Here is a 143,246-nt window from a genome sequence, read left to right on the forward strand (position 1 = left end):
ATGGTCTTAATGCATGGAAAGTGGGGCTCCAGTTGTGGAATGGTTTGCTTGGAGTCCTACATTTTGTGAAGCACGGGTGGTTGAATTACTAATTTTGCAATGAAGTGTGGAATTGGTTACTATATATATCGTGTTAGTCTTTAAATATTTAGACTTGAATTGGTTGTGGGTAACCTGCTATTTATACTATGATTCCTAGCTTGCTGCATGAGACATGATGAGAAAAAAAGATAAATTGTACACCGTCTAACTTGATGATAAATATTGTTTTATCTTATACGGGTAATTTGTCTTTGGCAAAACCCCTCCCAAATGGAGCACGTCCATCCCAAATGATCATGGCAAGCTTGTTGTACAATCTAGGTGGTTATTTAGACATTACCAAAATGAACTAGGCATAAGGGGATTACATTTACAAATGGAAGAACAGATCATGAAATGCGGAAAGAGTATGCATCATTACTGGTGTATTTGTTTTCTTTGGAATCTTGTTGCAATTATTATCAGCTCAAACGATAAGATCAAGTCCTCATGCACAGTTGGTAGAGCAGCAGACCGTTTTCTTAGAAAAATAGGTAAGCTTGCAGCTTCCCCTTGAAATTATTGTGGAAATGTATTGACCAAAGAGTTCTTCTATACGGCTGCCCACACCGCACACGTGACGTGTAATTTGTTTTCTTTTTGTTTATTTTTTCTACTAACTAAAATCTAAACAACTCTAAACTTGTTTCAAAAACAGCCTACCGTGTGTTTTTCTTATTTAAAATTTTCTCCAGCTCCCCATTTGAAATTTTCACCAGCCCCCCACATTCGAAATTTTCTCCAGCCTCCCTACCCTCGACGCGCGCCAGCACCCTTCGATTGTGCTCTGCCGCACCGCCCTCTGATTTTTTCTTACCTGGTGAAATGCACGTTTTGAGTTGAAGAGGCATTTCAATTCTTCAGGAAGGCCCGTGTGTTCACCCCTCCCCTACCAAGAACCCGCGACGCCCCTCCTTCTGCCCAGTTCGCCTTCCACTCCGTCTTCTCCAACAACACTTTCCCTACTGTTAATGTCGCTTCTATTTGGTCCCCTAGAAAATGTTATTGGGAAAACTTGGAAACATAATTTTTACTTCTACTGCTTCTTTTTGTTATGTGCCTTTGAGTTGGTCTTTTCTTGTGTTTTGGCTGACTAATGTGATGTAGGGCTACATTCTTGTCTAAAAATGCTTGCGTTATTTGGGTTTTCATTTTTTTCCTTTGTAGTGTTTTCTTGGCTCTGTTCTTTAAACCCTCCATTTGGGTTTCGATGAACTTCTGGGAATGAAATGAGAAAGATTTCAACTTTGATGCTAATTTTGGTTTTCAATGAGTGATTTAGAGCATTGTTTGGTCCTGCGATTTGTTCTCACCCATGACTCTTGGAGAAATTTTGTTTGCTGTAATGGGCTTTTAACGTTCTTTTTGAATGGAATGGAAGGTTAGAAAGTATTTTATTATGGAGTATGATTTCTTGACTCTCTATGTACTGAAATGATTGATGCTGATTTAGATGAGTGTACTGAAATTTAAGTGATCTCATTGACACACAAGGATTCAAGTTAGAGGGAGCGAGAGAACATTTATGGGTGCAATGAGTGAGAGAGAACAATTGATCTTTATTTGATAAGGTAGCATCACACCTGTGTCGATCATCCTGTTGATCATTTATGGGTGCAATGCTGCTGCTGGTCTTAATCATACAGGTGCAACGGCCCCAGCCATAGTAATGGCTTTTGACGTCCTATTTTAGATAGACAAGTATAAATCCAATCTCTTTCTCATGGATCATATATATAGTTGATGGAGGTTTCCTCAACATCTTGGTGAATCAATATATTTTCCAGCCTTTGTCAAATCGGTCAAACGTCAGTCCTGCATGGGCAGTATAAGTTGTGAGTTTTAGAGAGAATCATTGATGACTTAATATGCCATAGGATAAGATTAGTGATGAGTTGCATGTCTTGAATTCAATTAATGTTATTTTTTTGTTCACTCCCTTGTTTTTGAACTTGATAATTAAGTTTTCAATATGAACTTATATTTAGAGATGATCATAGTCTTTTACATTCTAAAACATCATATAATATTTTTTGTTCCAATCACCTTCACAAAATTTAAAAAGAGAGGTGATAATATCAAGAATAATAAATATGAAGATATTGAGCTTGAGTGGTGACTCTTCCCACCACATGATGTGAGAATTTCTTATTTTTATTTTTGAAAAAAATAGCTATGATGTGGGTGTTGAGTTGAAAGCACATTAATTTTCTCGTTGGAAATTTGAAAATAAATTTTTTAAAAGAAACTGTAATTGTTGAACCCCATATTTCATGGAGGACTTTGAAATCTTTGACTTTGGATTGCACTTTGAAATCTTTAATTTTCATGGAGAACTGTAATTGGTTTGCTATTATTAACCATTGTAAGCTTGTCTTTCAAATGTGTGACCATCTTGATACTTTGTAACTCCATGAAGATTTTGTGAAGATTATGTTTGTGGAGATGTGATGTCAGTATGCCATGTGGTGCAGTTTGTGGAAATTATGTTGTTTTAAGAATTTTTGTATTTTATGGAGAGGCTATATCTTTGTGGAGATGCTGTGTTTAATTTTTGTACTTCTTGGAGAGGATTTTTGGTAGCATCAGCCGAGTGGTCCACATGCAAAGGGTTTCTGGTAGCATCATCCATGTGTACATTGGTTATCTGTGTCTTTGATCATGAGCTACATGAGGAGGTCTATTTCTTTCCTTTCTCTTACTAAAATTTACTGTACTTTTGTAATTGTTTGGAGTACTTTGCTTGAATTTTTTCTAGATCAATTATGGATGTTAGTTACGTGCAGATTGGTGTAATAATTGAGTATTTTGACTATTTAAGTTTCATTATTACTCCTTTTTGTGTTCCTTTTCTAGTTTATTTTAGACAGATTTTCCTTATTATGGCTTTCAATATCTGATCTGTTTGTTTATGCCATTTTTCAGATCTAGTCTTGAACTTTGGTAAACATTCCACCCAGTATTTTGAATGGCTTTGTGGTGCAAACTTCAAATGGAGGAGTTTGACAAGATTGGAAGCGAAGACAAGACCACAATTTTCATTTGCTATATATTTAGTTCATGTATAACTTTAGTTTGGTATGTGGTTGCTAAGTATGCATTGATCTCTGTCTATATTGAGAGAGACAAGACCACGAGTTTTTAGTGTGTAGATGAATACTGTAAGTTTATTTCACCTGTATATGATGAGGGAATTTGGCAAGATTGCAAAAGGATTTAGGTATGTTTCATTCATAAGATTGATGTACACAGTAGTGATGAGCATGTACTTTAGTTATTTACGAGGGCTCTTAAAATAGCTTTCAATAGAGATCAAACCATGTGTACAAGTTGTTTTCATTACTGAACTTTTCATTACACAAGTTAATTTAATGAATCTACATATACCCATTTTGTACATCATAACCAAAACATGGGGGGACCATTAAAAAATGATCTACCCCATACAACATATAAATTTACATACAATTTATCCGAATCAAACCAAAACTAGTAGTACAATTTATATATATATATATATATATATATATATATATCTAGTAGTACAATTACAACACTTAGCAGCAAAAGGCTTTCAAAACGACAATGTGGTAAAATCGAATTTGATTCATGTAAATTTACATGTAGAAATGATTAATCACACACACATCCATGATGAAAACAAAGCAAAGACATTAATCAATAAATGATTAATCTCACACACATCCATGATGATCAGACTCAAAATTATCTTTTTGAGTATGACTACATGATGACAAGCAGGTTTCATATCTATTTTTCATGCCCTTCTTCCAACCAGGTTTCATATATATTTTTAGGATTTCTTCAACTGTCTTAGGCCTGCTGCAACAACCCAGCAGTTATACATCCATGGATTGATTTGCTTGTATGAGCTTCAATGGATTTTACAAGCTTCTCGTAATTCTCACTCTCATACTTCGCAAATTGCAATCACACCCTGCATCATAAGTAGTTTATAAATTTAAAATAATAATAATAATAATTCAAGAAGAAAATGGGTAAATGAATATTGAAGGAAATATCAGTACTAATTGAGTCATATATGAGTATATCCCATAATGCACCTTACCGACCACTTCAAGAGCACCAAAACAATATGTGTACTCATCCTACAGAACAGAGTATCATTAACACTGCCACAGAAGCTTTGGGAAATTATCCATAAAAAAATTGCAAATTTACAAATATACATCCATACACGAACATAGACATATCTACATTTGCTGACAAGACATGGGAAAAGAAAGAAAAACTTGGCTATTATAATTTGCTGTTGAAACAGCAGCTGTAACGCTTCAGGTATATACTTGTGTCTTCACAGCTTTTCAGCAATCAAATGAAAGATGGATTCCTTTTTGCAACAAACAATTACCTGTACATGAAAATAAATTCCCATTTCGACCAAAATGTTCTTCACATTAATATGATTTTCAAGATTTTCTCCAAACATAAGTAATGCACAAGCAACGTGGATACTAGAGTGATCATATATAAAGAATATTGAAGGATCAAAGCAGATTCACTAAATTTGGCATAAATAAGCACTTCTTAGAAAGAAGCATACATACTGAAAATTATGAGGGGTTATATCTCAGGTCCAATATCAAACAGCTGATGGGCAACAAGAAAAATTCAAGCATTCATGCAAAAATTTACAGAAAATAACCTCCATACAAAACCTATACACAACCACAGACTTCAATCACGCCTCACCCACAAAAAATCAGTTTAAATCATAGAAACTAGTTTACCTCGTAACAGTACAGGAGAACCAAAAACCAGGTTATGTTTGTGGAGACTTACCGTTGGGGTGGCCACAGATTTGGATGCAGGCATGGTCTCTATTCAACGTCGACTTGAGTTCGCAAGGGACGAATTTGCCCTATAGAATCATAGAGAAGAGCACGGGAGAAGCACGAGAGAGAGAGAGAGAGAGAGAGAGAGAGAGAGAGAGAGAGAGAGAGAGAGAGAGAGAGAGAAAAGCTTTCTGTGGATGAAATCGGGGCATGAGGAGAGGATGTTTCAGACGTTCAGTGGAGGAAATCGTCGCCTGTTTCAGTGGAGGAAATCACATGTTTCAGGGGAGGAAATCAAATCGGCTCGAGGAAGCTCAGAACCGTGATGTGGAGCCTAGACCGGGTTTGCCATGTCACGTGTGCGGTGTAGGAATTTTAAACCGGCTGCCGAGTAGAGTTTCTCATTGAGCAAAATGTCTTGATAGCTTATTGTAGTGGTATTGAGCCTCCTTACTCCCTTCACAACTCCAATCTAGGTAATCATTACAAATATCTAATATCTTTTGGTGCCTGCAAAAGTTGAGTGTAATATCATACTTTGTTGCAAGAAGAAATTGTTTCTGCACCTAACTTAAAATCATTGTCTGGAGAATTAGAGAGCTACTGTCTAATGTGGCCTTTGCGTCCCTTCGTAAATGAAGAAATTTTGCATTAGGCTTGGAAACTTAGTCCTTGACTATCACATATTTCTAAGTTTTGAGTGCTGATTTTTTCTTTTTGTTTTATTTTTTGTGTTGGTGTTATAAATATATATGAATGCTGCCGTTATAAATGAATATAGATGTATTCTTTTGTTTGAGCAAAAGCCTTATTTCAAGTATGTGTGAATGCATATGCTTGGGAACAGTGAGTTATTTTCTATTTATTTGTATTTTTTGCTTTCTTTTTTGTAGTCAGACCATATTTAAAGGCTTCAAATATGTGATACTATTTGCAAAGTTAGTTCTGATTGGGATTGTCTAGATGGGAAAAGGGAAAGAACATGCATCTCCCATAACACCTCCTGTCTCTAATCCATCAACCCAGGTATTGCAATATCATTTCAAATTCATTTTTTGTGTTGAATTGATGTGTATTTTTAGTACTTAATCTTGATTATCATTATTGTTTATATATTAGGACATGCCAAGACCATTTTATTCAGATTTCGCAAACTACATGCATGGTTACTATGGACCAATTGTTAGGGACCCCGGTCAAGTCCCTAGACAATAAGTCCTCCATGTCAATGGTGGTCTTGTGATGACCGGATCCTTGTTCCTCTCTTGCTTGGTTCTCGAGCAATGGTGGTCAAGATAACCACTTGGGTATGGTGTGGTTAGGTATTTGGGCAAATATAGGTGTATGGGCAAATATAGGTGTATGGAATGATGGAAATGGGCAAGGGATTGTGGTGGGTTCAATGGTGATGGGCGCACGACACTAGAGTGGGCTAGGGTTGGCCCCACTTGGAAGATGGGGTTTAGGGTTTGGAAGATGTATGATGGGCGGCTAGGATGGAGGTTTAGGGTTTTTCTTGATTTGAGGAATTCTAATAATGGAGTGATTTTAGGGATAGGGTAGTTTGAGGGATTTAGTGATTTGAGTGGATGGAGGATAGGATTTTGGGAGGATTCCTAAGTGGTAGGAATCCTTGAAGATTTGGTGGGGCTAGTTTGGTAAGTCAAAGTGGACTTGAGAGATTTAAGGGATGAGAGATTTAAGGAATTGAAGATGATTGACAATTCCTTAAATCAAGCGATGAGGGATTTAAGGGAATCGCTTGATTTAAGGGATTGGAGAGGATTATCAATTCCTTAAATTAAGGGATTGGAGTTGAAAGAAGTCAAGGCTCCTATAAGGAATGAGTTTCCTTATGGAGCATTGGGGATGGACTAGGGCAAACACTATAATGGGCGGCACTAAGTTCTTGGATGGATCAAATGAGGTAAATGAAGAATGAACACCAAGAACAAAATGATGAACACTCAAGAACAAAATGATAAACACTCAAGAACAAAGAAGAACACTCACGAACAACGAAGAACACTCAAGAACAAAAGAAGAACACTCAAGAACAAAAGAACAAATTTATGAACTTGAATGAACAAAAGCATAAACAATACTAATTCAATACTTGATTCACGAATTGCACAAAAATTGAATAAACCTCATATATTGAAGAACTCAACTTGGATTCACGAATTGCACCAAGTTGCAAGAACAAGATAAATGAATCACACCTATTCACGAATTGCAAGGTGTGATCCTCTCTTTGAGATTTACGAATTGCACCCAAAAGGTCCAAGTGCAAGGCACCGGTTTGTGATCTCTCAAACAATAGTCTTCCCTCTAGGAGTTTGTCAAAAAAAGATGTAAATGCAAAGACTAAGGGTCCTATTTATAAGGATTACAACTTGGAAACCCCCAATAGGTCCATTGGAAAATAAATAATTAAATTAAAATAAACAATAAGCAATAACATAGTTGGCATGGGCCAAGTTGACCCATGGCATGCATGAGCCCATGGGTGGGCTAGGTTGGCCCTTCTTTTCATGATGGGGTCCTATCACCAATGCCACATGCGTGGCTACCGGCTTTTGTTCCTCATCCAGATGCCAACCCATATCCATAGAGTAGCCAGGTGATGCGTTGGACTTGTAGATATTGTGCTTTAAGTTTATACAATGAAGTTATTGTTTTTTTTTTTTTAATGTTTCTTCTTGTGGTAAATTGTAGCAAAACCCACAGTACCCATTACACGCTGGACCTACCCCTCCAATGATGCTCACTGCTAAAGATCCGAGAGAAATTCAATCATTGTCTAGTTCTTCTTTACCACCTTTTGTTCATTGTCCATATGCCGCCCCATATCCATGGAAGAGCCAGGTGATGTGTTGGACTTATAGATATTGTGCTTTAGTTTTTCACAATGAAGTTCTTTGATTCATTTATGTTTTTGTTCTTGTTCATCACAGTCGAATATTGCATACCCATTTCAATATGCAATTAGCCCTCTGACTGGGCTCAATGCTACAAGCTCAAGACGTATGGAAGAAATTAAAGAGGCCACACTAGATTCTAGGGAATCTGAAGCGTTGTCTAGTTCCTCTTTGGATAATACAATTGAAACCAAGAATGATGATGATAATTTCGGGACACCTCACTTAGTGCATAATGATGGGGGTGATAGCATTGATGAGCCAAAGTCGGGGATGTTGTTTACTTCAGAGGAAGAATTAATTACTTATTATAAGCGATACTCTAAACAATACGGTTTTGAGGTAATGACTCGAAGGAGTGTCAGAGAAAAGAATGGGAGTGTCAGATATGTCATGCTTGGTTGTGCTCGCGGTGGCAAGACACAAAATCAGACGTCAAATGTCACTAAGCTACGTCCGACCAGAAAGACGAACTGTAAGGCAAAGATAAATGCTATAAAAATTGATGAGATGTTGCGGGTGACAACGGTTCACAATACACACAATCACATCTTAAGTCCACAAAAATCAAGGCTCTTTCAATGCAATAGAGAAGTGAGCGAGTCACGACACCTACGACTTGAGAAATGAGATGTTGGAGCACTTCGTGAGTATTTTGCTACGATGCAATATAAGAGTGATGGCTTTTTTTCTCTAATGGATTTGGATAATGATTCCAAGTTAAGGAATGTTTTCTGGGCTGATGCACGAAGTAGGGCAGCTTACAAACATTTTGATGATGTCATAACATTCGACACCATATATTTGACAAATAGAAGTGGGATGCCCTTTACACCATTCGTGGGTGTAAACCACCATGGCCAGTCAATCCTTTTGGGAGTATGTTTGATTTCTAATGAAGATACAGAAACCTTTACATGGTTATTTGAGACTTGGTTGAATTGTATAGATGGTAAAGCTTTGAAGGCTATTATCACAGATCAAAATAGAGCAATAAAAAATGCGATTGCTATTATCTTTCCAGATAGCCGACATAGATTTTGCTTGCGACACATATTGAAAAAAGTATTTGAGCAGCTTAGTTCTCATAGTGCATTCAATACCGGGTTGAAAAGTCAGTTGTTAAAGTATGTGTATGACTCTCAAACTTCAAGTGTGTTGGGAGAAGCTGTTGCAAATTTTTAGAACTTCGTTTTGTTGAAAAGTTAAAAGAAAACAGCATCCAGATGGAACACATTATTTTGTTTTGTTGTTCTTGCATGTTGCAGCTCATTTGTTACACATCAAGAATCATCCATTTTTCAATGACCCAGATTGGGTGATTTCTCACGGTTGAAACTTTGGTTCTCTAGGTAGATGGGATGCTTCATTGACCTTAAACAAACAAAAACAAGAAGATGAGACATCCCATATATATTGAAGGTTACAAGGGAAGAAACAAGGATTTTTAATAGCTTCTTAAGGCATGAAAATCTCTAGTTATAGTTTGACTCAGTTAATCGAATACAAATGATTTCGTATGAAAATGTTCAGAAAAGAAGATATTTTCTCCCATCATGGTTGTGTTACTTGACAAACCATATTTTGTAAATGTGTGTACCAGGATGAGCAGATTTCCAATAACCCATGCCTCTTCGGCTGTGAATTATGAGCAATATTGACTTGAGTCCTCTTTACTATCTGAAAGTTGCTTTCAGATGGTAAAGAGGATCATAGCTCATATCGTAGCAACTATAGCTTTGGTTGAGCTTGCATTGAGTGACTTGGTCATCATGTTCAGCCTACGTGTGTGAATGAGAGGTCCTTTAGTTGCTCTGTGTGTGTGTGTGTGTGTTCTTTTTTTTTTTTTGTTTAACTAATGTGGATGTGGTTTTTCCATTACCGTATTCACCTATGTGAATTATGATTAGGATGTTCGTTTATGTGTACAAGAGTCGGTTATTTTTCCAAAGAAATATATTGGAATATTTATGAAGGACATGATAACATCAGATTATAACATGTTTGTGAGGAACTTTGTTTAAATGTAAGTAAGATCAAAACGCACAATATTGAAACTTTGGGAATTTCACTAAATAGTAACACCAAGCCTACCAACAAGGTGACCGATTGGTTGGTTAAGATTATACTTCAGTGAAGTACACAAAGAGTATGTAAAAGTAACTGCACATAAAATTTATATATATGCAACGGCAGGCTAACAAAGTCCCTAACGTGCAATGTACAAGTCCCCTTTAATTGGTGCCAAGTCCCCATTAATTTGGGGCTTCACGTCTGTTGTATTTAGTACAATGAGATTAATATGAAAACACCCCAATACACACAAAATTGTGTGCACAAACGTCACATGTCTTCTTCTTGCCTTTGAATCTCAACTTGATTGTTGTGGAGTCTCAACTCTCTCTTTCCAATATGTTCATCTCTCTTTTAAAGATCTTCATCATTCCTTAACAATTTAATTTCTTTCTGTCTTCATTGTTATTTGCACATTTAAAATAGTTGTAATATGGCAATCTCCAATAATTGTTTCTACCTCTATATTGTACATTAGACACCCAAAGAAGGGTTAGCCCGGATTTTTTTAATATTTGATGTTGTAAGTGGAGTTTTAAAACTGCAAATGCACATTGGGTCATTCCTCAAAGACAATTAACAAGAGACAATAAAAAAATGATGATGACATTCTAAATCTATCATAAGGAATTACAACGACTTTAACAGAAAAAATAATAAATAGTTCATAAAGAAATTCATTTAATAAATAGTTCATTTAATTTGGAGTTTAAGTATTTCTAATTCACTATACAACAATTCACAAAGTCACCAGACAATTAAAAGAGCAGAGTAGTCCATACAACAATTCACAAAGTCACAAAAGATTTATTATTACAATGACCCACACAAATTTGATAAGCAAGATCGTAAGGAAAGCAAAGAGCTGTGAATTTTTAGATTCTAATATGACCAATCATAAAACTACCTGACTTAGTTAAGATGATCCTTTTCATTTAGTTTAGACTAAGAAACCATACCCCAGACAACAAAATACTTTCTAACCTTCTAAATTGTTTAGAAAGAACTCTAAAATCCCATTACAGCAAACCAAACTTCTCCAAGAGTCATGGGTGAGAACAAGTTGCTGGACCAAACAAAGCCTAAATCACTCATTCAAAACACAAAATTAGCATCAAAGTTTAAATCTTTCTCATTTTATTTCCAGGATTTCCTTGAAACCCAAATGGAGGGTTTAAAGAACAGAGCCAAGAAAACACTACAAAGGGAAATAAAATAAATGAAAACCCAAATGACGCAAGCACTTTTAGACAAGAATACTATATTTTGTAGGATATATTAGGAACATGAGAATTCAAAATGATAGAGGTGGGCGAGTAGAGAACTAGTTGAACAAGCTGATTATTGACAAACTGTATCCTGCAAAATATTAGCTAAAAGGAACAAAGAAAAAAAGATTAGGTACTAGAACAAAAATCAATAGAAATGAAAAGAGATTGAAAAAAATGCAATTTTTTTTAATGCACTAATCTATAACAAAACTGCAGATTAATCCACGCAGGATTTTCTAGTGGCACTTTTTCAACTTTTAGGCTCTCAATTTCTGAAAATGGTTTCAAGCGTTGCATTAACCTTAAAAGAACTGCTATTTTTAGAATTTCAATCTCAAATGCCCCATTTGGATACAATGTGCACACTATGAATGACTTAGTCCCTTTGTATCATAGTTTTCTTGGGAAATGATGCGAATGAGATTAACTACCAAGGATTTCTTGATCGGGTTCAAATGGTTTTCTCATTATGTTTCAATCATGAACCATTTTCATTTATTCTTTATATGATTTCTCAATATTAGAATTGCACCCAAAATGAGTACAATGAGATTCTAGAGAGTTCTCACAGCTTGCTTGTACCAAAGTGTTGCTTGCTTATGTGAAAATATTAAACTCAACAGTCGTGTTTTCAAAAGAGATTTTTATCACACTACTTTGGCAATTAATTAAAGCATTAGATGTGGCTAAGAAAGTACTTCCCAAAATAACATAGATTTGTGTACTAACATTTTGAGTGAGCTTTGTGTCTAATACCACAAACCCATTGGAAAATAGAATGAGTCGGCTTTGATCAAGGCATCCTCAACAATACCTTTAGGGATCTTAACGGACTTATCAGTTAACTGAAGTATCATTTGAATGGGTTTTAGCTCCCTAATCCTAACTACAATATATAGAATATGGTAGTAAGTACACACTCACCCCCAAAACTAACAAAGCTCTCTCAATATGATAATTTTTAATCTTATATGGAATTGTAGGAGATCTAGGGTCCTTGTTTTTGGTTGAATATTTACTTTGAATGACATAACTAGTTTGTTCAGTCAAAAATGTATTTTTTGAAACATTGGTTGTTCTTTTCACTCTAACAAGATCCTTATTCTGCATAAGTAGGTATTGGTTGAATTGCATCAAGGAAAATTATATTAATTTGTAATTTCTTAAACTCCTCTAAAACATCATCAAATTTAGCTTCTTTTTTTTTTTTTTTGGTTTTGTTTTTGAGGATTTGCCAACCTCTGAGGAAATGGGGCTCTAGAAACAAGTTTCTTAACAAGCTCAGAAGGACTAGAATCACGGACTTTGATGGGCATTGGGTTGACATTCTTTTGCTCTGTGGAGCCCAAATCCTCATCTCCTAGTATTTTAACTTGATTGTCAATCTGCTTATCTGACCTGAAGGTGGTAATGATCTGAACATACTCATGTCCATGAGTCACACTGGATGCATTATTAAGGGCATATTGCCCTTTCGGATTGGATCTAGGTTAACTTGAAAATTTCCCTTTCTTCCTCTCACCAACATGGGTTGCCCACTGGCCAACTTGATTATTTAATTTTGAAATTCCTTAAGTATTCATCTGAATGAAATTTTTCATCTCCTGAATGGTCTGATTAGTTGATTGCATGAATGGCTTAAGATACTCCTCCAAGTATGATTGTTGTTGTGGTGGTGTCACAAATGGAGCAGTGGTTTGAGGAACAAGAGGATAAATTGGGTTAGGTGGTTAGAATTGACTTTGTTGCTACATCTTAATCCACCTAAATTCATAGGTAGTTGATTTTGTCTCAAGGAAAAATTAGGATGACTCTGTCAATTTGGATTGAATGTCTCTGAAAAATGACTAACAAATGGCTTCCCAAACTTATTTAGTGCATCTGCTTGCTCAACATAGCACTCTAAGTAGGTCTGTGTGGAAGGACACGTTAGTGTCATATGCATGGGACTAGCATAGAGAGAGCATTATTCATCTTGAAATTGACTAACAAAATTCATGGTTCTATTTAAAGTCAAAGCTTCTACCTTATGAATGAGATTGTCTAATTTGGCCTTAATATCATGATTTTCACTTATTTCATACAAACTTCATTTCTTATTTGTCGATGATGATCTCTCTCTATGATTAGAAAAATCCTATTGTTTTGAGTTTTTTGATAAATTTTCAAGAAATTTATGTGCTTCATCATCCGTTAAACTCAAAAATCCACCACCATTCATCGATTCAATTATATTACATTTTGTTTGAGTTAAACTGTATAAAAATATTGCACTAATCTCCATATCTCAAAACTATGGTGGGGACACTTCAGAATTAGGTCCGTAAATATTTTCCAACTCTCATAAAAGTTTTCATTATTTTCTTGATAAAAATCAACAATCTCTCTTCTCATAGTATTGGTTTTTGAAATTGGAAAAAAATTAGGGAGAAATTTTGTGAGAAGAATATCCCAAGAAGTGATAGATTTAGAAGGCAGAGAGTTAAGCCAAGTCTTTGCCTTGTCCTTTTAAGAGAAAGGAAACAAGTGTAATCGAGCTAATTCATTGGTGAAGTTTTGGAACCTAGAGGTAGCACAAATTTCAAGAAAATCCTTTACATGCATGTAAGGATCTTCTCTCTTAAAATCATGAAAGGTTGGAAGTAGTTAAATTATTTGTGGTTTCAACTCAAAGTGTACTGTAGTAGTTGCAGGCAACATTATTCATGATGAAGGATAAGTGGTAATAGGTGAAAACAGCTTCCTAAGAGTTTTTACATCTTTAAAACTTTCCCCCACTGTAGACAAAGAATCAAAATCTAGACTAGTAAGATGATGTGTATATATATATATATATTTTTTTTTTGTAATTTTTGATTTTCTTTAATAAAAAAGCACTAACTATAACTAGTAGAAGAATAAATCTAGTTAATATTTCATATGTTTTCCTAACCAAGTCCTCGGCTACAGCTCCAAAAGCTTATTAGGAAATTTTAATTATACTCACAAGTGCACGAACTGTACTAAAATATAGTTTAACAATAATAAGATCGAACCCATAGAAACTTATAAAAGAAAAATATTTTTCAAGTGCTTGTGCCCATGTTTTTATTCCTTTGCATCTTCTATATTTTTCTTATTCATTATCTTCATTCTTCATGCTCGTACGTCCAATGTGCAACCTTTTTTTTTACTCTTCCTTTTACATTTATGTCCAAAGCTTATTTTTTACTATTTTTGTAAGGAAAATTAAATATTTCAAACTAATAAAAATATAAAAATTAACGTTACATAGTTGTAATAATGTTTTATTTAAAATATGAAAGTTATGCACAATTTGGTTATTATCAGCGACTAAATAGAAATGACATTGTGATAGGACCCCATGAAGAGAAGGGCCAATCTAGCCCACCCATGGGCTCATGCATGCCATGGGTCAACTTGGTCCATGCCAACTATGTTATTGCTTATTGTTTATTTTATTTTAATTATTTATTTTTCAAGGGACCTATTAGGGGTTTCCAAGTTGTAATCATTATAAATAGGACCCTTAATCTTTACATTTACATCTTTTGGCAAATTTTCTAGAGGAGGATTATTTTGTTTAGGAGATCAACAATCGGTGCTAGGCACTTGGGCTTTTTGGGTGAAATTCGTGAATCCCAAAGAGAGGATCACACCTTGCAATTCGTGAATAGGTATGATTCATTTATCTTGTTCTTGCAACTTGGTGCAATTCGTGAATCCAAGTTGTTGTTATCCTTGTTTTTATCAAATTACCAATTCATGAGATTTATTTCAACTATTGTGTAATCCGTGAATCATTAGTTGATTTGTTACCTTTTGTTCATTCAAGTTCTTAAGCATTTTACTTTGTTCTTGAGTGTTCACCATTTTATTCTTTAGTATTCATCATTTTGTTCTTAGTGTTCATTCTTCATTTGCCTCATTTGATCCATCCAAGCACATAGTGCCGCCTACTATAGTGTTTGCCCTAGTCCACCCCCAATGCTCCATAAGGAAACTCATTCCTTATAGGAGCCTTGGCTTCCTCCAATTCCAATCCCTTAATTTAAGGAATTGATACTCCTCTCCAATCCTCTCTAATCCCTCATCCCTTAATTTAAGGAATTGTCAATCATCTTCAATTCCTTAAATCTCTCAAGTCCACTTTGACTTACCAAACTAGCTCCACCAAATCTTCAAGGATTCCTACCACTTAGGAATCCTCCCAAAACCCTATCATTCATCCACTCAAATCACTCAATCCCTCAAACCACCCGATCCCTAAAATCACTTCATTCCTAGAATTCCTCAAGTCAAGAAAAACCCTCTCCACTTGCCAAAACCAAAACCCTTTCTTTCTTTGATAGATTCCTACAACTTAGGAATTCTCCCTCAATCATCTCCATATTTTCAAATCCTATCAAAGATCCTCATCCTTTTACCTTATCCAAATCCTACCTTCCCTATCTTACCTTAGACAATTCCTAAAGTCAAGGAGCAATCTATCTTACACTCCAACCATAATCCATCACTTTCCAATTTCGTAATCCCCCTTAGCCACCATCCAAAATCCTAGCTACACTTTACCATACCCACCCTAAGTATCGTCCAAGTGGGCCCAACATCAAGGGCAACCATCAAGTCATTCCACCTTGCATTAAACACACCGAATCAACACTTAGCCTATCCAATTCCACCATATCTGCTATCATTCCTCCACCCAAACACTATCCTTTGTTGAAGACCAAGCAAGTTGGCAAGGTCACTCGGTCACCAACATCACCAAGGCGAACTTGTGGTCCTTAGTGTTAGGGACAAGACCGGGGTCCCTAACACATTGACCGTAGGGAAAGTGTTGCTGGTGTAGGAGATGAGCATACTAGTCTTGCCAAAGGCAACATCGCACATTGTGACACACTTTACCACCGCACGAGGCTGAGGCGAATGGTGTCTAACCTATCTTAGTAAAGGAAATCAGAATACAGAGAGGTGAAGCATGAGGCTTAGGGTTATTTGTGTAGGAAATCGAAATGAAGTTTAGGGACAGGGACACCGCACGGGGCTGAGGCATATAATGGTGTGACAATCTCAATTCAAGAACACGAAATGCAGAGAGGTGAATCACGAGGCTTAGCATCAGGGTTAGTTACACTTCAAGGATCAAAATGCAAAGGTGAAGCATGAACTTAGAGTAAAGCAGGATCAAACCGATGTGTTTTCATTTTGAGGTGAAACACACTGTTTGGTTAATTCCATTCCCTCTCCAGCCCACGTTTCTCTTCCCTCTCCCGCCCAAAACTCCCATAAGCTCCTGATGCATTTGAACCCCAATATGTGAAACCAACCGTTTCATTTATTTGACATTGTGGGCCACGTAAACTAGTGCATGAAAATTGTACATTCGACGGCCGCATATAGAGTTTTTCTAAAACAAATAATAAACAATACTATTGAGTAATAAATAATACTATTACTCAACGAAGGAGATCCTAGTAAATTTTTATTTTATTTTTTATTTTTTGCCTTTGAGCTTATACTTCTCATTTTAAATAGTGGATGAAAGTGTGGTATATGAAGATATATCTTAGCAAAAGATTTTTGCGGAGATAACAGTGGTTACTTGAAGAATCTGAAAAAGAAGGAATGACTTTGTTTTTAATGCAGAATTCACACATCTAAGTTCTTTGGTAAGTGCATCAAACAAAACAGACCTCGCTTGATCTCAAATCTTTGGATAACAAGAATTCTACAAATGATTCAACATCCACAAGACAAAACTATAGTTGGGAGGCTCCTCCAAAAGAAGTATTAAAGATCAATTGGGATGCAACAATTATTAAAACTCGACGTAAGGTTTGAATTGAGGTAATAGTGTGTGACTGGGAGATGAGAGGTTTTTCAACAATGAGAATGAAAATAGACTTATATTTTGATCCACTTATGGTAGAGACTTTTTGTGTTCTTGCAATTTTTGGTACTTGGTTGGGATTAAGGAAAGTAATTATGAAGGGTTATTGTTGAACCCAAGATTTCAAGTTTTGTGTAATTATATATCTACATATAGATTTTGATGATAACAAATAAATTCAAAGAATAAAGAAGTCTCAATTTCAAGTTGTCTACACAATGGAGTCAAGCACATCAAGGAAACAAGCATGAGCAAGAAGGGAACAAGTTCATATTAAAGTCATAGAGTAATGTTGTAAATCTCTTAAAAATTCGAAATTAGGATTAAGGCTCAAAATTAATATTTTATCATAAAGCATTAAAATACATTTTCCACATGTGCATGAATTTTTTGAAAATTAAATTTGAAAATTTTGAAAGATGATTGATTGTCATCTTTTACATGTGCATACCTTGATTAAATGATTGAACTTTGAAAATATTAAAGATGATTGATTGTCATCTTTCACATGTGCATGTTTTATTTGAATATTCTCAAAAGTGATTGATGCTTTTTTTGACTTATGTAAAAGGTAGATGTTTTTGTTTGAAAAATTTGAAAAGTAAAGTGTGCTCCTTTTGTCATATGCAAAAAGTAAAAGATTAGGTTTGAATTTTTTGAAAAGTGAAGTGTGCTCATTTTGTCACATGCCAAAAGTAAAAGATTAGTTTTGAAGTATTTGAAAAATGAATGATGTTGTCTCTTGACAATTGAAAAAGAAGAACCTTTTATTTGAATTTTTTGAAAAAATGAATGATGTTGTCTTTGACATGTGAATCTTTTTAAATTTAAATATGAAGTCTTATATGTCTATAAATAGATCATTTGAGATCTTCACATTTACAACATCTAGAGCATACAACATTAATTCAAAGCCTTCATTCTCTCTTTTCTAAGTATTGTGACTTAATCATTATTCATTTTAGAGAGATATAGTTTGCACTGTATTGTTCTTATTTTACTCATTGAGGAGTGTTTTCTGATAACCTACCTACTATCAGCTCTTGTATCAGTAAAAGGGTATGTATAACCCTTGTGCGTGTAGAAAGTGTTCTACATAGGAAATAGTTGAATCACCACGTATAAGGTGATTGTAAGTGTAGAGGGTGTTCTATACGGATCCTTTGTAGGGGTATTGTTTAAATGTGTAATAGGTTTCTATCTCCACCTGAAGGAGCTTTAATAGTGAATTTGGGATCCTCAAGGGGTAGCTTGAGGCGAGGACGTAGGCAGTGGGGCCAAACCTCGTTAACATACTTAGTTTGCTTCTTTCTTACCCTACTCTTTATATTTATTGTTGTTTCGTATTTTGTTTATATTTTATATTATATATTTGATTTATAGTTGTTATTTTTTTAAATACAACTCAATTCACCCCCTCTTTTGTTAGTCATCTGGGCAACAATTGGTATTAGAGCTAAGAGTTCTGCTATAAGATTAACTATCTTTTGAGTTAAGATTTTATGGCTAATATTGCAGTTTCATTTGGTGAAGGTCAATCTAACAGTTGACTTCCACTCTTTTGTGGAGACAATTACTCATTCTGGAAAGTTAGAATGAGAATATTCCTTCGGACTCAAGGTCGAGAAATCTGGAAATGCATTGTAAATGAACCTTATATTCCAACGAAAGTGGTTGATGGAGTAAAGGTCAAAAAGGAAGAAGAAGAGTTTGATCGTGAAGATGATAGACTTTATACTTTGAATTTAACTGCTATGAATTTATTATTTAATGCTCTTAATGGAAATGAGTTTAATAGAATAATGATTCGCGCTATGGCAAAAGAAATTTGGGATAATTTGGAAGTTACTTATGAAGAAATTTCGCAATTTAAGAAATCAAAAATTTATATTCTTACTCATGAATATGAAATGTTTAAGATGAATGATGATGAATCTATTTCTAGTATGTACACTCGTTTTACTAACATCATAAACAGATTAACAGCTCTTGGCAAAGTTTATTCTAATATGGAGATAGTAAGAAAAATTCTTAACTCTTTACCAAAAAGCTGGGAATCAAAAGTGTCAGCGATTCTTGAAGCTAGAGACCTCAAGAAACTCAAAGTGAATGAACTCATCGGGTCACTTATCACCCATGAGTACATATTAAAAAGGGGAGAAGAAGAAGGAAAGCCAAAGAAGAACTTGACACTTAAAATTGTTCCTTATAAAAGTGAAAGTGATGAAGATGAGGAAAATGAAGACAAAGATGAAGAAGTTACGATGATAACAAGAAGAATTCAGAGGTTCTTAAAGAAAAATAAAACTCCTCCGAGGAAATCTTTCAAAAATTTTTTCAAAAAAGATTCAGATAAAAATGATACTTTAATTTGTTATAAATGCAATAAGCCTGGTCATATCAATCCAGATTGTCCTCTACTAAAGAAAGATCGAAACAAGGACAAGAAATCAATAAAAGTTACATGGGATGATGATTCAAGTAGCTTAGATAGTAAAGCAAGCAATGGAGAATCAGCAAATCTGTCTTATGGCTAAAGATGACATTGAGGTAACAAATCTTGATAATATTGAAAATTCTTCATATGAAAAATTGCCAAATGTTTTAGAAGAGGTATATGAGGAATTTGAAAAATTGGGTATCAAGTATACTGCTTTGAAAAAGAAAATTATTCTTTAACAAACGAAATTGATATTTTAAGAAAAAGAGTATCATTTTGAAAGATGAAAATTTTGAGTTGAATAAGAAGAAAATTGATTTAAAAAATATTGTCGAAAACTTTACGAATGGAAAAAGAAATTTTAAAAAACTTTTTGGTAGTCAAAGATGTGGTTTTGACAAAGCAGGCTTAGGATATATGCCAAAACAAAAATACAAACCTTATAAAAAAATTTTTGATAATCCTTCTACATAAAAAACCGATATTCAAAATTTTTTTTATAAAAATAATTTTGTCAAAAAAAGATATTATTATAATCATTCAAGTTCTTCATATATGTCACATGCTATTTGCAATTTCTGTAATAGAACTGATCATAATTATCATGCTTATCCTATTAGAAGAAATCATACAATGACTATTAAGGCCATATGAATACCTAAAAATCATTTTAATTGTTTTTATAGGTATGCATGAAATCATCCACAAGCAAAAACAAATGGTTTTTAGATATTAGATGTTCAAGACATATGACGGGAGATAAGACTAAGTTCTTTGATCTTAGATCTAAAGAAGAAGGACACGTGACATTTGAAGACAACTCGAAAGGGAAGATCGCGGGAATAGATAAAATTGGTAATGAATCTTCTCTCATAATTGAAGATGTTCTACTTGTTGAAGGTCTAAAACATAATTTTTTGAGCATAAGTCAATTATGTGATGAAGGATTTAGAATTACTTTCAAAATGGATAAGTGCATTATTTTGAATGATCATGATTGTAATATTTGTTTTATTACTTTTAAAAGCAACAATGTTTATACAATCGATTTTGAAGAAATTACCTCATAAGATGCTATTTACTTTTCAGTTCAAAATGAAACTAGTTGGCTATGTTATAGAAGATTAGGTCATGTCAACATGGAACTTATTTCCAAACTTTCAAAAAATGATCTTGTGAGAGGTTTACCAAAAATAAATTTTCTTAAAAACAAAATTTGTAATGCATGGCAACTTGGTAAATAAACAAAAACTTCTTTTAAAACCAAGAAACATATTTTCACTACTAGACCATTGCAACTGATACACATGAATCTTTTTGGACCAAATAAAGTTGCAAGTTTAGAAGGAAAATATTATGCATTTGTTATTGTTGATGATTTCTCTAAATATACTTGGGTCATCTTTCTTACTAATAAAGATGAGGCACATAATGCTTTTACCAAGTTATGCAAAAGAATTCAAAATGAAAAGGGCTATACTATTTCAAGTATTCGAAGTGATTGGGAAAATAATTTGTTAATAAAAATATTGAAACATTTTGTGATGAAAATGGTTTTGTGCATAATTTTTCTGCTCCTCAAACTCCTCAACAAAATGGGATAGTAGAGATAAAAAATAGATCTTTTCAAGAGATGGTAAGAACAATACTCAATGAGAACAACTTGCCTAGTTATTTTTTGGCCAAATCGGTAAGTACTACATGTTATGTTATAAATAGAGTTATGCTAAGGTTTAAGTTAGATAAAACCCCCTATGAGCTTTGGAATGAGAAAAAAATCTAACATTGGTTACTTTCATGTATTTGTATGCAAATGTTTTATTTTGAATTATAGGGATAATTTAGGCAAGTTTGATGCAAAATCTGATGAAGGTATTTTTATCGGGTATTCTACTAATAGTAAAGCTTATAGAGTATTCAATAAAAAGACTTTGACTGTACAAGAATCTATGCATGTAGTATTTGATGAATCTAATTCTCCACTCTCCAAGAAATCTATTGATGAAGAACCAGGAGGTATAAATAACATGGAAAGTCTCAATCTCAACAAAGAGAACACAATAGAAGAAGTTCAACATAGAACCATCAGGAAAGATCATCAAAATTTAATACAAGATGCAACCAAATAGTGAAAATTTGTGAAAGATCATCCAGTGGAAAAAATTTTGGGAGAACCTTCACGAGGTGTAAGTATTCGATCATCTCTTAGAAATATTTGCAATCATACTGCTTTTCTATCTCAGATTGAACTCAAAAATATTGATGACGCACTTCTCGATGAATCTTGGATTCTAGCTATGCAAGAAGAGTTGAATCAATTTGAAAGGAATGATGTTTGGACACTTATTCCTAGACCCAAAAATCATATTATTATTGGAACAAAATAGGTTTTTAGAAACAAGAAAGATGAGTCCGGAGTCATTACTAGAAATAAGACTCGACTTGTAGTTCAAGGTTTTAATCAAGAAGAAGGAATCGATTATGATAAGACATATGCACCAGTCGCAAGATTAGAAGCTATTCGAATGCTACTTGCATATGCTTGTTATAAAGATTTCAAATTTTTTCAAATGGATATTAAAAATGTTTTCTTAAATGGTTTTATAAATGAAGAGGTATATGTTGAGCAACCTCCAGGTTTTGAAAACCATATTTTTCCAAATCATGTTTTCAAACTCTCAAAAGTACTATATGGACTCAAACAAGCTCCTAGAGTTTGGTACAAGAGACTCAGTGGTTTCTTGATTAAAAAAGATTTTTCAAGAGGAAAAATCGACACAACTCTTTTCATTAAATATGAAAATGATGATATTCTTTTGATTTAGATTTATGTTGATGATATAATATTCGGTGCTACTAATGAAAATATGTGCCAAGTTTTTGCTAAAACTATGCAGGAAGAATTTGAAATGAGTATGATGGGAGAACTTACATTCTTTCTTGGATTGCAAATTAAGCAAGTAAAAAGTGGAACATTCATCAATCAATCAAAATATATTAAGGAATTACTGAAGAAGTTTGGGATGGAAGGTGCTAAGGAAATTTAAACACCAATGAGCCCATCAACTAAACTTGATAAAAATGAAACCGGTAAACCAGTTGACTCGAAAATATATCGAGATATGATTGGTATCTTATTATATTTGACAGCCAGTAGACCAGATATTATGTTTAGTGTGTGCTTGTGTACATGCTTTCAATCATCTCCAAAAAAATAACATTTAGTTGCAATTAAGCACACTCTTAGATATCTTAGTGGTACAATTAACCTAGGATTATGGTACCTTAAGTACACATCTTTCGATCTAATCAGGTACACAGCTAGTTGTAAAATAGATCAAAAAAGTACTAGTGGAGCATGTCATTTCTTAGGTCATGCATTAGTTTCTTGGTTTAGTAAAAAATAAAATTATGTTGCACTATCTACTGTTGAGGCAGAATATGTTGCTGCGGATAGTTGTTGTGCTCAAGTTCTCTACATGAAGCAACAACTTGAAGATTTTAAACTTATGTATAATCACATTCCAATCAAATGTGATAATACAAGTGCTATAAATCTTTCAAAGAACCCAATACAACATTCTAAAACTAAATATATTGAAATAAGATATTATTTTCTTCGAGATCATGAACAGAAAGGCGATATAATACTAGAGTTCACAAACACACACGATCAGTTAGCAGATATTTTCACAAAACTTTTACCAGAAGATAGATTATGTATGATCAGAAGAGAAATAGGTATGATGCATGCTATGAATATCTCTTAAAAGATAGACCAGAGTCAATAAAAATAGAGAGAGATTTTTTAAATACTTTTACATAAACTTGAGATTTTTAACCTCATGTTTGAGACGCTCATTCTCTTCATACAATATCATGTCATTTTTATCCATGGGAACCGACAAGCGGAATGGAGAATCTAATAAAGATTTCAACTGTTTATTTTTCTTCCGAATGATTCATTCCCTTGTGTGAGACTCTTAAACAATTTGTTGAAGTACAACAATTTGTTCTTTAAGCTTTTCAGCTTCATGATTTCTGACTTGTAACCGCTGAGAAAAAGCAACAATAGAGGAAGAGTAGCGAGTCCCAAGACTCACCAAGTCGTAGATAGCATCGGAATCTAACTTATTAGCCAAATTATTATTTTCTTGCTACAACATGACACCAATGACAGCTGCAGAAAGGACAGGAGGTTGATGTGTAGAATACCTCATGGATGAATCTAGAGGAATGTTAGAAGAATGAGCCATTGAGAAAAGAATTGAGAGTTTAAAGCGAGAATGTTGAAGGAATGCACATGAGTTATAGAGATGAGAAGAAAACTTGATGCGAATTGGATGAACTTTAAGACTGATTTTATAGAGATAGCATAAAGAACAAGACGAGCTATCATCCAAGTCAAAGAGCAATGTGATTTTTTTTACCGATCGGTGAAAATGACATTTTTTTTAGAAACTCAGAGCCCTCAATCTCGTTTGTCAATAACATCAGGCGATTTTTTTAAAATCTCCAGCCACACTTGTCGGGTCATGGACGGATCCATTTTTTCAACCATCTACAGTTTCTACTAACGCACCATTTTTTTTAGTCCATTTACTTGCTACGAATCCTTTTTAATGATGCCGAAAGGGGGAGAAGTGTTAGACTAGAACATTAACATTGTTTGAATTACTAAACTTGTTATATATGCTTGGAAATATATTTTTACTTTTACTTGAAAAACTAACGCACATTTTCAGGGGGAACTTAAGTATTAATACAGGTTTCAAGTTCTATCAAGTATTTGTCATCATAAAAAATGGGGAGATTGTAGAATCCAAGATTTCAAATTTTGTATAATTATATATCTACACATGGATTTTGATGATAACAAATGAATTCAGAAAATAAAGAAGTCTCAAGCTCAAGTTGTCTACACAATGGAGTCAAGCACATCAAATAAACAAGAATGAGCAAGAATTGAACAAGTTCACATTAAAGTCATAGAATATTGTTTTAAATCTCTTAAAAATTCGAGATTAGGATTAAGGTTCAAAATTAATATTTTATCATAAAACATTAAAATACATTTTCCACATGTGCATGAATTTTTTAAAAATTAAATTTAAAAATTTTGAAAAATGATTGATTGTCATATTTTACATATGCATACCTTGATTAAAGGGTTGAATTTTAAAAATATTAAAAATGATTAATTGTCATCTTTCACATGTGTATGATTTATTAGAATATTTTCAAGAGTGATTGATGCTTTTTTTGACTTATGTAAAAGGTAGATGTTTTTGTTTGAAAAGTAAAGTGTGCTCCTTTTGTCATATGCAAAAAGTAAAAAGATTAGGTTTGAATTTTTTGAAAAGTAAAGTGTGCTCCTTTTATCATATACAAAAAGTAAAAGATTAGGTTTGAATTTTTTAAAAAGTAAAGTGTGCTCATTTTGTCACATGCCAAAAGTAAAAGATTAGGTTTGAAGTATTTGAAAAATGAATGATGTTGTCTCTTGATAATTGAAAAAGAAGAACATTTTATTTGAATTTTTTAAAAAAGTGAATGATGTTGTCTTTGACATGTGAATTTTTTTAAATTTGAATATGAAGTCTTATATGCCTATAAATAGATCATTTGAGAGCTTCACATTTATAACATTTAGAACATAAAATATTCATTCAAAGCCTTCATTCTCTCTTCTCTAAGCATTGAGCCTTAATCGTTGTTCATTTTGAGAGATATATAGTTTGCGCTATATTGTTCTTATTTTACTCATTGAGGAGTGTTTTCTGATAACCTACCTACTATCAGCTCTTGTATCAGTAAAAAGGTGTGCATAACCCTTGTGCGTGTAGAAAGTGTTCTACATAGGGAATAGTTGAATCACCACGTATAAGGTGATTGCAAGTATAGAGGGTGCTCTATACGGATCCTTTGTAGCGGTATTTTTCAAAGGTGTAATAGCTTTCTATCTCCACCTGAAGGAGATTGAATAGTAAATTTGGGATCCTCAAGGGGTAGCTTGAGGCAAGGACGTAGACAGTGGGACCGAATCTCGTTAACATACTAAGTTTGCTTCTCTCTTACCCTTACTCTTTATATTTATTGTTGTTTCGTATTTTGTTTATATTTTATATTGTATGTTTGATTTATAGTTGTTATTTTTTTTAAATACAATTCAATTCACCTCACCTCTTGTATTAGTCATCTGGGCAATAGTTATTCTCTACAAGTGGTTCAAGCTATAATAAAACTTTGAAGTTCTACACAACATCACAAGGATGTTAATCACTGATATCAAACAAATGCTCACAAAATTTGATCAATGGTCAACTCAATACATCAATAGAGAGGCTAGTATATTGTGGCTCATGTACTAGCAAGAAATGCTCTAGGAGTATCTGATATTGTTGATATGTAGGAAAGTCATTCGGTATGTAACAATTAGCATTACTCTCAAATCATTTTCATTTCAATTTACTTCTTCTCATTCTACTATTTTGAGAGGGAAAAAAAAAGTTACCTAAGATTTTAATTTCCTAATTAGGTATTGTGTGAGAAAATGTATAGATAATGAAAATGAAAAGAGCTATACTCATGATGTGATGCCCCCAAATTCTGTTTGGGATCGGATGGACATTTGAAGCGTCGAGACATGCAACACAAGGTTACCTGCCCCCGTTCATGACATATAAGATGCAATGTTCCTAACATGCATATAACATTATGCAATATTCGCAGCGGATAATTTTTTTCTTTAGCAATACTATGCACCAAATTGAAAATATCCCAAATGCTTAAAACATACTTCATACATAAAGACCCATTGAATAGATCACAACACTAGTCCAAAATGGTTATGATCCAAAAAGTACTAGAGATGCAACTCCATTGTATAAGTAGTAATTTACGTTAACTACTATATTAACATTGACATCGCACCGTCGCTTAGTCAACTGTGTCTAATTGATCAGTTCCTGATTCTCCTTCAGGTCCTGTAACAAGATCTACCATTCGGGGGGAATGGTAGTTGGGACTACCAAAGTGAGATTTGATTACAAATCTCAGTAAGTTAACAAAAACTTCCACACAAGCTAATGATGCATGGATGACAGTAAAAGCATTAATGCATAATCAAATTCATAAGTAATTAAAGCATAACTTGGCGTACAACATAGCATAATTGACATAACTTAAATTGAAACATGAACTGAACTTGACTTGACATGAACTTGATCTGAAACTTGACTTAACATGAAAAATACATACTCCACAGTTGTTGTGGTCCCATGTATTCTACGTGTAAATACATACTCCACAGTTGTTGTGGCCCCATGTATTCTACACAAACTTGACTTAACATGAAAAATACATACTCCACAGTTGTTGTGGCCCCATGTATTCTACACAAACTTGACTTAACATGAAAAATAAACACTCCACAGTTGTTGTGGCTCCATGTATTCTACGTATAAATACATACTCCACAGTTGTTGTGGCCCCATGTATTTTACGGAAACTTGACTTAACATGAAAAATACATACTCCACAGTTGTTGTGGCCCCATGTATTCTACGAAAACTTATTCTTTAACTGCTTAAATATATACTCCACAGTTGTTGTGGCCCCATGTATTCTACGTGTCACAATTGCTGTGTCTCACGTAGTGTATGCGTCACAATTGCTGTGACCCCATACATAAGTAATCAAGATGAAACGAGACTGGAATACGAAATGACTGAACCCTGACGTAACATAACGTGACTTGAACATAACTTGAAATACATGACCAATTTGAGATAGAAACATTTCGTAACATGGCATAACATATAATAGACAACATATTTAACATGACATACTTGTAACAGTAAATATTACATGACTTGACATACATGTAATAGATGGTATACTTAGCATGACGTACTTGTAAGGTACAGTAATACATGACAGAATATATTATGTAACAGATAAAAATTGATGACAGAATAAATTCTGTATAATAGACAATTACGTGATAACTTGACATGACATGACATATATGATAACACATACATACACTGTAGTTCCTTTACTTAGCACACATACACAGTAGACTACTAGTAAGTTAAAAACTAACTTACCTCGATCTCCGCGTTTCTTATAAAACTTTAAGCGCGATCACGAGGAACTGTAATTAGTGATTCTAAAAGTTAGCACTAAATCACTAATAAATTGAAATATATAAAATACTAACTTAAAGAGTAAAATTTCCATTTTACTCTCTGCATGTAGAAAAATGACCGTTTTACCCATAACTTAAGGATTTTGCATACTAACTCCAGATGTCACCAAAATTTACATACCTCATGTAATTTTATACTCAATTCAAATATCAATTTAGAAAAATTTAAAACTAATCACAACTATTAAAACTCCATAGGGCCGAAATTCTCATATGCTATTTCAATTGATTTTTGTTTTCTAACTTGTTTTGATCAACCTTTTGATCTATGACTTATAAATATATGATCTTCAAACCAAATCATCACATGGTTTAAAAAGATTTCCTAAAACATATATAAGCTTCTAATTCAAGATCACATGGTTAGAAATTAACCAAAACATAAATTTAGCCAAGAATATCCACACTTTGGCTTATCTGAATATCTCTTTGCATAAAATTTCATATCTTTGAAACTAACATCAAATATCTTCAAAATAATAATATAACATGTATATAAGATGCTTAGGATCCTCCAATAAAATTATCAAAGTCATTAGAATAGGTTTAGACCACCCAAGAGTTAAACTTTCTCAAAACAGAAACTGTTTTTCTTCTTCCAGTTTCTAAGTTTCTAAATCTAAGAAAATCTTTCATCAAAACCTTTAATCATACAAAACTCCTCAACCAATAGTCATATATACATGTTAACAATACTCCATAAAAATTTCGGACCAATATCTATCCATTAGCTTAGTCAAAAACTCCAAACTATAACATATTCTCCAGTTTATCTCCCAGAATGACATTTCTATAGTTTATATAATATTTTACTGACCAAATGATCTTCAAATGGGACAAATAAGATATCCATGTAAACTAGACTAAAAAAGAAACAACTTATATGAAGGAGACTTTATGATAAAACGCTTACAAAAGCTTCGAAATGGGCATGTAAAAGAACTCCTAAAAGCTGTCCGAGAGAGAGTGTTTGATATTCTTTTAATGGAAAGTATAAATGAAAATAATTTCGTGGGGAGAGGTGGCTGGAGATACTTATGGATGAGATATGGAAGAGATGAGGCTGGAGTGAGAGTTAAGTGTAGGACTCTCTTACCTGAAGTGAGAGTTAAGTGTAGGACTCTCTTACCCGGAGTGAGAGTGGAGTGTAGAACTCTCTTACCTAATAATATCTACAAAAATCAATTCAAGATATTTTTACCCAATAATATCCACGAAATTAGCTTAAAATATTTTTATCTAATAATATCCACAAAATTAGTTTAAGATATTTTTATCCAATAATATCTATAGTTTTGAACAGACGTTTTGTCCAAAAATATGAAAAAATGTTATTGCGCCATAAGACCTTAAATAACCCTCCGAGTCTAATGGCACAAACCATAATACATTTTGACACTTCTAACTATCTCCAATAATCAAAAACACACTTCTAATACCATAGTAAATAATAACACTAACTATGTAGTTAGACAAAAACCTATACGATTAATGGATTCGTGAAAACTTATGGGGTCTTCACGAGGTTCTTAAAGTTAATAAAAATTTCACAATTGAATTTCTAGCGGGCTGTTACACATGAGTTGGCAGATAAATAATAAATATATTTTTTTGTTAATTAATGTGACATATTTTATGAGTAACTTATTTAGGGTGAGAATAAACGAGTTTATAGATAAACTTTCTTTTAATAAAGAAATTCTTATTCCCGATTGATTCTTTTTCTAAACCTTATTGGAGTAGACTTTACCAGACCAATTTTGCTAGGTACAAATGGGACGTGCAAGCGGGAGGTAATCGGGAGAGTTTATGTGAAATAAAAAAAAAAAAAAAAGGACAAAAGTTATATAAAAAAAAGAAGGATAATCGATCATAAAGCTGAAGTAGACTTTCATCTTTCTCTTTCTTCTTTTCTCATCTCTCTCTTTTCTTTTCTTTTCTTTTTTCCTGGGATATGGCTTTTCTAGATAACTTCTTCTTTTTCCTTCTTCGTATATTATCCATATAGTCATATACTGCTTTTAGGCATTTGGAGCCTAACACAAGGTTTGTTACCCATGATTCTCATTATCAAGTATCTTATCTTTTTCTTTAGACAGTTATGGAAGATTTGGAAATTCTCAGAAACATTTGAACAAAGCGAAAATATTTCTTTTTCTTATCTATCTAATTTAGTGTCTGCTATATGCCTAATTTGCTTTTTTCTTATGATAAATTTGTAGCTTAGTGGAGGCTATAGAATTCATACTTGAAGGAAGAGGAATCAAGAAACACATCATTGTCACTGTGCTCATCTTTGTACTGGGACTGAGTCGGTTTCGAGTACTGGGAGAAACTTATAACTAACAAAATCGAGCTTCAACTGTGCTAAGGTGATATTATTCATTCAAAAAGTGCCCGCTTAACATCTCATTCGACAAATCATATAATCATAGCATGTAAATAAGATTTACAAACGTCGTTCCTCCTCCTTGAAAAAAAAAAGAACTAAAAAAAAAGAACCCAAAAAATAAAAAAATCTTCGCACTTAAAAGAAAGAAATTCAAAGGAATCAAGAAAGAGAAAGCGCAAGAATGGTTATGCAGAGAGGGACATGTGCCTTAGTTGCAAATGAAGCCACAAGAGAGTGGGTGGATGCCAAGTTCTATTTTTTTTTTTAATTAGAAGGCATGCCAATTATGCCGCATTTACAAGGAGCCACTTGCAACAAGCATTTTACTTATCGGACCGTGGATTTGTGTCCGTGTTTCATCCAACCTGGAGGGGGTGGATTCATTCCACACGAAGCTGGACTGACCACCTCGAGAAGGCCCAATGACTAAGATATAACTAGTCCAACAAATGGTAAAAGAGAAAAGGGTCTAAGGCCAACGTGAAAAGATGATCAATGAGAGAAGATAGGACAACATGCACGCCGGTACATCTTTGTCAAAATAATTCGTAAGAGAGCCATGCCACATTAAATAAATGATCAAATACAATCACAAATAGGAGATCTCGACAGGAGGCTCTATCCCTAATAGAATGCTCAGACAATGTGAAAAGAGGATCAATGTGGGAAGATAGGACAACAACCGCATTAAATGACCAGATACTGTCATAGACAAGGGATCTCGACTGGAGATTCTATCCCTAACAAAATGCCCACACAAATGCTGCACTTAACCTTCTGTCACAAGATACATGACCCGGGGAAGCCATGTCGCATTTAATGCGACAACATGATTCATAGTATAGTTCAAACATCCCAACACAAAGAAAACAGAGGTCCTACCCAAGGGATGAGGTATATAAGCCTAGCCACATATAAGATTCAGCCCATTCGGGGGAGTTTGGAGGAACTCTCTCTAAAAAAATAGAACTAATTTAGATATTGTTTTTTTGAGAAGAAACACTTCATTGGATTAAGTCATAGGTTACAAGCATCACTAGCAACAACTTGCTTAATACAACAAGGAATATCTTCTAGATCATAATGATCAAATTCACTCAAAAGGGCATTCTTGGCCAGCACATGTGCTGCCACATTAGCATCCCTTTTAGTATGACACACACTCCAAGCAACAAAGGACCTTAAAATAGAAACTGTGTCCTTGATTATAAGTCCTCCCATCCTCCTGTCTTCCTCTTGATCCCTGAGTTGTTTGACTACCTGAAGAGAGTCTTCTTCCAGCATGATCTCATTGATCCCAGACTCTTTACAAAACAGGACAACCAACATCAAAGCATACGCCTCTGCAGCATAAGGAGATAGAGTGACTTCCCTTCGAGCTTTAAGTGTTCCCATGACCCTTCCACAGTTGTCTTTAATAATGGCTCCAACTCCAACCAGGCCTTCTATGGTATTGAGAGATGCATCCCAGTTCAACTTGTAATACCCCTCGGGTGGATTCTCCAAGTCTGAGGTGAGGAGGCAGGGCTGGTCAGACTTTGGGGGGCCTTTGCTTTTACTGCTCTGAAGCAACTCAATTCAGTATGAGACCTTTGGATGATGAAGCTTGGGCGTTTAAGATTCTTCCCATGCACGAAATCATTCCTCCTAGCCCAAATTAGTTTGGCTATCGAGCCTGCTGTTTCCAGCTCCTTCTGAGCTAGTTTTTCTATCATTTGCTCCCAGATGGACTTGAAAGAAATGCCACTCAAAGACAATTTTTGTAGTGGCTTGTTGGCTTGCCCCCACACATCCTGGGCAGCACCACAACTCCACAACACATGACCTGTTGTTTCCTCCTCAAGAAGACATAATGGACATAATGAGACTTCCCTTATTTTCCTCTTTTTAAGTTACTGAAAGTGGGTAATGACTCAGTGCATGCTCTCCACAGGAACATCCTTATCCCATTCGGTACTTGCAACTTCCACAGAGATTTCCAAAAACCCTCCCTAGTGGGACTAGCTGAGGGGCCACTCTCATGGCTGGGTTGTAATGCACGATGGAGGTGGGATGCACTCTTGACAGTGAACATACCATTTGAGGTGCACTCCCAGCTCAATCTATCCTCCCTGTGACCTAGCCTGATGGGAATGGTTCTTATAGTCTCCACACACTCCTGTGAGAAGAGGTTGGCTAGCAATCTGACATCCCATCTCCTTAGATTAGGGTCAATTAAGTCTTCCACCCGAGTGACATCTGCTACTGGACTCCTGCCGTTGTTAGAGGTCAGAATATGAGGTCTTGGCAGCCATCTATCCTCCCATATTTTGACTTGTGCCCCATTCCCAACCCTCCATATGAGACCTTCCTTTAGTAGGTTCAGGCCAGCTTTTAGACTCCTCCAGGCAAGTGAAGGTCTGAGTCCCATGTTAGCTGTCAAAAGGCTTCCTTTTGCAAAATACTTCTGTTTGATGATCTGAGCTGGAAGAGAGTCAGGTTTTGTGAGGAGGTTCCACCCTTGTTTAGCAAGTAGGGCCAGGTTGAAGCTCTTGAAATTCCTAAAACCCATACCTCCTTGAAGTTTAGGCTTGCTGAGTTTATCCCACTTGACCCACTGGATCTTGGCTCTTCCTTCATTAAACCCCCACCAAAATTTTCTTAGGAGCTGGTCCAATCTATTTATTATAGATTGAGGAAGGAGGAAAACCTCCATGGTGTAGGTAGGGATAGCTTGTAGGACTGATTTAACTAGGATCTCTTTCCCAACTATTGACAGAGAGTTTGTTTTCCAATTTGTCACTCGTGTCCAAACTCTATCAATTAAATTGTGGAAGGATGCAATCTTGGTTCTCCCCACCATGGTGGGAAGGCCGAGGTACTTCTCAAATGAGTCTGTTGCATTGACTCCAGCTATCTTCAGGATGGTGCTCTTGTTCTCAGATGGTGTATTCTTGCTGAAATAGATTGAGGATTTTTCCTTGTTGAGCTTCTGGCCAGATGCAAGTTCATACTGGGTTAAAATCCTCATTACTCTACTCCACTCAAGGGAGTTGGCTTTGCAGAATATTAAGCTATCATCAGCAAAAAAGAGGTGGTTTACTTTGACAGGACCTCTGCCCACTGGCACACTCGAGATGCTTCCTTCCCTTTCTGCCTTGAGTAAGAGGCATGACAAAACTTCTACACAGAGGAGAAAAAGGTAAGGGGAGAGGGGGTCCCCTTGCCTTAATCCTCGGGAGGGCATGAAGAAACCTTGTGGCTCACCATTTAGTAGGATACAGTAGGAAACTGAGGAGATGCATTTCAGGATCAGGGAGACCCAACTGTTACTGAAACCCAACTTGCTCATTACTGCTGTCAAAAAGCTTCATTCTACACGATCGTATGCCTTGCTCATGTTTAGTTTGAATGCCATGTAGCCTGATTTCCCTTGCATCTTGGTTGTCATTGAATGAAGAGTTTCATAGGCCACCAGAATGTTGTCTGTGATGGCTCTACCTGGTGAAAAAGTACTTTGACTTTGGGAAATAATGTTAGGCAAAACAACTTTAAGTTTATTTGCTACCACTTTTGCTACTATTTTGTATAACACATTACACAAACTAATTGGTCTGAAATCAGAAACTCTCTTGGCTTCTTTGATCTTTGGGATGAGTTTGATGAAAATGTCATTGCTTCCCTCCAAAGAGCCATCTTTGTTCAGAATGTTGAGGGCAAATCTTGTAACCTCTTTTCCCACTATATTCCAGTTATTCCAGTTTGTTTGATAGAATAAGGCTGAGAATCCGTCTGGACCTGGAGAGCCAAGGCCATTCATATGGAACACAACCATCTTGACTTCTTCTGCTGTGAACTCCCTCCCTAAATGTTCATTCATCTCACCCGTAATTCTGAGGGGCACATCCTTGATGCATTCACCAATGCCTGTTGGATTAGATGTGGTAAACAGTAACCAGTGATCCCTGCCCATCCATTACTTGGTGGATCCTGTTTGTTTTCCTTCTCTGGGTGGCATGTTGATGATAAAATTTAGTGTTCTGATCACCCATTTTGAGCCAGTGCTGCTTAGCCCTCTGCTTCCACTTTAGGTCTTCCTCTTCAAGGGATTGTTCAATCTCATTTTGCAATCTTAGCATTAAGTCCACATGCTCACCTTGACCCTCTTCTTGTAACTTACACAGGGTTGACATTTTCTGTTTAACTTCAGCAGGTGCACCCCTATTTTCATTAGTGTCCCATTTCTTTAACTCTGTGCTGCAGTTTCTCAATCTCCTTACCACTAGTGGAACTTGGTCCTCTCCCCAACCCTGTCTTCCCCAAGCCTTCTTTATGGTAGCAGCACACCCCTCCTTAAGTGTCCAGGCTGCTTCGAACCTGAACAACTTAGAAAGGGAGCTACCCTGGTGCCTCTTGCTTGATAGGGCAATATGTAGAGGTAGATGGTCTGACTTCACTGCAGGAGATACAACACAACATGCCTCTTTGAACCTCTGAGACCAAGTTGGGTTTGCTAACCCTCGGTCTAGCTGCTCCTTAGTGAAATCAGTACCTCTTCTGTTATTGGACTAGGTGTACTTAGGTCCTACAGTCAGAATCATCTTCAATGAGCAAAAATCTAAAGCTTCTCTGAATTTCTCCATTTGGTTATAAGGCCTGGGGGGACCTCCCATTTTTTCATCTTGACAGGTTATTTCATTGAAATCACCACAGACCAACCATGGAGTGTTAGGCAAAGGTTTAAGGTCTTTTAAAAGCTCCCAACTGCATTTCCTCTTAGAGGTCTCAGGATGCCCATAGAATCCCGTGAAGAACCATGGGAGGGAGCCTGTTTGACTCGAGATACTAGCACTGATATGCCACCTAGAGTAGTTGTAGATGGACACTTCAATATTCTTTTTCCACATTAAGGCAAGACCTCCACTGCTTCCCCTACTTTCAACTGAGATGCAGGCATCAAAACTCAGACTTCCTTTAACTTCTTCAATTCTTGTTTTAGTGCACTTTATCTCCATGAGAAAAATCATGGAGGGGGACTTGTCCTTCACCATGAGGTTAAGGAATTGAACTGTCTGAGGGTTCCCAAGCCCTCGGCAATTCCAGCTTATTAAACTCATAACTCTTGGTAGGGCTGCCTAGTAGCCTCTGCCAGTTGTTTATGTAGATCACCCCTAGACTCTTGTTTGATCTCGATAAGCATGTTGTCCAGTTTGGTTTTCTTGCCATTGTTGTTAGATATGTCTCGCAAGGTTCTTTCACTAAATCTTTTCTTCAGCAGTGCCACTGGGGTGATTGAGAATTCAGGTCTACCTGGGTGGGGTTCACGGGCTTTCCTCTTCCAAGTGGCTTTCCTGGTTTGTACAGTAACCTCAGTAGGGGCTATGTTCTCTTGAGAAAATTTGACCAGTCTTTTTGAACTTCTGAGATGGGACTTGAGGTTAGTATTGGTTGGTTCCAGGCTGATGGCAGTGGGGTCTTGTTCCATTTCGACTACAGGGTCTTTTACTAGAGTAGTGGAGTTTGGTTTGGGATGTACAGAAATGGATGGCCTACTACTTTCCTCTGTGGATAAAAGCTGGCAATTGACTACTAAGGGAAGTTATGGGAGCTTACCTGGCTGTCCTTCTTGCAGAGATCTTCTACTGACTTGTGACTTAGTAGGTAGCTCCTCCTTATAGCCTTGCACCATTGTACCAGTTTCCTCAGAAGGATTCTGGGCATGCTGCCTTGCTTGTTCCTTTTGTCCTTCGTTACGGTTCCAGAAGAGCTGGCCACTTCGATCCATGGTTGAGGGAGGAGGTTTCTCATCTGATTTTTTTGGATCTGGTTTAACTCCATAGGACTTGGTAGAAATGAAAGGGGTCTTGTTTGGTGTGGCACGTAACCAAGGACCAAACTGGGCAGGTTGATCTTCTTAAGGTCTTTGGTTATAACATACCCTACCTTGATGCATAATGACTCCACATCTGAAACAAAAACTTTGGAGTCTCTCGTACTTGAAGGCAGACCAGACTTTCCTATCTCCTGCTACCACCCATCTCCCACGAACCAGAGGTTTGGTGATATCTACCTCAACAAAGAAACGCAGACATTTTCCCCAACCTTGGCCATCCCTGTTCATTTCCACCTTTAGAACTCTTCCTATAGCCGAGGCAATTTGGTGGCCATAGTTTTCTGTCATGCATGCAGAAGGGATGTTGTGGATTTGCACCTAGAAAGGTTCTAGAGAGAAACTGACTGCACTAGGGGGAAGACTGCTATCAATGTCTTGGATTCCTATCAGGCTTCGATCAAAGGTCCATGGCCTTTCTCTTAATATCTTGTCCTTGTCTGTCTTCATCCCAAATTCCATCATAAAACTGCTCTCCCCTATCTCAGTGAAAGTTACTACTCCTTCCAACTTCCATACCTGGAGCATGGTTGATCGAAAAGCCTCCTTATTGAAAATTCTTTCAGTGATGACCTTTGCCAACAGACAGAAGGATCCCCTTTGAGCTGCCTCCATGAGATCCTTGTCCGAGACCTTGACAAATGCTTGTTCATCCTCTGTCAGTGTTAGACCTTCCCATAGCTTTGATAGGTCCTCGTCACCCATGGATGATTGCTTCACACACACTGGGACTAATAACTCACAAGAACTGGATTCCTGACTACCTAGAAGAATCTAGTATAAAAAATCACCCTGTAAATAAACACACTGCACTACACCACAGCTCTTAGCTCTCGCTATGAGACAGCTTTCTTTGTATCAAGATACAAAGAAACATAACCTTACACTCTCACTCGCCCGGGAGTAGAGAAAGAAGGACCAACTTTTCAACTAATTTAGATATTGAAGATAGGGTATCCACCTATCAAATATTTACCACTTGGTATTGTGGGGTTATATAGGTGAGATGAGAATTAAAAGTTGAATAAAATATTATTAGAATATAATTTTTTAAAATAACTTTTACTTAAAATTTTTTAAAAATAAATTATTTATTATATTTTATGTAAAAATTTAAAAGATTTATAATAATTAAAGAACATAAGATGAGATGCCAACTCTTTAAAAAATTTAAAAAATTTATAATAATTACACTGCTTGGTTAGGCCAAAAAATCAACCACGGAAAATCTTCAATCCATTTCAGCAGTAATACTTCAAATCAAACTGTCCATGAAATAAAAAAGATCCTGAACTACAAATGATCTCCTCCTAAACTGAGATACCTTGGGCTTCCTTTATATCTTAGTGAAGGAAAAAAACAACTCTTTGAAAAAATAAAGGAAAAAATTTAAAGCAGAAATCAATGATGGAAAACAAAAACTTTATCTCAAGCCTGACAAACAACCCTAATAAGATCGGTGGCTAACACCATCCCTTCTTACACAATGTCCACCCTCTGGATGCCAGCCTTAGTAACCAAACAGATGGATAATTCTTGTCGTAATTTTTGGTGAGGTCATAATTAGAACACTAATCACAAATTCACTCCTAAAGCCTGGAGCTCAATATGCATGCCAAAGTCTATTGGAGGTTTGGTTATCAAGAAATTCTCCACTTTTAACAAAGCCCTTATCTCAAAATTTCCCTTGTCACTTTCAAATAACACAAGTACTCACTGGAAAAACTTCCTGACCAGCAAATACTTGAAAGCCTCTACTTTTGATGAAGCCTTCTGACTTCATTAAGAGTTTCTTGGCTCTGGAAAGAGTTTCTAAAACTAAAAGACTTCGTTAAGAAAAGTATGTGTATTCAAATCAATAATGAAACAACAACAAGAATGTGGTCTGATCCCTGGATCCCTGATATGCCATCTTTAACACCATTCCCTAATCCAAACATCATTAACATTGATCTCTAAATGAAGGTGGCAGAATTAACATTGGAAGAGCCAAGAAGATGGAACATTCTTTTACTCCAAGCCCTTTTCACCCATGACTCAGTAAATGCCATTCAAAAATTTCCTCTTTCCATAGTAAATTATTTCTCTATTGAAGATAAAATCAAATGGATCTATCACTCCTCTAGAAATTTCTCGGTTAAATCAACCCCGCTTGCCCCCAGAACCTCAATTAATCACAATTTCCTGAAGATGACTAGAAAAAACTGTGAAAAATCAAAATACAAGATCGATGAAACACTTCTTCTGCAAAGTAATGCATCAAATCCTTCCTACCAAATCAAGACTCAAAAGATTCATCCCAATAGATGAAAATCAGGATCTTTTTCCCCTATGCAATACAGAGGAAGAGAACCTGTCCCACATTTTCTTCAATTGCCCTTTCTCTTGTATTCTATGGAGACAATCAAGATGACCAATAAACATTAAAATTTTTGCTCAACTTCCCATCTATAGCTGAATCTCAATTATCCTTAATCCCTCAAGGAAACTAGGCATACCACAAGAAGACTTCCACCCTTTACAAATTTTTGCGGTCCTTGCAATGAATAACATCTGGTTTATTAGAAACCAAATCACCCATGGTGCCTAATGTCCTCTCATTCACTGGTTCATCACAACAATCATACAAAAATTCAAAGAACATATAGAAGCCTAGAACAACATAGAATCTCAATAGGAACCCCATTGGCATCCACCACCTACAGGAGTCTTCTCACTCTCTTTCGATGTAGCTGTCAGACAAAATGAGAACATCATAGCAGCCATATGCAGAAATGAAAAGGGGCACTCCTCTCTTTGCACAAGCAAGAAAACATCCACAATACAAATCCTAATATTAGAGAAGCATCAGCAGCATTAATGGCAATAACAAAAGGGGCAAAACGAGGTATAAAAAAAATATATCATCGAATGAGACTTAGCACAAACAATATTGGCTATCAACAATTTGACAGTGGCAATCGATTAGACCATGCAGACAACCACTAGAGATATTTATTACATGCTACAAGGCTTTGACCAATAGACTATAAAAAAAATTCATTGATCTTAAAATCGATCACACATCAATTGGGACAATGGGTAGCTTCTAATCAAGTATTTGGAAACTTACCCCTAAACTAAATTCCTCCATGTGTTCTGAACTTTCCGAGCGAAAAAATCTTCCTTTTATTATATAATTATTTTACTACTTTCTTTGTATTAAATTTACGAAACGAATAAATCTTACTTAAAAAGAAAAAGAAAAAAAATGAGATGATTATAAATAGACTTTATATGGAAAGTTAATTGGGTTGGGACCCGGGCTTCCAAGCAGATCAATGACAGACAGAAGTGACGGAACAAACGTCGAAACGTGGCATAAGTGGGCCGCGCCTTCTGCACACGTGTATGATTAATCCGGCAATTCGAACTCCGCAGCCATTGCCATATGCCAAAGCTCCACTCTTCGATCTCTCTCCATCTCTGTTCTTCTTCTTCACTCTTCAAAGCTCAGTCCCTCAGCATCAAATGTCCTAGCACAAAGATTCACCCGAATTTCTCGCATCTAGTCCTGTTGGTTCCTTTTCTTTTTCTCCAAAAGTACTTGCATCAAACTAAGGAGATTAACTCAGTTCTTCTTCTCTTTCTTCAATCCAGCAAAACTCTGTGCTAAGAGCTTTTTCCTAGGGCATTGAGTTTTTTTATTTTTATTTTTTTTATTTTTAATTTCATTGGAATGGCATTTTCGTAAATAATGGTGGCGAGTTCCGAACGCTTATCGGCTCATTTCAATTTCAAGCTCGGGCCAGGACGGCGATTTGTCCGAGATGTTTTTCCTAAGACGCGTGGCCTCGGACTGGAGTTGGGGAAGCGGTGGAGCAGAAGGGTGCGTGACCGAGTTGGACAGCTGGGTCGAGTCAGCTGCTGCGGCTCCAACCCGGTGGTTTCGATCCGGAAAGCGACCGGGTCGGCGAAGCGCATGGAGAAGACAGAAAAATGGCCGTTCGACCCCAAGAAAACCCCCCACAAAGTCCGTACCCAAGTCTCCCATGCGATGCCCTTCGCTTCTTCTCAGTACGTTCCAATTTTCTTGTTTAGTTTTACTTACTCGTATAAAAAAAAATTTCAGTATTTTCACATTAGTCAAAAAACTCCTAAATTAACAGTATTTATTTTTATTACATGTCAGTACGTAACGGAAAAGAGAACATGCATATAGCATTATTATTCTATATACATACATACATACATATCTGTGTGCGCGCCTGCAATTGTATATAATGTATGTATTTTTTGTTGTTACCGGTGTATTTATAATGTAATGCTTGCATATTAGAGTCCTTTTAAGGTCTTGATTGCTTTTGGAAGACAACTTGTGCTGGCCATTGGTTTGGTTGAGTTGCTTTTTTAGCATTGTAATTATCATGCAGATGGCGCTCTGTTTCGAAACAAGAAATACAATTCTACCCTCGTTGTACCCTGGGGAATACTGGTCCACAATCCCGTGACACTCCTCCAAAAAGAGGTAATTTGAATGGGTTGACATTGCTCAAGCTAAAAACTTAAGATAACAAAGAAAATCAACGGAGAAATTCCATCTATGCTAACAACTGATTGGTGGCATCTGGAGATAACATGTCTGATAAAACCTTTTGCTTTCACTGGTCTATTTATTCACTGTAGACACTGGTATTGCGAATGAGAAGGACTGGGGCATTAGCTTGCTGAATGAGAATGTTAATGAGTCTGGCACCAATGAAGATGGAAGTACTTGGTATCGAGAAAGCGGGGAAGATTTGGGTGGAAATGGATACAGATCTAGGCGGACAAGAATGGGTGGTCAGTCACACGATGGTTCCTCAGAATGGAAAGAAACGGTATGAAATCATTCTATGATATCATGATATTTCATGTACGAAAGTATTTTAGTATTGGAGTGAATCTAAATGGAATAAATGTTCTGTGAATTACTTACTGTAATTGACAATGCTAATCTAATTTTACAGTACTTTATATGTATATATACTGATGAAAATGCAAATAAAGAAGTTCGACCCACTCAATGACTGCAACTCGCAAGTTTCTGACTATTAGATATTTTGATAGCATAACTTAAACTACCTTAAAAATTTCTATCCTTTGACATAACTTTTGGTCATGGTGTTGAGTATCAAAATCTTATTCATCAGAAAAAAAGAATATCAACTAAAGCCAAACAGTTAATAAAGAGCTGCTTATAAAGAGGAGAGAATGTGGTAAACACTTAAGGGTATGAGCTAATAGACCATTTTCATTTCAGCTGAAAGCTCAAGGGTACTTAACCCTTTGACAATCTCAAGGTGTAATCTGATTTAAAACCTTCTATGCAAGGAGTTGATGTTTCATCTATACAATTAAGAGGGAATGGTAATCATCATTGGGGGATTGAAATTTATATCACTTTCTAGGTACATTTAGTAATGAGAAAGCAAAAACATTTCCTTTTAAGTAATGGTCATCTTATTTGCAAGAATTTCTTGGTGGAGGTTATAGGTGCCGATTAATGGCTATGGGGAAAGCGATTTGTTATGTGGGCTTTAATATTAATCAGGGTAGAAATTTCTTTTTTACTGATAAAAAATATTAATCAACGTGGAAACATATTGTAGAATATTTCCCTAGCCGGCCAGACTGATGCATTTTTTTGGAGTCTTATGTAATGCATATGGAAATCCAAAAGACTGTTACCAAACTATGAAATTTTTAGATGGTGGATAAAATTCTTTTTCATTCCATAAAATCAAATCAAATCATCATTATCATCGTTATTGTTGGATCCTTGTCACAACTTATGGATGCTTTAGCCTCAAGTTATCAGTGTATTAGCACGTAGCAAGGTATGAATGTTGTTAGAAGGGATGCAAAATTTCATAAAGATGGTAGTCGTCAATCTCTACTTGTATTACTAGCACATTATTGATGAAAAGGATCATGATATTTTGAAATTTAAGTTAATGGTTTCTATCTAGTTTTCATACCTTGAAAGTTTATAATTTTTTTTTTTTTAATATTACTAGCATATTTTAACTTGGAACGTGTCTCTCCATTGGCCGAAATCTCTGCCTTCTAGCTATCTATGGTATTATCTATATGCATTGGAATTACTGGAAGAAAATTCTTGTAAAATTTTGTATTGTCTCAAATAATTCCCTATCTTTGGACTCTGTTTTGAGTGATCTATCACTTTTCATTTTCCACTCTATTATTAATCACCTACTACCGATCAAAAAACAAAACTCTATTATTAACCATCTAAGTAAACATTCTTTTATAACCCCATTAAGTATCATCCCAAGAGGATACATTTAATTGGATTTATTAATCTCATTGACAGTGGTGGGAGAAAAGTGACTGGAGTGGATACAAAGAGCTAGGTATTTATAAAAGAATTTTTGGGTAGCTGATGAGTTTTTGCTTCGTTATATGTGCATTCATTCAGTTCTATATTTTCTCATAGGTGTGGAAAAATCTGGTAGAAATGCCGAAGGGGATTCATGGTGGGAAACATGGCAGGAAAATCTTCATCAAGATGAATGGAGGTCTTCTTTATTGTCATACTGTCCTTTAAAAAAAAAAATGAATGATTTGCTTTATTTTTCACACTACAAATGTAACTTTCCTGTTTGTTCCATGTCAATCATAACAAGTCAATTTCCCTGGATTTTGATATTGCAGTAATTTAGCAAGGATAGAGAGGAGTGCGCAGAAACAAGCAAAATCTGGCACTGAGAATGCTGGATGGTTTGAAAAGTGGTAAGCTAATATATTTTGATGCACAATAGTGGCATGTTGTGAACTATTTATGCATCCGAGCAATAATGAGGTATCTTGTATTGCTAATATATTGATGATACATCTAATCTGGATATAGGTGGGAGAAATATGATGCTAAAGGCTGGACTGAGAAAGGGGCACATAAATATGGTAGACTGAACGAACAGTCATGGTGGGAGAAGTGGGGAGAGCATTATGACGGAAGAGGATCTGTTCTCAAATGGTTTTTAACCATCCTCTCATATCACTTTGAAGTTAAATGTGCTTTGTATAATTCATTTGGTCTTAGACTCAGATGTTGCCCTTAATCAACTGCATATAATACCTTTTTTAATGATACAGAGCGACAAATAGAAAGAAATAGAAAAAGAGAAGTATATTAGGAAGTTCCAGGATTTCGTATTTCCAAGACATGCGACAATGTTTAATACAATTAGACTTTTCCAGTTGATTCTCTCTCTCTAACCTCCTCAGGACAGATAAATGGGCTGAGACTGAACTCGGAACCAAATGGGGAGACAAATGGGAAGAGAAGTTCTTTGCTGGAATAGGTTCCCGGCAAGGGGAGACATGGCATGTATCTCCCATTGGTGAACGTATGTCTAATACTAACATTCTCAAGTGATGATGTATTTTTTTCCTATCAAATCTGCTCATACTGCTTTAGAGTTAATTATTTGTTATTTTAGAATTTCTTGTGCAGCAACCAATATCCGTTACCTTGAGATTTCATATGGGCCTTCCTTTGCTTGCAGATTATAATTTTGGTAATATTTATCCCTGGCCACATATGTAGCAGGTGTTTTTCTCAAAACACAAATAAGTGCTCAACTGGTCTACCCTATGAGTAGAAATATTCTTTAGAACATGATACTGATCTGCACAAAATAAAGAAATATTGAACATACCGTAATGTGCATAACTGGTCTACTCTTAGGAAGCGGGAAAATCTATATATCAGGATTATGTCATGGTTTGAAGGCCAGGAGTGGAGGCATTGGTTGTTAGTTGCCCGGGATTTCTCAGAAAGTTATTTCCATGTCCAGCAATTGAGATGTTCTTGTTTATGTAACCAATGAGGTATGGTGTATGTGAGTTCATCATTACTTTTTTATCTCTTGTTCAGGTTGGTCAAGAACATGGGGGGAAGAACACTTCGGAAATGGGTATGGACATCAAACTATTAAACCAATTTATGAATCTAGCAATTCTCGGCTCATGATAACTAACAGTTGTTGATCATTTGATTTTAGCATAGAACCATGTTCAAATTGTTCTCAAATTTAACTACAGCTAAATATAATGATTAAGCCCCAGTTCTTTTATTTTTCATGTATTTATTAAGATAAACATTTACTTATCAAAAAAATGTATTTATTAAGATAAACATCCGCATAGGAAGTCAATTCTAGAGGCCATCGAACTGGAGGAATTTCTCCTTGAATTACCTGATGCACTTGTAGGAAACACTTTGCTAAGAGTTTATGCACCCCTGGGTTTAGTCGGGAATTTGTTCCAAACACCTGGTGCCAATTTATATAAAAAAAAAAAAAAAAAAAAAAAAAAAAAAAAAAAAAAAAAAACAGTAGTTTTTTGCATGCTGTATTAGATTCTAATACGTTTTTTTTCTTCTTGCATCAGTAAAGTGCATAAATATGGGAAGAGCACAACAGGTGAAAGCTGGGATATTGTTGTGGACGAGGAAACCTATTATGAGTAAGAATATACTTGTAGTCTTATATTAACCATCAAAGCTAGCAGTTTATGCACTATAGTAAGTTAAAATGGGAGTAGCCAGCACAGTTCTGCGAATTAGAATAGAGATTATTTTTTGAAGGTTTTCTTTTATTCAAGTTTCCTTGTTAATGTGATCCTCTTAAAAAAAAATGGCTTTAATTAAGTTCAAATTAAAATTTGATGAGCTGTCACTTTTGATGAAGGGCTGAACCTCATTATGGTTGGGCGGACGTTGTGGGTGACTCGAGTCAGTTATTTTCAATTCAATCTCGGGAGCGGCCTCCTGGTTTCTACCCAAATCTAGAGTTTGGGACATCTCCACCACCTCCGGCCGATGACTCACTGGAAGAGTTGCCTCCTTCCTATTGAAGAGCTGGTTTTTGAGCTTATAACTTCAGTTAGGTGGTATAGACGATTCAAATCCAATTATATCAATGAAACTCTTTCAATTAATTCATTCTTTTGGATTGTGAATGCTCTCCAGCTCTTCAATTTCAGACCCTGATTATATTTTGGACAACATTTACTTGCGATTTCATCTTTGCAAGAAAGATGCATTCTTATATGGCATCAGTTTAAGCCCATCCTGAGAGATGACATCATGCCTTAAGTCTTTCAGTTCTTACGAGAAAACGAAGATAGTATCAATAGGAAAGCAAAAAGAAAGAAAACGAGAAAGAAATAAGAAGAAAAGGGCGGAAGAGCCACAGGCAATATGCGTATGCACATACATACATATGCATATATATATACACACACACTCACATGCACATGTATATGTCTAAAACATTTATTGGCAACAGAGCTTGTTTGGACTTCATTGCATGTAGACTAAAAGCTCGTGTGCATCTCCATCTTCAACAATAGTCAACAGAGATCATTCTCCCCAAGAGTTGCGGCGTGGTGTGTACCCGAAAACACTTTTATGTAACAGCTCATTGGCATGAACCCAACATTGTGGCATTAGCCTGGTTAGCATTTTGTTCCTTCCCAGTGGCTTTATCATAGAGGATGCCACTTATGTACCATGGCCACAAGACTTTGGAGTCTTGGACGCGTGGTACTGCCTTTTTATCATAGCCATGTCAATTAAAAATATTTACATAAATAATTTTAATTACGTGGCATAGGATGAGTACTATATATTCATTATTTCAAGATTACCTACAAATTTTCCATTGTTGGGTGCGTACGGAAATTTTAAATTAAAAAATTTGAAAAAAAAAAAAAAAAGAATCTGTTACCAATAGCTTTGTTAGTCCGAAATAATCTCTTCCAACTCAGGATCATCATCAGAGATTGCTCCATCAAAATCCGAAACAGTTCTGTTGAAGAGACCTTTCTCTAGGGGGTCATTCCGATCTTCATTGTCATCCATATCAAGCCATTCTGGCTCATCATCAAGATTTTGAACATCAATTACTACATCTTTTATGGCGGGATAATGACCCTTGCCATGTTTTCTAGGTCTGGAGTCTCTTTCTTCTGTCTTGGCATCAGAATCTTCGCATATACATGTAGATGGGTTCTCATGAAATTCACCTCTGCCAGGCCTCACTTCTTTTGGCTCCCCCATGAAACCTCTTTGAAAAGTACGAACTCTAGAGGCAAACGCTTCCCAAGTCATGTTATTTCTGCTCAAGAACAACCGATATAGCTTTTTAGCATTTGGTCGAATAGAAGGTTTGTGTCCAAAATATCTCCTGCACGTAGGGAAATGCTTGAAAGTTAGCAGTTAGTCCAAACAAGAAATAGAAAAGAGTATGGTAAACGGAAAGAAAAAAAGCATACCTTCGTCCAGCCAATATTCTTGCCATATTACCATTATTGTTTGTCACAAATACATCACTTTCATCACACACTATGAAATCAAGTGCAGCCATGCGAGAAGAAAATGAAGAAAACGGTTCCAACTCCTCCTCAGTGGCTATAGTTTCTTTTGAATAGAGATTTGGGAAGAGTGCTTTCAAGGGTGCCAATGTCTCTTCCCCTCCATACACTTCCCCAGATGCCACGTAAATGTGGACATCACTGCCATATCCCAGTGCTCTCAGCATCAGACCTACTTCTTCTGGTGTGAGTGGGCATTTTCCATGCCTCCTTTCCTTATCAGGATTGCTGATCTGCAAGTCAATCAAAAAAGCCTCAGACATGCTTCATAAACTATAGATTATTATCAATTCAATTTCAACGTATAAGACTAATGTCCCAAAGATATGTTACAGAAGCGTCATTGTAGCATCTCCCATTCATCTTATAAACACACATTCCTAATGTAGGAAAGGCTGCTCACACCTATGGCCACCATCATTTATCTATGATTCTCTTTTCACACCCATTGCCCCTTCGTCTATCCCAACTTTAAAGTTGAGCTTCAAGTTAGAAGTCAGATACATGCACCCTGAATTTAGATTTTCAGGTTTCCATTTTGCATCTCAAAAACATGGAAGATCAAGCTGAATAAGAGAAGTTCTTATGTTTTTTTCATGTAATTATGGTTGTTCCTCCACTTGAGTGAGGGCTTTATTATTTCTAATAAAACAAGTATTATTTAAAAAAAGAAGAAGAAGAAGAAGTTCTTATGTAAAATAGTTGAGACTAACATGTAAAGTTTTCCACCTCCTCCGTATTGCAGCCAGTTCTTTCCTTTCCTTTTCTCCACCACCATAATAGCATCCCGAGAATGCAAGCATATCAGGTTCAAACCTGTAAGAAGAAAGATCTGGTTGCATAAAAAACTCTCACAATGTAAAAACATTGTTTTTTCCATTATAATGCATATTATGCAACGATGATTTATTCTCCACAGAATGCAGACACGGCCACTATCAATCCTAGAGGTTCAGCCTGACAGCCTGCTGTTAGAATTCCAAATTTCTCAAAAGCACTACACCAGATCATCACCTCAAAACATAAATCGTACACTCAAAACCTATGCTGTTAGTTGGTTTTTCAATCCAAATTAAAAGGAAACGGAGAAATAGGCCTTAAGTATGTAGATATAAGTGGTGTGGACATTTGTGTATACTTGTTTGTGTGTACAATGTGCATATGTTTAAAGAAAACACGCGAATAAGAACCCATGCATCTACATATGACAATCTATTTCATCATCAGCAGTGACAATCAACTGGAAAGTTTGAACACAGGTTCCAAATGTTTGCACAATCGGCTTAATCAAAATGGTGCAGGAAACATTTTTTTATGATGTGGAACCTTACCAGTTACCAAGGCAAGGTACACAGCCCACCCGTCAGTGCAGAAATTATACAGGATATACAAGAGAACAAATGGTAAAGTTAAATTATTTCTCTAATTACAGCATACTCATCAGAGATATAGAAGTTCGAAGACCAATTAGACTACCTCAGGTGCAATGCGATATAATGCTTGCCTTTCATCCTCATCCAGTGAACCAATTTTTCACCCATCTGAAGTATTGGATCAATAAACCTTAACGCATGGTAGTTAACTCTACATCTCAACTTTTGCAAATCTGTGCCCAACTTGTTTGCAAGTCTGTAATCAAATTTGGTGAGCTGAACAGCCTGTAAAAGAATAAAGACCAGTAAGCTTCTATTTTGGCATTATTTGAAATATATTCAAGATAGAATATGAGCCGCACAAAAGCAACAGTGGGAAATGTCAAATCAGGGACGTGGTTTCTATTTGGCATAGGTGATTTGACATATTTCTTGAGCATGTTTAAAATATACATGGACTCTCAAAATTTATAATGTTCAATCACACAATAAACATAAAAGATTCAAATGCAGTTTGATACATGCATGTTTAAGTAATATTAAGAATACAATAGATTCGGGGATTGATATTCTTCTTTTTCAATCCTTTATGATTTCTTTTGGGTGCTATGCAAATGATATTTTTCTTTTGTATTCCATAAAAATAAAATCGGAATCCGTTCAGTTTAGTAAAATTCGCTTTTTAGCCAACATATGAGGATGCACGATTCTCCTCAAGTTGAAATCCTATGATCCAAATAGATCTGTAATAAAAGGTTCCACAGGCACCTGGTTATATTTTCCAATTAGAAAGACATCAGCCAAGTATAGTCCCAATTCATCTAAAGGTGCACGAGAGGAAAACAAATCAAGCTTCAGTGCATATCATCGTTTCTAAGTTAAGAATATATACTGATGTGAGCAACAGTATACAAAATAAAAATAGAAAAAAGAAAAATCAGAGTTGTACTGTACAAAAGCAATCAAAAGAAGGATAAGAGAATGAAAACTTACATGCCTTTCCAATAGAACGGGCAATACACGACTTTCATAACATCTTTCACTACACTTCCTTGGCACACGCATGGTGTATGGATCCAAAATTTCCCCTCCCTTCCTAGGCAGATGCTGAATAATTTTAATGTCTTCCGACAGAAATGATATAAACCAATCAACATCAAAGATCTCCGAAAAGTTACTGCAAAACAAAGAGATTTGTTATCTTGCAATGGTAAGAACTGAATGCAAATAGATCCAATTTGAACGGCTAAATGTATTTACAACTTCCAAGTTTCAAAGAGAAGTTGCAGAGCATTACCAACCTGGAATCTTTCCAGAAGGACTTTTGGTCCAACTTTGGAACAACAAGAGTAGCATTTAATATACGGGCAGCAACCACAGCATCTGTAATCTGTCAAAGGTAGGTCTGCTAAGCTTGGCATGAGCAGTAATAACATCTTTTAAATACTTGTAATCAAGAAGTGGCACAGCAACAAAACATTGGTTAGATGGTTCTAGTCACCACACACATCATGCTACAAGTATGTACACTACTTGCCTATATCAAATCTTCATTTATTTAATTCTTTAGTTTTACGCTCTCTGTCTTTGCTAAAGAGTCAGCAATCCTCGTATAAATTCATTTTATTTTCATGTGACCTAGCAGCCTAGCACACTTGCTTCCAGGAACAAATAATTCAAAGAAATGCATGTATGTTCCACTTTGTCGAGTACTAGTAAAATCTTTCAACTTTCACAAAATTTCTGCCCGGAAAACATTCATTCCAACATATAAAAACCTGTGCAAGAACCTTTTCTAGCATTGGCATTGGTCTAGCCAATTTAGCTAAAAGTACATGTTTTGCATAAAATCAAAACCATTTAAAATATAAACCCAGGTTAGATTAGCCAAAATAATAATATAATATTATTCTTTTAATAATAATATATTTTTTTTAATTTTATATTTTGCAACTACACTGACCATATGTTAATTAATAATTTAATTTTTACTTAAATTATTGTTTCCCAACTATTATTTTTCCTCACTAAATTTCATTTTTATTTTTACTTATAAAAAAAAATTTTCCTCAACCTAAATTATTGGAATAAAATATTCTTTTGGCTATGAATAATATTACGCCCAAGATGGAGATGAGTTTACATATACCGTAGCTCAAATGTCAAGATAGCAGGTTATGACTACTCCAATGCAGCGAATTTAGGAGATAAAAAGCCATAAATTTAAATGCACTGGTATTTAGTGCTCCAATTTACAACTACTGTACAGAGGTACAAGGCCAGAAAATTACACCAGTTCTTTGTTGATTCAAGCCCCCACTGGTTGCTATTGCCAGGTATCGATTGGGATGCGTAATAGCTTCAGCTTCTGAAATAAAACAAGACAGTCCGAAATCAAAATAATCACAGTAGAAGACTGGCATTCCGCAAAAGCCAATAAAAAAAAAAAGTCGGAAACCTTAGAAACAATACTTAGTTAAATAGTAGGTGGTGATCAAAACCAATAAAATTACTTCCAGAAGCAAAACCAAACGAGGAAACTTAAATTGCACAATTCTAACAGAAAAGAAAGGGCCGCGAAGTTACACGCACTTTGAAACTTCTTGCTGGCATTGCTGCAACCGTAGTAGAACTTGTAATTTCTAGAGCTCCAAAGATCACGAACCGATCTCCCCCCGCCACTCTAATGCTCAAAGCTCATGAAAACAGTGAGCAGAAAAAAGAAATCCAAGAAAACATTAAAGATTGAAATTAGTCTCTCAGGATCGAAAACACCTACCGGAACACGAAATGACGAAATTCCAACTGTATCGTCGTTGCGAACCTTAAGCTGCACACGATGCCACTCGAAATGAATCGAAAGAATAAAAATGCATGAAAAGAGAAGATGTATGTGTGTGTGCGTGTGTGAGAGAGAGAGAGAGAGAGAGTACAAAGGAACGGTGGCGGAGGTGAACGGAATCGACGGGGGAAGGGGCGAAAAAGGATAGTAGAGATAACAGGATGAGAAGTGCGGCGGACAAGGCGGAGATAAACGGGAAAAGACGCTGGAGGCGGAGGTAATAGTGGTGGCGCCGCCTCTGAAACGCCATTATGTCGGGGGATGGCGACTCTGTTGGAGCAGAGCCCCGAGCACAGCGCTCTCTATCCAGTCTAAAAGGTCCCGAAACAAACGCCAATTTCCTTCCCTTAAACCACGTTTACGGATGATGTTAAAGATTAGATAAATTCATAAAACTCCGTTCTCTCTTGAAAGGAAATTTATAAGGTTCTTGTCCCTCTCTCCCTCTCTCTCTCTCTCTCTCAGAGTATCATCATTGAAGTTAAAACATTTGATTCTGATTCTGTACGCCATTGGGCCATTTACAAGTGATAGTGTTTTTTGAAATTTGGATTTGTATTTTTTCAATTTTATACATCGCGTATAGTTATATAAGTAAAATTGTAAGTATAGAATTTATAAATAGAAATTTCTTCAATTTTTCATCTAAATGTCTTTTATAATTTGAAGAAGAAAACGACATAATTTATGGATTTTCTAACATCAAATGCTAAGGTAGATATTTAAGGCCCCGTTTGGTTTGGTATATGAGATCTCATCTTATATAATTATTATATTTTTTTAATTATTATATAAAATATAATAAAAAATTTAATTTTTTCAAGTCACAAAACAAATATAATATTAATAAATTATATAATAACAATATTTTATTTAATTATCATCTCATCTCATATAATTTATAGAACTAAACCAGACCTAAATATCAATTTTAAGCATAGTAGGATCAACGCATCGGGTCTATATCTCACTGAATTATAACAAATATTTAGATAAATACTCCAGCATTTAAACAAAGTACTAGTGTATAACTTGTCATTATTTTGATGTGGTATATTTTTATTTTATGGTATTTTTTAATACAACATTATGTAATTAAGGTGTCTTTTATTATTGAATAATAGTAGATATAGTTTTATTTTATGTTTTATGAACGTAGTGTCAGTGCCCTAGCCGCTCAAATCTCGGACCACTGCCCATTACTGATCATTGCAAGAAGAAGAATAAGATGGGGAACTTGTGTAGAGACAAAAAGATAAAAGATATTCAGATTCGAGACAAGTTGGAACCTTCATGAGACCTACAACAACATCATTAAATCCAATTGGTCAAACCAGGATACTCAGCAGGGATTAAAGATCTATTCAGTCTTGAGAAAGCTTAAGAAATTTAAGGACTCTCTAAAACATTGGAGTTCAACTATAAGGAAAGTAAGGAGGGACATTCAAACTGATATGAATCAACTGTCCAGGATGCAAGACTCGAACACTGGTTCAAATACAACAGCTATCAAGGCTCTAAAAAAGGTAATTGACAAAGCTCTAGAGGAAGAGAATTTGAAATGGCAACAGAGGGCAAAACAGGCATGACTCAAAGATGGAGACAGAAACTCTAAATATTTCCACAGGTGTGCTAACCAGAGGAGGAAAAACAATGGAATTCAAAAAATTATAAAGGATGATGGCATTGAAACCACTGATCCGAGAGAAATCTTTGCATTATTTTCCCAGTATTTCCAAGACCTATTTACCTCTTCAGGTCCAAAAGATGTGGATGTCTGTTTGAATCATGTCCATCACAGAGTAGATAGAGAGATGAACTCCAAGCTATCCAAACAGTTTACAGCAGAAGAGATAAAGGATGCTCTTTTTCAGATGAATCCTATGGGTGCTCCTGGCCCAGATGGTTTTTCAGCCTTGTTTTACCAGTCTCATTGGGAAGTCATAGGAGAGGATATCACTAAAGCAGCCCTGGAAATATTAAATGAAGGTGGTGAGATTGCTCCTATTAATAATACCTTCATTGTCTTAATGCCAAAAATCAAGAATCCTCAGAAAGTACTCGAATATAGGCCTATCTACCTCTGTAATGTCATCTACAAAGTGGTCTCAAAAGTTCTATCCAACAGGCTGAAGGAGATCCTTCCTCTCATCATTGCCACTACACAAAGGGCTTTTATCCCCGGGAGGATGATCCTTAATAATGTCATTGTAGCCTTTGAAACTCTTCACTCAATGTCCACTAAAGGCAAAGGGCAGCAAGGTTACATGGCTATTAAATTGGACATGAGTAAGGTCTATGATAGGGTGGAGTGGGAGTTCTTGAGGAAGGTCATGGCAAAAATGGGATTCAATAGTAGATGGATTAGACTAATCATGTAATGTGTCTCTACTGTATCCTACTCTATTCTTATAAATGGAAATTCACAAGGCAGCTTCAATCCTTCTAGAGGCATTAGACAGGGAGATTCTCTCTCTCCCTACTTGTTTATTTTGGTGGTTGAGGTGTTAAGTAGTTTGTTGAACCATGCTGAAGACTCCAAAGTGATTCACGGCTTTCCAATTTGCAGGGGAAAACTCAGCATCAACCATTTATTTTTTGTAGATGATAGTTTGCTCTTCTGTCGAGCAAATGCAAGAGAGTGGTCCTCTATCTATTTTCTGTTAAACCTCTATGAAGAAGCCTCTGGCCAGAAACTAAATAAGACAAAAACCTCTATCTTCTTCAGCCCAAACACTAAACCAGCCACAAAAGAATACATCTTAAGCCTTGCAGGTACTAGATCTTCATCTTGTTATGAAAAGTACCTTGGACTACCAGCTCTCATAGGTAGATCCAAGAAGGCTGCCTTCAAGAGCATCATCGATAGAATCAAATCAAGAGTAGGAAATTGGAAAAATAAATTCCTCTCTCATGCAGGCAAGGAAATACTTCTTAAGGCTGTGGTACAGGCCCTCCCTACTTATTGCATGGGGGTCTTCAAAATGCCCAAATCCTTGCTCAGTGATATTAACAGAATCATGCAGCAATTCTGGTTAGGCCATCTACAAAATGAAAGAAAGGTGCACTGGGTGTCTTGGGGTCAGATGGGAAGATCGAAAGCTACAGGAGGACTGGGGTTTAGAGACCTTGAGGTTTTTAATTTGACATTGCTGGCAAAGTAAGGGTGGAGACTTGTTCAATACCCAAACTCTCTAACTACTCAAGTCCTGAAAATGAAGTATCATCCACAACATGACTTCTTCCAAGCCAAGGTGGGAAACAGGCTATCCTTCATATGGAGAAGCTTTTTTGCAGCAAAGGGACTGCTGGTTAAAGGCTTTTTGTGGTTTATTGGAAATGGTTATAGAACCAGAATATGGAAGGACAGATGGCTGCCTCAACCTACTACATACATGGTCCAATCTCTAGTACAGATTCTTCAAGAAGATGATAAAGTGGAAAGGCTGATTAACAGTGAGACTAAGCAATGGGATAGATGCTTGATCTCAGATGCTTTTGATTCAGACACAGCTGCAATGATGCTAAGAATTCCCATTAGCTCCTCGGGTATTGAAGATAAACTAATTTGGCTGGGCACCAAAGATGGTTCATTCACTGTCAAAAGTGCTTATCATATGCAGAAAGAGGCTATCGAAATGCATAGAGGGCAGTCATCAAGAGGGACACAGAAATAGAGAAGCTGGTCTGAATGCTGGAAGATGCAGGTCCCTAATACCACAAAAACTTTCTTATGGCGTGCATGTTTTGAGGCTCTTCCCACCATGCTCAACCTTTTCAAGAAGAAGATAGTGGTATCTCCTATGTGCCCCATCTGCTGCAGAGAAGAGGAGACCACCACCCATGCTCTATGGAGCTGCAGTTCAGCCATGGATGTTTGGAGTCAAGGCCATATCTTTTTTCAAAAAAGCACTTTGAGGGAAGCCAGCTTTATAGAGTTGTATGAACGTTTCACTCTACTGTGTGATAGGGAATTACTTGACCTGTTCTCAGTCATTGCTAGGAGCATATGGTTAAGAAGGAATAAGCTACTGTTTGAAGGGTCATTCTTGCACCCAAACATACTACTGAGGCAAGCATCCCAGTCCCTGGAAGAGTTCAAGATAGCTCAAGCTAGTAAGAAGGTTAAAACTCAAGTGGCCTCTATTCACCCCTCGAGGTGGACCCCTCCTCCATCTAATTGGGTAAAAATAAATTGGGATGCTGCTGTGAATGTGGATCAGGGTAGAATTGGAATAGGTTTGGTGGCCCGAGACCATGAGGGTTCCATTTTGGCCACTAAGAAGCTCTCTGTCCCCAGCTTGGCTGAACCTGTGTTGGCTGAAGCCTTAGGAGCTTTTCATGCAGCTTCCATGGCAAGGGAATTGGGGTTGAACTCGGTTATGCTGGAAGGAGATGCACTCCAGATTGTGGCAGGGATCAACCACCATTTTGAAAGATGGGATAGAGTGGGCATGGTTTTGTTGGACACTAGGATGGTACTATCTAGTTTGGTCCAGTGGAAGGTAGTTTTTGTTAGGAGGAGTGGCAACCAGTTTGCTCATGGTCTAGCTAAGGAATCTTTAGAGCTAGATGAGAGCTCGGTTGAGTTGGTCGTTAGATGTCTTTGTAATCATGTTCCATCTTTTCCTTGAAGGTGAATGAAAGTATGATGTTTAAAAAAAAAAATAGTATGTAATTAAAAAAAAATAGAGTTTACTGTTAAAAAATTATTTTTTTGTGTGAGTTCCATATTCATCTATTTTTTAAAAAAATACACGATACTTATACATGGTAAGGCTGTAAATATTATTTATCATATTTACATATACATTTATTCTATTGAGTTGCCCAAAAAAGGGCAAAAAAATGAGGATATGTTTCAAATGATATAATGGAACAGTTTCCTTTCACGTATTTCACTTTTGGAAGTTTTGGTTGCATCTATTGGAAAAGTGATGGATATGACTGGTAGTTGGATTAATTAAAATAAGATGTTGGAATCACCCAAAGATATATAGCTCCCATCTATCAATTAACGTGGGGGCTAGACTAGACCTGACGCGATATTTGTGATTTTAGTTGTCTAGTCCTTCGCATGTATTCAGACGTTTGTTGGGTGTATTCTATTTAAGAAAAGCCACATGGCACATACCCATTAATATCACGAGAACAATCATACTAAGAGGAAAGAAAGAGTAGGAAATTCCAATCATAACCTTAATAAATATATATAATAAATAAGTTATTATATTTTTAATTTGGAGTGTAAATCATATTAAAATTTTATTTAAATTTATTTTTTAGATAAAATTATATCAAGCATTTTAACATGTATGGATTACCTATCGACTCGACAAATGAGTTTTTCATTCTAGCCTCAAGTTCCTCGATATGATCAAGGAGAAGACAACCGAAAGCGACGGTTTTGTATTGTTTTATTTGAAGGAATTTTCCCGATGGATAAATCCGTTTCCTTTGGATCTTTACAAAGCCCCGAATTGTACTCATGGGCGGCCAAAAATTTGCACTAAAATGTCTCGTTTATTTTTATAAAATTCTTTTATCTTATTTTATTTAATTATTATAATTTTTTCTAAAATTTCATACTACAAAATAAAATAAATAATTTAAAATTTTCAAATTCTACTATAAAAATAATATTAAAATAATATTTATTTAAATTTTAATTTTAATCTCAACTCATCTCTATTTCTAAAAACAACTAGGTTTGTGGTTGGGTTCAAATTTTGAGAGTAGAACTACAAGTAAATTTAAAAAAAAATTAAAAAGAAAATAACGGATTCAAGACAAAAGAAATCGACGTTTAAAGAAAAAAGACAATTTCAAAATGAGTAAATAGGAAAGATTTATGCAATTTTTTTAATTAACAACCGTATACAATTCAAGCAGATGCACCATTAATTCCATTCACTGAAAGCTATCATGGTCTTCAAGTGAAAGGCAGTTGTAATTTTGGCCAAGCTCGATGGACTCCATCAACTGGTCTATCCGCATCCGATTAGTTGTTTAAAGCAGCAAGAGTTGCATTTGCATGCACCGCTCTAAGTAAAAACCATTAGAAAAAGAGACGTAAAAGATTCCAGAGAAAGTAAGAGCTTGGTCTAATTTATTAAATAGAATTTGTTTCAGAGCAAGTATTACTTGAGATTGAAACAAGGTTGCTCCATTTCTACAAGATGATTTCTACTGGAATGCAGGCATTGGAAGAGATCTCTCCGCACTTCTACAAAACTCTCTGTAAGATTCTGAAACATGGGAGGGAAGCTGGCTCATGCAGCCATGCCTCTCGGTTCACGAGCTTTGCCCTTGCGATTCCAGATTGGAGTCGTCTCAATAAGCTTATGAGGTACAAGTCGCCTTTCTCGCTTAGTGAGCTTGCGGAAATTGTGGACCCTGAGTCTGGCTATCTCAGCCTCCTCTTCAGCGGTCATCTCCCTTACTACTACTGTCAGTCGGCACTCAGGTCTCACTTTGATTCCACATTTTCCTTTAGCATGGTAGGAAACTCTCTTTTTAAATAATCCTTTCCCAACAAATGACTCAGCTGTATGAAATGAGAGAGAATGCAGGATAAGCAAGATTGAAATTAAAGGAAAAAGGCAACTTAACTTGCATCATTTACCAACTAGGAGACGATCGGGATCCAGCCCATAGTTATGTGTTGCGTTTGCTCGGGCTGAGTGAATAACCTGCAGAAAATAGATACTTATTACATAGTCTAAATCTGCAGCTACAAGGAATGAAGTCCCTCCTTCCATGGCATTCTGAACACACCATCAAACATTAAGTGTAGGGTGCTTGTATTACCTGATATACAGTCTTTGCAGCTCGCTTTACTGTCACTTGTAACTGCAACAATGCATCTTCAACTCGCATGCCACGAACTAAAGCAGCAACCAAGTTGACCTTCTTTGGACTCTGAAAGCAGCATTTGACCAAGGGGCAAACAAAGTATGGATGGCAGTTACACATATCACTTCTTTTTTGATAAGTAAGCAGTTAAGTACATAGATGTCATTAAGGTGCAACAGAATAAGCATTTTTATAAAACATCCTTTATGTACAATGTCAAAAATACACCAACGCCACCATCTACCATGTTTGTACATGTACACAATGCTTTTCGAGCAACTTAAGTTCGGAAATTGATCTGAAAATAAGTTCCACATGCTAGGAAAATTAGCAGCTGACTATAAGAAAATATCAACAGGTGTCGCTTCCACTTTCATAATTTTTTGTCCCAATTCTTTACTCCTCGTTGTTTCCCTCGTATAAATGGAAGTGCATATCATATTCAGAATCCTTAGGAATAAAAGAAGTACAATATTACAAATTTCAGAAGACAGATAGTAATAATAATGAGGCCCAAGCTCATGGGTCCATACCTTCAATAATAATGAGGCCCAAGGTCCTGTGTCCATACCTTCCATGCTACACATTGCTTCCCCATCAACTAGGATTTATTATGCTTTTTTTTTATAGGTCACTACGATTTATTATGTATATAACTAAGATTTATTATGTATCCATATAATAATCTCTCTTTTATATTAATCTGGGATTTTAAATATAATAATCTAAATGGCTATATGTAACACATATATGAAATAAAAAACAAAGATAATATTTACATGCCCCACTAATATTCTTATATGGGACCAGCTGATTCTTTTTCTTTCTTTCTTTCCCTTTTTTTTTTTTTTGCTGAATGACTAGCTAATTAAAAACCATTTCAATAATCACATACCTGTTTAATGCCCTTTAAGACAGCTTGAACCTTGGAAGGTTTCGAGACTGCTTTCTGGTTCTGGCCATCACTTTTTCCACTGTTTAATGCCAACACAGGAGTCAATGGAGATGGGATGGCCGATTCTTCAGACAAATCTGCTAGTAACTTCCTAGAACTAGAAATTCCCTGGAGCAGTAAAATGCTATAAGCAAAAGAAACTTGCCAATAAAGAATATCTACAAATCCAAACGTAGATGATTAAAAACAAATACCCTGATTATTATCTACTATGAAACTCAACCTTCAAATCATGCACACATGCTCTTACCCTTAATCATTCTAATTTCTTCATATTAACAATTCTTTTCAAATAAAAAGACTATAAAAGTGTTAGTTCAGTGCATCTATTACGTGATGAGACCAACTTCAGAATTATGGATACCTACATATGGTTTTTGATATATTTCCAGGTGTGTCATGTATAAAATGCAGCAAGACTTTTAAACCCTAAGGGTTGGCTCAAGTGGTAACAACCTTAGTCTTGGTGGTATGCTCCCTCCAAGTCTAAGGTTCTAACCCTTGGGAGCAAACAATTTCTTGGGGCTATTGGACTGAAGGAATTTCCCCTTAAATCAGTCGAGATGCACTTGCGGGAAGCTCTTTGCTAAGCGCCTATGTACTCCCCGGATTAGTCGGGATCTTGTTTTGGACACCCGGTGCCAATAATGCAACACGGCCATTCTTTTTAACGCATATGTGCTACATGGGATAAAAGTCAAGAACTTCACTAAACTAGAGGACAAGTGAGGAACAAAAAAAAGAAAATTCTTGAGAATCAGCAAAAAAAATTATAAGCAGAAGAAAATCATTTCAAAAAACAAAAAAAATGGAAGGTAGCAGTACCAATTGTTGAAAATATTGATACAAAGGCCTTGAAATGTTTGCAGAAGTTGGTCTCCATAGTCTCTGCAAATAAGGTAACTCACCTGCAAAAGCAATAAATGTTTCTTTATCCTCAAATTTGCATTTCTATTGGACAAAAAATACCGAAAGACTTGGTTGTGAATGGCAAATGCAACAAGGTAAAGAAAGATGCTAAATATACTTTTTTATTTATAAACCTGGTTACATACAAGTACTCAAAACTTGTTTCGACCAAGAAAATTGGAGACTAACTTGTAAAAGTGGAGGATTCCAAGCGAACCGAAGAAAAGCTGGCAAATGCATTGTAATTATATTCTACTCTTTTCCCAAAGCGACGAAGTACAAATTGTACTTGTCTTTGCCAGCCCACCATGACCTCAAATTACCTACAAGGAAAAGGCAAGCACAATTTGACTGTAAAACCCAGAAAACAATGATGCACAAAATTATAGAGAAGTGTTCATAGTGACTTATAAAAAAAAAAAAAAAAAAGACAAATGTTCATAGTGTAGCATAACACTCATCAATCTCTCACTCGAGATCTAAATCCCAGCACGTGGCAGAATATATTACACAATTGACAAAACTAGATGAAATTTTGAAGCTATAAAGAAAATAATATAGAGGGAATAAAAAAAAAAAAGCAAATCAAAATTCATTTTGCTCAGCTCGCTGCCCCTAGGTGCATTGCAGAAACCTCCCAAATCTCCAAGAAGGCATTCACAAAAAAACTTCTTCTCCAATATCATTCCCCGACTCCAGCATCGACTTCTTGAAGTCCTCCGTACACATCCTCTGTCCCCTTAACCACCATTGAGAAGTTCTCCCTCGTCATTACCCCGTAGATTCACTTTTCAAATCATAGCATCTTAGTCTCCGAGAAAGTTTTGAATTCCATTCTGGTGACCGTTCCAGTTGAGGTATTGAAATGGAATATTTCGGTACTAGTACATTTCGGTATACAGTTTTGGGATAGTCATTATACGGATAAATTTCATATATATATAAACATATATATATATATATATATATATATATATAGAAAAACTATATTCCAAAAATATACCATCAATATAAGTCTTAAAAACATACCTGAAAAACTCAATAATATTTCTAAGTTCACACCACTTATTCAGAAAAAATATAGTAATAATGGAACCAATCTTAGTATAACCATGATTAGTATTTGATTGTGTTATCATGTTCATCCCAAATGTAATGAATAACAGCAGCTCATTAGTGCCTACTTTAACCAAATCCCAATTCATCAAAATCTCGACTTTTGACTGCAGAATTAGGAATTCCAAAACACAGAGTCAAAGAAAAAGTTGGGTCAAATTGAGGTACTGGAACTTTCGTCCATCTAAAATCTCGATGGTCAATGGTAATTCAACTTTCAGTTTCCAACTTTCCATTAGCCAACAATCAAGATATGAAGATCAAATTATCAAATTCAGTTCCGAGCAGAGCAAGTTGAACAAAACAAAATGTAAGCCAAACTTACTGTCCGGACCATCAACAATCAAGCCAGGGAAAAATGCAAGCCAAAGTTCAAACAGAGCAGAAAAATGCCAACCTAGTTTTTTTAAAATAAAAATAAAAATCTCTCAACTCACCTTCACTTTATTTGAGTTTCGTTAGCATCTCATCATTCCTTCGCGTTGTCAAAATTCAAAGTTCAAACTCCTTGCCTTCGTTTCCCGATTTGAAAAATTACTGTCCTATTATTTCTCTGCTTTAACAGTGTTTTCAACATGGTTAGACCTTGCTGTCCTATGATTTCCTTGCCTTAATTTTCTGATTTGCAAACTTTTCCATGTTGAAAACATTGCTAATAAAGCAGGAAACGGGCCAAATCCGTCGTAGAGCAATAAGAGTAGAACAAGCAACACGAGGGTGGTGTGGGCTTATACCTGCGGCGTACAGTGGGCGGAGTGTGGAGGTGGACGTCTACCTGCGACGGAGGGGCACGAGCTGCGACGGAGCAACAGGAGCTGCGAAGGCGTGGAGCAACATGAGGCTCGATCAGCGACGGTATGGAGATGGCGTCGGCGTCGATCGTCAGAGTGAAGAGAGTGGAGACAATGCGAAGAGAGGATTTTAGAACTAGGGGTAGAAGTAAACGGATGAATTACGAATTGGACGGTGCTAGGGGAAACGATAAACATACCGATGAAGCCAACCGACGAGTGCATTTTTTATTATTTTTCATCTTTTATTTGAATCATTTTTTTATATAATTTTAAATATTTTTTAAAAATAAAAAATATTAATTTATTAATATTCACTTCTTCAAATAAAAATGAAAAATAAAATAAAAAATTTAATCGATATTTTCATCAGTTCAACCATCAATTTCTTTACAAAATTTGTTCCTCTTTGTTGAAGACATTTACAAAAATGCCACGCCGTCGTCTTAGAAGCATTTCCATTTTCTTGAAGCATTACCTGGTGCTGAAATCCCAAAATCTCACGCCGTCATCTCAGATCTCTCTGGTAAGCATCTATGCATTTATTTGCTTCTCTTCAAATAGAACCAGTACATCAAGAACTCCTTCCAGCATCTGGGAAACCTTTCATATGGTGGGTTTCCTTATCCCATGTTTGCGGCTTCCGATCCCCATTTGCAGGCTGCGTCACATATGCATCTTTTTTTAATCGGATTACAACATTTATTTAATAACGAATAAATATTTAAATTATAATTAGAATTAAAATAAATAAAAATATTAAAATTAATATTTTAATAAAATAGTGATAATAAAAAAAAAAAATACAAAAGTCCACGAGTTGACGAAAGAAAACGATTTCTTTTAAATTTAGGCACATGAACTTTCTCAAGTGGGATACAATCAAAGTTTCGAATACATTTTTTGTGACCGTTCAGATTCAAGCATTGAAAAGAAATATTTTGATAGTACTGTTTTGAAATAATTTATATAAAAATAAATTAATTATATATTTATAAATTATATTACAAAATAATATCAATATAAGTCTTAAAAAATTAAAATATATTTATAAAAATTCAATAATATTTTTAAACTCTCAATCTAATTATTAAAGAAATAATTACTTATTTTTATCACGAAAAAGAATGTAAGGACTTAGTTTTTAATCTTCAAGAAAAAGAGAATAAAAAAAATAAGAAAATAGCCTTAAAATATAAGAGAATTTGAGTGAATATTATATAAAAATTAAAATTTGTACATTAATTATAAAAATACCACAACCATATCAGTATTGATCAAAATGTACTAAAATGGCCGGTATTTAATCCGGTACAAAAACACATACCTCCCACATATTGGAAACTGTTCTGACACGGTAAATTTCAACCGTAGCAACCGATATATACAGTATTCAAAATATTGAATATATAACTATAATTAGGATTTTGTAATATTAATGATTGTTTATCTATCTCTCTATCACTTGAATCCGAAATTTCCTCCCACCTCGTTACAAACTTATATAATTGTGTAAGTTTTGTCCGGCCGAACGAAAAAAGCAGGAGATAGAGGTCCTTAAACGAATATAGTTTAAAGGAGATATTAGATTATTACAAGGATGCTTAGAAGGTAAAATGCTCAAATGATTGTTGTATATTAAGTTTTGGCCAGTTTCACATGGAATGTACTGTAGCATTACAGAAAGTCCAAATTTGGCAGGCAGTATCACATGGTATAAAAGCCTAGAACTCGGCTGCAATATTAAACCTGATAAATGATATTTATAATCATATATTACGTGTTCAAATATTATGTATCTTTTATTGAGAAAAGTGAGTAATTACAAAACTCATATAAAAAAAAATTAAATTTTTAATAATAAATCATATTCTTTTTTAAAAGGAGTGCGCATTGCTTGCACAATCTATTATTATATAGAAAATACTTTAACTACAAAGAGACTACATAAAAATAAATCCATACACTGATGTGCTACATTAATCTTGTAAAGTTATTTTTATTATAAAATATAAATTATCTAATAGATTTTATGAAACTATATCAGTTTGTTGGTTTACTTTGTATATTCTCTTTCTATATATATATATAACAGTTATCTTACTGTAAATAACATTATCGTATTAATATAGCTAGGGCCAGCTACCATACTACACATTATTAATATAGCTAGTTCAGAGGGCAACTCCTCGATCTACTCAGCACTCAGCTTAGAAGCTGAATCTTTGAGGGAAAAAAAAAAAAAAAAAAAAAAAAATGGAGGTTGAAATTACTTCAAAAGAATGCATCAAACCCTCTTCTCCAACACCCCCAAACTTGAAAACCCAAAAGCTTTCCCTCTTGGACCAGTTGATGCCTGCAGTCTATTATCCCACGATCCTCTTTTACCCCATGAATCAAAGCACAGGTTGTGCTTGCTCTGATGTTGTCGAGTACTCTCAAAGATCTCAATTACTAAAGCAATCTTTATCAGAAGCCTTGACTCGCTTTTACCCATTTGCTGGAAAAGTCAAAGATCATCTATCTATTGATTGTAATGTTGAGGGGGCTTATTATTCAGAAGCATGTGTAAATTGTAGTCTTGTTGATTGCCTTGACCAGCCGGATCTGTCATCCTTTGTTAAATTTGTTCCCCTAGAATCCACTTCTTATAGGCCAACTACAGGAGATCATGTGGCCATGATACAAGTGAACAGGTTAGCCTGCGGTGGTAATTTCTATTGGTATTCTTGTATGCCACATGATCGTGGATGGAAATAGCTTAAGCGTCTTTCTCAAAGACTGGGCTGCCATGGCTTGTAAATCAGATCAGGTTACATGTCCTAATTTTGATGCCCAGTCAATTTTCATACAAAACGAAGCATTTTCTTCTGCAAAAAAGGCTTACTCCAAGCCTTTTCTCAGATCAAGTAGGCGTGTTACAAGTAGAATTGTATTTGATGCGTCAGCTATTGCATCACTTAAGGCCAAAGCAACTAGCTTAAGTGTGCAAAACCCCTCGAGAGTTGAGGTAGTCTCCGCACTCCTAGGTAAATGCACCATGGCTGCCTTCAAGGCCACATCTGGCATGAAGAGGCCAGCTTTTGTTGCTCATGCAGTGAACTTGCGCCGAAGGGCAGTTCCACCATTCTCCGAATCTTCTATGGGGAACTTTGTTTGGACAGTAGGTGCATTGTGCAGCGTGGATGATGATGAGGAGATCGACGTACCATCCATGGTAAGGAAGCTCAGAGAAGAAATAACGAAGATCAATGGTGACTTTGTGAAAAACATACAAGGTGATGAAGGATTTCCAAATCTTTGTGAGATTATGAACTTGAAACATATAGAATTCTCCAATGCAGCAAGTACTTGTGAGATGGATCATGTAGCTTTTACCAGTTGGTGTAACTTTGGTCTCTACGACATTGATTTTGGGTGGGGAAAGCCGATGTGGATAAGCCATATTGCGATGACAAAGAGAGCTGGTTCCCAAATGTGATAGCGCTAATGGACACAAAATCCGGCGGTGGAATAGAAGCATGGGTGTGGTGGTGGAATAGAAGCATGGGTATGGTTGGATAAAAAAGACATGCTCGTGTTAGCACAAGACAAAGAACTCCTTGCTTTCGCTTCCTTGGATCCTAGCCCCATAACTAATTGTATTTCTCAATATCCATGAAGATGATCATTGTTGATCATCTGTGGGTCTGTAAATTTTGGGTTTTTTTTTTTTTTTGGGAGAATATGGCTGTGAATATGTAACTGTTAGATCATGCATGTTTTGTTTAATTAGCAGGTGTGGTGATCAATTAATACTAATACTTTTAGCTGATTTCAAACCAACAATGATTTCTATTTCCTTTCTTGAAGTCTATTCCCTCACCCAAAATTAATTCTTGTTGTTTCAGACTGATCATCTTGTTGTTTATTAATATTCTTGAATATACTAGTTTGAATCACCCATGTACCTAGCTTCATATTAGACACGGAATTGCTGATGAAAACCAGCATGTTTGTTAATTTATGCTGCAAAAGATGGGATAATTAATCATGAAACTTATATGATGATCGAGAAGACGAATAATTTCAAAAGCAAAGATCGTATATATGATAGAGGAAACTGCATGGTGAATAGGAGATGCCCGAAACGAATGAAGGACACACAGCTTGATCAAAACCAAGATCGGATTGTTATAAATGATCACAAGATCATATGCTAACAGAAATGTCTGCAGAATTATATATAAGATATAATATTTCTTTATTATGCTAGCTCTTGGATGGATCAAAGAACAATAATTCTTGTTATGTTCTCTCCTTGTTTGACTTTGTTATTCGAGACATGTACCTAGCATTACTCTTTACATATATAACATTTTGTTTATCTTTTGTCATTCTTTTCCCTTTTTTTCCTTTCATTTTCTGGTAATTAGCTTCCTCACACCTCTTTACAAACTTAGAAGTAACTGAATGTCTTATATAACAACTTGGAATCAAACCCATCTTGCTGATGCTGATTAAGATGATCCCGTGGCTCCGGACCAGCATAAGCAAAGCTCACTTCAGCTGCACTCTCTTCTTCTTCCTCCCCAAACTCATGGGCAGCCATGCTGGTCCTGCACATGAAGCTAATCATCTTGTCTAACAGATATTAAGCTTGTTTTGCTTTGCTTTTTTTTTTTGGAGGAGGGTCTATTCTCTGAGTTTGTAATGCCTTTTATTGTGTAGATTTTTCAGGTATTGGATTAAGAAAATGGGTCTTTCAGGGCATGAAAATGTCGATTAAGATGAGATATGGTTGGGCGATTTTGCAGAGAAAAGAGGCTTGGGCAAGAGAGAGGATCGAGTGAGAGAAGAAGAAGGGTTGAGGGAGAAGAGAGGCCTGGGCGATGGAGTGTCTCGAGTTGAAGAAGACGGATTGAGGGAGAAAGAGGTCTGGGTGAGGGAGAGGATCAAGTGGAAGAACTGGTGAAAGGGTACAAATTAACTGGATTTGCTACGTGGGTGTGTGGTGTGTGCTAGTGAATTGGGGGTTAAGTAGAGTTGCTTAAGAGACAACATGGATCTGCAAATATTCTAGAAGCATAGTGTAGTTTTGTGCTTAATGACATGCACGACATGCAACCAGCTACGTACTAATCATCATCTGGTTAATTAAACGATCGTGACAACTTAGGATCAACTTGCATTAAAAATTTCGCCAAAAAAAATAAAAATAAAAATAAAGCATTTTTAAATTTGATAAGAAGAGAGGAACATCAATTATTTGAATATATAGTTTTGTACGCTGGGCTTTTCTAAGTGTGGAGCATGGATATGTACGTGTTTGTGGCAGTCTCATTTGATTATCCTGTTCGATAAGAATTCGTTGTGATATTTTTTTGGATTTTCAATTAAAAAAAAATTATTCGGCCTAACCTGCTAATTAGAATTTACTATATATTAGCCATTGTATTGTATTTTTTTATTTTCATCTAAATAAAATCTTCTGAAAATTTATAGATGATGGCACCTAGTTGAACCACGTAAATTTTGTATAGTTTGTGATCAATTAATTCAACTTTTTGTTTTATTTTATTTTTTTCAAATCGTACCTAACAATTAGTTTAAGTATAAGATATATATTAGATTATAACGAGGACGCTCGCAAGGTAAAATGCTCAAATGATTGATGCATATTAAATTTGGCCAGTCGTATCACATGGAATGCACAATAATATTAGGAAGTGATCCAAAATTGTTGTCGTTGATGACTGGAATATATATTATGGCTTGTGCTTGGCCGGATGCGAGGCTATATAAACCTTAATATAGCTAGTGCAGAGATCATCCACCAGTGTATAGCGTGTCCTTGAAGGAAACCAGCTGATAAAAAATGGAGGTTGAAATTACTTCCAAAGAGTGCATCAAACCCTCTTCCTCAACACCCTCAAACTTGAAAACCCGCAATCTCTCCCTCTTGGACTAGTTGATGGCTCCAGTCTATTATCCCACCATCTTCTTCTATCATATCAATCAAAGCACAGATCATGCTATCGACGATATTGGCTCTTCTCAAAGATTACAACTGGAAAGATCAAGAACCATCGTTCTATTGATTGCAATGATGAGGGGGCATATTATTCAGTGGCCCGTGTAAATTGTGATCTTGTAGATTGCCTTAACCATCCTAATCTCTCATCCTTCCTTAAATTTATCCCTAGATGCCCTTTCTTACATGCCAACTACGGGAGATCATGTAGCTATGATACAAGTGAACAAGTTTGCATGCGGCACTGCCATTGGTCTTCTTGTTTGCCACATGATCGTGGATGGAAACGCCCTTAATTAAGTGTCTTTCTCAAATGTTGGGCCACCACAGCTCGTGAGGCCTATGGAGCTGTATCATGTCCTAATTTTGATGACCCATCAGTTTTCATACCAAGCGATGCATTGCCTCCAGCGATGGGTACCACCAATTTTTCCAAGCCTTTTCTCTATCCAAGTAAGCGTATTGCAAGGAGATTTGTGTTTGATGCATCAGCCATTACATCACTTACGGCCAAAACAAGCAGCTCAAGTGTGCAAAATGCAAATGTTGGGAATTTGAAACTTCCAAATTCACCCCTTTAATTAGGATCTACTATTTGCATAAATAACAAAAAAAAAAAAAAAGAAATAATAACAACACAATATATTTACGTAAAAACTCCTAAACAAGAGAAAAACTACCAGATCCAGAGAAGAAAAATTTACTATATAAAAAATTGTTACAATCACACAATTTTTATCCTCACCCCAAACACACCCACAAAGTTTCTCTACTAGCAAAATTTTAATTTTATACATATTTCTCTTTTACAAAAAGGCCAACAGAGGAATTTAATTAAAGTAAAAAATTACTAGATAAGTTTTCAACTAGTGTACTTAAACTAAGAGGCTACGCCTCTTATTTATAGGCCTAAGGCATTTGCTCTCCTTTACTTCCCATCCATGTGGGACTAAGAAGGAGCACGGCCAACAGCAAAACCCCACGAGAGTTGAGGTAGTCACTGCACTCCTAGATAAATGCATGAGGGCTGCCTCCAAGGCAGCATCCGGTATGCAGAGACCAGCTATTATTACACATGCAGTGAATTTGCGCCAAAGAGCGGTTACTCCACTCCGAGAAACTTTTATGGGAAACATTGTTTGGTCAGTTGGTGCATTGTGCATGCAGGGTGATCAAGAGACGGACTTACCTTTCGTGATTACAAATCTCAGAGAAGCAATAACGAAAATCGATGACGACTTTGTGAAAAACCTACAAGGTGATGGAGGGTTTCCAAATCTTTGAGAGATTATGAAAGTAAGGGAAGGGGCATTTGCCAGTGCAACAAGTAGTACAAGTCATGGGATGGATCTTGGTGTAACTTTGGTCTCTATGACATTGATTTTGGGTGGGGAAAGCCCGTGTGGATAGGCAACGTTGGTTTAAGCGAGGGTACTGAGAGTTGGATCCCAAATTTGATAGTGTTGATGGACACCAAAACCAGCGGTGGAATAGAAGCATGGGTGTGGTTGGACAAAGAAAACATGGTCATCCCAGTCCCATGAACTACACAATTCGTGTATTTCTCATCCATTCCATGTATATCATGGTTGTCCTACTTCCACGTTGCTAGCTGGTTTCATCATATCGATCAAACTAATAAATATATGTAAGACTGCATTAAGTCAAATTATTATTTAAACCATGAATGATTGAATATCTAAACAACATTCGACCTTCACAAAAAAATATGAAAAAATCTAAATAATTTTCTACTATTCACACAACCTCCAAGCACCATATTTTTTTTAATTTTTATTATTATTTTCTTTTATTAAATATTTAAGATATAGATAATGAATAGAAAATTTTAATTAATTTAAGAAGAATAGAATTTAATATTTTTTAAAAAAATATTAAAAAATTATAGCGTGTAGAAGTTGAGAAAGTTGATCAGTAACATTACTCAAAAAATATATCAACACCTATAAACAAATTTACTTCTTATAGTGACTGTTATTTTTTTATTTCAAAGAACCTCTAAATCATTATATAGTATTAAATTTTTTATTGAACGATGTTCCCTAGTATTTTTAAATTAATCAGAACTTTATAAAATTTAAAAAGAAAAACATAAACATGTGCAAGATGGCTATCGAATGATGTCTATTTCATTTTTTTTTTTTTAATTTTACACTGATTTAGTTATACAAAATTAATATATTTCATATTATATAATTATTACAATTTTTTTTTAAATTTATATATAAAATATAATAAATAATTTAATTTTTTTAAATTTGAAATAAAATTAATATTATAATAATATTTATTTCACTTCTGTCAAAACATCTCATGTTTACTCAACTCAAGTCAGTAACAAGACTAAGCTTTAAAATTCAGTTAAAAAAGAGAAATTATCGAGTCTTCACCACCTATTCTCTTCCTAGCGGTCTAGATTCTAGACCGACTCTACAAAAGATTTTTTCTCGTCCGCCACCAACTGAAAACATAGCGAAAGAACTGATAATCTCAAGCTCCTCTCCGAAGTGTGCAGCCTCCACTCTCTCCCTCTCTCTCTCTCTCTCTCTGTGTCTGTTAAAAGATTATCCCTTCACCAACATGTTTCTTCTGCCACCACCCCTTCCAAATCGTTTCCCTTCAGTTCCGCTAACTTTCACAACACAGTTCCGCCACCACCGCCACCGCCATATATTCCAACCTCCACTTTCCGTTACCGCCATCGTTACCGAAGCGTCCTCTTTCTCTGTTTCCTCGTCCAGACAACTTGATGACGGCGACGGCGACGACGAAAACGACATCAACAATCGCCGCTACGACTTCACTCCCCTCCTCGACTTCCTTTCTAACTCTCCCGATACCACCGGCAGTTCGGGTCCGGACCCTCCTATTTCACTTGACCCGACCGAGTTCCATCTCGCTGAGTCGTACCGGGCCGTGCCGGCACCCGTCTGGCACTCATTCCTAAAATCCCTCTGTTCCTCCTCCTCCTCCTCCATTGGACTGGCATACGCCGTCGTTTCATGGCTCCAGAAACACAACCTCTGCTTCTCCTACGAATTGCTCTACTCAATTCTCATCCACGCGCTTGGGCGCTCCGAGAAGCTCTACGAGGCGTTCTTGCTTTCCCAGAGACAATCCCTAACCCCGTTAACCTACAACGCCCTAATAGGCGCTTGTGCTCGCAACGACGACCTCGAAAAGGCGCTCAATCTCATGTCTCGCATGCGCCAAGACGGTTTCCCACCCGACTTCGTCAATTACAGCTTAATTATTCAGTCCCTTACGCGCACTAACAAAGCCGGCTCTCCGATTTTGCAGAAGCTTTATTCCGAGATCGAATGCGATAGGATCGAGCTCGATTGCCAGCTTCTGAATGACATTATCGTCGGTTTTGCGAACGCCGGTGACTCTGCGCGTGCCATGCATTTCCTAGCCAAGGCTCAGGCCAGCGGGTTGAGCGCTAAAACTGCAACTCTCGTTGCGCTTATATCTGCCTTGGGGAACTCGGGTCTCACCGTGGAGGCCGAGGCCATTTTCGAAGAAATAAGGGACTCCGGATTGAAGCCAAGGACTAGGGCTTACAACGCGCTTCTGAAAGCGTATGTGACAGCCGGTTCCTTGAAAGACGCCGAGTCGATCGTATCGGAGATGGAGAAGACAGGAGTTTTGCCGGATGAGCATACTTACAGTCTTCTTATCGATGCATATGCAAATGCAGGCCGGTGGGAAAGCGCGAGGATCGTCTTGAAAGAAATGGAGGCTTGCAATGTACAGCCTAATTCGTACGTGTTTAGTAGGATTTTAGCGAGTTATAGGGACAGAGGAGAATGGCAGAGATCCTTTCAGGTTTTGAAGGAAATGAAGAGTAGTGGAGTAACGCCGGATAGGCATTTTTACAATGTGATGATTGATACTTTTGGCAAGCACAATTGTCTTGATCATGCTGTGGCCACCTTCGATCGGATGCTCTCTGAGGGAATTGAGCCCGACACGGTTACATGGAACACGCTCATTGATTGTCATTGTAAGGCGGGGCGGCATGGTAGGGCGGAGGAGTTGTTTGAAGAAATGCAGGAGAAAGGATACTCGCCGTGTGCTACGACGTATAATATCATGATTAATTGTCTTGGGGACCAGGAGAGGTGGGAGGAAGTGAAGCGCTTGTTGGGGAAGATGCAGAGTCAAGGGTTGCTGCCAAATGTGGTGACTTACACCACTCTGGTTGATATTTATGGACAGTCGGGGAGGTTCGAGGATGCGATAGAGTGCTTAGAGGGCATGAAGTCTGCGGGATTAAGACCATCCTCGACAATGTACAATGCCTTGATTAATGCCTATGCGCAAAGGGTACGTATGTTGTTGCCTTTATATCTATTTGCAATTTTATTGTACATTCATCCTCAAGGCCTCAACCAATTGCTTTTAGTGAATAGGTGTTCTATAAGCAGATGCTCGGGTGAAACTTTACATTTATACTAATCTACAAAATGAATGTAATGTAATTAGCAAGATGCTGTAATATATGGAGAAAAGTTCTCCTCGTGCTTATTTTTTGGTTCTTGGTTCCTCATCTGTTCTATTCTCTTCTAAAAAAATTTCAACCTTGTGCTCGACACCACTCCTATTTATGGAGCCAAGATTGCGTATCATTTCAGGTGATCATTGGCACATTATGCATTAGATTATTATGTAAATTAAATCATGGGATGGGTTAATTATACTTTATTGTCATATTTTTCCAGTCATAATTAGTAGAACCTAAGTGTCTTGTGGCTGTGTACCTTTTGGATCTCATGAATTTTCATTATCGATCATGTTCCTTACCCTCCTGAACAAGCTGTCCTCACTTTGGTTTTGGCTCAATGCACCAGTGGTATATGTGGGATGCTACTTGACAGCGTACAATATCACCAAAGCTTTAAGGCAACAGTTTTGGCATAATTCATTGAAATGAGAAGAATCTCTCATACAAGAGAATCCCCTCCCTGCCAAAAAAATCTGTGCTTGTATTTGGAGCAACAAGTCTTATGTCTCTGAGAGAATATGTTTATTTTTGTTTTTGTATCATCTGATTGCAAATCTGATGATTGCTTATTTTAAAAAAAAAAAAAGCAAATATGATTGTTTCTTGAGATGCATTTGTAATCTCTGGTTCCAATTTTTGACAGGGTTTGTCTGAGGAAGCAATAAAAGCATTTAGGGTCATGAGAGCAGATGGCCTGAAGCCTAGTCTTTTAGCTCTCAATTCATTAATAAATGCATTTGGTGAGGATAGAAGGGATGTTGAAGCCTTTGCTGTGTTGCAGTACATGAAAGAAAATGTATGTTACCAATCTATTGCTTTTACCCGACAAATATTTTGAAGTATTACTTGTTTTACCATCTTACGGCATTTCCTTTGGAATCTCCTTGCAGGACTTGAAACCAGATGTGGTCACCTATACTACGCTTATGAAAGCTCTGATTCGTGTTGATAAATATCATAAGGTATAGATTGATTATAGTGTTTAAAAGCATAAAAGAGGAACCCTGGCCACCTTTTATGACAAATGGTCCTCTGTATTTTTCATGTGTGTTGGTAAGTTGGACTTGGGTGCCTCCTGCCATTACTTGTGGCAGTGAGAGTAATCTGCCACAAGTAATGGCAGGAGGCACCCGTGCACAGTTTTTCCTTTGTCTTTTAGCATTTCTAGCTTAGTTATTGGGGTAGGGATTGACTACTGCACATGAAAGATTAGAAAATGATAATGTAAAAGTTATTTTTGTACATGGGAAAAGATTATAGAACCAAGAACTGTTACTCTGTAAGCAACATGTAGGACTTAAGTGTAATATTTTTTCCCACAAACAATATGCAGGCAGTCACCATGGTATTATTAGGGTTTTTAGCATTTTTACCAAGCCCCAATTTTGACCAAATTTCCTATTAACATTTGAGGTATATATTAATTAGGTTAGATGTACTGTATTTTTAGAATGTCTAGGTATCATACACATTACTGCATTCTTATTCCGTTCGGTATGACTTACTCTGGTCTTGCAATGCCTCATAGAATTACCAGGCTGAGAACTTCAAGATAAAGGAGATTTGGCATTGTATATATGCTTTTTTGCTTTTGTACGTGTTAAGTTATTTTGTTCACATATCAGGTTCCTTCTGTGTACGAGGAAATGATTTTGTCTGGGTGCACCCCAGATAGGAAAGCCAGAGCAATGTTACGGTCCGCTCTTAGATATATGAAGCAGACATTGAAGTCAATAAAATCATAGTATATGGGGCCACACAGCCAAAGAAATGTACAGGGCTATCGTGTTTGTTCCATTAGTTATCTATTTGAGGTTAGTGGTCAGTCTTCAGCCTGATATTTCAACAAGACGTACTGTTGTATGATGCAGAAAGTTCCAGTGTTATTGAGGAAATCATGATGTTATGTTTTAATTTTTAATCCTGCAGTATTGTTATCATCTTTATAATGCATGCTATACTTTCAAGTCGGGTTCAAATACACCATTCTCTCCCATACCAAGTTGTACTTTTTGTTGGTTCAAATGGTTTTGCAGGCGATATTGATTCATGCACGATCGTTGCCAGAAAGGGATTCAGGTATGGGGCAAATGAGTAGGAATGCAAATGCAGACCAAAGCCTGGCATCAAAACACCCAAATACGTGAAGATGCATACCATTCCTCAGAAGCATAAGATAATACATCTTTACCTGTGTGCCGAATATAGTGTTTAACCATCTATACTTGTGGCAGATGATAGAGAGAGGAATGATAGAAAAGCCTTAAAGACTAGTTTCCTATTTTGTTTTTGTTGTGTGAAGGCATGAACAAAAATAATGTCATAAATCTTATTAATTCAATTCAATGGTCATAAATTTTTTTCCTCCAGTTTCTCGTTATAAACTAGAAAATCAGACTTCTGGGTCAACTGGCGAAAAATGCAGATTTTAGTTGCCTTGGCAAACCATATAAGATTCGAATCATAAACAGCATTTACCACAGGCTCATGACAGAAGGGGTAAAAGAATATTTATAGTCTATAGACTATAGTAACATACAACACTCTGCGTGCCTTTCACCAGGGTGAAAAGAAAATATATATCAGATGGGAATGCCAGTAATAACTTGTCTAGTGGACTTGCTTTTTGAAATTCTGGCACAGAACATGAACATCAATAATACTGAGGATAATAAAAAGAGCCTGAAATACGTTCTAATCTCTTGGATCCCAAGCTCAAGCACTTCCATCTTCTTCCCATATCTGCTACTCCTCTTCATCAAGTAACCATCCAGATAGTCATCGATGGATACCCACTTGGCCAAGTTCGACACAGGCAGTACCTTTGGATTGACTTCACCAAGTAGCCGTGGTCCCACTTTGAATATAGTGAAAAAAGCAGCAGACCAGTCGTTGAGAACTCTCTGAAACCCGAAAGAAGATATAGTTACAGAAATACGAGCCTATTAATTTAGTTCTTAAACAACTCTATATTTCCTCAAAAAATTGATACTTATGTCCAGCAAACATGAAAAGGAAAATATTATGCAGTTCATAATCAAAAGCAACGAAAAGACAAGGAGCAATCCGTGCTGACATACATTGAACGTAGTGAGGTCGGTGGGATTGAACATTTTGAAGCAGTCGTTAGATGAGGCAGCTCTGTTTCCATATATCTGTCAGTCAATGCAAACAAATAAAGATGTGAAAGGGTCAAATTGCTGTAAGCAACTACAGAATGAGGGATCTGATTTCACAAACCTCAAATGTAAAAGCCATGGGCACCTTTACAACGTCGTAAATGAAATCTGTTGCGGTCCCATGTGCCAAATACCTAAAATTAAAGCAAGTTCAAACTTGTTGAAAGATGTAATAACAACTCGAAACATGGTAGACTTTCCATCTTCCTAACCGGCCCTTTAGACCTGACGAAGAGGAGCACTATCATGCACAATCACAATGTGCCAGATACCTCAATTTAAGCAAACAATAAACTTGTGGAACATGTGATGGAGAGGTAATATTTGTACCACTCCCCATGGCTCCTCTAAAACTGCTGAATATCAGCACTATTTTGCATCAAGGCCATGCATTTTGAATCTCATATTCTCGTGTAAGAATGGAAGATAAATTGTTTCTACCATCCTCATAGTCAGATTCTTAATTAGCTATATATGAGCATTAATTCTTCACTAACTGATGGAATGTTTTTGTGATGACCATTGTTTCCAACTGTAGGAAATACTAACCCTACAGAGCCTCCACCAGATCCAATCACGCAATGCTTTTGGCAATGAAGATGGTTCACCTCTTCAAGCAACAACTTCATCTGATGTGTAGGAAGTCCGTAAGGTGTAGTGTTTTTATGGTCATACGGCATAAAGAGAGCCTGCATGAACAAGCAACTTATGAAGTCTGTCATATGCAAAGTATATCATGAGCAGAACACGAGGTAATTGAGAAGGAATAAGAAAACAATTCCATGACACTGTAACCATTGCATTTAAATTTACAGAAACTCAGGAGTGTGTTTGGTTCCCCTATAAAATCCACGGTTCCACTGACTGCATTAAACAAGCACGACCGTAAATAGGCACAAATGCAGAGGAACTCTTTCATCCAAGTAATTGTTGATTTTAAGCCTCAGGGATTAACTTATTTCCGCCATATCAGGTAATCATAAAGTCAACCAATGGAAAGATAATTAGCCTTTTTTCTTTCCTAAATAAATTTTTAACGTATCTCAAAACATGCAATACCTGAAAGGAGCATTAGGAAAACCAAATCACCCCCATCTGGGCTAAAACTGTATCAGGCTAAAAAGACTATGGGTGGGAATATCACGAAGCTGAGCAGGGGACAAGTCAAGCAGTTAATCATTAGTTTGAACCCAACTTTGTAAAACTTACATCAAGCAAGAAACAATACCACAATCAGACCAATTACAACTAGCCCTATTTGACCCTGCCTATATAAACTTGACCAAGCATGACCTAGTTAACAAGCATATAAAAGGCCACTCTCATTCTGACCAAGCTGATTTCAATCTCAACCAACTTTTAGTCGTGATTCACATAAATAACAACCGCGTTGGCTAATTAAAAAGGACAAAAAAACTATTGACAACCCTTGCACATGAAGCCAATATCATACACACAATTTGGCTTCTCCAGGATGATAACAAGGCCAAACAAACCGTTCCTTGGCCACCTTGAGTTTTTTATGAGCCATTAAAGAAAAAAAATCCTTGATTCCAAATTAAAGTACAAAATATAACCTCTTTTCCTTGAAAGATGGCATCGCCCAACCAAATGACAAAATCAACGACAAAGTTAACCTATAAATAGTTTCTAATCCATTTGAATGTAAGATCCTGCACTTTTAAATAAGAAACTTGGGTAGACTGATGATATATATATTATAGGTAAAAGTATCTTTATTAATACGTGTGACTGATGATATATTAAAATAATACATAAAAATTTAAGAAAAAATTACATTAGCACAAGAGTTTAAAAGGCAAATGACCTGAGCAGTCGACAACAGCCAAAAATATTACCTCCATTCCAGAGTGCACATTAACCCATACATGTGGATCAAAAGACAAGGCAAGTTTCCGCATAATTTGAGTTTCAGGCTCACTAAAAGGAGCAGTTCCAGGATTTTCCTCATACGGATCATAATCCTGAAATTGGAGACCAAGAAAAATAAGAAAGACTATCAGAATAACAAAACACTGAATAGGACAGTTTAATGGTAAGGTGTTACATGCATGCCAGTGCACAGAAGATGCAGATGTATAAATGATTAAACCTAAAGCCACATCCAACTGGGTAAAGTGTTCTGTAAATCAATTTTAAAGAGGGCAAAATCTGAGCATAATTATCAAATTAATGCATCATCACCAACAAGTTTAAAAGATGTATGCAAACGTACAATGCAATAAACGGTACCCAGCATAATTTATATAGCATGATTAAAGTGTCAAAATAATAGGGATGTACCTTTTCCTTCTTGCCCCAATCTACACTCCAATTTCGGTTGAGATCAACTCCTCTCCCTGCAACAAAATTTCAAACTAAAGCATTTCAACACCACCCCAAGTCGTCATCTAATTTTGAATCAAGAAAAATTCAAGTGCATGACCATTCCTCCGCTCACAAAGATCTCCGGCTTCAACAAGTTTGCGGCCATTCAAATTTTCCATTGGCACTACCTGGCAGATCATAAGATATCAGCATCACAAAAATACCAAGATTCCTCACAGCACTTCCCTAAAAATGGCAAAGAAATTAGATGGCCTATCTGACAATTTAAATTTATTCGCTAGAAAACATGTCGGTCACATATCTGGCAATTTAAATCTTTTCCATACAAAACATGTCCTTTTACCACTGCAACAATGCTGTAATCGAGCTGCCCAGGGATTTCAGTCCTACTGAATGTAGATTAAAGTTGAGATATCATTCAAAGAAATTAACATAAAGTACTTAATGATCAACTACTTATTAATGAACAATCAAGTATTTAAGTTTTAAGTATATAAACATAAGAACCATGAGAGGATATATTATCTCTGAGTAATCTACTTTGAGACTTTTTTTTTCCCCCTACTTTGAGACTTATATACTGACATGAGCACTGAAAGCTATCCAGTTCACTCGGTGGGTTTGACTGCCACAACAGTTCACTTGGTAAGCTTGCATATAGGCAATCTTTGTTCATAAGTTAGTAACTTAAACATTTGATTAATCAAAGCCCAACACATAAAACAATCTGATTTACTCAGTAGAAGCAAAATGCAGCTACAACAAACTGTTCCAGAAATTTAATAGGCAGTACCTTTATGACAAGCTTGTCAAGGATACTATTTAGTGAAGCTGGGCTCACGTTGGGTAGAAACTGTTCTTCACTTAATATTGACAAAATCCGAAAAGCAAGTTCAGATGTAATGAGTTCCCTTCCATGCTGTCCAAAACTCTGGAAGACAAGGAATTATCTGTCAAAACACCAGAAATCACAAATCTGAGATAATCTATCCAGAATCCACTTCAAGATTTCCAAAGTACATTTTTATTTGTTTCTAAGATCGTACTATACCCTTAGAAACTGGACAAAATAAAGGCCAAACAAGCAACTGCTTAGCTACTTAAAAAAAATTGTTAAAAGGCTCCACTACTTGAACAGAAAACTTACAAGAAGGATCCGAAACTTTGACCCATCATCATTCCCTCTCCCTCCCCGGCAATATGTAACCACTGAGATCTCAGCCTGATAGCCTTTATTTCTAGATTTAACTGTTTCAATCTGTCAAAGACATAACCAATCAGAAAATAAAGACCAAGCATAATGGCTAATTCAGGTGAATCATAGACAACCTACATTGAGTTTGCCCGGGTGACGCTGGACCAAAGCCTTTATCTGCTCCATCAAATCGCTACTACAAATGTTAAAAGAAAAAAACAGAAAGAGAAAAATCATAATCATAATTTTCAGGTTAGGCATTATCCCAAAAGCTTAAGCCGAAGAAAGATAACAATCATATATGGATAAACCCGATAAGAATGGATAAGAAGGTGGTCAGTTCCTAACACACATCATTGATTTTTGCATCTTTTGGTAACATATACTCGAGTAACATGGGAAGTGAGATGAGACATCTCATCTCAAAACTTTTCATAATTTACTTCCCAAACATTACTCAAACATATAACATTTTTTAATTTCAAATCATCAAATTTTTTAGCTAATTATTACAACTTTTCCAAACTTTCAAACGAAACACAAAAAACAAAACAACTTTTTCAAATTTCAAAACAAAAATAATATTAACACAATTTTTAAACTTTATAATATTTTTACTTCTTCTCTCATTTCTCAAAATCTAACAAAAACATCTTAACTCAAGTCATTTCACTACTATCCACAAACTATTTCACTATTATTCTCAAAATTCACATTTCATCTCATTATCCATACATGCCCTAAATATATGGAAAACGAAAAGTCCACGCATGGAAGGTTTCAGTTTCCAACAATTCTCAACAGAGCATAGTTAATAACTGAGATCCAGACAAAAATTTACAAATTCAACAAAAAAGTAAACAATCTTGACATGTAAACCATGGGAACTTTTTCCAGGATTAAAACAAAAATATATAAGTTTGATCAAATCCAACAACCAATTCAACAAAGTCCGGTCTTTTTTAACCTGTAACTTCTCAAGAAACGAAGAACACAAACATATATTTTGAAATATAGAACTTATCCCAGCAAGAAAAGAGAGTCAAAAACAGGGTTTCATTAGGAATCACCTGGAATGGTAGAGATCGCGGTCGATAGGTGTCGAAGACGTTAGGTTGGGATTATTATTCCCATTAACGACGACTAAGAAAACCGCGTCTTGCAGGAAAGCAAAGAAGCAGAAGCTGATTGAGAGAGAAGATGAGAGAGACAGAAGCCGAGGACCACGACCCATGACGAGAGAAACAGTACTAAAACAAGAAGAAGAAGGAGAAGCCGAAGAAAAAGCTTCCGTTCTGTGTTTCATTTCATTTATATTCCCTCTCATTCAATGTTTGGATGTGTGGAAAAACATTTATGGAATCTGGACCGTGAAAAGTTGGGGAGAGAATGTGTGGACTCGCCAGTTTTTGTTGTCTCGGAAGGTTTCCACGCCGGATTAGGAAAGGTCGGTAACGCGTTGTGATCTCCTCAAGATTTTGATGATCTAATGACGCACATGCCTTTAGGCTTCTGCCCATTTGGGGATGTAGGGCCTCTTTTTAAAAAATTAAAAAATATAAATAAATTTATAAATTGATGTAATTTAATATGATATATTAGATTATAAAATTAATTTTATTATAAAATAAATTTAATTAATTTTTTAAATTAATATTAATTTATAAATTTATTTTATATAATCTATTTAATTTTTTTTTTTTTTTAAATTTTCAATCCAACCTATTCGTCGGTGATTTGTCATGCTATTACTCTGTAGAAGTATCTAAAATAAAAAAGTACAAATCTTCCTACCATAATTTCATTTTAAACTCTGAATTATCAAAATTATTTATATATTTCACTGACCCTCTAAACTTTCTCCTTTTACTTTAGAAATGATATTAGAGGCCGTGAAAAACATAAATATTGTACAAATTTTTTTTTAAAAAATAAGTAAATAAGGAATTTACATTAAAAAAAATTAATAATATATCAGTCTTTTTTGAAAAGATTATATAATACTTACGTAAATTATAACTGTATCTAATATTACTTGTCGTTAAAAAGACAAAATAAATAAAAAGAAATTAGGAATATAGTAGGATTATTCTTCAACATATATCTTATTTAAGCGGTTAAGTCATGGTTTCATCATTCAGTAATGATTGATATAACAATTTTTTTTAAAAAAAATGATAAATATAGAGATAATTTTTTATAATATTGTATACAATAATATTTTAAAATGAGAGGTATTTTTATAAAATATGTTATAAAAATAATATCATTTTATAAAAATATTATTATTTTATAAAATGTATTGTATAAATATTATTATTTCTTTTTAAGTATGGTTGAAATAAAAAATGATTACACTTAATTAATTAATTAAATCCGTAATTATAGCAATATCAGAGTTGATGTCATGCTGAGTGCATAACAAATAAATGTTGGATGATGTAAAGTCTACAATGTGATCGAAAGTAGGTACATACTTAGGATGTGGCGTAAAATGTTGTGAAAGTGATGCGAGTTTATCCTTTTTCATTGAAGAATAATACAGATGCAAAAATGTGGGATTAATCAAAAGAAAAATGTTTATCCCATCGAGTAAAGCAATTGAGAGAGATTACCAATGATATTTTTTTATTTAAAGATTAAAGAAGTATTTTTAAATAAATTTATGATTTTTTTAAAAAAATAATATTTAAAATGATTTAAAAATTGCTTGAAAAAAAAAACAAAATAAAAAAAATACATTTTACACTTCTTGGTAGAAACTCTTGAGACCCCTGTCGATGACCCTAGCAGTCCTCTAATCAAAGTGGAATTGTTTTGGGAAGGTACGTATGTCTAACAAATTTTTACAGGAAGTCTTAAGTATATTATATATGCTTAAATATATGTTTAAATAGAAAGATAAAAATAATAAATTATCTATTAATTAATTAAATGAAGCTATGTTGTAAAAGACTTTCCTACCAGTGGTGGAACCACATGCGTTGAAATATAGAAAATAAAAATAAAAATACACCTTTATTTTTATTTATAATTTTATAAATATAAAAAATAGCCCATCAAAGAATTTTATAATCTCTATTTATTCTATAAAATTATAATATATTTAGAAATGTCTTTTCAATTTTTTTTTCTATAGTTTCAAAATTTTATATAATTCCTATATATTATTTATTTTTAAGAGTGTGGTCTCACCAAAATTAAATCAAAACAAAGTTTAGGAGAAATAATAAACTTACTAATATGGATCACAAAGGTTTTTGTTATACAATATTAGGCTTTTTAATTAAAATTGGTGATCTGTATGGAAAATAGTTGAAAGGTTTTATCCTCTAGATTTCATTGAGCAAGAAAAATCTTATTTAAGGTCTTTATTATAATATTATATGTTTAATGTGATATGAAAATGTTTAGAATTTACATAAAACTTAATAAATTAGCTTACATATATATTAGAATGAAAGATGACATTTTAAAAAATACTTGATAGTTTATATAAAGTAAATAAATTTTAAATATTCCATTATAAAAATAATAATAGATAAATATTATTTTATAAAATATTATCATCAAAAACCTGAAACATATATTAAGATGTTTTATTTTTAGAATTTTATTTTTACGTGTTTATTACAAATTATCGAGATCTAATTTTATATATATTTATGTTTTTATGATTTTTAAATTTCAATGTGTTACATTTTAAAATATTTGGCCCTCCGCAGAAAAATTTCTATTTCACCACTATTTCCTATAATATTTCTCACCTCGCAATGTGTGTCATATACTAGAAAATTTGGCCTCACAAAAATTCTTGGTTCTGTTACTATTTCCTATAACATTTCTCACCTTGCAATGTTTTCCATCCAAAGACCACGCATTCTCATCGAGAGAGAGAGAGAGAGAGAGAGAGAGAGAGAGAGAGACCATGTATAGTTTACAACAATAGAGGCTGCTCATGATCCACATGCATCATGTAATAACTAATGGTCGAGCATTAAAGGATCGCTAAAAGAAAATCAAGTAAAGCCTACCTAGGCATGCATTATTATAACCTCGTGGGGCTCATCCAGTTCTCTTTTTTTTTTTTTTTTTTTCAATTTTTATTTTCTCAGCAAACAGAATATTTTCTAGATAAACTAACAGATACAAAATAAAAATTTGATGAGGCAGGAGTCTCCTACAGTATTTCCTATAAAGATAAGAAGAGATTATGGACAGAAGGTGTACACTGAAATGCTTCAAAGGGCTGAAGAAAAGTTTATTTGCTTTCACACAGTTTTCTGTCCATACATGTACAGTATTTATAATGATCAATACAACACAATCAATCCTTTATGATTTAGACACGTGTATATCAAATTTCTATACAAGTATATTCTATTTGTTTATGGCCTTTTGTGCTGTGTACATTTTTTTTTTCCGTTGGCACCAGCTGCTGCCTTCACGTCCTTGATGCCAGCTACTACATTGGTGGCCTAGGCATGTTCTGTTGTGGTTTGGTATTGAGGGCATGCTACAGTGAGTACCTTATTATCCCCCTAGATGCAAGCAGCAATTGGCAAATGGTGAGACTTGATCGCAAAGAAGTGAACCAAGCAATAGATAGATGTTTTGTTAAAATATCTGCAAGTTGCTCTTTGTTGGGAACAAATGAAACATTAAGAGTTTTTGCAGCTGCTCTTTAATGAATAAAATAATAATCCAATTCAACGTGTTTGGTGCGAGCATGAAGCACCGGATTGACCGACAAGTACGTGGCTCCTAAATCATCACACCATAAGGTAGGGCTTTGGATAAAAACATACCAATTTTTTTGAAAAAAAATTGTATCCGTAAGATCTCACAGGCGGTGTTGGCAACTGCCTTGTATTTAGCTTTAGTCGATGAACGAGCAACCGTAGGTTGCTTTTTGGATCCCCAAGAAATAAGGTGTGAGCCAAAGAATATTCAGAATTCTCCTGTAGACTTTCTATCATCAAGACATTCGGCCCAGTCAATAGGGCTGTGCAAACACTCCGCCTCATCCGACTCCGTCCTACCTCCGTTTCAATTCCGATTCTAATGAAATCGAAGTATTCAGAATTTGGAATCGGAATTAAAGTTACTCCGATAATAAATGTCAAAGTCAGAGTCAGAATCGGAGCCATGTATGACTCTGGACTCCGACAAAATTTGTTTTCTTGCATTTAAAATTTGAAACTCTTCTTCTGCATTGTATTCTTTATGTTGTATGATGTCTTTTGTCTTTTAACTTTTTGAAAACACAATGGAAGATGCATTTTGTCTTTTCTTTAATTTTCTATTATTGCTTTAATGGGTGTGCTGCTTTATACTTTATAGCCTTTAGTTTTATATTTTATAGGTACCATCAAAACTTTATTAATAATAAACAAATTTATTAATATATATTTAGAAACTTGAAATTCTCTTTCTTTCTTTTATTTTCCCTATCTTACGGACCTCTCTCATTCTCCACTCTCATTAAACTACTTTTTGTTTCCTCCCCTTCATTTTCTTCGTTGACAGAGGAATACTGAAGCAAAACCCCAGACCCATTCTTTCATACACATACATCACTCCCGTTCTCTCTGATTAATTTCTTTCATTAATTAGATTTTACCTTTTGGGACAGGTCTATCAATATTCATCTCCCTCTCTTTAGCACTAACTCTCCTCCCTTTTCACTTTTCATTTTCTATTTTTGTCAACCCATCTTCCAGATCGAAAAATGCACTAGGGGAAGTCTCCCACATGCAAGGAGATCGTTGGATGTCCATTGATGACATCACAAACGCGCTGAGTGAATCGTCTCTCTCTCTCTCTCTCTCTCTCTCTCTCTCTCTCTCTCTCTCCATGGCGCTGACTCTCATACTCCGGCAACTTTGATTGGAGTCAAACTCTGACTCCAGTCAAAGTTGGAGTCGAAGTCAAAGCTCAACCTTACCCGTATCAGAGTAAACCGAGATGTCAAATAAAGAGTGAGTAGAAAAATATAATCAAAAGTGAGTTGTGGAATGCAAATAATGAAGGATTCTTTTAACAGCTTGCCAATAAGAATTTTTTGGACAATGCATAAATTAACAAATTTTATTGACAGCAAATGAGATATCAAGACAGGTAAAAACTAAGTATTGTAAACTACCAACTACACTTCTATAAAGATGAGGATCCTCAAACGAGGAGCCATTAAATGTTGAAAGTTTAGTGGTAGTCAACATAGGAGAAGAAACAGCTTTGGCATTGTGCATATTAGTGCGATGTAAGAGGTTTGAAATGTATTTAGACTGACTTAAATAAAGACCTTGACTAAATTGAGAGACCTATATACTAAGAAAAAAATTCAAAATGGCCAAGATCTTTAACAGGAATTTTCGGCTCATGGCAGTAATAAAATTAGCAATTAACAAGGAATTTAAACCAGTAACAATGATATCATCAACATACACTAAGACGAAAATAACATGACCAGTAAGGGTGAGATTCGGCTGGTCTGAACCGGCCATTTTTGGACTAGACCGAATTGGGTCCGTTCCATTTTTGGGAGGACCGAATGAGTCCAGTCCGGTCCCAGTCCAGGGGTTTTCCACCCCGGACCGGACGTGACCGGACTGAATGAAAAAAAAATAAAAAATAAAAATATAATTTATATAAATAATTTTATAAATTAATTATATAATTTTTTACTAATACTAATATTTATAATTATATATACTAATACTAATATCTATACTAATACTAATAGTCTAATATGGTATTAAAAAAAATAATACTAATAGTCTAATATTATAATATACTATAATTATACTTATACTAATATAGACTATATAGTTATGTTAAATACTATAAGTAATATTGATACTAATATATAGCTAAATCACTATAACTATATATATTTAGTATGAATGTATTATTATATTCTTTAATGTATACTATATATCTACTATTAATACTATTATATAGTTATACTTTTCACTATAATTAGTATTAATATATAAATATACAGTTGTACTAATACTATTAGTCTATTATATAGTCTAAGGCTTTGAAGTCTAATATAGGTTATATGACTATAACTAATATTAATATTATTAATATTAATAATGTAGAAAATAGTTATACTAACTGATTGATTCAACATAATTAATATTACTAATATAATATAGCTATACTAAATTACTAATAGTCTACTACAAATACTATTATATAGTTATACTAATCGTAAATTCATAATAACTAAATCATTATAAGTCTATAACTACATATATTTAGTATCAATGTATTATTATACTATTTAATGTATAACTATTAACTATAATATATAGTACTAGTATATATTAATATATTAACATATGATAAGAGTTATGGTATAAATTATAACATATCATATATGTATAAATTTATAATGTATTAGTATAGTTAACTTAATATGTAATATGTTAGTATTAAATCACTATAATTACATAGAGTATTAGTAATATAGTATTTAATATAACTACATAGAGTATTAGTAATAAGAGTATTACTATTATTTAATATAGTATGACAAAGAGTATTAATAAATGTGTGGTGTTTGAAGAGATATAGTAATATTAGTATATTACATATAGTATTACTATTATTACATATAGTTATTAGTTATAGTATTAGTACTAGTGTATTATTAGTTATAGCAAATAAGTTAATAACTATTACTAATTTACTATCTACTAATAGACTAATAGTATTAACATATTACTAATATATATATATTAATATATATATATAATAATATACTACATATATATACTATATATATATATATTAAATATATCACAATATAATTACATAAGTATTAAACAAAATTTCATAGAATTAAAAAAAAAAAAAAAAAAAGTCAACTGTGGACTGAATGGACCGTCCCGACCCTTAGGGAGTTCGGTCCGGTCCAGGGTGGGAAAACCCTGGACCGAATAGGTCCGGTCCGGTCCACAAAACCGGACCAGACCAAACTCACCCCTAATGACCAGCTTGTTTAAAAACAAATAAGGAAGAATCAGACTTGGATTCTTCAAAGCCAAGAGAAGAGAGGTGCGTACTAAGCTTGGAAAACTAGGTCCGAGATGCCTGTTTAAGACTATAAATAGCCTTTTTCAACTTACAGATGTACGTCGGAAAGTCAAGATTAACAAAACCAGGAGGCTGGTGCATATACACTACTTCTTTCAAGTCACCATGTAAGAACACATTTTGGATATCTAATTGGTGTAGGGGCCATTTACACGAAACAACAATGGAAATGAGTAATTTGATGGTCACGGGTTTTACTACAGGAGAGAAAGTTTCAGTATAATCTACCCCAAGCAGCTGATGAAAGCCCTTTGGCAACAAGGCATACCTTATGCTGTTCAAGTGAGCCATCAGCACGTCTCTTTGTTTTCAAAATCCACTTTGGACCTAGAAAATTAAAGGAAGAAGAAGAAGGCACTAGATCCCAAGTGGAGTTGTGAAGGAGAGCTTGAAATTCCAATTTCATGGCTTGGCACCATTCGAGATACCGTGTGGCTTCAATATAGAAAGCTGGTTCCTTTGGAATTCTAGAGGAAGATAAGATCAAGAGTGAGGCTGAGGGTTTAGGAATAGGCAAGGGGATGGTACCTTCTTGACGCACTTTAGGGCAACACACATTTGCTTTCAACCTTGTGACCATCAGATGGGTGTTGATTTGAGGAGGAACCTCAGTAGCAGATGACACTGGGACATGAGGACTTGAGTGAATTCGGGAAGGAGATGAGTAACAGGTGGGGATGCGACTCGATACACTAGCGAGTTTAGAAGGAGCAGAAAAGTTATGGGCCAGTGAAGGGCTTGATAGGCTTAGTGGGCTGATAGATGTAGATGGGCCCATGGGTATTAGAGGAGAGGAAGTTTGGAATGGTCCTATGGGTGTGGTTGTTTGACTCGTGATAAGTGGTGAGATAGAAGGCACATTATGTGATTCAAAGTGAGGCAGAGAAGCTGCTCTGTGTGTGGGGCGAGAATTAGCAACCTCCCTAGAACTCGTAGTGGTAGAATCATGGATAGAGGCAAACGGAAATTGATTTTCATGAAATAGAACATTCCTAAAAATATAAGTACAACCCAACGATGGATGAAGACAACAATAGCCTTTTGGTCAGGGATATATCCCATGAAAATACAAAGTTTAGAGTGGAAGTCCATTTTATGTTTATTAAAAGGATATAGATTGGACCAACACACGGCGCCAAAAGTCTGAAGGAAAAGATAATTAGGGGAACGTCGAAAAAGTTTTTGAAATGGAGATTTATTTTGTAAAATCGGGGTAGGCATTCTATTAATTAAAAACACTGTTGTTTGGAAAGCAGCAGACCAATATTGAAACAACATTGAGGCTTGGGCAAGCAAAGCTAGTCCAGTCTCAACTATGTGGTGATGTCGTCATTCTACACTGCCATTTTGGACATGAGAGTACGGACAAGTGATACGATAATTGATGCCATAAGATTGTAGTACTTTTTGAAGAGGGTGAAATTCACCACGTCCATCCATTTGTATGGATTTTTACGTTAGTTGTAAAGCAATTGGTAACATAACGTAAAAAGGTAATAAAAATAGAAGTAACATCAGATTTAGCTTGAACCGAAAAAATCCAAATATATTTAGTAAAGTCATAAACAATTTTCAAGTAAAATCGACATCCAGCAGATGACAATACCGATAGCGGGCCCCAAACATCAATGAACAATAATTCAAAAGGATGATAATAATGAGATGGAGAAGGGGGGTGGAGTAAGACATGGGTTTTGGTCGTGGACAAGCTGTACATGGAGATGTCGGGTTACTCGTATTTGTGAGAAGCTTAAAAGTATTAATAATAAAGGAAGTAGTACGAGAGGAAGGATGACCAAGCTGCATGTGCCAGTTGAAAGTTGATATGCGTTCACCAATAAGTGCTTAAGATTGGGATGGGATGGAGATGGATTCTGGAGAGGTGGTGGGGAGAACATATAATCCGTTATTAATAGTTCCTTGAAGAATAGCCTACTGGGTTTGCAAATCCTTCACAATAAAATGAGAAGAGTGAAACTCAAAATAAACAGAGTTGTCAAGACAGAATTGAAAAACAGATAAAATATTTTTTGTAATGGAATGAACATGCAAAAGTTTAGACAAAAGAAATTGTCCAGAGGAAGTATATAAGTGACCAGAACCAGTATGCTAGAGAGAAGTTGTTGAGCCATCTCCAATATTAACTTGGTCAGTGCCCTGATAAGATCATTGGTGAAGTGATTTGTTGTAGTCGTATCCGGGAACCATGCATGAGGTAGAGGTGGTGGTATATGCGAAGTAGCAGTTGTAAGATTGGGCGCAGGATGTTGTGGAGGAGGGGTTTGATAATTCTAATCAAACCTATAATAACAATGCATGGTCGTATGGCCTGCATTGTTACACACTTGGCACATAGGCCTATATTCAGTTTGGTGTGTAAAGGGATGGGGCCATTTCGACCCTCACGACCCCTTTTTGGGCCACGGCCCCTTCCCCGCATGTTGGGAGAACCATTAAAATTAGAGGGAGGCTTTGTTTGAGTGAGATTAGCTGACATAGGATTTCTAGAGAGGAGAGTGTGAGTTTGATGAGCCAACTGAGATTCATGGTTGGGCAAATAACTGTATATTTGTTGAGTATTAAGAGGATCAGCTCTAGTGGTGATAGAAGTAACCTGAGAATCATAATCAGTGCCTAGACCAACTAGTAAATACACTGAGAATTCTATTTGGGAAATGGCTGCCCTCCTGCAGTCATGGAGGCTGCCAGGGATCTAGCCTTGTGAAAATAGTCTGAAATAGACTCAAGTCCCTTTTTAAATATAGCAAGTTGAAGTTGGGTCTGCATAAGATGAACAGATGATTGTGCAGTTGCAACATAGTCCATATTTCATGAGCAGACGTACACTCAAGAACTTATGCAAGCATATTCTCAAACAATGAAGAATTCAAGGCTGAAATGAGTAGCTGATCTTCTTCAGACCATTTCACATAATCGGGATTGGGGTTGTTGTTAACCATAGGAGGGGGCACAACAGTAGTGCCATCCACATAATAATATAGCCGATTACCCTTGAAGAAAGGCACAACTTGAGCCTTCCACAAGAGGTAGTTGTCGACAGTCAACTTCATATTGATAAAGTGACTTGCATAGTGAAGATGGGAGCCGAGAGGTTTTGATGGTGAAGGTGGATGATGGCGGGACATAAGAATCAGTAGAAACGGAAGAAGACATACTTTGAATTTTTTTTTTTTTTTTTTGGTTGTATTGAATTGATGAAGAGTGACGTTGGTCACGAGCTCTTTGATACCATATAAAGGTAAGAAGAGACAATGGACAGAAGGTGTACGTTGAAATGCCTCAAAGGCCTGAAGAAAAGTTTATTTGCTTTCACACAATTTTCCTTCCATACATGTACAGTATTTATAATGATCAATACAACACAATCAATCGTCTATGATTTAGACACGTGCATATCAGATTTCTATACAAGTATATTTTATTTGCTTCTAGAGCTTTCTCATTGGCACTAGTTGCTACCTTCACGTCCTTGATGCCAACTGCTACCTTGATGGCCTGGGCATGTTCTGTTGTGGTTTGGTCTTGAGGGCATGCTACGGTGAGTACCTTATTATTTCCAAAACCAACACACATTACACTACAAAAAAAAGGGGTGAATGGAACCAAAAGATTAGCTCCCATCCAATTCCCTCAAGGAGAGGTCACTTGGTGATGATTTTTAAATAGTTTGATGAACAGACTATAAAGTTGCAGCTAAAAGCCGTAGTAAAGAGGGGTGTGATGCAACATGTTGGTCTGTACTGGTTAGAAGGAACTCCCACAACCACTTTCACTCGATCCTTGGTTAGGGAAAGCAGAAAGATAGGAAAATAACGGGGAACTGAGATGAATCGATGGCAAGGGAACACCACTGTTAGCACACGTGCCGCAATTGGAGAGGAGTGGACGGTCAGAACATGAAGAGATCACTTGGTGACGATTTTTAAATAGTTTGATGAACAGACTATAAAGTTGCAGCTAAAAGCCGTAGTAAAGAGGGGTGTGACGCAACATGTTGGTCTGTACTGGTTAGAAGGAACTCCCACAACCACTTTCACTCGATTTTTGGTTAGGGAAAGCAGAAAGATAGGAAAGATGGCAAGGGAACACCACTGTTAGCACACGTGCCGCAATTGGAGAGGAGTGGACGGTCAGAACATGAAGATCCAATGCCATTGATCCCGACCGTGCTGTGTGGAGGCAAAAAATGTCCCCTGATGTGACAGCGCGTGAAACTCACGGCGTGGGACTCCCCCTGTTATTAGTTATTACGTTTGGACAAGTAAATTTATATTTATATTTAATTTTTAAGATATTTTAGGTCTAAATTTTTTTATTTTAAATTTCTTGAATTTTACAAATGAAAGGATTTGTAATTCATTGTAACCTTTTGGATACATATATATATATATATATATATATATTCAATAAAAATAACATCCATCATATTAGATTTAGAATCCAACTTCTTCAATTATATTATATATATACATATATAATTATATTATATTATATATGTTGCCCAGATGACTAACACAAGAGAGTGGTGAATTGAGTTATATAAAAAAAATAACAATTATAAATCAAATATACAATATAAAATATAAACAAAATACGAAACAATAATAAATATAAAGAGTAAGGGTAAGAGAAAAACAAACTCAGTATGTTAACGAGGTTCGACCCCACTGCCTACGTCCTCGCCTCAAGCTATCCCTTGAGGATCCCAAAATTCACTATTTAACCTCATTCAGGTGGAGATAGAAATCTATTACACCTTTGAACAACACCGCTACAAAGGATCTGTGTAGAACACCCTCTACACTTGCAATCACCTTACACGTGGTGATTCAACTATTCCCTGTGTAGAACACTTTCTACACGCACAAGGGTTATACTCACCCTTTTATTAATACAAGAGCTGATAGTGGGTAGGTTATCAGAAAACACTCCTCAATGAGTGAAATAAGAACAATACAGCGCAAACTATATTTCTCAAAATGAACAAGGATTAAGGCTCAATGCTTAGAGAAAAGAGAATGAAAGATTTGAATGAATGTTGTATGCTCTTGGTGTTGTGAATGTGAAACTCTCAAATGATCTATTTATAGGCATATGAGACTTCATATTCAAATTTAAAAAGATTCACATGTCAAAGACAACATCATTTACTTTTTCAAAAAATTCAAATAAAATGTTATTCTTTTTCAATTGTTAAAGACAACATCATTTATTTTTCAAAAACTTCAAACCTAATATTTTACTTTTGGCATATGACAAAAGGAGTACACTTTACTTTTCAAAAAATTCAAACCTAATCTTTTACTTTTGCATATGACAAAAGGAGCACACTTTACTTTTCAAATATTTCAAACAAAATCATTTACCTTTTGCATAAGTCAAAAAAAACATCAATCACTTTTAAAAATATTCAAATAAAATATGCACATATGAAAGATGACAATCAATCATTTTTAATATTTTCAAAGTTCAATCCTTTAATCAAGGTATGCATATGTGAAAGATGACAATCAATCATCTTTCAAAATTTTCAAATTTAATTTTCAAAATATTCATGCACATGTGGAAAATATATTTTAATGCTTTATGATAAAAAATTAATTTTGAACCTTAATCCTAATTTTGAATTTTTAAGAGAATTACAACATTACTCTATGACTTTAATGTGAACTTATTCCCTTCTTGCTCATGCTTGTTTTCTTAATGTACTTGACTCCATTGTACGTGTGGACAACTTGAGTTTGAGACTTCTTTATTCTTTGAATTTATTTGTTATCATCAAAATCTATGTGTAGATATATAATTATACATAACTTAAAACTTTGGGTTCAACAATATATATATATATATATATATATATATATATATATATATATATATATAATATTGTAGATGCAGAATACAATATCAACAATACATGCACGGTTGTAAATTTTGCTTATAATCTAGCACATATATGGACAAGGTCATCATATATAGTAACAAAAATGAAAAATAATAATGCTAGATATAACTTACAACCGAAGATTAATCTATACGTACGTACGTACGTACTTTTGTTAATAAGCAGAGAAACTACGTACTTCGTGATAGCTAGCTAAGGCTTACCATGAGACAAATTATGTGTTAATCATGTGTCCAATTCACAACGTCCTATATATATATATATATTAATCTCCATGCTCAACAGCTCACTTCACTGATTATTATTATTTTTTTATTTTTTATTTTTAGGGGCGGGAGGGGACATTAACGTACTTACCACACATCAGTTTGTTGTCATATGACTTATAAGGTCGTCGATTGGCCAATGAGTGCTGCTAGGCCAATTATATATATAGACACCAAATTTCTAAATTTTTAATGAGATCATGATGTGCCCATGCATGGATGGCGGTAAAGATACACATATACAACATAGTGCAGTCACTGATCTCCACGGAATTATATTATATATATATATATATATATAGATCAGACAATCTTATTTATTAACTACATGATCATCAACAATCCAATCTTTTAATTCATTATATAGTTTTTTAATTAATTAATATGCAAACACATGTAAATTAATTATATGGCTCGGAAGCCCCCCTCCCCTATTTTGGGAGTTTTTTAAAGATCCAAATGCGAAGTAGTACTGGTATATAATTACTGTTTTTAAGGATGTTTGAAATGGATCAACTTCTTATGAGGAAAATGCCAAATATGATTAATTTGAAACTACTAATTTATAGGGGTGAAACCTGCATTGCGGGTCTCTAGTACCCTACCCCACACCATGCGGGGGAAGGGTTTTCATTCCCACCCTGGGTGCCGGGTTGAAAACCTTATCTGCCCTAACCCCCCTAGGCCTACCGATTGGATCTAAAAATTATTTTTGAATTCAATTTTTTTATCCAAATTATAATATAATTTAAAATTTATAAATACAAATAAAATTTAAACTCATTGGAGTTATGTTTTGAATTGCCTTATCCTCTTAGGCCAGCATTTATATGGTAGGCCGAGATAATATAATTGTCATACTTATGTAATGTGAGACTTAAATAACTTAAATACAATTTCAAGTCTTTAACAAATTGTATATATCTATATACAACATGTTTATTTATACAAATATATAAAACTTATATTTTTATATATAGTGGAGCAGAGCAGGAGGAGGGGCGTGGCCCCGTTGGGGTCAACCCGCCCCCTACCCTAGCTTGGAATTCTTCCTATGGGGCGGGGCCACCCATCCCCGCATGTGCTGAGTAGGATAGTCCACCTACCCATGCGGGGGTGGGATAGTGGGCGGCGGACCCCCTCCCACCCCTACTAATTTATGGCTTGATATGTATTAATTCACAACAAAAAAGTTATTATTTGTGATAGCTTATATACAACAAAAATGACTATTTACAATTAAAACAGACTTATTTTGACAAAAAAGTAATTTTTGCATAAAATAATTAGCTACAATTGAACAATTTTCCTGTAGCGATTATTAATTTCAGCTCCTAATTTCCTTCTCAAAATGCCTAATTCATAGCTTCAAGACTAATATATATCGAACAGATGGAAAACGGGAAAAGATATAAAGTTAATATCGCAATCTTGCTAGTATATATATAGTTGTACGTATAGTACTACTACTTCTACGTACGACTGTAACTTTTCCCTTAATTTGCTGCAAATTAAATAGTGCACAAATTAGTTGTTATCATGATCACCTAAAACACACGACGTTGATCGCCTTTGCATGCATATTTGGTGGAAGAACATATCAACGACATAATAGAAAAAAGTATCGATCAATCCTGTAAGTTAAATAATGATATATATATATATATTCTAGATGTATAAATTTCATACATTTTATTTTATTTTTATAAAAAAATAGACTCTATTATAAAAAAATTCATTATTTTTAATTTGGTGAGACCTATATTTCTACGTAAGGCTTGCGGCAAAGTGACGTATCTTTGGACTTGTTTGAGACAAAAACTGAGGGTCTCCCCAAAAAGTGGGAAGCCCGTAGAGCCGGGTAGTAATTTTCCATTACATTTAGGGTTCCTAGCCTCCACCTGGCACCTATAAAGCCGATGGGTGGAAAGCCCTATAAGCACGCCGCTAATGACGGAAAGCCAAACAGACCACATCAATCTTTCCTATGTCTCTATAAATGAAGTAACAAACACTTAACTTAATTTACTTTATTTTTTACATACACTTTAATATCAGAGTGTTCTTAGAATAATCAGTACCGCCCCTATATTCTTTATAGATCATCCGTATAGTTGATAATGTAAAACACGTCTTTAACATGAACTAGCTAGGGAGCAAACTAAAAGAAGATAATACGTGCGTGACTCATATGGGTTGGTTTATAAGAAAAGAGCATGACTTTTTATATAGGCAAATTAGGATGAGCTTATCTGCATATTAATAGAGTATATAAAAAATATACAAAAGTGACAATATATAAATATGCTACCCTTTTAATTTTAAAATTAGATTAGAATAATGCTAAAGCTGCATATACATATATACACAAAGGGTTTAACTGCAAGAGAGATTGGCGGGACTTTTAAGAATATAATTGTTTTTAAATATTTTTAGACTATTTTATTATTATTATTTATTATTATTTTACTATTATATATTATTATCTTATTATTTATAAATTATTTTACCATTTTTCACATATATCTAAAATATTTTTAATATTCCAACAGAGCTTAACAACAATGAATGGAATCAAACTTAATTTTTCATACAACACGTACTTTTAAACAGATCCGGACAGATAGATTTTAAACCTACGTATGTACCCACCTCTACCTCAGTAGTCTTTCGCAACTCGCTCACGATTAAAACAACTTGATTATTTGAGTACTCCAACAACATCGATCTTAAAAAATTTGAACGGTTGAGTCTATATATATAAATATAGGAAAAATTTAATTATAAGTACAACTACATATTAATATGTGCATCAATTTAATATGATTAGTTAAAATGTAAATTTTATAAAAAACGGTACTAATTTAAATTATAAATATAAAAAAATCTATATTAATACATAAATTAATATGCGACTTTATTTGTACGTAATAAAATTCATAAATATATATATATATATATATATACACACACTGATCGGTTTAGATGATGCGGAAGATCAGCTAAATATTAAAAAAAATATTAACTTAGTCATGCGCATGAGATACTCTCTATATTATATATATATAAGGAAAATTTTATTTGTAGTCTTAAGTAGAGAACTGTTATTAATAAATGAGGGTAAAAAGAAAAAAAATATTATTTTAAAAATAATATTATAATAATTTAAAATCTTATTAGATTTTAAAACAATTATTTAAAACTAGCTCGCGGGTCACATGCCTGTTATTTATAACAATTAAGATTTAAAATTAGAACAAAAATATTATAAAGACGTCCCATTTGACAGGAGGGACATCATGAATGGGACATCATTAAAATAGTATGAATCGATCGACGATAACTGTCATTCGTTATAAATTATTATATATTATTATATATAGGCAGTCTACTTATTTATATTTAAACGATACAATATAAGAGCATTGATAGTAAAGTTCTAAAAATACTATTGGAGTATGATAAAAATCATCTGAAAGATTTTTTTTTTTTTTTTTTTAAAGAACGTATCAAAATTTATTTCCTTTTGTGAGTGTTTTCTTTCTCAAAGAAATACTGACAACTATGAGCAACAATTTTCACTGGTGTTAATAATTTAAAAAAATCCAGCTTGAGCAACAAATCTATTGCAAATATATCTATGCAATGAACTCTTGATTATTATTTTGCACTTCAAAGAACAATGAAAGAAAATGGAAGTCAGAACATCTTGAAAATGTGTGCCTTTTACAGCAATGGGCACTTGTCTTCAATGGAGGAGCTTGATGAAAAGGAGCCCAAATTAATGGCACCCAAATCTATTGCACAAATAAATCTGACTATACAAAATTTGCGATTATTTTCCAAACAAATCGAGCAAAATGAATCCAATCTTCAAAATCAAGGCTAGGTTTCGAGTGTTACATTTTTGATGGTATATGATTTGGAGAGAAGTTGAAGGACTTATTGGAAATGGAGCTGTGGGATTTTTTGCAGGAAGGAATAGGAAAAGAGGCATGTGGAAGATAGGAAGAAGTAGATGTATGTGCAAGAGAAGATGTGTGATTGTCGGAAAGAGGTGCCACGAGAAAGCTGCGTAGGAGATCTGGATTTTGTCGTTGTGTGGGAGAAGGTTGAGGGAAGAACCTGAAAACACAATGCGGGAAAGAAAAGAACCGTGAGATACACTAGCGGGCCGAGAAGGAAAAAAATAATAAAATATGATAATGAAGATTTTACAGTTCCCTTCATATTTGACTCTAAGAACGAATTACTGTAATTCATCTTCAAGATAAATTGTGTTGAACTAATCCAATGTAAAGAAAATTTAATGGACATTCTTTAAAATATATATAACTTTCACTAATATTTGGCTAAGTCAATATCAATACTCTAAGACACATGATGAGCTCTAGCTATCTCCTAAACCAAAACATAAGACAGTTCGGTCTCCTAATTAAGCAAAACATAAGACATATATATATAAGGCATACGTAAGACACGTATGCTTGATCAACTTTTTTTTTTTTATCTCGTTTTTTCAAATTCAATAAAACATTTGGATTCAAACCATTTTAAAATTATATATTTATAAAATTTTAAAATACTTCAAGCAACCAAATATGTCCGGCCAGCTTAGATATTGGCCATAAAATGCAAGTTTTAATATTGTGGGTTTTGACTAGCTTTTTTTAATTGGGCTTACAAGTATATTGGACTTGCATGTATGAAATATCCCTTCCACTAGGAGTACTCAGTACTTAAAGATCGATGTGGTCTGTTCGGCTTTCCGTCATTAGCGGCCTGCTTATAGTGCCTTCCACCCATTGGCTTTATAGGTGGAGGCTAGGAACCCTAAATGTAATGGCATCATTACCCAACAAACTTATAGTTACTAGATGAGAAATAATATTTATAGTTATAAAATATACGTCGCGTATTTTTTTTTTAAAATAAGTAAATATGAAAATTATATAAAAAAAATTAATTTTTTAATAATAATATTATTCTTTTTCAAAAAGAATATACGAAACAGCTTACACAATTCATGATTATATCTAATATATTCGCTATATACTATATTAGTAAGTATTCATAATTAGTTTTAATTGCTCAATATATAATGTGAAGTGCTGCATGTGCATGATATACGCACGCACTTACGCACACATAGATAATAGAAATTAAAGTACGTACGTATACTTGGTGACCAAGTCGTGAAAGAAAACAGCCATGAGAACGTTATTGAAAGCTGCTCCAGCACATGATGTCATGCCTGCCCCAAATGGTATGAAAATCTTCGCTGTGACGTTCATACAGAGATGTCCTATATATTTAATCCATATATATATATAGCATCAAATATATATATATATATATATATATATATATATATATTCTGTTTGGTGTAGATCATGATCAAGCACGTACTCATCCTACATTAAATATGAACTTGGTTGATATAAAAAAATAATAATATTATTATTATTAAGTTAGTCGGGTATACAGCTATCCTCCGCACTCTCAGAGTACTATATGTGTATATATATTATGTGTGTCAGTGTATGTATGTCATGTGTGTAATTATATACGTGCTCCCGAGCGGCATGCTCTTATATTAAATTTTTAATAATAAATCTCATTATTTTTTAAAAAGAGTATATGAAACTTACGTATACTACCCATAATTATATTTAATATTGCTCTAGATAAATTTAGTCATTTGCTTTATATAAACATATTTAAGGGGCCGGTTAAGTCATGATTAATCCGCCCTTCAATTAATTTATATATGTTCCAAATAAGATAACTGAATTTTAAAGGATTAAATCCAAATATTCCATCTATCCATCACGCACATAATATATACGCGTGATGGCGCATATACACATAAAGTAATATTTAGTGATGTTATATATATACATGAATACACACATCTCAATCATGTTATATACATACATGAATACTAAGCATGCATGCGGTGTATATTTTTCATCATTCAATTTTTTTTTTATTTTTAAAAACAACCACTTTAAAAGTTGATGAATAACGCGTGCCAGAGTAGTAGTAGTGATACATACAAGAATATAAATAATATTATATGCATGCAGAATACATTATCAATACACGATTAATGTGAATTTTGCTTATAATCAAGCGCATGGTCGATCGATAAGGCCATGCATATTAATAATTAAAAAGTAAAAAATTAAGGAATTAAGCTCGATATATGGGGGGGAAGACCATGATCTAGATAACCAAAATTGCATTGTGGACATAACAATATTAATGTAGACGTGAGAGTGGCTTAATTACGTACCAAATACCGTCAAGATTATCATTAAGCTGCATAGAGAAAATTATAAACAATAATTAGAATTTAGAAAAAATTAATGTATCTTCAAACAAGTCTCTCGCCTTAATTCTTAATTAATTGATAGCTAGGTCAGTCATACATATATTATATGTATCAGTTCTGCTAAAGGTACCCTGTGTTGGATACCTTTGGGGAATCTGCTGACTTGGCACGTCAGCTGATATGTTGAATTTTATTAAAAAAAAACAAACAAATCAAACGTAGCTGAAGAAGAGAAAGGAGGGTTAAGAGCGCGAAAAAACAAAATGAAACCCAGCCCCATAACCTTCTAGCTTCTGAGAGAGAAGGAGAAGAAGATAAGAAGAACGTAACCTGTGTTCGTCTATGTGGGTAGACAAAGAAGATGAGAAGAAGAGCCAGCCCTTGCTCAGTTCGTGGGTAGACGAGGAAGATGAACCTTGCTCTGTTTGTGAATGTTGGTGTTTCGTCGTTTTGGTTAAACACAAAATGCTCTATTTCAATTTTTTCACGTGGAGGGACAGGTACATAGTGGTTCCCCACGCTGGATGCAAGTAGACTTTTTGCGTATATATATATATATATGAATGGCGCACTCATCATCTAGTAATTAGTAGTTAGGACTAGGATAAATACATATTATAATAATTATAAGGAAAATGCCAAATATGACTAATTCGAACTACTAATTCGTAGTTTGATATGTAATGTTAATTATTAATTTCATCAGCTCCTAATTTCCTTTTCAAAACGCCTAATTCATAGCTTCAAGGCTAATATCTAACAGATGGAAAACGGGAAAATATAGTTAATATATATAGCAATATTGCTAGTATATATAGTTGTACGTATAGTACTACTTATACTTCCGAGTACTGCAACTTTTGCCTTAATTTGCTGTAAATTAAATACTGCATGAATTAGTTGTTATCACGATCACCTAAAACACACGGCGTTGACCTTTGCATGCATATATGGTGGAAGAACATATCAACGACATAATAGAAAAAAGTATTGATTGATATATACAAGTTCCAAATATATAAATTTTGCATAATTTTTTATAAAAAAGTGGACTCAATATATTAAGAAAAATTCACTGTTTTTAATTTGGTGGGCCTACATTTTTACCAAGGCTTGTACATGATTTGCTGCAGGGTACTTGTCCCCAGAAAATATACAAGATGAGAGAGAGAGAGAGAGAGAGAGAGAGAGAGAGAGAGAGAGAGAGGTTTTATAATAAGATCTAGCTATAGCTTCGAATTAGCCAGAACCAACAACCCTTATATTAATCTTTGAATGGAACAGTACCCTTATTTAGATGGGTTGATTGATTCATAATATAAACAAACAGACAGCCTCAAACTAAGCTCCCCGGCTGGCAATTGAAAACTAATTATAACCTAGGGAATAAACAACAAAGTGCGAGCGTTTAAGTACATATATTCTATGGTATATTATTATGGAACAAGCTGGCACTGATTGTTTGACTGTAGATCATGATCATCCATCATGCTTTGCTTCAACCTGAATATGAAAACCATTTCCAAATCCTAAAGTAGGGGACCGAATCACCTCGCCTCCCTTGATAGCAGTCCACCTATACACACACACACACATATATATATATAGGAAAATACCGAATCGTATTCGTAATTAGTTTTAATTGTTCAATAAATAATGTGATCAAATATTGCTGCGCGCTGCATGTGCACGATGTATGTACGTACATAATAGAAATTAAAGTTCGTACGTAAGTATACGTACCTGTATTTCGTGCCAGGGCATGCAAGAAAACAGCCATGAGAGCCTTGCTGAAATCTGCTCCAGCACATGACGTCATGCCTGCCCCGAATGGTATGAAATTCTTCGCTGTGACGTTCGCAGAGATGTCCTATATATATTTAATTCATCGACAGATCAGTCATCAAATGAAGCAAAACTGATCAGTCGACCATCATATGTATTTTAATATTCTACCTGAAGAATGAATGATTTTGGTGCATGACTGATGAATGAGCGAATAAATTAAAGGTTTTTGATCTAGACAGGTAGACCCATATTGCAGTACCTGCCATCGCCAAGGATTGAAGGCTAGAGGATCCTCATAAGTTCTTGGGTTCAGTTGAAGTGCAGAAGGAACCACCATAAGTGCCCATCCTTTTGGAATCGTATACCCTTCATTAATTAAACAAGGAATTTTTAATATATCACGTTGGTTAACATCATGTACTCCATGAAATTAATTAAATAGCTAATATATATTGTACATGATTTGAACTAATTATAATTACCATTTACTTGAATGTCTTGAAGTGTTCTTCTCAGTATCCCAGGAGCAACACTCCCCAGCCTAAGTGATTCATTGATAACCTATCTTGCATGCCGATTCATTGTACATCAATTACGAAGTGTTGCTTATAATAACTTATAATAACTAGAAGCCGGCCTTCAGGGACCTCATAAAACGTAAGATAGAATGCGCCCAAAAAAAGAAGTGGGAGAATCAGTTAACTTACGTTATGGGTAAAAGTCATGGACTTGTATTCCTTCCATGTGAGTCCAGAGTCGGCATCTTCTCTGCTGTTAAGAATTGCTTCATGTTCCTCCTAGTTAACAAAAATAACATGTCAAATACAAAATGCCTTAAGGTATTTCTGAGTACTGTATGATCTGCATGCATGAGCTGCCACTAACCGTTAATTCTTGCAGAACTTTGGGATTATCTGTAATTAACTTAATGGCTAATGTAAGAGTGGCTGATATAGTCTCAAAGCTTGCAAGCATAAGCCCAAACATCATGTAGGTTATGAATTTCTCGGTCAAGAATGACTCCGTTTTCATGTCGGCCAAAATCTGATCAAGAAACTCTCCTTTGCGAATTTCAGGATTACGTTTTCTCTCTTCTAGCGTGTTGGTTATTTTTTTTACCGCCGTCTTCTGGTTCTGTATGAAAAATGGAATTAATATATGCGTATTTGAAAGAAGAGGTGATCTTAATGATCAGAGTGCTTTTAATTTAGATTTTGAAAAATATAAGAATATTTAAGTAGCTAGGGGGATGGGATTACGTACCTGCAGACATCTATGATAAGCAGTACCAGGGATGTTGATGGGGAATGACATGAGTCCTTGCAAAAAGTTGTCGAAAGATTCACCAATATTTTCCCCTGATTTGTTTGGTTCATAACTGAACAGCTGTGCTGCTGTAAAATCAAAGATCATCTGCAAATGACCGAAAAATAAGTTAATACTGAATTTGCAGGGAAATAATTATATATATATATAATTTATATATATAAACTTCAAGAAACGGATCGGATGACGGTAATTCTTTTTCTTTTCAAGTACTTGCAAGCAAAGCTATTGCAGAACATATATATACTCAAATTTCGAATATATACTCAAATTTGATCTATTCATATATGCATAAAATATATAGTTTTAATTTATAACTTGCAAATATTCGAAACAGCACAAGCTGATCCAAAATATTACCATCATAATATATCGATCATTAGATGATCTCGGACGGAAGGAAATACATACACACATGTATATATAATATGTATATATATAAAGAGAGTAATGTTACGTATAATTGCTTATTTGATGTTTCCAATTATTTTTTACAAAAATGAATATCTTTTATTGGAATGAATCTATCATTTTTACAAATTAATTAATAGTTATTTTTGTTGCAAATAATTTGTTATAAATACTTATTTTTCTTGTAGTTGGGAGGAGGTTGATCATTGGAATATTGTATTTTAGAACAATGCTATATATAATTCCCATTTGGAGATTACAATATAGGTATAGGTAATTTTATCTTTAAAATTTTTTAAAATTATTAAAATATTCATCCTAAAATAATATGTTTTCTCCTTTAATAAAATACCTACACATGCCGTACCTACTTGAGAATTACAAATAAAATTTTTCTGTATTTTATCCTGACGGGTAGGGAGTGGGTATTAATTAAGAATTAGAATATGAGAGCCAACAGTACTACTGAAAAAAGAGATGCTTACAGCTGAGGTGCCTTTTTTCACTTCCAAACGGGAAAGCTTAGACCAACACTGCAACTTTTCGTTTATGGTATCTTCTAACTTGAGCAGCAACTTTTCCTTGAGAGCCTCGGTACCGAAGGTACCCAAGATCACAGTTCGCAGGTACTTGTGAATGTTCTTGTGGGCATTAATTCTTGTTGCGTCTTGGTGAAGAAGCTTTGCGAAGGAATCCATGTACCATCGCTCAACCAGTTTTCCTTCTTGTTGGAAAACTTGATAGTTGAATTCAGGATCAGATGATACCACAACCGGCCGTCCGACCAAGCTTGTCCGAAATATTGGCCCATATCTAAGTACATAACATAACATATACTATTCATAAAAAATGCATGGGAAATAAAAATGTTATATATTAATCAGTTAAAAAAGAGTCATGAGGGATCGTTATGATGAGGATAAGCAAAACTAAAGTGTGAATTTATATTGTGCGCAGCTGCTTACTTCTCCATCCTTTTCTTCACGAAAAGTGGGGTGTCTATGGACTTGCTTGAGACCAGAAAACCGAGGGTCTCCCCAATAAGTGGGAAGCCCATAGAGCCGGGTGGTAATTTTCCATTACATTTAGGGTTCCTCCACCTATAAAGCCAATGGGTGGAAAACACTATAAGGAGGCCGCTAATGACTGAAAGCCAAACAGACCACATCGATCTTTAAGTACGTACAGGAGGAAATTAAAAGAAGATAATACGTGCGTACTGATCTGGGTTGGTTTATAGGAAGAGAGTATGGCTGTTTATATAGGCAAAGGATGAGCTCATCACATCGAGACATGTACGTATGAGGGCTGTTTTAGCCTTAGACTAAGATTAGAAAAATGTTAAAGCTACATATGCGAATGTCGTCGTTAATCTAGATAGTCAAGTCCTTACTCTGAATTTGAATGAATTATGTAAAGTGATGTCATGTCAGAAAGAAGAAAATAGCAACCTGGTTTTGAAAACTTTGCATGGGGCTTGATTATTGCTTGGCAGGCCATTTATAAATAATGCACAACCATTCGCTACTTTTTTAACTACTATTTACAAAATATTTAAAACGATTTTACTACCCAAATATAACTTTAATTAATTTATTTGAAGACAATAGCAATATTTTAAAAAATTGAACAGTTTGGTACATTATATGTAGTACTTAATTATTAGTAATATAATAATGGCTATATATATATTATGTAGCACCTAATTAATTATTTGCTATATATCTAATGGTAGTTTTATTTTATCTTTTGAAAGGTGTGTTTAAGGGTATAATAATGCTATACAGCAGCCTCACACTTAACATACTATTATTTTTAAAATGTAAAATAAAAAAAATAAAATAATGAAATCATATCTTTTAATAATGTAAAAAAGTATGAGACTACTGTATATATATTTTGTTACTTATTTTATTGATGTTGAATTGTTCGGTTAATTATTTATTTTCTACTTTCACATTACCTGACCTGACAAAACCTTAAAAAAAAAAAAAAAAAAAAAAAGGGATAAAATAAGGCAAAGCTCTTGAAATTTTGAACTGCTCCTTCGTGTATGGTACTCCGTAAATGCGGGGTCTTTGACTAAAAGAAAGTATGATTAATTAATGCAGATTTTTTCTGTTTGGGTTTGAAAAAAGAGGTGTGAAATCAACTCTTGCACGTCTTGATAATTAGCTAAGCTGATAGACAGATATTATATAATTATTTATTACCTACTTTTTTTATCATTAAATAATAATAAATATATTATATTATATATAATAAAATGTAAATAAGATAATGACAGTGATAATATGATGTATATCATAATTCTTTATTTTTAACTTCTCTAATATATATGTGAGTTAATCTCTCTCTTAATGGATAAGAATAACATTTGAAATGTTTAATTAAATGGATAGAGCTAATATTATAGAGTTAGGATTTGAAATCAATAACTCTACTAGATTTAAATTGTATAAAATTATAATTTATTTAAAAAATTTAAACCCACTACAAGAAATCGTAGTTTTACCGGCGATTTTATAATCGCCGCAATATCAAACGCTGCTATATGTTGTTTTTGCCTGCGATTATAAACTCGCCGGGGAATTCTACAAATAACCTGGCGCCATCTAATTTAACCTTTTCAGCGGCGACTAAAAAACTATATTACAACGACATTCTACGCCGCAACATCCATATTTTCATTAATTGTCGGGATACAAACCCAGGGCGCCAAAACTCTTTCCCCCCAAATTATTTCCCCCGCCCTGACCATCGCTCGACCATCTCCAGAATATCGAAGTGGAGGAAGCAGTGACCAAAATCCCCCCCGGCAACCTCCCCCGACTGAAACCCCGCCTCATTGGTAGCCCTTTTTTCACTTCTCGTTGACCCACACCGGTGATCTCCTTCCCGTTCTGTTGATTCCCCTGTTTCACTGTCTCCAAAATTCCACTGACATTTCAGTCCCTGGATGCTACACGCCGGCTGCCGAGGAAGAAGGCCAGTCGTTTCTCCTCACAACAGATGAAAGGTTATTCCCGTTTTTGTGTTGTGGCTTCTTCTTTGGACTTCTGCTCACTGCCACTTCTTTTAGGGTTTGCAATTTCTTTTCTTGTTTTCTGGTGTTTTTGTTTTTCTGATCACATTTTTGTGCCTCTTGCCGATTCATGTGAGCCTAAGTTCCTCGTGACTTCACTTGGGGGGCTGCTGGAAATTGTTGAGTTTGAAGCCACTAGGATAACTAGTGTTTGTTGGTTGGTTATTAAGTGGCCAGAATCTCTTTCTTACCCGTTGGTGATAATTTGGATGAAAGGGTGAATAATGCACCTCAAGTGCTTGATAAATTGCCATTTAGGGGTATCCGGTGGTATGCAACATTTCTCAGAGTTGGACCCTTGAACTGTGCTCATGTGGTCCTTGCACATAGTTACTTTAAGGATTATGGATAATGTTGTTGGGTTATTTCTCTCTATTTTGCTATGTTGTTAGGTTATTTCTCTCTAATTTGCTGTCTATTGTAGGGTTATTTCTCTCTAATTTGCTATGTTGTTAGGCTGATCAGTATCTGTAACATGGGTATTTTAGTCCAATGTGAGATCTAATTAGGAGCATTTATTCCAAGTCATCACATAAATTCCTACTTAGTAAGGTCTAAACTCATTATTGTAGATAGCTAATAATAGTAACAATAATAAATTATTGAAACAGTTAACCCTTGGTGTTTTTGTTTATTTAGATTACCATCTTAATATTGATAGGCACAAATTCATGGGCTAGTCAAATTTGTAACTTTCTGGGACTCATATTAATTATGACAAATAATTAAGTTCAATCAGTGTCACTTGTATCCTATCAATTATCATTATCATGTCATACAATTAAATTTGCCTTTTTTCTAAGATAGAAGAGGAGGGCAATCAGATGCAACCACCTCTCTATTTGATTTAAACCATAGTCTGAATCCTATCTACTGAAAATTGAATAGGAGGGACCTAAATGGCTGGAAGCCATAGGCACTCAATCAAGTTGGATTTGAGTGTTAATCTTGCTTATTGGCATGATTAGTCACATGACCCTTCATTTTCAAAATCTCTAGACATGGGACTCCACAGAATTGTCGAGTTTGAGAAATATACCCTATGATTAAATATAAACATAGACTAAATAAATAGATCTGTGTGCATGTCAAAATTAACACACTAGCGTGGCTCATATAATAGTCATGTTTCTATTAGACTGAAAATATCACCTTCAGGATGTAAAACAGTGTAATCAAGATTACTGTGGTACAAATGAGGTACAGAAATCAAGAATTCTAGATGTAAACTAGCTATAAAATAATATAACTGCAACAAAGTAGAGATTTCATTTTTTATAACTCCACAAATACATGTAGATAGCAAAAATTGATTCCTAAAATAATGTCTAAGGACCAAAAACTGGAACAATTGTGAACATTCAGCACAAGTCGCATAATTAAATGCAAAAAAGGGGTTTTAGTTTAGAAAAAAAAAAAGAAAGGGCTAAAAGGGGAGTAGGACTGTTCTGCATGTATATGTACTGAATTTACAAAGGTTATATGAAAACAACTTGGGCTTCAACTTCGCTTCAATCTATATGGTGAGGATGAAACCTCTAAAGATATTTTTTCTAACAATTTTATTAAGCTGAACTATAATGTTCAGAATAGAAAATGTAACCCACAAGAAATTGGAGCATAAATTTTAGCATCTTTAAATCATTTTGTTTATAGAATTTGCGAAGTATAGAACAGAGCATAAAAGTGGAACAAGCAATTAAAAGATTGTCTATGCTTTTGTGTGGCTTCATTATTTCAAACAGTTACAACAGTCAAGTACCTTCAAATGTGAAATATGGCTTTCTGTCCAAGACGCATCCTATGTTCCTATCAATACACAAAATGTAGAAATTTATATGAGTTTGTAATTGCATTTTGGGTTATATAGTTGTAATTGCATTGTATATGAACTTATTATGTTAATCGATTCAAAATAAATAAATATTTACAGCATAAACCCTGAAATGGGTCATGTTACTTTTTTATTTAGACTTGATTATTTATGGTGGTTCATGCAAGCATTACCATGCAACCCTTTCTACTGGCGATTATTTTTTTAATATATAGAAGTCCATTCTATATATTAACTCAAAATGAATTTTTTCAGCTACCCAGATCAGCTGCAGCATGTTACTTGAACGTAATATAAAGGAAGTTAATCGTACTCGGTTATAGAAACTGAGCATTAGAGAAGGCGTGTGCAAATTAGACTTGGGTCTGTGCAGGTACTGTATTCTGAACCCAATTAGTACCTGACTGGTGGTTGTGATGCCACAGAGCTTGTTATAGTTGAATTGAGCTGATCTTTAATCTTCAGATGATAATGTTGTTTGGAATAATCTTATATATGTACTGCACAAATATGCCAACCTAATCTGTTGCATTAGGAACTTGGTTAATTGGTTTAGCTGTGGAGCAGGCGGTTATTGGGTGACTTTGTTGTGGTGGTGTACTTCCTTAGGTAATGTAAAGTTTAATTTTGTCGCTTAATGCATTTTTTCTACTTTTGACTTTTTGAGATATTGTGACCACTTTTTACCATTTGACTTGCATTTCTTTTAATAAAGCAAGTTGTCAATATCTTTCCACATATGAAAAATCTGAATTTTAGGCTGTGCATACTAGATGTGAAAACTCTTTATCTCTTTTTGGCAAACGATTTTATCATGATGTCAGTGTTTTAAAACCTGGACCAACTCAGAATTTTGATCACAAAAACCCATAGCCACTCGGTGTATATAAACTTATGAGTTTATATAACACTGGTTAGGAAATAATAAATGTTGCATGCATTAAAAACTGAATTATTATGAATTTATTTTATAATTATATATATATTAATTTTATTTAGTCTCATACCTTATTTATAATATTAATTTTTTCTAAATATTAATTGAAAACATCAGAATTTTATTGGGAATAGAAGTTTAGATTTTCATATCAGGTAATCTTACTATATATTATTGAATACATGTTCATTTGTTCATCTATTCTAATTACTTGGTACCCATTAAGTCTGTGAAATGACCGGCTTTGGGTTAGAAAATTGATTCTCTTTGATTTGTCTGGTTTTTAGATCTTCTCAACATGCTGAATTGCCAAGTCTAATCTGTTGCTGCTGTGTGGCTCTAAAATAGTTTTGTTGCTTTGAATGAAAAATAAAACGCACTTTTTTTGAACAAATATAATGCTTTTCTTTAGTCTCTATTGTCACTGACTGGTAACAATTTATGGTTTACTTTTTATGCTTTCATTTCTGTCTCCCCAATTTAAATTAAAACTTGAGTAGGTTGGAGCAGGTATTAGTTTTCAGTATATATAAGAAACAATTATGTGAAGTTTAGCAATTGCAATACCAGTTCATCAACTCTGTTATATAATCTACCAATTCATTGGTCCAAAATTCAAATATGTTCAAGAATTGATTCTGGTTCACTAGACGCCAAGGAACTCTCGGTCCCTTCCATTATTGCTAATTTTATTTCACCATGCAGGTTAAACTTAAGTTAATTCTTGAAAAAGGGGATTGTGATCGAAACTTAGATCTATGGATGAGATTAATTTTCATAAAAAGTTTATGAAATTAGCTGGAAAAAGAACAAAGGAATTTATGGCTCGTACTCTTCACAAATGTAATCTGTAATCAAAAGTGCAATGGTGAGACTCTGAAATGATATGCATTGAGACTAAATTTGTGGCTCATCAAATCAAAACAGATTCCCTTAATACCCATTACTGCACCAAATCTGCCCAACTTTCCCAACTTCACTTGAATGGCCAGTTCTTGGGCTTCATCCACATTCTAACAATTGCAAATTATTATTGAAGAGTATAATGCACCAAAATTAGCAAGATTAAATCTGCTACCCATCTGGTTACTCCCATCGAATCCTTATGGGCTTAGGAATTTAAATAAGCTGCATTGGTCTAGCCTTGAATCATAGGTGCATAACAAGTGTGTAATTTAAAAACGCACTTTGGGTTCGTATGTTTACTTCTGCAAATATTAAATTAAATCCTTCCATAAAGATAATTTATAGCACTTACCAGGATACAAATACGTAAGTTCAAAGGATGCTATGTTACTATGAAAAACCATGATGGTGTGTGAAATGAAACACACCATCTTCAAGCTCTAGCTCCTCATTATATATTTTGTGCAGTTGTACCTAATAAACTATCAGCCTTGCACATTATTGTTAAATTTTCTGTGTGATAGAAGCTTACTTGTTCCCCTTCATTTCTAATTAATTTCCAATCATTATAAAATTCTTATCACCCTTTTCTTCATTTATTTGGAATGTATATAGTAAGAAGGAAGATCACTGGACAGCAATCAAGCTATTAATTTCCATACCTCATTTCCTTTACCATGATATGAAATATGGAGTTATAAACATTTGGCAATTTATGCTGAAGTTAAAACATTATCATGGTCTGAGCCATGACTATATTCGATGAAACCATCATGATTGTCTATAATCACTCAATCCATGCACCTCTTAGTGGACTCATGGATATAACCCTTTGTAACATGCCCACCTTACTCATATGACCCGAACTCAATTCAAAATACACTTGCGAGTCCACATTCTAGCAACATCTCCTGTTTTTATGCCATGCCTTTATGAGAATGAATCAATATAGTTTTCAGCCTTCATCAACTATCTATGTTGACGGAATTTTGTTTATCTAAATTTCTTTCCCACCATATTTTGTCTTTAGATGGACAGAAGTTGGATGAACGAGCCCGATAGACTCTTATCACCTATATATGCCGAGGGTGTTAAAAATTTCCTCACACAAGCACGAAATCATGCAAGTGGACGAGATCGAATTCGGTGTCCATGCCATACATGCCTTAACAATCTGTGGCTGCCTATATTTGAGGTGGAAACCCATTTGTTTATCAAAGGAATCAATCCAGATTACACACAGTGGATATTTCATGGGGAGGATGAGACAACCGACTACGCCAGTGATGATGATATTAGTGATGAGGTTATACCAGAAGATTTTTACATAGATGACATGCAGCATATGTTGGATGACATCCGAGTAGGGACCTTTATTGATGTGCCCCAACACAACACTGCTACGCCAAGTAGGCCACCAATACCTGAAGATTCACCAGCCACTACTTTTGACAAGCTATTGGAGGATGCCCAACGTCCTCTTTTCGAGGGGTGTACAAAATTTACGAAGTTGTCATTCATTGTCAAGTTATTACACATCAAATCAATCGGTGGATGGTCAATTAAGTCATTTAACATGCTACTTGATCTCTTGCGGTCTGCCTTCCCTGATGCACTCTTGCCACAATCATATGAGGAGTCAAAGTCTTTGGAGCGCGGGTTGGGTTTCAATTATCACAAAATCCATGCATGTCCTAACGACTGCATCTTATTCTGGAAGGAAAATGCCTCTCTTAATGAATGCCCTGTATGTAAGGCTTCGAGGTGGATGCCAAATACACACGACTCACTAGTTATACCTCAAAAAGTGTTGCGTCATTTTCCGTTGAAACCGAGATTGCAGCGTCTCTTTATGTCTGCGAAGATAGCAGGTGATATGAGATGGCATAAAGATCAACGGCCGATAGATGATATCAGCCTGAGACATCCGGCTGACTCTGAGTGTTGGCAGAAATTTGATGAACATCATAGTTGGTTCGCTGCGGATTCGCGCAATGTTCGGCTTGGTTTGGCTTGTGACGGCTTCACTCCCTTCAACAACTTGGCTAAACCTCATAGCATTTGGCCAGTGATCCTGGTCCCATATAACTTGCCGCCGTGGTCATGCATGAAAGATCAATTCTTTATGACATCTTTGATTATTCCTGGTCCAAAGTCACCAGGGAATGAGATCGATGTTTACTTGCAGCCGTTGCTCGATGAACTGCTTGATCTTTGGGAATATGGGGTCCTTACATATGATGCAGCAACTAAGGAGACGTTTATGTTGCATGCTGCGTTGTTGTGGACAATAAATGACTTCCCTGCCTATGGGAATCTCTCTGGCTGGTCAACAAAGGGAAAATTAGCTTGTCCGTCTTGTAATGCTGACACAGACTCCAATTGGTTGAAATACGGCCGAAAACATTGTTATATGGGACACCGCCGTTTCTTACCGCTAGATCACATGTGGCGAAGGAGGAAAGGGTTGTTTAATGGCAAGGAAGATCATCGTATGCCACCAAGGGATATAGGAGGATACGATATTCTAGGTCAATTGCAGATGATTGGGGATGTTCAATTTGGCAAATCTCGTAGGAAGAGAAAACGTACTGCTGAAGAGCTTAACTGGACAAAGTCTAGCATATTCTTCACGTTACCTTATTGGTCAACACTTCGACTTCGGCATAATTTAGATGTTATGCATATAGAGAAGAATATTGCCGAAAACATCTTATTCACTTTAATGAACACTCCAGGAAAAACTAAGGATAATATCAATTCAAGACGTGATCTTGAGTCTTTGGGCTATAGAAAAGAATTACATTTGAGGCGTGAAGGTGATCATGTAACAATGCCACATGCACTGTACACATTACTCGGAGATGAAAGGAATAAAGTTTGTGAGTGGCTGTCCGATATCAAATTCCCAGATGGGTTCTCTTCTAATATCTCGAACTGTGTTTCTTTACGTGATGGCAAAATCAGTGGGATGAAAAGCCACGACTGTCACGTTTTCCTTCATAGACTACTCCCAATTGTTGCTGGGGGGTTTTTAAGAAGTGACATTGCCTTGGCTTTGACTGAACTTAGCACTTTCTTCAAAGAGTTGTGCGCTCGAACACTGGATGTCAATCGCCTATCACAGCTCCAAACTGATATCGTAACCATTCTATGCAAACTGGAGATGATATTCCCTCCATCATTTTTCGATGTCATGGTCCACCTAGCTGTTCATTTGCCCCGTGAGGCCATACTTGGGGGTCCAGTACAATATAGGTGGATGTACCCATTTGAGAGATATCTTGGAAAATTCAAGCGGTATGTTAAAAATAAAGCCCGACCAGAAGGTTCAATAGCCGAGGCCTACATTCACACTGAATGCCTGACATTTTGCTCCATGTACCTCCAAGATGTTGAGACGAGGTTCAATCGAGCTGACCGAAACATTGATGCTGACGAAGAGGAAACTATAGATGGATTCAAAATTTTCAACCAGAAGGTCCGTCCCTTGGGTATAGCTTCTAATGTGCAATTAGAAGACAAACTCTTTAAGGCAGCCATCTGGTATGTGCTCAACAATTGCCCGGAGATTGGACCCTATATACAGTAAGAATCACAATAATTTCCTTGATCATCTACTTCTATTTCTCCATATACATAATTTTATACATGCAATGCCCATAACATTCTTTTTCAACTATCTTTGCGATTCTGTGCTCCATATGTAGGGAACACTACGAGAAATGTAAGGTGCAACACCCAAATTGCATCGATCGCACGCATCAAACTGACTTTCCAACGTGGTTCAAGCACCGTGTAAGTTATTTTACAACCTTATCTACGTACTGAAAACAAACATGTTTCCTCGATATGTTTTTTAACGATGACAATTAATCACATTGTGAATTTTCAACAATTTTGGTATAGATCCAGGAACATCGTATCAAGAATCCACATGATGTGTCCGATGATCTTTATGCGTTAGCTTGCGGGCCTGATCGTTGGGTTGCATCATATGCTGCAAGTATAATAAATGGAAAAAGGTTTCATACGAAGCAGCGTGAACTTCGCCGTCGTACGCAAAATTCTGGGGTGTTGGTGACTGGGGACGAGGATACAAATAATACCGACTTTTACGGTGTTATTAATAATATCATAGAGTTACGCTATATGGAGTGGCGTCGGGTGTACCTATTTCAATGTGATTGGTTTGATGTTGGTGATAAAAAACGAGGGGTGCGGGTGGATGACCATATGATTAGTGTCAACATGAACAGGACTTGGTATAAGGATGAACCATTCGTGTTGGCGAGTCAGGCAGATCAATGTTTCTACATAAGAGATTTAAGGGCGAAAGGGAATTGGGGTGTTGTGCAGAACTATACAAATAGGAATGTATACAACATTCCGTCAGTGTCGACTACTATAGAAGATATTAATGATGGCGATTCAAGTATTAATGAGGCCGATCAAGAAAATGAGTCATCACATTATTATGAACCAGTGCAGAGTGATGATGAAAATCCAGTGTCAACTCCACTTGATAGGCTTGATATACCACCTAGCCATATTGATGCACGAGAAGTCATGGCTAGTGATGGTCATCCCAACTCTTCATCCGGGTTTATTAATGATGACATGCTTACGTCTGGTTCGGGAAATACGGATAGTGAGGGGGAATATTCAGATGAGGATGACCTATCAACAGACGAAGAGTCTATGTCAGATTTATAATCAAAAGCTAGAAACTTCACATGAGTTGAGGTTGGTACATTCATATGCTAGCTTCAAATTGGTGCTAGTACATTCAATGCACAATGGTTATTCTGTATGAAATACCAATTTCTGAGCACTTGCCTTAAACCATCAAGTATCGAATGTTTTAATTCTAGGAATGAACTAATATGAGGGGATATAACATTTATGTTTTCTTATATTTAATACATAATAAACTTGTTTGACTTATAATGTGTATCATATTATTCTTGGTCAGGTTACAAGAAAACAAAACTGTGTTGTCATCTTCTTGGCTTTACACATTATCATGCAATCCCATCTTGAAGCTGGAGGCATGAGGAGGCCGTGGAATTATCAAGGTAACTATTAATGATCGAGAAGTTATTCATTTGTCTATAGTATGCTCATAATTTAAGGGATTTTCTTGCCAAAAGTAATTAAAAATGTAGGATATTTGGAGTTATTCGAACCATGTCTGTGATTTTCAGATTATTTTGTGGAATGAGATTGATTTTTATTACAATCCTCATAACCCATACACATGCAGGTGATCGAGCGGGACCCAGTTCTAGAGGGGGAGGGAGAATCCGGGGTATTCGGGCAAGGCGCCATGTACCCTACTCGGCTCGCCACAACCGACCATGGGGAGCAAAAATCTCCTCATATCATAGCCCTGAGGAGTGTAATCAAGAGTCCTCGGATGATTCCACACAGCCCCCAAGCCCCCCACCATCCACCAACCCAATTCCCACACCAGCGCCTATTCGAGAACCCTCACCGGTGCGGGAACAATCACCTACTAGAGAAGCCCCAAGATTGGAAGACGAGGTTCTACCCCAAACTGGTGGGTGTTTTTTATATACATGTTTAATGCATTGACATATTAAACCCATTTGTAAGAGTTTAGATAATTTATAATTACAACACTAATCATCTGAATTTTGCAATACAGAGGCAGACGGCCCCACGGAGCCCGTACTAACGCAGCAACAAAGGAAACGAAAACATGGGCCCGCTCGATGCATTGAGTTTGAGAAGGTGCGAAAGAATGGGAAAGTACTTTTAAGGATAAACGATGGTGAGACTGCCCCTTGTTGTGATCATGCCCCTATGTTCACAACACGAGTATCATGGATTGTGAAACAATATTGTGACATGAGTTATGCCCGATGGACTGATGTCCCACAAGCGATGAAAGAGGAGCTAATTGACCGTGTTCGGGTAAGTTTTAATCATTAGTAGTGTAATGTTACTATGGAAGTGTGTTATATAGTATAACCCTAGCACAAATACTAATTCGCCGATTATTGTAGGCTGACTTTGTGTTAGACTGGGAAAGGGAAAACCATCGGTTGACAGTGACAAAGGCACTTCGTAAGCGCTTCAACTCTTTCCATCATGACTTGCACAAGATTTACCAATCCTTTGGAAGCCATGAAGAAGCTTTAGCTAATGGCACAAGCATGGTGGACCCACTTGTATGGGTGAAGTTGTGTGGCAGGTGGGACAGTGATGCCTTTAAGGTATATATGCTCTCAAACTATTAATTACCATAAATCCTTCCATTAAATAGTGGAGCAATATAGTTGAGGCAAATCCGGTTGTATATTATTGCTAACAAGGCGTTCATGCGTGCATTGCAGAAAATGTCATCTCAGAACCGGGAGAACCGAAAGAAGCAAACAATTAATCACACATCAGGACGTAAATCATTCGTCCGAATACTTGAGGCAAAGGTATGAGGATGCCGCCCTATATAAATCAATACACTTCAATACACTTTCCGGGGAATTCCGAACTCATACGCCACAATAAATCTTGGCATCCTAATCCGTTGAAATTAGATTCCCTTTTTTGCAGCCGATATGTTTTTCCTTATTGATTGGTTTGAGGTCTCATTTCAACCTCATATAGATTAATTTGCAATTGGCAACCACAATAAATTAAATTTTCGAACTTCAAACATATTTACCTATTCCCCATATGTCACACATGTAGCGCGCTAAGAATGGAAATTTGGTGGACTTCTATAAGGAGACACGCTGGTCGAAGAAAAAGAATAAGTTCGTGACAGATGCTACTGAAGATACTTACGTGAGTAGTACACTAGTACTATGCAAATGTACAGTAGTACTAGTACTTATAGTCTTGGCTACTTGATCTATGTTTATTTCTGATAATAATAAATAAGAGCATGAGGAAAATAACGATTGTTAATCATCGTTATTTTGCATTTGTGCAGAAGGAGATGCAAGGTAGATTGGATGGCCTAGAACCAGAGGAAAGAAGTGGTGAGGCAGCAGCGATGGTCTTTAGGGAGGTCCTCGGACATCGACCTGGATATGCACGAGGACTTGGGGATATGGTCATCCCCGAGTCAAGTAGACAACGTGACCAAGTTAAAATGCAATGCTACCAGTCAGAGATTGAAAGATACAAGAAAGATGCTGAACAACATAAGAAAGATGCCGAAGACTATAAGAGTCAGCTGGATGAAGTGAGATCAGAGGTGCGGGCTCTTAGGGAGCATGCGATTCAAACTGACAGGCTGCTGCAAGCGTTCTTTAAGGATCATCCCACATTCACTGAGTCATATCGCCAGACTCAGTGTAATGATACCCCCGACCCATAAGGTGGGGTCGAGTGTTTTTTGACATTTTGGGTGCTTTTTTGGTAGTCAAAAAGACAGCTGGGCAGTAAGTAATATATATATATATTTTACTATATATATATAGTAAGGGGTATATGCCAACACTGGGGATATTGGGGAAGTTTAGGCCCGACGTCTGGATCGTTAGAGAGTTTTGAGCAAATGGATACACACTTCATTACTATTTGATATTTATTCGATGGTTCCAGTTCGTTGTTTCAATGGCAATTTCGAAGGACTTCAAAACCAACAGGTAAGTACTCACAATAATCTTCAAATAAACTTGGCCGAGTTGGCCACAGACCTAGTTTTAAGGATTTACATATGAATTTGCATGCACACTAATATAATTTTACGTTTATTTGTTGGTCTAGCCCTTTCCTTATAGATATTTCCTAGAACTCAATTTAAGACTAATAAAATAGGTAATGCAGATTTTTTTATAGCCCTTTTTTATAAGGTGAAAAATTTATAAGAAATTTATACTAAGACAAGTAAATAGGCATAGCAAGTTATATTTGTTATTATTTCACCTTCAGTCATTGTGAAACCTGATTGTTGCTGTTAATTTACTGTTTCAACGGGTATTACGAGTAAAGTTTGATTTCTATTTTTAATATCATTGTTAGATGTTGATCAATGATATTGAAGCTTCTTTTTTAATTGTTTTTTGCAGTACCATCTCAAGTGACTTGGGAGGAGCATCATTTGGGTAAGGTTTTCAGATTTTTACATAATAGAGAGTTAAATCTAATGTCGAGTCAGCATAGAATTGGACTTTGGCTTTTCATATTGCCTCATTACCTGTGTCCGGTTTGTTTTCCCCTTGAATGTTCAATCCAAGTTCTCGGTTAGAGATACATATCAGATTTTGAAATGTTTTTTAAAGTTGTAGGATTTAGGCACACAATAATGATTTTAATGAATATTATTTTTGCTAATCTGAAACTTAGATTTAATTCAGATTCAGGATGAGATATAACCGTAGTTGACCAATGATGCTAGTTTTAGGAGTTTCATCTTCCCTAAAACTCATGACTTCACGTGCCCGGCTTCATTATCTACCGTTTGAGGATTATTTGGCAGAAAATTGAAAATTTGCCTCATACATTATCTAGCCAGGTCCCCAGTTTTCAGCAGTGACTTGAAAAGTATAATGATTTCTTTTGTCATGGAACGTATTAGACTCTGTTTTTAAATTTTATGAAACTTGTTTGTTAGTCTGTTGATTCCTGAGGTCGGTTGAGTATTATTCTTTATAATTGTGTTGAAGGGCTTTATCAAGATAGGTCATGTTCAAATTAATGCCAAGTGATCTTAGTTTATTTACTTTGCTTTTAGGGTGGGGGACCTTACTGTCTCATTGGTCGTGCCCTTGGTCCAGAAGTTGGAGTTAGCATTGGACTATGTTTTTTCCTTGGCAATGCAGTTGCTGGAGCTCTGTGAGTGTATTCTATGAACTTAGATCTGATAACACCATGATATATATGGTTGACAGTTGACATCCTTGAGAAGAATGGAGTTTGGGAATGCAATAATTGTTCTACTTTTGATCACTAACTTTTATACATGAATACAGTTTAGTCGTTGACTTTGTGCTTTCATTTGCTTGTGGTTATTGGGTATGTGTTGGGAGCTGTTGAAACCTTTCTGAAAGCTGTCTATGCAAACTGGGATTTTTAGAGGTTACCATTGAGATTTTGTTGCGAATTTTCTGGGTCTTTTTTCAGATAATATTCATGTGTATTCCTTGTATCCATCTGTAGCGCCTAAGTGTAACTAGGTGTTCTCGGTTGTTTACTTTCTGTGTACTTGGGCTATGCCTAGTTCTTGATTTAAAAAAACTCAATTTTTTGGGTTTATTTAGACTTTTATTTTCAAGCTTTTTTTTTTTAAGATAGTATTTACAGCCTTTGACTTCAAACCAATTGTTGATCAATGATACTTTTGAGTGCTTTCCAATATATTGCTTTTACGTAGCTAGGACATTCTTTGTACTGAACTTGGCATTTGTCTATACATTTATTAATATACTTTCTTACCCGTGTTATAAAAAAAAAGAATTTATTTAAAAAATTAAATATCTCACAGGCGGAGTGTTCTTGTATATTGGCGGGCACACACACATATGCATATGAATACATGCATATGCAAATGCGAACACTGACATTATGTTTATGGGCACATTTTCTTGACTCTTTAATCTTCTTCTGAGATGAATTAAAATGTTTCAGCCTATACTTGTTTGGCATGCCAGAAGTTTCCGTGTAAATTCTTGGAGATGTCATCTACACGGAAGTGCAGCATTTACAAATTTGTGGACTATGAACCAGAAAAGAGGATGAATTGTTGTCTATTGTAGCTTTTGCGTACCCATGACCAGGAACAATCAAGATCTGCAGAAGCAAATTGGGTGGCTGGACAGATGCTGTCATGTCTTTGACAGCAGCCATTTTCATGCTGGGCGACGCATCAACAGCCACGATAAGCTGAGACTTCATCAAGGTTTTCCTCCAATCCATGATGGTGTGTTTCAGGTTTCAGCTAACCTCAATTATCATAATAATGTGGACTTCCAAGTCCACCTTTTTGGTAGGAATGTGAAGTTTAGGGTTCGTTTATTTAACTAAAGATTTGAGTTGTTGAGATGCTTGTAAGATAATTTGAGGAAATATCTTATGACAGTTTTTAGATTGTTGTTGGAATGATTTATTAGATGTTGATACCCATCTGGTCTGTCTTACTTTAGCCTTGAAGGAGTACACAAATCTTCATTCATGCAACTCATCACTAATTTAATGTAATTCCGGGGTAGGTTAACATCAGAGTGTTTGCACCAATAGGGGTTTGAGAGTTCTTCCTGCAACATAACATTGTAGTGACTGTCTAAGAATGAGTGTATACTGATTTTATGATATTGCAAGGAGTGCAAGGAACAAGTGCAACAAATATTAGTGAATGAGGCTTTTGTTGTGGTGTGAACTATTGAAAGTAAGAGTTATGAGGTGCGTGAGGTACTTCCATCCCAATATGGTTTTATGACGGAGTTTCTAGTTTATTTATCGATATATGGAATTATTCTAGAGTCACATTCCAACTTATCGATATTATAATAATTTGTACATGCTATTTCCAAATTAAGAAAGAACTATTTATGTCATATAGGGTGCTCATGAGTTTATCTCTGTTTTGGTAATTTTAAACAGATGGGAACACTCTGGCTAAACTTCTGAACTAGTGATGTTCATTGGCGTGCACTGAAGACACCAACAAGCACAACTTGGTAGCTCTTTGATTTTGGATGTAGTAGAGGCTTGAACATGTATCAAATATTAGTGATTATTCTCTCTTCACATAATCAGTAGCTCAGCTTGTACTTGATATGACAGTATAATGCACCACCCAGTGTAAAAATATATATGACTTTGGTCTCATTGACGACTTTACTTGAATATTGATATATTCCAAATTTGTTGATGTATGGATAATTAATTAGCTACTGATGTCAATCAGGTACATTTGGATGAATGACGGGCAAATAGTTGATCTTCATGATTAATCCATGGGTGAAAGATGAGACCCAGTATCCTTACTGGGTTTCATTTAAATGAGAACTCATTGGTCTCATTTAAATGAGACCCATGTAGGAATATTGGGTTATTAAAATTTGGACTTCTTAGGATTTTCCAGCGATTTTTCAATCGCTGCCAAAAACTTACAAAACACCATAAAAAAATTATAAAAATATGCTGGTAATTCCCATTCCGGCGATTTTCAAATCGCTGGAATATAATGAAATGGCCGTTATATTCTTTACCGGCGATTTAAAAATCGCTGCTATATTACACCACGGCGATGGGGAAAACGCTGGAACCTAATTTAATGGCAGTGTTGCTATTTACCGGCGTTTATTAAATCGCCGGTTAATTAATTGCCAGCGATTACATAAACGCCGGTAAATAATTCTCCGGCGTTTCATAATTCCAGCGATTTATGAAACGCCGCTACATAACTTATCGGCGATTACAAAAACGCCGGAGAATAAATTTACCAGGGAGTACCTAAACGCCGGGTATTAAATTTCCGGCGATTTATGAATCGCCGCTGAATAAATTACCAGCGACCTCACAAACGCCGGTAACTAATTTACCAGCGATTTTCTAAACGCTGGTAAATAATTTACCAGCGATTTTCCAAACGCCGGTTAATGAATTCCCGTTTATCATTTCTTTACCGGCGTTTTATAAATCGCCGGTAAAGGATTTTACGGCGATTTATTTATCGCCGGCATTTACTTTTATATTTTGAAATTATATTCCGGCGATTAGAAAATCGCCGGGAAAGATCATGTATAAGACGGCGATTTTTGATCTTCGCTGCTGTATAGAGGAAATGGCTGAATAATACCGGCGATTATCCGGCGAGTAGATAATCGCTGATATATAGATATAGCGGCGATTTTTGTGGTTTTACCGGCGCTTTTAAATCGCCGGTAAAAATGAATTCTGTTGTAGTGACCGATCAAGAAGGAATAGATTTAATAATTTACATTATATATATATATATTTTTAAAAAATAATCTACTCTAGATATTTATTTTCGTGTGTTTTGGACCGAAGAAAAATTATAACAAAAGACAAAAGAAACAACATGAAAACCGAAAAAAAAAAAAAAGACAAAAAACAAACCAAAAAGGAATTAATCCTACGTGAGAAGTGGGGCGGCAAAGTCCAGAAATAAATAGTAGTAGGAAACCTAATGATCGATGACGACCCAGTCTTTTTTTGAACATTGCCCTTTGTGTCGGTTTGGATATATATATAAATATATATATATATTGTCCAATTCATTATAATTCATCTTATTTAGTTATTATAATTTTTAAAATTTTTATATAAAATATAATAAATTATTTAATTTTTTTAAATCTTAAAATAATAATAATATTAAAAAAATAATATCATAATAATATTTTATTTAATTTTTAATCAACTTTCATCTCAACTCACAACGTACTAAATTTGTTATATTTTGATCAACAGATATCCACACAGATTCAGTGCCGGCGATTGAAGCTGGTCTAAGGCTGAATTGCCCCAAGCTAATGTTTTTTTTAACAAATTAACATGCATATTGGTACGTTTTATTTGATTGGATTTTGAAGATTTCGTAAATTAAGTTTCAAACGAATTCTATGATTTAAATTGCTTACATTCAGAGTCTTTGCATATTTGAATTTTTTACTCAAACCTTTTCTGGCTTATAAGAAAGAGATCGAACAGATAGATTTACAATTTCATAATATTTATTGAATAATATTTCATTGGATACTATTAAATATTTAATAAATAATATTATTATACCTATTTTATCTGTCAATCTCTATTATACTCTAAGCAATAATTTTAGACGATCCAAATCTAAAATGGAATATCTTAACATTTTCAGGATATATTATAAATCTCCTTTGCATTTTATTCTTATTTGGCAATGACCCTAAAATTATCATACAATTCATGTTTTGAATCCTAAAAAAGAAAAAAGAAAGGCAATATCCACTCTTATATATATATATATATATATATATCCTCATTTCATTTTATGAAAACGATTTGTGTGCCACCTCACCAAAACAGATTTTTCTTTACCTGGGTTTTCGGCTGAAGAAAAATGGTAACAAACGACGAAGAATTGAAGCAACGTACAAGAAAACCCCACAAAAAAAATAATCCTATAAAACTGAGTCGACAAAGTCCGGAAATAGATAGAAAACCTGTGGATGACGAGCCAGTCTTACTTTGAGTATTCTTTGCATTTAGATTTTTTCCACTGTTTGTTGTTGTTTTTTTTTACCGTATTTGAATATTGAAATAAATCATTTAAGTTAATTTATAAATAGTAATATTTTGTAAATTTTATTAAAATATATTAAAATATAAATAGTTGAGATATATGTTTAAATATATGAAGTAAGCCGTTGAGATGAATTTAATTTTTTTATATAAAATTAAAAAAATAATAAATTTTATTAATAATTAATTTAAAATAAGTTAAAGTGAGGGTTTGCTACTCGACCTTCTCACTCTAACCTCTATAGTTCAAAGTTCAAAGTTCAAACAAAGGATCTTTATCAGATTTAATTTAGCATATTGTTATTTTTATTTTTCGATCCCTTATTGTTTCTCGGGTTAATTTTAAATTTGTCCAATTATATGCTTATTATGCATTGCTAATGGAATATAATTAACAATAAATTAATAATCGTACAAGGTTTTTATCAATAAAATATTTCTAAATAAAATCTTTAATATTCTATATTTAACATAAAAAAACTATTCCCTTCAAATGAACAAGGCCTCACTTAACATGGGGTTTGAAATTTCTCTTCAGCCTTTTCTCTCCACTGCAAGATTTCCAAGCCGCCAATCTTCATACGGCTAAAAATTTTCATCAAATGAAGCAGTGCGTGAGTCACGAGTGCGAGTCAAAGTGTATGTGAGATCCACGCACCACCATACCAAGAAGCTTCTGCTATCGCCACGCTCAACATTTCTAGGACCAGGGACCTTGATTTCTTCAGACTCGACTGCCTATCATACTCCTAGTGTGGCGCGTGTCCTTCACACATAATCATAGTCTCGTTGCTTTATGTATTTTGTTTTTCCTTCAAGTTGAAAAGGTGGATCTATAGTTTTCCAGTACACCAGAGGCATCCTCGGCTGTATGGCTTATTTCAAAATCTACCGAAGTAGATCTAAGTTGTAATTTGTCATTTTCACATATATTTTTATGTTTACTATTATTTCCTTTTGTTTAGGTAAAATAAAAATGAAATGGTCTCTTAGACATTTTGTCCATAGAGTGTAAGTCCTCTTCTCCTATAGAGTGTGGGGTTTGGAATTTCTACTTTAAAAAGAGTGTTATGTTTTAAACGGTTTGTCTCTAGAGAGATACAACAATTGTTAAGATCATATCAGTCACAAAAAAATTTGTATATCGAGGAGCTCTAAACGTAATAGTTGACTTGTAATCAAGAAATTTTCCTATATATATCATGTTAAATATCTAACTTTTATTTCATGAATGAATGAAGTATATTTCTTATGAAAAAAGAGAGACAAGGCCCTCACGTTAATATAAATTCGTGGCCATGCTTGGGCTGTGGTTAACTATTTATCTATTTATTTATTTATTCTCTCCGTTCTGGTTATGAGGTGTACGTAGCGGGCTTAGAAAATCATATCGAAAATAGTTGTAAAAAATATAATAGCCATAAGGCCCATCAGTATGGGCTGAACCGCAGTGAAGACCAGCTAAAAAACATAAAGGGTCCACCACCATCGCTCGAAATTTGGGAAATGATCAATCATTTATTTATGAGTTTTGCTTTGGAGCGGTCCATCCGAAGCTCTGGGTTTAACAGCCATCACTAATATTCTACCACATTAGCAATTTCACATAAATTAGAATAGTCTCATCACACTGTAGTAAACTATCAGAAGTAGAAAATAAATCGAAGAGAAGCTTTATCTTGGCCAAAAGCCCCCTTCAGTATTTCAGATTGCCGAGAGAAACTCCAGACAAAGAGAATAATAGAGACTTAAAAAGGAGAGTAACACAAACTGAAAATCACAAACCAATGCAAAGAAATTAACCCATTAAGAGAAATGAAAAACTGGGAAAATGAAATGAAGGAAAGCCGTGCGAGAGGGGGGTGGAGGGGTAGCCGTCGCACCAAATCTAGATTACCATTACACCAAACCAGGTTCGTCACCTCCACAACAGGAAAAAGCTGTCGCACCCATGAAACTCTTTTTCCCCCACGAAGCTCTGTTGCCCACCAAACCGAAACCCATTTGAGAAGAGGAAAAAAAAAAAAACCCCATGAGCTCTTTCTCCTTCACGAAAGTTCCGTCGTGGTTTAAGTTGAGATTAACCATTTTCTAAAACGGAGGCACGCGAAGAATTGGTGTCGGGAATTCGCCAAGATTATAGCTTAGATGTGGCTTGGGTTCTTCATCGATTAAGGTACCGAAAACTGCCCAAACAATAAAAATGTTGAAAAATTATTCATTGGGATTCATTATTTGGGCGATCCTAGTATAATAACTAAAATAATTAATGCTATCATTCTATGACTAAGAGCAATCCCAACAAGTAGGATGCTATGAATCACAACACTTTCCATTTTTCTGCCATTTCAAGTTTTTTTGTTTTTTTTAATGAAAGCCCAATGGTAAAATCCTCCCATACCCAAGCTTTGAATCCATCTTATGTCACGAACCGCAAGCCTGCTGTGATCACTAAAGAGGGGAAGGGGATTTTTGCACGGGAGGGGAGGGCAAAGCAGAGAAACGAGGGAGTTCTTTTCGCATCACGATCATCTGTAGACAGGCACATGAAATGTGAAGTAGAAGCGTTTACGTGGCAAATATTTATTGGAGGGCTGTTAATAGAGGCATAGTAGACGGACCGATTTGAAGATATTCTCTTTATTTATCTATGTACTGAATAATTTCTTATGTATAAAGCTCTTTTATTCTTAAACCATTTCTTATTTTATCATTTAAACTAAATTAAAGCAAATTATTATAATTAATTTTGAAAGGTTATCATATAGTCTTTTACATTACATACTCTTTATTTATCACATCGTTACCTGTTTCTTATACTTCTCTTGGGTTATCACACTATTCATTATTACTTTTATCGACCTTATATTACCAGTTTATTACTTATTTCTTGCACTTCAGGTATTGTTTTGTTTATTAACATCATTTTGTCTTCTTTTGTTTATAACATTTTGTTTATTTCATTTATACATATTTCATTAAAATTAATAATTGAAGATGATCATGTTTAAACAACTTCACACAAACAAGTTATAAATAAAATTAAAAACTTAACAATATCCTGCACAATTGCTCAGATGTGCGACTAGTTTTTAACTATTCTAAAACCATCTTTCTGTCTTAAATTACTATAAATTAATGTATTTGTGAATAATTGTAACAATATCATATTTAATAAAAATAGAAATAAGACATAATCTATGAGAGAATTAGATGAGTTTTTGGAAAGAGTAATGCTAGATACAGTTTTAAGATGTGTAAGTGCCGCGTATTATTTTTTAAAAGAAAAATACTTTAATCACAAAGAGATTACATACAAATAAACTCACAAACTGATGTGGGTTGATGTGGTACATTAGACTATAAAATTATATTTATTACAAAGTAAATCTAATAGATTCCATGAAACCACATCAATTTGTAGATTTATTTTGTGTAATCTTTTTGTGTTTCTAACAATTCTCTTTTCCTATTTCTATACATGCAAAGAAGGAAAATGCTATGCAACCCACTCTCAGCTCCCGCTGGGAGCCACCGTTGCTAAAATAATAATAATAATAATTAATTTTTTTTTACTTAATAATTAAGTAAATGTTTTTAAATGATGTTGTAATTTTTTATTTTTTAAAAAATTATTTAATAGTGTTAAAAAAATACATGTAAAAAAATATGAAAAAAAAAAATTTCATTTTGCACTAATGGTAGCTCCCAGCTCCCCATAGCATCGTCCTACGAAGAAACAATAATTACATACAAAAAATACAACTGAATTAAGTTGAAATGCACAAAAATTTAAACGCTTACCCTTGTAATAATAACCTCAGAAAAGGTGAAAATCTAAGCAATATATGGACAATTATCTTGAAGTTTATAGAGGAATGTCAAACAATTTTAGACCGTCCGATCAAGAATATGACCATTGGAGGCTTCTACCCTGGTATGGTGTCGAATTCAAAGCTACGTACCTCTCTCTCCCAATAAAAGCCAGTAAAACTAGGAGACAAAGAAAGGGCATTCACAAACCCAATCCAATTGGCAAAATACACACATTTGCTCGCTCTCTCCAGTCGTCTATGTATTCTGTAGCAAGAATGAAGTCGGACCGCAAGCCGCCGCTCCCTAAATTGCCGATCAGGCTTCAACCCCATCGAGATCTTCGCTCAAAGTCAGCCTCTCTGCAAACCCCATCAGGTAGCTAGGCCTGAGTAAAACATGTATCAAGCTCTCTCTCTTGGTTCCCATTATTAACTTATATATGTATCCGACATTTTTTCTCTCCTTTGACAGGCTCTTTGGCAAAATCTGAGAGACCAAATCGTTGTTGGGACAACCAGGAATCGAATCTTTGACTCGAGTACAGCTCGATCTCGTGCGAGTTGCGGGCTTTAGCGAAGATGGTACGCAACGAGTTTGGCAACGGAGATTCAGACAGTGATGGGATTGCTAATTCTTTTGGTGCCAATTCGAGTCCTCTGTTTGAGAGGGGTTGGTTTTACGAGGAGTACTCTGCTAGGAGGAACGAGAGGCTGAGGAGCAAGAAAAATGAGACAGGGCATGAAAGGAAGACCATGTACAGTCTCAGTGTCACGGGGGAGTTTGTGAAAAGGAGCAGCAGTACGAAGAAGTTACACGAGGAGTTCAGCCTCGCGTATCTCCAGATCACCTTGCAAAGAGTGGGAGTAGCTCTCGGATTGTTCCAGCAGGATTTTCAGCTCCTCCCTATCCTCGGCCAGAGCAGCCAATTTGACCCTGTTCGTCTGCCAACTCTCTGAGACACGTTTGGCTATCTACAATAGCTGGCGACGACCCCTGACCTCCTCCTCGAGATGGGCACGGTCCGCAACAATCCATGCCACCAAGTCATTGATCCCCTACAAAAAGAAAAAGAAAAAGCAGGACACCAAAACAATAAAAAAGAAACGAGGCAAAGGTATGAAATAAGTGTATACAAGAAAAGATGCAAAATACAATACCTCAGAAAGTCATTTTTTTAGACGATTTGCCATCTGGGTAGTGGCCTCTGCCTGAGATTGGGCTGATGTTGAAGAACCACTGCCACTAGTATCACCCCTCATGATCTTGCCAGGGCCTAGAAGATTTTCTCCCTCGGACCTCGTAGACGGGGCCATCGCCCTCCCCAATGGGTCAGCGAAGCGTAGAGGGGGCAGAGGAAGTGGTGGTTGAGCCGAGTCAGCATCACGAAGGCAGGCTTCTTCCTCCAAAACATTCGCCCACTCCTCCTCAAAGAAGGAGTCAGTATCCTTGCCAACAGAGGAGGCATGGGTAGGAGGAAGAGAAAGTCCAGGCCCACTGCCAATGGGCGAGGGGGTTTCTCCCCCAGAGATGGTGTCTGGCAAGCTCTCTGGAGAAGTTGGGCGTGAACCAACCTCGTTGCTTGTTTCATTTAGGCGTGGAGGGACGTCCCCTATGGCGCCTTCCGCCTCATCCATAGGTAAGGCGTCTAGCATTTCCCTGTGGTCGCTGGGGGGCAAAACAGTGGCCGCCTCTGCAGGGGCAGCAGTAGTAGAAGGGGGCGAGCAGGCTCCCACCGAAGTCATTGAGTCAAGATTGAGGGCCCCAACTACTCTGGCGCTTAACTTGAACTGACTCGCTCGCCCCACCAACACAGGAAACTCAAAGGTAGGGGCAGATGTTGGGGTGGGCTGTTGTGTCCCAGACATAGCCTGGGGGGAGGAAGCCAGGCCAAAACAGGCCAGGCCGGCTAAACTCTCCACATCCCTTAGGCTGCGAGAATGTGGCGGTGACAGAGATGGCAGCGACAAGGATTGCCTAGTGGTACTAGGCGGGGGGGGGGGGGAGCCTTGGCTGTGGTGCTCCTCCGAAGATACTGCAAGAACCTCCGGTTAGGGCTGCGAGGACTCAGTGGCAGCGAGCTGAAGAGACCCAAAAGAAGGTGTGCCCTCCTGCGGCACCAAGTCTTGGGCGCCCCTTGAGGGCGCTAGAATCTCTTTCAGAGAAAAAGAAGGCGGAGAGGGACTTCTAAAGCGAACTTTCTTCTGGTGACCGTCTGCTTCATTTCTCTTCTTGGTCCTCTTCTCTCTCCTCTCGGTGGCCACCTCCCTTTCTCCATCGTTCTTCTTTTTGCCCATTTTTTCCCTCTTCTCAGCAGCCTCTTCTTCCTCCTCCTCTCCCGAACGCTTCTTCCATTTAGAGGGTTCAGACCTCGCAGTTTTATCAGTGGATTTCGACAGGGGAGGAGGAATAATGTCTGTAATCATGAAGTAGCGCCCTTGAACAAAAGACCAGTTGGGAGACTTCAAAAACCGATCAATGTGGATGGTGGTCAGCAAATTGTCAATCCAGAGCGCCTCTGGATTAGCTTTGGCCCAAGAATCAACTACCGCGATTTGACCTAGTTCACGACGCGACAGGGCCAACATCTTATGCCATAGATCCTTCTCATCGAGAAGAGGGCGCCATATCGTTCTTATTGGGAAATCACGAAAAACTTCTTCCATACCACTGTATTCCCAATTTTGGCCAGAGACGTAAAAGAACCTAGTGGTCCATGCCTTGGCGTTGTAGTAACGAGTCTCGTACCGGGCCAACGTTTGCCCAACATCTTTCCTACGGAAGCCAAGTGCCCTTGGAAGCTTCCCTCAGGCCATAAAAGTACAAAAACTCCCGAGCAGTCAGATCAGGGTAAGGGTCCCCGAGAGGCTCCAAAGCCATGTGAAACACTATACAGGCGTAGAGGAACGCTCAACGCGAAAGGATGCATTTGAGAGGAAGCGAGGTTGAGAAGGTCCAAAATGTCGCAGAGAGGGCGGCAGAAAGGGAGCCTCAACCCGTGCTGCAAGTGAGAAACAATGATAGCCACTCTAGGGGCAGAGCCCTCGCTATCACAAACCCCATGCTCAGGAAGGTCCAAGACAACGGTCTTAGGAATATGATAGTCCTCCTGAATCGTGGGAAGATTTTTCTCTCGGAGGCATGAACACCACTGGTACCCAGCAAGACTGTGCCTTCTGGGATAGCGAAGGGGCTCTCAGAAACCTTACCTTTAACGTAAGAAGCCATTAAGAAAAGATAGCAAGAAAAGAGCAAGAAAAGATAGAGAACGTAACAAGGAAAGGAATGAAGAGACAGAGAACGTAACAGAGAAATGAATGAGAGACAGAGAAAGGAATGAAGCTTTGAAGGGTAGTGAAAAGCAAAAGGCTAAACGGAAAGAAAAAGTAACTTTGCAAGAAGACTAACCGGCACAAGTAAACTGTCTGTCTTCTCTGCCACAATAGAGGGAAATGATGTCAAATCTACGGCTATTCGTAAACCAAATCTTCATGGGGGGAAGGAAAGGGCATAGAACTGCTAGAGGGGGAAACGGGCCAGAAAAACATAAAAAAACCATGGGTTGTTTGGGCTCGTGACCCTGTCTACATGATTTCCAAGTACCCAAGCCCGTACAGTCACCCCCAGCATTTTTATAGTGATAAAATTCGTCAAAAATAAATTCATCCACCGAAGGCCAATAGAATTGGCAGGATAGCAGAAGGAACCATTCCAACCGGAGGGCCCTGGAGCATATAAAAAGAGCCCATAATACATTAAACACTAAGAAACCCAGAGTTTAGGCCCAGCATGAACCCAAACATCAGAAGGGATGGTTAAAAAGAATTCAATAAGAGACATGCATGGCGCTACCTTTAACGGAAGGATAAAAACAGTAAGAAGTGATAGGATTATTCAAAATCCTAATCAGTTCCGATAAATCCTAGAAAAGATATGTGCAACAAACGAGCCTATATATACAGGTAATCTTTAAAGGTTTGAAAATGATCAGAAAAAACTGACTTTGGCATCTGGGTGTTTGCAGGAGGGGCCCCCTCGAGTTTCAACGAAGAAGAACAGTTGTGCTGTGGGAGATTGGAAGTGAGACACGCCCCGAACACATATATATATATACACTAATTGGTTTAGATGATGCGCAAGATCAGCTGAATATTAAAAAAATATTAGCTTAGTCAGGGTATACAGCTAACCTTACATGCATATGATACTCTCTCTCTCTCTCTCTCTCTCTCTCTCTCTCTCTCTCTCTATATATATATATATATATTAAAGAAAATTTTATTTATAGTCAGGGAAGTGTTATTAATAAATGAGAATAAAAGAAAAAAATATATATAATTTTAAAAATAATATTATTATAATTTTAAAATTTATTTAAACATAATTATATAACCTTGCATCAACCGTTCCCATTTGAGAACTATATATGCATGAATTTCATGCGAGTAATTGAATACATGCTAGCTCGCGGGTCGCATATGCATGCCTGTTATTTATAACAGTTAAGATTTAAAATTAGAATGAAAATATAATAAAGACGTCCCATTTGACAAGAGGGACATCATGAATGGGACATCATTAAAATAGTATGGATTGATCGACGATAACTGTCATTCGTTATAAATTATTATATATAGGCAGTCTACTTATTTATATTTAAACGATACAATATAAGAGCATTGATAGTAAAGTTCTAAAAATACTCACTACAAGAAATTAGCCCTTTTGCAGCGCTTAAAATCCTTGCAAATACATTCAAAAAACGCTGCAATTGATCAATTACAGCGTTATTACCCTCCTTGCATGTTCGACAGTATAAAAGTGATATTTTTGATCAATAGCAACATTATTAAAAAATCGCTGCAAAAGACCTCAGTTGCAGCGTTTTTTAACCGCTGCAAAGTCGCTCATTTCACGCTGCAAAAGGCCACCCCATGTGATTGCCATGGCGCTGCATTTGATCAATTGCAGCGAAATTTATCCTTGCTATATCACTAAATATCGCTGCAATAGCCTCCAACAACAGCAGCGCTACATTTGGTTCGTTGCTTTTGCCGTTTTTTGCAACACTTTAAATCGCTGCAATTGATTTATAAGCGCTGCAATTGTGTACGTCAAAAGCAACATACCGTTCTAGCGCTGCTTTTGATTGTTTTTGCAAGGACTAAAATCGCTGCAAAAAATCAAAAAGCGCTGCAAATGCGCAAAAGCAACGCTTGCTCCCTGTGTTGCATTTTGCATACTTTTCAACGACTAAAATCGCTGCAACTGATTATTTGCAACGAATAAAAATCGCTGCAAATACTTAATTACAAAATAAAAAAAAATTACTACTGAAACATACAATTTCAGTAATTTTTTTCACTTGTATTAGAAGCAAAGTTAGTAGATCAGCTAGGATTTAATTCCCTTTACTTAATAATACAAAGGGTACATAGAAAACATTCTACAAAGTACATTCAGTATACAACAAGTAGAAATATGTTCAGTACATTCAGTATACAACAAGTAGAAATATGTTCAGTACATAGCCAAGCAGAAACTTCAAGTCGAGCCTAAGTGCACTTTATCACGTTCACTTCATCACACATCAGCATCAATCTAATACATTATCCATAGGACTTGCAGCCACCAATCTAAATATATATAGATTAAGCAAAATTAGAAATGAGCATGATTTCTTTATGAAAAAAATAAAAAATAAAAATTCTTTATAACTTAAACCTGTATTCACATACACTGCCAATATACAATCTTTTTTGCCCAAATACTTGGTCCAAAGTTTGAGAAAGTGCCGTGGTTTTGGTCAGAAAACATGTAGAAGTCTGATCCATACATAGACAATCAAATGCAAGCAAATAGGACAAATAGGATAAAAGGTAATCTCCATATAACTTCCAAATATATCACAATACCATTCAACTCCTAAATTCTAGTAGCTATAAAATATCTCCAGAAAAACATAATTAAGTACATAAAGTCCAAATGATTTACGATCCACTTCGCCCATTATTGTAAAAACTTGGAAGTGATTTTATATTCAACAAACTGCCATCTAAAGACAGTAAAATATTTCAAAAAAACCCAAAACTTAAAAGGACCCACAATTATTAGAACCAGAGAGAGAGAGAGAGAGAGAGAGAGAGAGAATACCTCAACAGTCCAAAAGAAGAAATCCAGAGGTGTTCTTGATGCCAATGACTATCAAATGGACTGGATGATCACCTTTAATAAAACACCAGTCATGAGATGGAGAAAGGAACATTCTTTAATTAATTGGCACAACTTATATTGCATTCTTTTTAATTTTCTTTTTCTTTTGCATCTCTTGATGTTATGTTATAATGTTCCAAAGAGAAATTTTCTATCATACACTACTGGAAAACATTACTGTAAACCCACAGGTTATATTTTGCCAAACACTTTTCACCTAAAACCAACTAGGGAAAATCAGCTACAAAGCACTTTCCATACCTACTCTTCACTTAGGGAAAATCAACAACAAAGCACAACCTCAACCCATTTAACTTCTCTCCATACTTAGCATCAAGTATATTCATTTAGAAAGTAAATATTGTATTTTATAGACTATAGAGTCTAAAAGCTAAACAGATCCACGACTGATATTACACAATATAGGATGAGAAAATGAACGATAGTTAACTCTAAATATTCACAACAAGGCTGTGCATGTTTATCTCACTCACATAGTCCCACATTAGCTACTTGCTTCAATGTGGACTTTCAGAGTCCACATCATTACATAACTCTCTTCAGGGATGGTTAAAAGCCAGAAAGATTAACTCTAAGAAGTCCCATACTTTCTTTCCTCTTCCCACACACCCATCTCAGTTCCCTTACCAAGAATTACAGGCCCTGTTTTGCACAAAAGTTTAACAATTTATCCATGACTAACAAAAGAAATGCTAATTGAGCAATTATGAAATGACTTATCTGCTTCCATTGGTTGGGCTTTGCCATCCACTATTGAAAAAGAAACCACTTTTTGAGGGGTACCACAAGGCTTAACCTGGCAATCCTACTCGAGGATTAGATGAGGCACATGTGCAGTACAAGATTCAATTTGTTAATAAGCAGTTATTATACATGCTATTAGAATACACAAACCATTTGCCTTTAAACATCAATCACTTCTTGTTCTTTTGACTCATTTAGCTAAAACATGAATCCGAGTTGCGTTATTGAAAAACCAAATAAAACCACTTGAGCAGCAAAAACAATGATAATACTTGGTATGGGTTTGGCATGCACGTATTTCATATCATCCAACTACTTCAATCATATGGCATAAAACAATGATATCTACTACTAATGATAGCCTAAATTCAATAGCATGCATACACATGGTATAGGCTAGCATGTACACATCCAGTACAATTACAAAAATTAATGAGCTTAGCACAAAAACAGTCAATAATGGTGTGAGCATATCAGAAGCAGCAACATCATCTACACACCTCTTCCATGGAATCATTTCTTGCTTCTTAAGACATATATAAAGATCAAAATGACCAGGGCATAAAAGACGCAATAAATCTAAGAACTAACATATTGGAAATCTTAGTTTCATTTATAACTTGGCTTTTAAAGCAGCTCAACCCAGATAGGTATAATGCCATTACCAAGTAGTGATTGCTGTCCTATAAAATTAATATAGCATGCTAATATGCAAGAGAGAATCTTGAAAAGATCATAAGCTAACATAGATCAAAACCTCAAAACTTCGAAACCTTCCATAAATCCTTTAATTTTGGTGCAACAAGTCTATGTTGCCACCAGCACTGCCAAGATTAACAAACATCAACTAATGAGCAACTAAAAAAGAAGACTCTTTCTCAGATGTTTAGCTTCAAAGAGGACAAAATTCTTCATTTTTCACCTAGGATCTTTTTGTTATCTTAAAGGAAGTTAAGACCCATGATAGGGAAAGACCAATGATTAACTTTCGAAGGGAACATCAGCAAAACTGAGATTTTTCATGAGAATATACATGGTAAAACAAAAGTCCAAACACTTGAATTTATGAAAAAAAGGTAGGATAACGTTGTGAGAGGCTCATTTTATTTTCTAGATTTCCACAAATGGGTCAAATTCCAAAGATACAATCTGAGAAACCAAGAGGAAAACCTAATATGTAACTAAGACAGAGTACTTTTTTGAAAAGGACTAAGATTAATTACAATTACTTTAGAATCTAACAGGTAATTTACCCTTAAAAAATATATACCAGGTAATTCAAAATCACAACATAATGATACCATCACATTCATTCTATGTGTTATGATGTTATCTTCACATTATCGCCAAGACTCAATCTTGCAGAGTGAGATCCTATGTATAGAACTCTAGCGTTATTGCAAATCAAATAATACCCACTTCAAGTTCATCCCTTACAATTTTTTTTTTTTAATTGGCAAATCAAATTTGAGAGAGATTCAAGCTCATCCGAAACTTCCATCACAATATATTGTGATACAACATATACAAAATCAGAGAATAGCAAAAGAACCTGTTTTTGAGATACCAAATAGCTTAAGTTTTCTATCAAATTGAAAAAACAAGAATACCCACAATGCAATTTGAACCAAAAGAGAGAGAGAGAGAGAGAGAGAGAGAGAGAGAGAGAGAGAGGAGAGAGAGAGAGAGAGAGAGAGAGAGAGAGAGAGAGAGAGAGAGAGAGAGAGAGAGAGAGAGAGAGAGAGAGAGAGAGAGAGAGAGAGAGGGTAATACCATTTACGAATGGGGAGGCGAAGAAGCAGCAGAACCAGTGTTTCTTGGCAGAGACTTTCAATCAAGTCTCCGAGCTCCTTGCGGGTAGACTCTCGGCCGAACATGAACCCATACCTGAGAGAGTTTGCATAGAGCTTAAATTCCCGAGAAAGTGACAGAAAGGTGAGAAGGAAGATGGGGAAGTTTTGATTTACCAGAAGGAAATTGCAGAGAAGGCCGGAAGAGAAGGCTCGGTCGAAAATGTCCACCTCCGATTTGGTCAAAATCGTTGAAGAAAACCCAAAAATACCAAATCCCCAATCGCATGGCACCTAGTTGTATGGGGAGGAGAAGACGACCCTAGCTTCCGCTGGGAAGGCTAACGAAGTGGAGGAATAGAAGCTTGGGTGGTGAAGGTGAAGGTCAGGTCTCGCCGTGCAGGGGTGGGTGGACACTGCAATGGTACGAGAAATGGGCAAGCAAGTCGAATGGAGAAAGAGAGAGAGGGTAACAGAGTGGGTTTGATTTCGGGGGGAAAATCTTTTCATTTTTGTGTAAGTTGCCGCCTCGATTCATTAGCAACGATGGTAACCCTTTGTAATAAATGTTCTCTTATTGCAACGCATACTTTCGCCTTTATAAAAGAAAAAAACGCTGCAAAAAAATGAGATAAGTATCCGTATATATAAGATGTACCTATTGCAACAAACACTTGCAAGGACTTATATTTCGTTGCAAAAAGTGATCTATTGCAGCGAATTTATTTGCAACATTATAAAAATCGCTGCAAAAAGTCATATTTCTTGTAGTGACTATTGGAGAATGATACAAATCATCTGAAAGATTTTTTTTAAAAGAACGTATCAAAATTTATTTCCTTTTGTGGGTGTTTTCTTTCTCAAAGAAACACTGACAAGTGTGAGCAACAATTTTCGCTGGTGTTAATAATTTAAAAAAATCCAGCTTGAACAACAAATGTATCGCCAATATATCTATGCAATGAACTCTTGACTATTATTTTGCACTTCAAAAACAATGAAAGAAAATGGAAGTTGGAACATATCTTGAAAATGTGTGCCTTTTACAGCGATGGGCACTTGTCTTCGATGGAGGAGCTCGATGAAAAGGAGCCCAAATTAATGGCACCCAAATCTATTGCACAAATAAATCTGACTATACAAAATTTGCGATTATTGTCCAAACAAACCGAGCAAAATGAATCCAATCTTCAAAATCAAGGCTAGGTTTCGAGTGTTACATTTTTGATGGTATATGATCTGGAGAGAAGCTTGAACGACTTATTGGAAATGGAGCTGTGGGATTTTTTGCAGGAAGGAATAGGAAAAGAGGCATGTGGAAGATAGGGAGAAGCAGATGTATGTGCAAGAGAAGATGTGTGATTTTCGGAAAGAGGTGCCACGAGAAAGCTGTGTAGGAGATTTGGATTTTGTCGTTGTGTGGGAGAAGGTTGAGGGAGAAGAACCTGGAAACATAGTTGCGGGAAAGAAAAGAACCGTGAGATACACTAGCGGGCTGAGAAGGAAAAAAATAATAAAATATGATAATGAAGATTTTACAGTTCCCTTCATATTTGACTCTAAGAACGAAATTACTGTAATTCATCTTCAAGATAAATTGTGTTGAACTAATCCAATGTACGTAAGGAAAATTTAATGGACATTCTTTAAAATATAACTTTCACTAATATTTGGCTAAGTCAATATCAATACTTTAAGACACATGATGAGCTCTAGCTATCTCCTAAACCAAAACATAAGACAGTACGGTCTCCTAATTAAGCAAAACATAAGACATATATATAAGGCATACGTAAGACACGTATGCTTGATCAACTTTTTTTTTTTTTTAATCTCGTTTTTTCAAATTCAATAAAACATTTGGATTCAAACCATTTTAAAATTATATATTTATAAAATTTTAAAATACTTCAAGCAACCAAATATGTCCGGCCAGCTTAGATATTGGCCATAAAATGCAAGTTTTAATATTGTGGGTTTTGACTAGCTTTTTTTAATTGGGCTTACAAGTATATTGGACTTATATGTAAGAAATATCCCTTCCACCAGGAGTACAGTACTTAAAGATCGATGTGGTCTGTTCGGCTTTCCGTCATTAGCAGCCTGCTTATAGTGCTTTCCACCTATTGGCTTCATAGGTGGCTGGAGGCTAGGAACCCTAAATGTAATGGCATCATTACCTAACAAACTTATAATTACTAGATGAGAAATAATATTTACAATTATAAAATATACATTGCGTATTCTTTAAAAAAAAAAAAAATAAATATGAAATTCACATAAAAAAATTAATTTTTTAATAATGATATCACTCTTTTTCAAAAAGAGTATAAGAGACAGTTTACACGTACAATTCATGATTATATCTAACGTATTCGCTATATACTATATTCGTACGTATTTATAGTTAGTTTTAATTACACAATGCATGTGCATGATGTACGCACGCACTTACGCACACATAGATAATAGAAATTAAAGTACTTACGCATACTTGGTGACCAAGTCGTGAAAGAAAAAGGCCATGAGAACCTTATTGAAATCTGCTCCAGCACATGATCTGGAATGATTTTGGTGACTAAAGAGCTGAAAGGGCAGAAGATACTTCCCTTATTTTGCTACAGGAGGAATTTGTATCAGTTGTGCCAATGACGTTGGAGGAAAACTAGGAAATGCAGAATGTGGCAAGGGAAGAGCCACAAAATAAGACGGATACGGAGAACCAAGCTGTTAACCAAGTAGGGGAATTGATGCCTGTCATGGGACTAGTTTCCCTCTCTGATTTTGAAGGTGCGCAAGAGTTAGTGCCCCTGCAAAAAATCCAGGAAATTTTCTCAGATGAAGAAATACTGAAAGAAAATAGTGAAAGAGGTATAGTTACTAGGAAGAGGAGTTCCTTTAGGGTCAAGAGCAGGCCATCAAAATTGAATTTATGAATCCTTTTTTATATTGGAATTTAAGGGGGCTTGGTACCTCCAAAGAGAAATTGATTAAAATGATAAAGAAATATAAAGTGAATGTGGTAGCCATTGCGGAACCTTTTGTCAATAAGCAGTGTATGGTTCGGATTCAGAATAGATTGGAGTTTGGGGGATGTATTTCTAATGAGGAGGCTGGGGGAAAATTATGGGTGCTGTGGAACACCAAGGTAAAGGTTACTGTTCAATCCATCAAGGGTCAAAGCATCTCGCTGATGGTCGAAGAGAAGAATAAACAAATCCTCACATCTTTTGTTTATGCTAAATGTTCATATCTGGACCGTAGAAGACTTTGGGAGGATTTGAGCTTGTTGAGTACCGGAATCACACCTTGGATCATTATGGGAGATTTTAACATTATCCGTAATAATGATGAGAGGATTGGAGGAAGACCCAGACCGACCATTGCTATGAGGGAATTCAATGATTTTATTGATGCGGTGGGGATGATTGAAACAAAGTTTGAAGGAAACAAGATGTCGTGGTGTAATGGGCAGCAAGTAAGAGCTCGTAGCTGGGCAAGACTGGATTGTTCTTTCATTAACTCGAAACTAATGCTGGAATTTCCAGGTTTGGTGATGACCTATTTGCTTAGACAAAACTCAGACCATTCCCCGCTAGTGGTGGCCATGGAGAAAAATGATCAACCGTATGGGTTCAGCCCTTTCAAATTCCAGAATATGTGGACCTCTCATGAGCTATTCCATGACTGTGTGCGAGGTGTTTGGCGTAAGGATCAGGTCGGACAGGGAATGGCTAAGTTGGCAAATAAATTAAAGGCTGTAAAAGGGGTGCTGAGAAGATGGAACAAAGAGGTTTTTGGTTGGACTAACTCTCATATTCAGGGGCTTGAGGAACGGATATGTGGCTTGGAAGAAAAACTTCAGATGGGATTTTCTGAAGATGTTGAACTGGACCTGTTAGCATCGAAGGCTGAGCTGCATGCATGGGAGAGTAGGGAGGAAACGAGGCTCGCCCAACAAGCTAAGCAAAGATGGCTTGAGAAGGGGGAGGGTAATGCCCAATTCTTCCGTGCTCTGTCTTCTAGAACCCATAGGGTGGTAAGGGAGATGGAAATAGGTGATAACAGATAGTTGAAGTCCTCTGAAGAGGTTTATGAGGGTGCTGTTGATTTTTTCAAGAATTTTCTGGCAGAATCCCATTTAAGACTTGCTCCTGATTTGACTAGTTTAGTTGACCTTGTGGTGAGTCCAGCGGAAAATCTGAATATTCTGGAGCTTCCTTCAATCCAAGAGATAAAAGATGCCATCTTCTCCATCCCCATTGATAGTAGTCCGAGGCCAGATGGTTTTGGCTCAGGCTTCTTTAAATCCTGTTGGGAGATCTTTGCTGAAGATGTTGTCGCTACTGTCCATGACTTCTTTAGAGGTAATCCAATCCCAAAATTTTTCTCTTCTTCTTTTTTGGTGTTGATTCCAAAGATTGAAAATCCAAAAAGCTTTGACAAGTTTCGCCCCATAAGCCTCTGTTCAGTTTTTTATAAAACTTGTTCAAAGCTCTTAGTGGGTCGGTTAGCACCACTGCTACCTCGCATTGTCTCCCAAGAACAAGGAGCTTTTATTCAGGGTAGAAGCATCTTGGAGAATATTAGCTTGACGCAAGAGATGGTTCAGTCCATTAATAAAAAAGCAAGAGGTGGAAATGTAGTTCTTAAAATCGACATGGCTAAGGCATATGACTCTGTTGCCTGGAAATTCCTCATTCAAGTCTTGGCAGCCTTTGGTTTCTCTGAACCGGTCTGTTGCCTTGTTTGGCAATGCATATCCTCCCTGTGGTATTCAGTGGTTATGAATGCCACTTCAAAAGGTTTTTTCCAAGGGGGCTGTGGACTGAGATAGGGTGATCCCATTTCCCCATATCTCTTTATTATTGTGGAGAAGATCCTGACGAGACTGTTAAAAAAGAAGTTCCAAGAAGGCAAAATCAAACCCTTTACACATGCTAGAAAGGTCCCTACTATATCTCATCTCTTGTACGCGGATGATATTGTAATATTTTCAAATGGCTGTAAACAGTCCATTCGGTCCATTTCTGAGGTGTTGGAGTTATATAAAGCTTGGTCTGGCCAGAGGGTGAATAAGGAAAAGTCTGCAATTTTTTTTTGCTAACCATTTTTCCTCTTCAAGGCGTAGGGCTCTTTTAAATTACATGGGTTTCTCAGAGGGTGGATTGCCTTTTAAATACTTGGGGGTACCTATCATAGCTGGAAGACTAAAGGCCATTCATTTTGAGGAGCTGGTTGGAAAAATCAGAGATAAAATTGGAGGATGGTCGGTGAGATTGTTGTCAAGTGGTGCAAGACTGTTGCTAATTCGACATGTGCTTAGTAGCATTCCAGTTCATCTGTTATCAGTGCTGCAAGTCCCAAAATCTGTCCTCTCCAGTATCAATAAGTGTTTGTCTAATTTTTTCAGGGGCTACAAGGATGGAAAGCCTAAAAAGCATTGGAAATCTTGGGACATTATGTGTAAGCCGGTAGGGGAAGGTGGTGTGGGGATTCGTGATTTGCATGAAACTCAGAAAGCACTACACACGAAATTTGCGTGGAGACTATTAACTGGAAATTCTCTTTGGGCCAGCTTTTTCAAAGCAAAATATGTGAAAAATGATCACGTCTCCTTAATTAACCCAAACAAAGGTAGTCGGTTTTGGAAGATGGTGATAAGGTGTGTTCCACTCATTTTAGAGAACTCTAAGTGGAGACCGAGAGAGGGGTCAGTTTCCTTTTGGCTTGATAAATGGATGGGGGAAGAGACACTTGGAGAAAGGATGCCAATCTCTAGGTATCCAAATATGAAGGTTAAAGAGTGCAAGTTGAATGGGGAATGGAATATGGATCTATTAATAAGCCTAGTTGGAGAACCTAAAGCTGGGGAAATTTTCAGATTTTTGAGTCGTCAAAAAGAAGGTGATGACTTACTTGCGTGGATGGCCAAGGAAGATGGGATTTTTACAACAAAAAGTGCATGGGAGGTCTTGAGGATAAAATCTCCAAAGAGTAATTGGGCACAATGGTTGTGGCACCCAAGCCTTCCTAAAAATATTTCCGTTACTATGTGGAGAAGTGTCAAAAAAGCCTTAAGTGTGGATGACCATATTCGCCGAACAGGAATTCCTTTGGCCTTAAAATGTAACAGCTGTAAAATTGGTGGATATGAAGACCTCAATCATATGCTAGCTACGAGGGAGATGGCTAGATCTATATGGGAGAGATGCACAACTCAGGTTGGTATGCCGCGGAGATGGTATCAAAGCTGGTATGAAGTGGTGCAAGAGTGGTTTAGTAAAGCCTCTAAATCAACCACGAAGGGACTGTTACTAGGGATAATTCCCTCTATTGTCACATGGCAGTTATGGCTTAGAAGATGCAGTGTGCGTATGGAAGGAAGAGACTTCAGCTCAAAAGAAGTATGGAGGAAAATAAAATTCTGGATTGTAAAGATAAGTGAAAAAATCAAAGCGACTAAGCCTTTGAGTGCAAGAGATGAGGAGATTTTATTGGATTTGAATATTCCCTATAAATCCCCAAAACTGAAACCTTATAAGCTGATTAGGTGGTTTAGACCAAGCATGGGCTGGTACAAGTTAAATGTGGATGGGAGTAGCCGAGGCAACCCGGGCATGGCAGGAGCTGGAGGGGTGATACGTGATAGTGAGGGGAGATTGATTTCAGCTTTTGCAGTTGAACTTGGACAAGGTACTAACACATTTGCTGAATTCCTTGCTCTACTACATGGCCTCAGACTCATAAAACAGAAGAATTTTTCTCAAGTGGAAATAGAGATGGATTCCCAGGTGGTTATAAACTGGATCAATTCATCCTCATGTGGGGTATGGTACCTTGAAGAATTTTGGGAGGAGCTTATGGTCTATTTACAGCAAATCACTTTCACCTTGAAACATGTTTACAGGGAAGGAAACTCAGCTGCTGACTTCTTGGCTAGGTTGGGATCTCAAGGAATCAACAAAGTTTGGGAATCCTGAACCTCACTTCCTCACTTGTTGAGAGGAGTGTTGCGTACTGATAAACTTGGGCTGCCATATATCCGGTGCTGTCACTAAGTCTGTAGCAATGTCTTTCTGTTTTAAGTTGTTTTTCTGTTTTAAGTTGACAGCAATGTCTGTAGCTCTGTTCCGTTTGTACTTTTGGTTAGGGAACGATGTTTTTTCTGGTAATTGTAGCAGGTTGTTTGTGGCTGGGAAAGAGGTTGTAATCCCATGCACAAAGTTTTTTGCTTAAGCTTAATATATTGGGGAGAGGTCTCCTGTTAAGAGACCCCGACTCTTGATCAAAAAAATTGATGTCATGCTTGCCCCAAATGGTATGAAAATCTTCGCTGTGACGTTCATACAGAGATGTCCTATATATTTAATTCATCATCAGTCATCAAATGAAGCAAAACTCATGAGTCCTGCATGTACGTATGTTAATATTCTACTGATCTGGAATGATTTTGGTGACTGAAGAGCAAATAAATTAGACATGAGGTAGACCCTGCATATTGCATGCAGAACCTGCCATCGCCAAGGATTGAAGGCTAGAGGATCCTCGTAAGTTCTTGGGTTCAGTTGAAGTGCAGAAGGAACTACCAATATAAGTGCCCACCCTTTTGGAATCGTGTAGCCTTCATTGATAAAAGTGATGTTAGCGTCCGTAGTACTTTTTAAACAAGGAATTTTTAAAGTCGGCCGGCTTGTCCTTGATTGCATGGGACGTCTTTATAATATTATTTCAAGTCTTCCTTCTAATTTTAAAGCTAGTCTTCCTTCTATGCCTCTGACGGAAGAATGATAGTCCATTTTATTACGGTGACCTATATAATGACACAATAGGTGACATATTGCGGCGACAATTATTTTGCCGTTGGAAAATTGACCGCGAAATGCATTATAAGGCGGTCTGGAGCTTATTACCGCGACATTTGTGCGACGCAACAAAGTTTGCTTCAGCGTTACCTATTGTAGCGGATGTCTCATCGTAAAACAAGGGAATTCATTTTCCTTCCCTCCCAGCCCGATGCGTA

General features: G+C 35.8%; 13 protein-coding genes, 1 non-coding gene and 1 pseudogene across 21 annotated transcripts; 9 read left to right on the forward strand and 6 right to left on the reverse strand.

The window, feature by feature from the left end:
* Nucleotides 1-13,453: 13,453 nt before the first annotated feature.
* Nucleotides 13,454-13,560, forward strand: LOC122274856. Its single transcript, XR_006228396.1, has one exon. It is a non-coding gene; the product is annotated as a small nucleolar RNA R71 (small nucleolar RNA).
* A 17,557-nt stretch (nt 13,561-31,117) lies between these two features.
* Nucleotides 31,118-33,431, reverse strand: LOC122274360. The gene is made up of 2 exons (XM_043083406.1): nt 32,058-33,431; nt 31,118-31,663 (listed from the first exon to the last, which is right to left on the reverse strand). Exons 1-2 carry the CDS (start codon nt 33,429-33,431, stop codon nt 31,118-31,120), a joined length of 1,920 nt encoding a protein of 639 aa, XP_042939340.1.
* Nucleotides 33,432-33,449: 18 nt separating this feature from the next.
* On the reverse strand, nt 33,450-35,130 carry LOC122274362. Its single transcript, XM_043083407.1, has 3 exons — nt 34,669-35,130; nt 34,128-34,572; nt 33,450-34,006 (listed from the first exon to the last, which is right to left on the reverse strand). Exons 1-3 carry the CDS (start codon nt 35,128-35,130, stop codon nt 33,450-33,452), a joined length of 1,464 nt encoding a protein of 487 aa, XP_042939341.1.
* Nucleotides 35,131-39,276: 4,146 nt separating this feature from the next.
* Nucleotides 39,277-45,023, forward strand: LOC122318624. 2 transcript variants are annotated; one of them, XM_043136158.1, is made up of 11 exons: nt 39,279-40,025; nt 40,382-40,476; nt 40,635-40,828; nt 42,325-42,364; nt 42,448-42,529; nt 42,666-42,743; nt 42,862-42,987; nt 43,239-43,360; nt 43,891-43,930; nt 44,406-44,480; nt 44,705-45,023. In XM_043136158.1, the coding sequence occupies exons 1-11, from the start codon at nt 39,706-39,708 to the stop codon at nt 44,868-44,870; spliced, it is 1,338 nt and encodes a 445-aa protein (XP_042992092.1). In that variant the 5' UTR covers nt 39,279-39,705; the 3' UTR covers nt 44,871-45,023. The 2 variants fall into 2 exon arrangements, with proteins under 2 accessions (XP_042992093.1, XP_042992092.1); XM_043136159.1 differs by lacking the exons at nt 43,891-43,930; nt 44,406-44,480; nt 44,705-45,023 and adding an exon at nt 43,520-43,875 and having other exon boundaries at nt 39,277-40,025.
* On the reverse strand, nt 44,990-51,069 carry LOC122318623 (O-fucosyltransferase 16-like). 4 transcript variants are annotated; one of them, XM_043136155.1, is made up of 11 exons: nt 50,698-51,069; nt 50,544-50,594; nt 50,357-50,447; nt 50,056-50,132; nt 49,066-49,154; nt 48,758-48,941; nt 47,868-48,049; nt 47,105-47,207; nt 46,293-46,624; nt 45,746-46,204; nt 44,990-45,123 (listed from the first exon to the last, which is right to left on the reverse strand). In XM_043136155.1, exons 1-10 carry the CDS (start codon nt 50,854-50,856, stop codon nt 45,757-45,759), a joined length of 1,716 nt encoding a protein of 571 aa, XP_042992089.1. In that variant the 5' UTR covers nt 50,857-51,069; the 3' UTR covers nt 44,990-45,123; nt 45,746-45,756. The 4 variants fall into 4 exon arrangements, with proteins under 4 accessions (XP_042992089.1, XP_042992090.1, XP_042992087.1 ...); XM_043136156.1 differs by lacking the exon at nt 44,990-45,123 and adding an exon at nt 45,263-45,564; XM_043136153.1 differs by lacking the exon at nt 44,990-45,123 and adding an exon at nt 45,264-45,568.
* A 1,133-nt stretch (nt 51,070-52,202) lies between these two features.
* LOC122274363 lies at nt 52,203-53,770 on the forward strand. Its single transcript, XM_043083408.1, has 3 exons — nt 52,203-52,233; nt 52,365-52,983; nt 53,176-53,770. Exons 1-3 carry the CDS (start codon nt 52,203-52,205, stop codon nt 53,768-53,770), a joined length of 1,245 nt encoding a protein of 414 aa, XP_042939342.1.
* Nucleotides 53,771-54,307: 537 nt separating this feature from the next.
* Nucleotides 54,308-55,240, forward strand: LOC122274364. Its single transcript, XM_043083409.1, has one exon. It carries the CDS (start codon nt 54,308-54,310, stop codon nt 55,238-55,240), a length of 933 nt encoding a protein of 310 aa, XP_042939343.1.
* A 1,197-nt stretch (nt 55,241-56,437) lies between these two features.
* On the reverse strand, nt 56,438-61,656 carry LOC122318625 (50S ribosomal protein L22, chloroplastic-like). Of its 3 annotated transcripts, none has more exons than XR_006244885.1 (8): nt 61,176-61,650; nt 59,515-59,648; nt 59,242-59,324; nt 58,357-58,524; nt 57,417-57,527; nt 57,232-57,298; nt 56,751-57,153; nt 56,438-56,650 (listed from the first exon to the last, which is right to left on the reverse strand). XR_006244885.1 is itself a non-coding variant. In XM_043136161.1 (8 exons), the coding sequence occupies exons 3-8, from the start codon at nt 59,633-59,635 to the stop codon at nt 56,879-56,881; spliced, it is 825 nt and encodes a 274-aa protein (XP_042992095.1). In that variant the 5' UTR covers nt 59,636-59,648; nt 60,879-60,994; nt 61,176-61,656; the 3' UTR covers nt 56,694-56,878. The 3 variants fall into 3 exon arrangements, 2 of the variants coding, with proteins under 2 accessions (XP_042992095.1, XP_042992094.1); XM_043136161.1 differs by lacking the exon at nt 56,438-56,650 and adding an exon at nt 60,879-60,994 and having other exon boundaries at nt 56,694-57,153; nt 61,176-61,656; XM_043136160.1 differs by lacking the exon at nt 56,438-56,650 and having other exon boundaries at nt 56,694-57,153; nt 61,176-61,649.
* Nucleotides 61,657-63,488: 1,832 nt separating this feature from the next.
* Nucleotides 63,489-65,108, forward strand: LOC122274366 (annotated as a pseudogene).
* Nucleotides 65,109-66,967: 1,859 nt separating this feature from the next.
* LOC122274367 (vinorine synthase-like) lies at nt 66,968-68,875 on the forward strand. The gene is made up of 4 exons (XM_043083410.1): nt 66,968-67,181; nt 67,640-67,773; nt 68,153-68,487; nt 68,577-68,875. Exons 1-4 carry the CDS (start codon nt 67,090-67,092, stop codon nt 68,787-68,789), a joined length of 774 nt encoding a protein of 257 aa, XP_042939344.1. The 5' UTR covers nt 66,968-67,089; the 3' UTR covers nt 68,790-68,875.
* A 776-nt stretch (nt 68,876-69,651) lies between these two features.
* LOC122318626 (pentatricopeptide repeat-containing protein At5g42310, chloroplastic) lies at nt 69,652-74,142 on the forward strand. 2 transcript variants are annotated; one of them, XR_006244886.1, is made up of 5 exons: nt 69,652-71,595; nt 72,417-72,569; nt 72,664-72,735; nt 73,399-73,587; nt 73,810-74,142. XR_006244886.1 is itself a non-coding variant. In XM_043136162.1 (4 exons), exons 1-4 carry the CDS (start codon nt 69,847-69,849, stop codon nt 73,516-73,518), a joined length of 2,094 nt encoding a protein of 697 aa, XP_042992096.1. In that variant the 5' UTR covers nt 69,652-69,846; the 3' UTR covers nt 73,519-73,694. The 2 variants fall into 2 exon arrangements, 1 of the variants encoding a protein (XP_042992096.1); XM_043136162.1 differs by lacking the exon at nt 73,810-74,142 and having other exon boundaries at nt 73,399-73,694.
* A 119-nt stretch (nt 74,143-74,261) lies between these two features.
* On the reverse strand, nt 74,262-79,971 carry LOC122318627 (mast cell carboxypeptidase A-like). The gene is made up of 11 exons (XM_043136163.1): nt 79,567-79,971; nt 78,635-78,692; nt 78,449-78,559; nt 78,095-78,232; nt 77,399-77,468; nt 77,257-77,312; nt 76,812-76,937; nt 75,502-75,641; nt 75,014-75,086; nt 74,854-74,928; nt 74,262-74,676 (listed from the first exon to the last, which is right to left on the reverse strand). The coding sequence occupies exons 1-11, from the start codon at nt 79,821-79,823 to the stop codon at nt 74,356-74,358; spliced, it is 1,425 nt and encodes a 474-aa protein (XP_042992097.1). The 5' UTR covers nt 79,824-79,971; the 3' UTR covers nt 74,262-74,355.
* A 20,320-nt stretch (nt 79,972-100,291) lies between these two features.
* On the reverse strand, nt 100,292-103,879 carry LOC122319402 (cytochrome P450 87A3-like). Its single transcript, XM_043137458.1, has 9 exons — nt 103,625-103,879; nt 103,145-103,472; nt 102,186-102,335; nt 101,808-102,056; nt 101,630-101,719; nt 101,405-101,483; nt 101,182-101,288; nt 100,878-101,004; nt 100,292-100,710 (listed from the first exon to the last, which is right to left on the reverse strand). The coding sequence occupies exons 1-9, from the start codon at nt 103,825-103,827 to the stop codon at nt 100,682-100,684; spliced, it is 1,362 nt and encodes a 453-aa protein (XP_042993392.1). The 5' UTR covers nt 103,828-103,879; the 3' UTR covers nt 100,292-100,681.
* A 10,334-nt stretch (nt 103,880-114,213) lies between these two features.
* LOC122274368 lies at nt 114,214-115,019 on the forward strand. Its single transcript, XM_043083411.1, has 3 exons — nt 114,214-114,231; nt 114,397-114,499; nt 114,688-115,019. Exons 1-3 carry the CDS (start codon nt 114,214-114,216, stop codon nt 115,017-115,019), a joined length of 453 nt encoding a protein of 150 aa, XP_042939345.1.
* A 22,876-nt stretch (nt 115,020-137,895) lies between these two features.
* On the forward strand, nt 137,896-140,060 carry LOC122274369. Its single transcript, XM_043083412.1, has 3 exons — nt 137,896-138,094; nt 138,250-139,281; nt 139,357-140,060. Exons 1-3 carry the CDS (start codon nt 137,896-137,898, stop codon nt 140,058-140,060), a joined length of 1,935 nt encoding a protein of 644 aa, XP_042939346.1.
* Nucleotides 140,061-143,246: the final 3,186 nt, after the last annotated feature.

This window comes from Carya illinoinensis, chromosome 8, assembly GCF_018687715.1.
Source record: "Carya illinoinensis cultivar Pawnee chromosome 8, C.illinoinensisPawnee_v1, whole genome shotgun sequence".
NCBI classification, from domain to species: Eukaryota; Viridiplantae; Streptophyta; class Magnoliopsida; order Fagales; family Juglandaceae; genus Carya; species Carya illinoinensis.

Excerpts from the sequence above, each read along its gene's own strand:
- LOC122274360 (XM_043083406.1), bottom strand. The coding sequence starts at position 33,431 with ATGAGCAAGTTGGGTTTCAGTAACAGTTGGGTCTCCCTGATCCTGAAA. Across the intron at positions 31,664-32,057 it reads AATCTCTGTGGAAGTTGCAA|AGCAGTAAAAGCAAAGGCCC; the intron begins GTACCGAATGGG and ends GAGTTGCTTCAG.
- LOC122274362 (XM_043083407.1), bottom strand. The coding sequence starts at position 35,130 with ATGGTGAAGGACAAGTCCCCCTCCATGATTTTTCTCATGGAGATAAAG. Across the intron at positions 34,573-34,668 it reads CATTGAAGATGATTCTGACT|AGGTTCAAAGAGGCATGTTG; the intron begins GTAGGACCTAAG and ends ACTTGGTCTCAG. Across the intron at positions 34,007-34,127 it reads GCAGCACTGGCTCAAAATGG|GCATTGGTGAATGCATCAAG; the intron begins GTGATCAGAACA and ends CTAATCCAACAG.
- LOC122318624 (XM_043136158.1), top strand. The coding sequence starts at position 39,706 with ATGGTGGCGAGTTCCGAACGCTTATCGGCTCATTTCAATTTCAAGCTC. Across the intron at positions 40,026-40,381 it reads ATGCCCTTCGCTTCTTCTCA|ATGGCGCTCTGTTTCGAAAC; the intron begins GTACGTTCCAAT and ends ATTATCATGCAG. Across the intron at positions 44,481-44,704 it reads GACGAGGAAACCTATTATGA|GGCTGAACCTCATTATGGTT; the intron begins GTAAGAATATAC and ends CTTTTGATGAAG.
- LOC122318623 (XM_043136155.1), bottom strand. The coding sequence starts at position 50,856 with ATGGCGTTTCAGAGGCGGCGCCACCACTATTACCTCCGCCTCCAGCGT. Across the intron at positions 48,942-49,065 it reads TCCTTCTGGAAAGATTCCAG|TAACTTTTCGGAGATCTTTG; the intron begins GTTGGTAATGCT and ends TTTGTTTTGCAG. Across the intron at positions 46,625-47,104 it reads GGAGGTGGAAAACTTTACAT|ATCAGCAATCCTGATAAGGA; the intron begins GTTAGTCTCAAC and ends ATTGACTTGCAG.
- LOC122274363 (XM_043083408.1), top strand. The coding sequence starts at position 52,203 with ATGGAGACAGAAACTCTAAATATTTCCACAG. Across the intron at positions 52,234-52,364 it reads AACTCTAAATATTTCCACAG|GTCCAAAAGATGTGGATGTC; the intron begins GTGTGCTAACCA and ends TTACCTCTTCAG. Across the intron at positions 52,984-53,175 it reads AGATGGATTAGACTAATCAT|GGGAAAACTCAGCATCAACC; the intron begins GTAATGTGTCTC and ends TCCAATTTGCAG.
- LOC122274364 (XM_043083409.1), top strand. The coding sequence starts at position 54,308 with ATGCAGGTCCCTAATACCACAAAAACTTTCTTATGGCGTGCATGTTTT.
- LOC122318625 (XM_043136161.1), bottom strand. The coding sequence starts at position 59,635 with ATGGTGGGCTGGCAAAGACAAGTACAATTTGTACTTCGTCGCTTTGGG. Across the intron at positions 57,528-58,356 it reads TCTTAAAGGGCATTAAACAG|AGTCCAAAGAAGGTCAACTT; the intron begins GTATGTGATTAT and ends TGCTGCTTTCAG. Across the intron at positions 57,154-57,231 it reads TCCCGATCGTCTCCTAGTTG|CTGAGTCATTTGTTGGGAAA; the intron begins GTAAATGATGCA and ends CATTTCATACAG.
- LOC122274367 (XM_043083410.1), top strand. The coding sequence starts at position 67,090 with ATGGAGGTTGAAATTACTTCCAAAGAGTGCATCAAACCCTCTTCCTCA. Across the intron at positions 67,774-68,152 it reads GGCCAAAACAAGCAGCTCAA|GCCTAAGGCATTTGCTCTCC; the intron begins GTGTGCAAAATG and ends TCTTATTTATAG. Across the intron at positions 68,488-68,576 it reads CGAAAATCGATGACGACTTT|TACAAGTCATGGGATGGATC; the intron begins GTGAAAAACCTA and ends TGCAACAAGTAG.
- LOC122318626 (XM_043136162.1), top strand. The coding sequence starts at position 69,847 with ATGTTTCTTCTGCCACCACCCCTTCCAAATCGTTTCCCTTCAGTTCCG. Across the intron at positions 71,596-72,416 it reads TTAATGCCTATGCGCAAAGG|GGTTTGTCTGAGGAAGCAAT; the intron begins GTACGTATGTTG and ends AATTTTTGACAG. Across the intron at positions 72,736-73,398 it reads GTGTTGATAAATATCATAAG|GTTCCTTCTGTGTACGAGGA; the intron begins GTATAGATTGAT and ends TTCACATATCAG.
- LOC122318627 (XM_043136163.1), bottom strand. The coding sequence starts at position 79,823 with ATGAGAGGGAATATAAATGAAATGAAACACAGAACGGAAGCTTTTTCT. Across the intron at positions 78,693-79,566 it reads CGCGATCTCTACCATTCCAG|TAGCGATTTGATGGAGCAGA; the intron begins GTGATTCCTAAT and ends TAACATTTGTAG. Across the intron at positions 75,087-75,501 it reads TCTGGTGGAGGCTCTGTAGG|GTATTTGGCACATGGGACCG; the intron begins GTTAGTATTTCC and ends CTTTAATTTTAG.
- LOC122319402 (XM_043137458.1), bottom strand. The coding sequence starts at position 103,827 with ATGTGGTCTGTTTGGCTTTCAGTCATTAGCGGCCTCCTTATAGTGTTT. Across the intron at positions 103,473-103,624 it reads GTGAAGAAAAGGATGGAGAA|ATATGGGCCAATATTTCGGA; the intron begins GTAAGCAGCTGC and ends TTATGTACTTAG. Across the intron at positions 100,711-100,877 it reads TGCCCTGGCACGAAATACAG|GTGGACTGCTATCAAGGGAG; the intron begins GTACGTATACTT and ends GTGTGTGTATAG.
- LOC122274368 (XM_043083411.1), top strand. Across the intron at positions 114,500-114,687 it reads GAGGCCGTGGAATTATCAAG|GTGATCGAGCGGGACCCAGT; the intron begins GTAACTATTAAT and ends ATACACATGCAG.
- LOC122274369 (XM_043083412.1), top strand. The coding sequence starts at position 137,896 with ATGCAGAATGTGGCAAGGGAAGAGCCACAAAATAAGACGGATACGGAG. Across the intron at positions 138,095-138,249 it reads GAAAGAAAATAGTGAAAGAG|CCATTGCGGAACCTTTTGTC; the intron begins GTATAGTTACTA and ends TGAATGTGGTAG. Across the intron at positions 139,282-139,356 it reads GGTAAGGGAGATGGAAATAG|AATCCCATTTAAGACTTGCT; the intron begins GTGATAACAGAT and ends ATTTTCTGGCAG.